We start from the raw sequence: 141,691 nt of genomic DNA, 5'->3' as shown, positions 1-141,691 counted from the left end.
CCTAACCTTCATCTTTCCTAGCTCCACTGCCATCCCTTCTAAACATCTTCCCTTGCCTACCTGCCTTAGCCCCATTACCATGTTCTTACCACTGCTCTAGTCTTCCGTCCGGCCATGCTTCTGCACCGACCTCAAGCTAGATCTTCATCTTTGACTCAGCACTACTTTTTATTGGAAGAAAAGTTGGATTTCTCAAAAGCTGCTCTCTTGGGATGAAGTAGTGAGTAGCTCCTCGTGCTCACTTCCCTCTTGCCCCTCCAGCACATTCTATACATGAGAGGGTGCATGTTCAGACTTCAGATGTGCAAATTTTAGGCACACCAAATGGTAGCACACAAACACCATCCTCACCTTGAGGGCCTCTTTGTCCTTGAGCTCTCTTTGACCTTGTCGACCTCCCCTCCTCAGTCAAATCTCCCTCTGCTTCTTCCTCTTCTACCTCCTGCCACTGCAACTTTTGGCCACCTCCACTCCCTCTCTTGCCACTTTGTCATGCCAACTATGCCACCCCCCTCTCTAGTCTCCCTTCATCTATGGCCTTGACTGCTCCTCCGCCCCTCCCCCCTCACTTCCAGCCTTCACACCACATTTTCTCTCCAATGTGCCTCGATCTTCATTGCTACCACTTAGGAAATCATTGGCAGATTCCACAAACTCTCTAGAGTTACCATCATCAAGATCGAATAAGCGCAAGTTAGCATGACGATTTCGCCAGCCGACATCAACACTGTGATCACTGAGGTCACTCATAACCTTGGCTTTGCTTGGGAGATAAAGCAGCTTTCCAATGGAAAGTTTTTAGCTGCATCCAAAGAAGATATCTTTAACCTCTTCGACCATGGGATGATCTCAGGAAGCTTTCTTTTCCTTCTCCTTTCGACCATTGCATTTGCAAGGTAATAGTCGAGGAGCACAATCTTAATATTCAAGCTACTTGTTGCATTAGCAAGACTCCTTTGGTACAAGTCCGCCATCCTAAAAAGTAAAAACTATCAGCACATTTGATTTGTTGTATGGAACTAATGAAGCCTGTGCTGATGGACACCATCCTCTTTGCCAAAATCAGGCCATCTCTCTATCACCAAGTCAAAGGAAAGAGTCAGAGGAACAAAGCTGCCAGTCAAGAAGTTGGCATAGCCTTCTAAGGAGACGGGTTCCACCTCCTCTTCCAACTCAATGATTAAAGGCACAAGTCCTGAGGATTTAAAAAGATGGATATTCGAAACTTTGACTACCATCGACAACAAAGGAGGTCAACTTCTTGAAAAGGCTGACAACAAAGATCTAAAAGTCCTATCCTCCCATATTACTAGCTATAGTTCAAATACCATTCAAAAATGCAACTACTAAAGCTTAAACTATTGTCCTACCCTCTAATCCTCACTATTGTTGCTCTTTCCTTTCCTATGCTAAATCTTGCTTTAGATTTTTGAGTCCATCATTGTTACCAAACTTCCCCTTAACCTCCCCCTATGTCTCTACCAACTCCTCTTCCCACCCCTCTCCTCTTCGTTTCTCCCTTGTCCCCCCCCCCCCCCCTCTCCGGTGCCTCATCTATCTATCCCAACATGAAGCTTGTAACATGGAACATTCAAGAACTTGAACAACTACATAATAAGAGAGCAGTTAGAGAACTGGTTATCAAGTCCTAGTGGGATCTCATTTGTATAGAGGAACCCACAATCTTATATCCTCACTGTCAACTACTTGCTCTCAGTGGCAAAAGAATTGACTCATGGTGCCATTTAAATGCCATAGGGACTGTTGGAAGAATCATTATAGGCTAGAATTGCCTGCTCTTCAAGGCTATAAGATGCCACCCTAGTTTTTTTCCCATCTTCATCGAGTTGGAAGATTTAGCCTTGAAATGGATGATTTTTGCAATACGAGCCAGAAACAGTAGATCATCTACTGCTTTCCTATCCTTGGTCAAGAGATTAGGGAAACTTAACTACCCACTCATCAAGCTTCCACCACTATCGAGTTCTTTTCATGCTCTCTAGTCAGACCGGAAGAGTATCAGGATTCCCAAGTAGTAGAGAGCCGTCTAGATGCAATGGTCGATGATAGTCTCCTGGGCAAACAAAATCGGTGAGCATTCCTTTAGTGTGTGGGATTTACTCGCAAAGAAGCAAAAAAGGCATCCACAGAATCGTGAAAGATGCCCAATCAAATCACTTTTGACTTGTATATTGATTGTTTGATTGATGCGAAGGCCTTAGAGCCTAGGCTTGTGTATCTTCAATGATCCGAGGAATTGTCTCATCCCACTTACCCATTGTTATTTTTCTCCCTTTTGTTTCACCGTCGCTAACATGCTATAATACTTCTCCAATGTAAGGTTTCACTATGAAAACAAAAATGGGTCATTCCCTCCTATTCTCGCAAAAAAAAAACTATGAAGTAAAGATGAATTCTGCAAATATATATATATATATATATAATAACCACTCATCAATGAGAGAAATATACTAAATGTAAAACACAAGTAGATTTATATGGGCATAAACAATAAGTAAAAGCCATCCACTCCGTGAAATCAATTAAAATTTTCAAGCAAGATCAGGATGCAAAAGATGGATGATCAACTTACTTGCATACGCCGACAACGACGACGTCTAACGTCCAATTTTGCAAAATCAACAGTTTTTTGTCTCTCTTCAAGACTTTCTTTGTTTTTGCCATCAGTTCTCTTAGAATTTAAAGCAATGAGCTGGCCACTTTCTCCATATGTATCCTGAAAGAAAAAAAAATAAGATTAAATCAAATATCAACTATAAAAGAATCCGAGTCAACTACATACATAGCAGGTGATAAAGTGTACATACATATGTATGTGCGGATATACATACTTCAATACATACACATGTATAAGTATGTGTTTGTGTAGAAAAAGATACAGATATCCGTGCACTGCTTCAAATTCATCGTCAATAGCTGAGCATTGTATTGGCAACTTAGGGTACCATAAATGACAGATGAAAATACCACGCCTCAATGCTATAGACCTTCAGGCTGATTTAAGGTTTTCCTGTGTTCACTGGAAGTGAGAGTATCATCTCGCACTAACTAGATCATGGTAATAGTGACCACTCTAGCCTAATGGAATTTTGGATGTTCTTTAATAAGTCAGACATGAATGGAAAGCAAAATGGAACGAGTGCTAGGCAATGAGAAAACAAGTGCAAGATGAGAGAAAACGGCAGTACAGAAAGAAGCCAATGCCCATGACAAAAACGAAAAAGAGACTGCACCATTAAGTTACAGATACAAAAGAACCACCACATCTTCCACATGAGAGCCCTTCGACCTAGCACTGCAGATTCTCCGACAAGGTTTACTTTGTATTCTTTGCAACTGAAAAAAAAGAGCATCTGTGGCAGAATAGACGAGAGTACCATTGATGTCGTTAGGATCAGGTACACGTCTGCTTTTTCTCGCTTGAATCCCTAACTAGCAGCACTTTTCTTTGCAATTGCTTCTTATGCGCCAAGGACAAGAATAATAAAACGCGGGAGAATCCTGACTCAGTCCTTACACCCTATCTTGTATAGTCATAAGTCCAACATGAACTTTGACTTGCCCCTTTCAGAAAAGTAGGGATGTCACTAGTAGCCTATCTTGCACATTTTTAACCTGTATCATAGATACGTAGCAACACTAGAAGGAGCAGCCATGCAGTAAATCTTCTCCTGCTAAAATTTCATACCCATGATTCTTGGCAAATAAAAGATAATTTGTACTAATAAAAGTTCCATTATATAGCTCTAGGAAATATATCTGAATCCACCCATGCAGAAATTGGCAAGATGGGCAAAAAAAGAGATGTTATTTAACCCTGCTATGCTATAGCCTTACTATATGACTTTGTTGGCAAACCAAAAGTAGCTTGATTGCCGTAACTAGCACAGCATAGCTCATGTCAAATACTGACACTATGCACAGGTCTGAGCTGTCAAAAATCACAAAAATGGAATCCACCATTGTGTTGAGTTAAAATGAGGTACTTGGCAGCATGAGCCCTAGTGACTAGAATAATTCTTTTGCAATTTTACATGATTAGAAAGTTAGATCAGATGGTGAACATCAATAAAGGTTAAACAGGGGCAAGGTCGCTCCAAATTAAATACATTTGCTATAACTTCTAATCTGGTAAGGGCATCTTAGCTACTTGAAAGAGAGCAGTATTTTGTTGTTTTAAGATGTCTGGTTGGTAATAAGTTCAGACTTGTGTTATAGTGCTCCATGCCTCCATTTTTGTTTTGAGACCCACAATCTGGGAGACTGTTCATCTAAGTGGTCAGCCATGTAAACTGCAGATCCTATTCACATGAGAAACAAGAGTAGTTAAGATGACCTAATAAGGGAACAGCTTGAGATTTTGATAGACACGTATTTATTAATATTTTGTCAGCCAAATAGATCCATGATAGTTAGCCTGCCACTCTTATAGGGGGAACTTTTCTCTCTTTCTGTTTTATTCCTTTCGCATCTCATGCTATCTGCTTTCTGCATTTTTTTTTGATAGAGCTTCAATGGAATCCAATACCAGTCATGACGCTTAAACAAGTAACTAAGAGGATTTTTTGGTTTTCTAAAAGAAAAACAAATGCTGCTGAAAGTTTGGACATTATCTTATATCCATAACTATCAAACTTTGTTCGGACTATCGCGATCGGCTATAAGGATCCTCCTTCACCCAAACTAAGATAACCTTTGCTATTATTTCAAGCTTTTTGATATCCTTTCTCGCAACTTCCATCCATGTTACCTTATATGCTGCCCTCTTTTACCTAGTACCTACAACACAGATTAAGTAACCCTCTTTTTAGGTTCCCCCTAAAATCTTTGTTGATCATATACATACCATCTAAACTGATTCTCCAACACTTTGCCCTTCATTTATGCAACTCCTCCAGCTCCAATAGTATACTGCAATTTTCACTTACCATTCTCATTTACCACATATCCATCTCAACATTTTCATTTCTACACAACCATCTAAAATCAGTTCTCCATCACTTTACCTTGGACACTCTTTATTGCCAAATATTCTGATCCACAACATTATGATGTAAACCTATAAACCTTTGTTGCTTCTATTTATGCCTTAGTTTAATCGCTTTCTTCAAGGTTGGGCTCAAAAATCTTTACAGGCTGTCAACTTAACCCATGCAAATTATCTGGAAATAATGAAAGAATTTAAGGATAAACCTTTCATTTTCAGATGGGAACCAGATCAGGTACGAAATTAATTGAAGAACTTAAAGGAAGACCAGTCTTTATCACTAATATATATGTTATGTGTCCTTTTCTTTTACTCAACAATTCATATCTCATTAAATTACCATTAGATGTCTTGACATTACGGGTGCCTCCAACATCCATTAAAACCCACTTGAGAAATAACAATTGGGCACAGCATAGTAACAACTACCATTTCATCATTTCAGACATTTTCATTCTCTAAACAAGCATTTAAACTATCCTAACTAACAGTTTTTGTGCAAAAAAGTTCCTTCTGAGCATTTTTTTAGATAAGACTTTTTGATTGATTAATCAGTAGTTTATTTTGATAATTCAACTAGAAAGATGAAAGTGACAGTATGTTAGCCAAGATGAAGAGAGCAGTGTATAAGTTTTATGGGAGAATAAACTGAACAACCCTTATAAAACGATATAATATCAGTAGTCCATAGCAGTATGAGTTCTACAAGAACTCAAAAATTGAAAGACAGAAGTATGTAAAATTGTTAAAAGAGGGAACTAGAAGTACCTCTCCTGCTATCTGAGCATTTTCAAGAATTATGGCAACCTGCCTGGCAAGATCAGAAGATAAGTGCACGAGCCGCTGCAAGCACTTCTCCTTTGCTGTTTTAAGGACCCACAGTGGCTGGATCATTTCAAAAATGAATAAAGCTACACAACAACTTGAAGATATAACATTTAAAAGAAAAATAAGTAAGACAGATCACAATAATAGAGACATGATGCAGCAGTTCTTACAGTTACAAGGTTATTGGTATGGCCAATGTATCTTTGGACAAAAGGTCCTTCACAAACAACATGACTTGCATGGCAACCAACAAACCAGTGATCCAACAACGCTGCACCTTCCCTAGTAGCAGCTTCAACGACCTGTGGAAGTAATGTTAGACAAGTAATGTCAGAGAGATTCATTCTGTCAACAATCAAACAGACAGAATTTTCACCATATATGTTCTAAGGATAAATCCAAGAATATCTACATATCATAGCAAGCATAAACACCCATTACAAAAACAAGTGAACACCAAGGAGCCTAGCACGAGACCAAGCACGCTAAAAGAACTCTGGTTTGCACTGCTAGTGACTAGCTGTCTATATTTTAGTAGCCAGAATCTTCTAACTAGCGTAACACACCTGGTTCAGAATCTTCTATGAATCTCAAGCACAAACCTGTTTCCTAAAGGCTTCCTCATTTCAGGTGTTTCTAAAATATTCATTTTCCCACACCCACATCTCTGGCAACTAAGGTCTATATGCATAGCTCAAGCAAAAACATTCATGGAATACAAGAAACTGATGCCCAAACCTCAAAGCATCCATTAGCTAAACCTAATCATGTACACAAATTATGGATAACCTCTTAGGGACTTATTTTCAGTTTGGAATAGCAAAGGGATGATTGCTATTTAATAGCTGATTAAATAAACACAGTACAACTATACTAGAAGCAACTTGCTGTTGTCCCCATGAACTAGAATAAGCCAAAACAAGGCCTTTCACATGAAGTCGCGGGTGTTGCTTAAGGGGGTAGTAATGCCATGGCCATTCACATGAAAAAGGAGCTTTAGCAAAAGAACATCCATCAAAAACTTGATGACTTCAGCATAGCAAGCTTTCTCACCACAACTAACTGTTCAAAAGCTTCGCTTCTCCCCTCTATAATATCCACCCTAATCAATGTACGTCGAACAACCCCGAACTGCTGTGCACTATACCGGAGGGGGACTTAACCGAGATGGTTCAGGCTTCCAAAGGGGCACAGTGAGATGAACCAGGCCAAATTGGGCTAAACCAAATGGTTTCGCCCAATTTGGAATCATATTAATCAACATCTCCAGGCTCACCCAAATGTCTCAGCTCCCAAGCCCCGTCAAATAAAAAGAGCTTCCTGACCCTTTTTCGCCTTCTTCAATGATGGTTGGTAGGAGAATAGGGGGAGAGATAAGGGGAGGGAGAGAGGGAGAGAAGAGTGGGAGGCATCATGGTTGTGGATAGAGCTAGCATGAATGATGCATGCAGTGGATTGTTGGCTCCGAATCTTGTTGGTTCCAGATCTATCCTCGGCGTTCAGGAGGGGTGCTGACTCCCCATTAGGGGAGGCTATCATGTGCAGAGGACCTGTGGTGCATGAAGCGCTTCACCAAGGACCGGATCAAGGCACCATCGTGGTTGTTCATCTTCAATGAACCCTAGAGCATTTTGATCTTGTGCCCCACCTCTATCCGATAGTTAGAAATTGTTAGTATTTCATTTTTTCCCTCTTTCTGTAAGAAAGATCTTTTTTTTATAGAATTCAAAGAGTAAGACAAGCTAGAATATCTGAAATTTGCGATTATTTGGTTGAAAAATTTTTGGTACCTGCAAACTGATAAACTGCTACGTACACATGTGTCGGTATGACAAGGTATTGTAATATACCAACTTGCTACCTGGTACGAGTCAAAGTACGAATCCCGAAAACCTTGACCTTAATCAAAAGCATTAGTTTTCAGAAACTTATATGGCCCATGTATCGCTTAATACATACCACGCCAGTTGGGAACTAGTACATGACATCTCTTCGGATGGTTTTGCAAATAAATTTTGGCCTTATGTCGACCCATAGTACCATACCACTCAGTACAATTTTTCCTAGGTCATTTGAACCAATAGGTTCTACCCCATGCCAACCCCATATCTTGGTACATATGATCGCAGCCTGTGACCAGTACAGGTTCCTAACCAGATTTTAAGTCCTTGCTTAGAAGTTACAAAATAGAATGTCGACTACATATCATGGTCAAGACCTTAATGCCACATTAGTCTATCTATAGACCCCCAAGCTTTTAACCCACCAAAGCAAGTTACCTAGCCACCTAAGCCCCAAGCACCTAAGCAAATAAAGCACCTTGCACATCTAAGTTAATGCCATGCGCGAAGTACAAAATGCACCTAAAGTGCCCTTGTGGCTTGTAATGACAAATTTTTAGCAGAAGCCTAAGCTCATGCTCGAGGCCTATGAGGTTTATTTAACTATTTAAACTAAAAGATGAAGGGACTAGGACTCAAACTTGAATATTCCACATAACTGTTGTTAGGAATGCACCCATTCACTCACCTTAATATGAGTTCTCAAATCCACTGCTTTTAGACATCTAAGACAAACTTCATATGAAAAAGTGGGGGGAAACACTGGTGGGTATAGTAAAATTGAAGTTTGTCTTAACTAATATGGATGATATTTTGCTTACATTGTACACCGAGTTTTTTCAAATAAACACCTCCAACACTCAATTGTTTATAGTCTCAAAATCATAGTATACCATACCATACCAAATTGAACGATATGGGCAGCGTACCAATACTCCGTACGCCGAACCGGCCTCCATACCGAGTGTACTAATATAATGATAGGATGGCACCAGTACAGAGCCCAATAACGAGTCAGCGTACCTTGCTCAAAATATTATCATTTATATCTTAAATACATAGTTTGTTTTCTTATAATGCCAGTTGCCAAAACTGCAACATGGTTCATCAAAATGGATGACTATATAGACACAAACAAAATCAAAGTCAATGGTCAAAGAACACATTGAAGGTCTTACAAAACAGACATATCATATTCCTTATGCAGTAAAGAAGTTCAGCATAAAGATCCATTCAAATGAATAATGTAAAAAAGAAAAGAATGATTTGAATGCAGATAGATCCATCTAAAATGAATGGAAAATAAAAATTGTAACACGATCCACTACAATATAATAGGAATAAAGTAATACTTCATACAAGTCAAATTCTACCTTCTTCTTCAGTTCATATGATACTCCTGAATCAATGTAGATGCAATCGTTCGATAAAACAGATCCACCAGCCCTTAGCTCTTTTACAGAAGAAGGTAGATGAGGTTGCCCAGCTGTGTTGGAAGACCTTTCATCCCCAAAGGCTATGGCAGGAAGGCAGGATTTTTCACTGCCAGGGAGCTCAACAAGTCGGTTGAACTCCCCTAATGGTAAGCCACTCTCGCCAACACTTTTAATGCTATAGAGAGATTCGTTTAGCCTCACTGTTGCAAACGGAACCAACAAACAAATATAGATCAATATGAACAGACAAGCTTACAAGAATTAAAAGTAGTTTGCTTGTTCATATTTCAACTCCACATTTTGACAGCCATAATTCACCATATAATGCTTTAGACCGTAAATGGCTGAAAGATATATCCACTATGTCCAAATCAATAGAGATGCTAGAAATCAAATCAAACTTTTATGAACTCCATAGTTACAGTGTAAGCAATGCTAAATAATTGCATGCTCTTTCTGCAATTACATCAGCACAAAGAAAGTCGAAACAATATCATATAATTAATACTCACTGTTCCTCCGAACACTGTCAACAAACCAGCCCAGTCTAACAACTAATAGCCCATTTTTCGATCCATACTTCAATGCATGTTCAAACTTGCGTCCACCAAAGCTGTAGAATTGTTAAGGGCCCATAGAGTCCAATATTTGCATTCTAATACAATGTTAACAAGTAAAAAATAAAAAATGTTTCAATTATATTTGAGATTTTGAAAAATCAGATCCACCAAAAATAGAAACAGATATTTTTGCTATTATATAGGATATCTGGACCACAAGATGAGTACACTGAGGATGCAAACTGGCACTATATTGGCCACCGAGTCTCTCTGTTGCAGCCATGACTTGGTTTCTTGTTTCTGTCACCCAAAAAAAAAAAGTTTTATCAAATGTTTAAATGAAGAGGCATCACGGTCAAGAGAACTGTAATATGATAAAGTCAAAATGAACTGCGTACAAATCCTGGACAGAAAAAAAAGCTGCAAGAAAGTGGTTCAGTCATAGTGATCTAACAGAAAGTAAACATGATGAAGTGGGAACTTTGACCGACCCACACAAATACTTATGCAGATGATTTTAGCAGAAAATGAAGTTACAAAGAACACCCTATTAACAGACCTCTATAACGCACTCCAACTCTATAGTGGTTGTAATGCATCATCATTTGCTTGAGACTCTATAATGGTTGTGATTCATTCTCAGTTGCTTGAGTACAAGCCCAGAGCACACTTAGGTCAAAAGTATATTTACAACTTCTAATTCTAAAATCAAAACCCAGCAAAGGTATCATGGATGGGAAAAGAAAGAATCACAACATCGCTTTTTTGTTTGTCTTTTGATAGAAATAAGTATGACATCTATTGTCCCCGACATTCCTATGCTGTGGTTTTAGTTGTGTCAAGGACAAGACAGGATACAGCAATCAACAAGCAATGCATCTAAAAGAGTAAATGTAAGGCATTGATACTTTCTGATTGTCACAGAAAATGCTTTAGAGAGATTATTATGTTTAACCTTTTAAAAAAAATACAAGTACAATGACCAGATTGTCCTGCAACATGCTAGACCAGCCTGTTTGACTAAAAGGCACAAGTTACCATGGTGAGTCAGGTTAACATCAAAATATAGTTCCAGTTGCATAAAGAGATGTTCATAACCACATGAAGCAAACTTTGTGCATAGACTCACCATGAGATCAGTCATGCAATTCTGGTTTTCACAATATGAAAGCAATTATAGAATAGCCATTATGTAATGGTCTTGAACAAATAACGATTGCAAGCAATTCCATTCACAAGTTACAACCCAAAAACAAAATCAAAAGGGTACTATTGCATCTATGCATGGTCAGCACTTCAAATGATAAATTAAGTTACTTTTAAGAACATGTGCAAACATTACAGACCAGCCCTCAATCTGAAATGAGCCTTCTACAAAATAAGCAGAATCTTTATCCAAGAAAACTTTGAACAAGAGGATAGCCTACCATGAACCTAGAAGGTCGATTGACAAGTAGGAAAGAGCATGCTAGTATTGTCACCTATGAGCACTTAACACATAGAAGCTTTCGGGATTTGGGGTTAGACAGAAGGTGCATAATATATCAGTTGGCTACTAAGAGGTTGTGACACATTGGACTAAGTGACAGCACAAGTTAGCTATGCACTGAACAACTTTGTGGAGAGCTACTTGCTTTTTGCCCCCAAGGCCTAGCAACTATCCATCAGGCCTCATAAAATGCCAAATTTTTGTTAGGAGATCATTTGAAAACTGTGAACAAAATGACTCGAGGCATAAAGGTCATTATTTCCCAAACTTGTTCCTCGAGGTAACTATCTTGAAGATCCCTTCAACCAATAGATTTCTAGGGTTGAAGAACCTAGTCCACTATCAGTGCTCTCGGCATGTCAAGTGGTCAGTGAACATAGAAGGACAATCTTACAGTATTCTACAGGCAAAAACCATCCATATACCTTAAATGGTGATGGCACATTGCTTCCAATGTAAGTGACTCAAAATTGACCAGTAGTTGATGGATCCACTGATCCACAAACTGATCTTACTATGGTAAGATCGTAACTTTGTTTGGACTAAGCTTCACGACCATGGTTTTCTAAAGACACGGGAAACTTCTAAGTCAATTGGAACCAACACATTGGACGCAAAAAGTAGCATATAGAACAGTGCTCTTGGTGTGATGCACCATAAGAACAGGCTTACAGTAATCTAGAGGCAACTGTAGGATCTATGCATCATGTGGCATGTAGTCACTCTATGAATTGAACCACCTGTTAAAAGTTGAACTTCCAAAGGTAGACTACCCTTCATCCAGACCATTTTTGCACTACTGGTACTTCTAGATGTTCCGTAATGCACAAAGACAAACATCCGTTGGATAAAGACAGAAAAACAGCTAAGTGGGTAATCAAACAATATTTTTTTTTTTCTTCAGAGGCAGTTATAGTGATGCGCTTATGGAACTTACAGGGGAGGGGGACAATAGGAAAAAAGAGAGCAAAATAGAAGGGAAATTAGCACATATAGATGGGAGGTGCAATCTGTAATTACCTTTAGAGAGCCCCGTGACGCATATGACAAGACCAGTAAAAGGGCCCACAACTGACGGAACTCTAGGTTCAGACTCAGGGGGGGCTGAAGAAGCCGGGGACATCATCTCAGTGGGTCTCAGAAAATTCAGTGAGGGAATGGAAGTGGAGGAACCAACAAAGAACCTTGAACAGCCAGTGCTGGTGACCACTTCCACTCTACCACCACTCATAATAATAACAATCACCTCCCTAACATGAGTCAAAAAGTTCAACTTGGAGCAGAATAGGAATCATATAACCTCGCAAAGCCATGCAAAAGCCTCTCTTCTCAACGTATTCCCGAAGCTGTGAAGTGACTCAAATACCAAACTATCCCTTCACATGTAGTGAGTCTGACTGCAGCGAAAGAAACTGCAAAGTTTAATTCAAACTTTCAGTATTGAGTGCAATTCCAACCCAAAAAAAAAAACCTAATTTAAACTAACTAACGAAGAAAAAGATGAAAGAAAGAAACTTTGTGGAGTCTTCAGCATGTCCTATCAATAAGAGAAGCTGTGAAACTACTATTTTGGATCAAAACAGAAGAAAAAAGAGTTCCAAAAAAAAATTCAAGAAAGCATATATTTCCGAACCAGAGAAAAATCGATATTGAACTTAAAAGTCCCGCCACAAGAAGAGACCATGCGAATCCTAACTTCTACGAAAGGGGAAAACGAGTGCTAATAGTTACAGATATAAGAAATGGATATCTAAACGAAATCACAGCAAGAAGACTAACATCTCCAAACATAAAACGAATCCTCACCTGAAGAACAACGAAATCCCCGATGACTTCTCGGGCCAAACCTTCCAAACCACCAAACAAACACACTAGAATCACGCGTATAAACTCCTCCACAACCCTAGCTTCAGAGAACCGACCAAAGGGCCTCGGGACATCGCCAAAGAGCAATTCGAAACAATACCCACCATCAATTACTCGACGAAATGACGAAAGGAGGATCTTTCAAAATTCTATGAGATCCAGATCGAGGATTAAATGCCGATTGGATTGCGATCTCTGAGGAGACTAAGAAGGGACGGATTTGTTGCTTTCGAGGGGCGGAGGATTAGAAGTGAAGAGTATCGAAGGACGAGGAATCACCCCCCTCCCCTTGCGGTTGCTACGGGGGAAGCGAAAGCACGAGACTCACCGGGCATCCGTTGGGCTTAGAATTAGCAGGGTTTTTCGGGTGGTTCTATATACACCCCCCCAATTGCTCAGGACACCCCCCAAAAATTAAAAAAAAATTAAATACTCTCTACACCCCCCATTTGCTAAGGACACCCCTAAAAAATTAAAAATTCCTAAATTACCCCCCACCCTCCCCACCCCCTCACCTAAATTGCTCTCTACACCCCCCAACCCCCCCCCACCCCGCTCTTCCCCTCCAAAACACCCGCCGGCTTCTCCCTTCCGCCCAAAAAACCTCGCCTCAAGCACCTCGCCGGCGGCCAAACCCCCTCCGTCTCCCTTTGAACTGTTCCGCCCAAAGCACCTCGCCAACGCCCAAAACCCCCCCGTTCCCCCTTCTCCCTCTCGTCGCCGGCATTCTGTTCGGCTGCACAGAGCCGGACAGAACCCTTCTGTTCGGCTGCACAGTGCCGGACAGAAGCCTTCTGTTCGGCACTGTGCAGCCGAACAGAAGAGTTCGGTTGAGGGTTGCCGAACAGAATGCTTCTGTTCGGCACTGTTCAGCGGAACAGAAGCCTTTTGTTCGGCGATCCAGTGCCGAACGGAGCACGAACCGTGAAAAAAAAAAAATTTCGAAACAAGGTGGAACACGTACCTTTGCGGCCGATTCTTCGTCCCAAATCACTAGTTGCTTGTCCATGCTTCGAATGGGGCTTAAATCTCCTTCAAAGATCGCCTAAACGATGTAAATGGATCGAGGGGTTTAAGCAAGGATAAGAAAATTTTAAGGGCAATATGGTAATTACACTAAAGGTTAGTTTGGGTATTTTTTTTTTGGTTTTTGGGGGGTGTCCTTAGCAATAGGGGGGGTGTATATAGAACCACCCGGGTTTTTCTAATGGGAGTAAAGGGTATTGGGGATAAATGGACGATTATGCTCCAAGATTTGCGCAAGGATACCATTGGTCATGACTCATGATTCATGAAACACATGATAAGGTTATTATTATTATTATTTTGGTATATCAGCTGCTCACACTAATCTCACATGAGCATTACCATTAGAGTCATGAGAAAAAAGACGGCACAGCGGTGGAGAAACAAATGCAAGCCGAATCTAAAGAATCTCTTCGAAATAATAATGACCGATGATTATTATTTTCATAGGGGTTTTACTTGAGAAAGTTCTATCTCATAGATCGTGTACATCCGCGTTTAATGGATGGAGAAAAGGTTGTCAATGGATAGGGAAATGCAATGGCGGTCCACTATTCCTTCTTTGTTTTCCAGCATTGATTGTGTACCAGCTTTATATATTGCAAATTGACCATTGCAACTACCCTCTTGAATTGTAGCAACGCCCTTGCACCATGTCACCACATCTAATTAAAACGAGATATTAGTATAGTGTTATGGCATTGCCATTCTTTGTCATGTATGATACTTTAATTTCATGAGAACACCTCTCTATCATGAAATTGTCTTCCTTTATCTTTGCCTGAAATAAATATGGTGGTTGAAGCTAATTTCTGAACCTCTCATTTGTTCGGAAGATGGGTCTCCAATAATATCAACCTCAAGTTCCATGTGGCTTATTGAGCAATCACAATCTGATCTGGTTTAAGTCCGGCTTGGGTCAAGAATTCTTTTCATTAGAGTCATGTACATATCATATTCTCTTATTCAAATTTTAAATCGGGTATGGGTTAAAAGTTCGACCCAACTTGAGTTACGAGGGCACAATTCTATTCAAGTTGAAATTATTCAATTCAAGCTATTATGGCTCTGATAAATTATTTTTTGAGACGATTGAAATTTTTTTATAGCATTGTCTGGATTGTTTTAAAAATTAGCTGGCAAGTTGGTTGCTATCTTTGGTCGATCCAACTCTCGGGTACGTATATTTTTATGGTAATGTAATACGGCCCAAACTTACAGGTTGGATGCCCGGTGCTGTGAGAGGATTGGTTTAAGGCATTAAAGCCATCGTGCGCACCAGGGAAATAAGTTTGGTCAGGCGTGCATCTCCAATGGCAATTTTTTGAAGCTCGTTACGCGCCAGAATTGAGGTCCATTTTCGTCCAATTTAAGCATGGATCCAAGGGGGGAAGGACGTATTTGGCGGTCGTCCATTGGCTTAGGAGCCAGGAGTCCATGTGATATACATTGGTCCCAGCTCCCAGGCACATGATTAGCCTTTAGAAACTTTTCATTTCTTGCGGTATACGGTCGTTTTCCCCGACGAAAACCAAATCCGCCATTCGACCACCAACCATCGACCACGTGGCCGGCTAATTGAAATACCGCTGCTTTCTGAGCAATAGTACATGCAAGGGCTCTAATACGCTTAGCAGATTCAAATAAGACAACAAATATTATTTATCATTATAATACTAAATTATGTATTACAATAATAATTAAAAAAGTGTTAGAGTGGTTATAATACTATGAACTCGTTTTGTTTACGCAAGAAAAAAAAAAGAAATAACTTATGTTTGGTTGCAGTTTTCAAAAGAGAGATATGAAAATAGCTTTTTCATATGAATAAGATTCATATATTTTTTGGAAAAAAAATCTATATATGACATACAAAACTTTAATTTCTATTGGCTGAAAATTGACATTTTTATTTTCAAATAAACCATTAAACTTTTAGATAGAATGGGATTAGAATTTTTTTATTAAAGTAAAAAAAATATTTTACACAATTTTTTTTTTTTAGAAAAGTAAGCGCTCAACCAAAACTATGGAATGTGACCAAGCGTGCAAAAACTACCTTCCTAAATATCATATACGCATGTATCAATTTTCTAGAGAAAATATTTTAATGAAAAAAAATTCTTTCAGAAAACCCAATGATTTTTATTATTTTAATCCTTAAAAAAAAAAAAGAATGGACAGGATGATTATATAGTAAAAGGTATATTCTGACTTCTTAATTCAGACACCTCTATTGCTCCCCTTTGTTAACCAAAAGCAAAGTTTAATTATATATATATATATATATATATATATATATATATATATATATATATATATATATATATATATATATGTAGTTAAAAATACTGTTTGGTTTCAAGAGAATATATAGCGTTTCTTAATTATAGAAATAAATTAAAAATTATAGAAAAAAATTCAAATAGTTTGCATTAGAATAGCAACTTGAATTGTTTTATGCATCTAGATTATCATACTTTTCACATGTAAGGGCTCCCAATTGCTTCTTTTTTTTCTTTTGCGACACTTCTTGCAAATACCTTGTGTTTTTTTATGTTATTTTTCGCTGAAATCATAGATACCATTTCTTTCTCCAAAGGTTGTTCCCATATGCCAAGAACTAATGTCAAAAAAACCAGAAAAATCTACAGTGCAAATGATGTGGCATATCCAGTCGCAGTCCACCATCACGAGTTGTCAATATCAATTGATCAACCGGAACTGAAGCGTTGGAAGCTTCAGTTACTGTTAAAGGCTTAAAACCTTCTCTTATCCCCCCAAAAAATTAAAAAAAAAGAACAACTTCATCAGAATATTCCAGCCGTTCGTTCCGTTAATCCGTTCACATTACGAGCTTTTCCTTCTCATGTTCTGAGTTGGAGTACTGACCTATTAATTCCCTCTCCCTATGGGCTCGTTTGGTTCGCGGAAAGTATTTTCCCTCTGAGAATCAGATTCCTAGGAAGAGAATACCTAGGAAAGTATTTTTGGCATGTTTGGTTAACCATGGGAAAGTGACAAATTTCCAAAGTGCTTATGTTTGGTTGACCATCCACTTTCCTAGGAAAGTTATGTATAATTCCTATTATGCCCTTAATAAAAATTAGGTCTTTAATGCCTCTTTAATGCTTCTTTAATGCTGAAGGGTCTTTTTGGGAAAAAATAAAAAAGGAGTGATTCCTACCTCATGGGAAAGTAACTTTCCCATGTTTCTCATGGGAAAGACTTTCCCATGAAATGTGGGAATCATATTCCCATGGGAATACAACTTTCCCATCTCTTTCCTTTGAAAACTCCAACCAAACAAGAGGCATTTCATTACTTTCCCGTTGACCACACTTTCTCCCCTCCTTTTCCTGCGAACCAAACGAGCCCTATGTATCTTCCGCCACAGGCTTTTGTCAGTTCATACCAATTGCCCACCTAATGATGAATTTTGACCATAAAAAGAAGCAAAAAAGCAGAAGCTGTTCTGCTCCAGCAGGAAAGAGACGTTCACCTCAAATTCCTCTTTCCTCACGCATCGATATTAGAATTTGGAACGCCTTTGATGGCCCCAATGGACGCAACAATAGCTACCAATCAACAGTTTTTGGACCAGAATCCAACAACTGATTAAGTCCAACCAAGAATCGTTGAATCGGTACTTACCGATCAGCGGTCAGTACCGAACCGAAATAGTGCAGCACTGTGGCAATAATGCTATAGTGCCCACGATCAACCAGATTTGAAATTAGTCGGCATCGAATCGATCAGTTTCAGTCCGAAAAGAACCGGTTCAATAGATCTTAAATTCAACCATGAACCAATATGCACAAAAATGAATAAAACAAATTAATAGGTATATTTATGAGCAATAGCTCGTGGTTGGACTGATCTATCAGCTCAACAACAGACCTGATCCATCCAAAAATTTCACTGCACTGAAGACCACTGACCACGTCACCTAGGTTTGATCATTTATTGCCACATTAGCTCGGCCAGCCGCGTACTCATTGTTATAAAGCAATCATCTCCCTGTCTCTCATTATGGCTGGTCAGCACTTTTATTGCTGCGGGGGACGGAGCACTCTCGGCGGTTCGGCGGTGGGAGCAGAGCTGCAGGCTGCTTGGGAGGGTGTTTGGTTTGCGAGACGAGTTCTGGGGGCAGAGAGGCTCGTCCTCGAGGGTGACTGTTCTATGGTGATCGACTGGATACGTGGTGTGGACATATACGGTGACGGCCATCCCCTGATACGGGATACCCGGAGCTTGGTGCGGGAGCTGATTTCCTGTCAGGTGGTCCATGTTTACCGAGAGGCGAATAGTGCAGTAGATTGGGTCGCCTCTTATGTTGCCCGGCATACCGGGGAGGTTTTATGGTCTAGTTTGGATGGCGTTCCAGACGCCTTATTTTGTTTACTTTTCTTTGATATGTCTGGTTGTATTCACGTTAGTGGTATATGAATGAAATACCGTTTTGATCAAAAAAAAAAAAAAAAGAAAAAAAAAAAAAGAAAAGAAGAAGAAGAAGAAGAAGAAGAAGAAGAAGATGACTCGGCCCCAGCTCCAGTGAGACTTCGTTTTCGAGTTTTATATCTCAGATTGTACGGGAAAGGTTCAATTTTTCAATCACGGTCGCTCATATATTACACAGAGCTATCATAAGGATTAATACAGCTTGCTGTGTCTCGCGTGATCACATACCACACGAATTCCAATCCTTTATCGGAAGCGGTCTATCATGTTTCTCAAGATCACACGTCTATCGGAAGAGGAATCAAGCGGCAGATTGGATTGGAGGAGGACTTCGCCTTGGATACTCAGGTCTCCATTCCATTCGCTTTAGTTTTTCTAGGCTGAGGAGATCTGTGTCTCGGGAAGCATAGAAAAGAGGCTCCACCAAACGAGAACGCTGATGATATGGAGTCAAAACGGAGGAAACAAAAATCTATACAGAACTGATGGTAGCAGAATTTTATTGTTCATTTTGAACATCAAACAGTTGCTGCACTTCTTGTGACGACTTTTCAACACCATATATTGGCTTGCCATATCATCTCAAGGAAAAAGTAATAAGGTATGGACTACTCACGCACAAATGCCGAGGGCTTTAGGGACATATTATTTCCTAATTTTCTCGAATGTATTTACATCAAGGCACAACCGCCCGTCTAAGTAAAAATAAAATAAAATAAAATATTAAGGTGATTGATTCCTCTTAGTTTGATGAGTTTTTGTATCGCTCTATCATGACCCGGTGCAAATTAGGGTAGAATGGCTGGCTAACTATATAATTGAGCTGAAGTATAAACACATACAATGCACATGATGTGATTCCCCAAACAAACTAATGATTTTTATTTATTCCTGTAATGTGCCAAATAGACTGTCAAATTTGTGATGTTATCCTCATCTCTTCCTTGAAGAGTTATAGCAACATGTTATTATTATTTTTTGGATATAGCCATGTAACGCCCCAAACTTCATGTAAGGTGGCATTTATAGGACATTTTTTACACTAATCATAAAGGTTGTACGAATCTCCTAATTCTAGAATGAAGATGATATTAAGGGGATACCAACCGTTCTCTCATTTCTAAAACTTTAAAGCAAGAAAATATATTTTTTCACTCCACCGGCATCACCCACACAATTAGCATGTATCGGCGCAAGTGGTTTTGCATGCATAGTGCACTAAAAATGCATGATTGAATATATATATTGAAAAGGACTAGGGCATAAACATTGTGTTCTTTTACTTTATTTGGATATTTCTTAATCTAAATGAAATGATGATATTAAACAAATTATCTAATAATTAAGATATTATAGAAAACCAAATAATAAACAAATTTTATAAGAAAAATATTTTTTGTGCTCTGTATGACAAGCGTCTATTTCTCAAACCTCGCCAAAACGTCTCTTATATTTTGTAAGTACCCAACCAATACAATAGACCAATATTGTCCCCAATTTCAAGATGAAAATTTCCAATATTTCACACTATATTCATATAATTTTTCTAATAGAAAGACTATCGTTTCTGATCTCATTTGTCATCGGCACAGTGATTTTTGCTACTTGCTACTTATTTGTTATATATTCTATAGTACTTATATCTGACTTTAGCAACTTGTAAAGGATTTTCATATTCAATACAAATCTATCAAGCCTTTCCAGATCGTAACTCAATATCATAACTTTTGAATAGGGTAGCGAAACAATGAACTTTATTAGAAAACTTATTTTCACCCTTCTTTGCTGAGTTGGTTTTGAACTCCTTAATCCATCCCTGATTGTTTGATAAATTATATAGTAGTTTTTAAACCTCTAGGGCTTCCTAGCAAAAGAAAAAGAGGTTTTGGGCTTGGCGGCGGGCATCAGAAACAGAAGCGGGAGAATGCTAGCATCGGGCAAGAAGCTGAAAGGTGGCGGAGTTCTTCTTATCGATAAACTTCTTCTTCCGCCTCATCTTCTTCGCACGAGATGAGAAAGATGTTTAGGGTTTTCTGGTAGAACCTGTTAGCATGTCTCATAATTTTAATCTAATGAAATAAGAGGTTATTCAGAGTTTATCTTACCTGGTAGTTTCACGATGGTTGAAAACTATTAGAGATAAACTTTAAAAATAAAGATACAGGTCCCTAATCTAGTATTATAAATAAACTTGTGGATCCATTACCTAAGGCACTTAAGTCTAAGACTGCAAATAGGTCGGGTCGACGCGTAACCTGATTCGATCCGATCCGAATTTTAGAACCTCCGGATCCTGATTGAGTTCTAAAATTGGATCTGAACTATTTTCTGGACCTGACCCGACCCGAACAAGCAAAATAGAAGGAAACCGAACGCCGAGCTCTCAAGCTTTTGGTTTAACTCGGGACAGGTATAGCAGCAAAAAAGCCAGAGAAGCAGACCCAAGATGGTTTCTTTAATGAATGGGAGCTATCTCAGATATGTTCTTGTGCCAGAAGAAGAAGAAGAAGACAGGAGCTCCACACAGCTGTGCTCTGCTTCAAAATCTCTTGGCCCAGAAGAGAGAGAGAGAGAGAGGACTGGTGGTTTGAGTTGGAAAGAACTGTATGCAGAGTTAGTGGAATTGTGAGAAGGTGTTAAATGTGCCATAATGAAGTTCCAGGCTTTGCAGACTTGGATTGAGCGGGATTCAATGGCTCTTGTCTCTATGTTTAATGAATCTAACTATATACATGGTGCTTGGCTTCTCCTCTAGTGCAGGATATTCTGCATTGGACGTTGTCTTGTTTTGCAATTCGAGCCTCTCACATCTTTGGGAATCAAGTGGCGCATTGGGCTGCCACATATGCCTTAAAAGCTGGTTTACAGAGACCCTTAATATCTGATGTTTCTGCTACTGTTTTGTAAATTAGTGTGCTATGTATGTTACTGTTTTTCTATTATGTTAAGGTATTTAGTCATCAACAGCTCTGTTAACTGTTTTTATAGTAATGCAATCCTCCTTGTTTCTGCAAATAATTTTACAAATTGGGTCGAGTCGTAGGAGTGAAAACCCAAATTACTTCAATTTTAAATAGATCGGATCGGATCTGAATTCAATAAACCCAGACTCGATCCGAAAAATAGAACGAGTCTAATTTTAGAACCTGACCCGACCCTATGAATTCTCCAAAATAGGTCGGTTGGGTCTAAGTGGGTCGAGGCTGGGTCACGGGTCAACCCGACCTATTTGCAGCTTTGAATATAATAAAAGAATGGTGATATTGTGATCTACATTTCGTTTTGATTTTAAGTATTGTTAATAATATATAATATGCTTGCACTTGGGAGTTTCACTTAACCTCTCTTATTTAAATATCTTTATTATTAGATCACTTTTCTGCCTCCAATGAGTTGGGATGTGGCACTTTTCCAGCCAACATATAGTGAATTGTGAGATCATTGAATGTATTATTAGTAATAACAATTAAAAATTAATTTAAAAATATTTTGAAGAATTTGATACTATAAATTTGGGATTGAACATGATATGCTTGAATCGAGCTTTATAGAAATACACTTTTCTAAGAATAATTTTTGCCCCATCGTGCGGGTGCAATATCATCCCCAAGGTACAAAGGAACTAGCATGATCGAATGGAGATATGGTTTAAAAGATTTGAGAAGAAATGCCAGCTGAAAAGAGATAGAGTGGAAATAAAGAGAGAATAATTTTCTTGCAGGGCCCTTGTTAGCTCATATATTTACAAAACTTAAACCCGAGCTCTTTATATAGGGCTTGGACCAATAACCCCGTTCTATAAGCCTGTAAAAGCCTCAATGGCCAGCCTAATAGTGATATTAAAAAGGGATAATAAGGGTAAGTATCCATTAAATTAATATAAATGAGAGTTAGGGTTATGGAATATGGATAAACAGGCTTATATGGTAATATTTTTGTTTATCTACAAATTAATAAAATACTATAAGAAGATTGATACTGAAGGTATCAATATTTTATTTTGAAAGTAATAATTCTTTGCTATCAAAAGCTCTAGTTAATTTTTCATCACATGTTTTCCCCAGGAGCGATTTAATACATTTGGGGGCCTAAGGCGAACTCAAAAGCCTCAACATAAATGCATTTGGGGGTCTCAATATATAAATAAAGAATGAGAAAATAAATTTTTTTAGGTAAGAGATGCGTCCCAACATAAATGCATTTATAGCTATAAAGATACACAACATTTGAGGTCCTCAAATATATTAGAAGCCTCAATATATTTGGACGCTCACCTTGGAACTCACTATAATAAATGCACTTAGAGGCCGAGGCCTTAGGCGACCGCCTTTTTCGTCTAAAGGAGTAAAGGTTGAGCTGACTCTGATTTTCCCATCTAATTTATTTTTTAAGGATTTTTTTAAACATAACATAAAAAAGCAATAGTAATACCAAACGGGCCATAACAATTTTTCGCAAAACAATCCTCATTGGAAGGTGGTTTGAAGAGAGGGAAAAGTCAAAAACCTAGACACTCAGACATACAAGCAAAACCACGTGCTTGTACATTTTAGTTGCTTTTATACTATATCCCCTTACTGGTGGTAATGTTAAAATTAATGTATAACGTACCATACAAGGAATTATAGTACCGTTATCAATCAGTGAGTCAAATTATTTTATAATTGGGTCAAATCGAGCCTATGCACTCTCACACTACTTCTAATCCGACAAGGAATTGATTCAAGTATTCAGCAAAGAAAGTATCCACATTATTCTCATCCTAATCCAATTGATTCCTTGTTAGAGTCAAGATCTTGTCCAGATTTGCTTGACTTAGCCTGAATTATAGGCTGTATATAAATGAGAACAAGTTTGTTTAAGTTTGGGAGTGATTTTTTTTTGAACCAGTTCAAAGAAAGATCATTTCTTTAATATTGCAACACCCAAGATGCAGCATTGTGCTTTTCTTATAATCGTTTTTGGTAAACACTGCACCATGCATCGTACCGTTGACTCGCACTTGAAATTAGCATTTCAACAGAAGTCAAATCTAGCGCATGGTCAACGTATTCGGTGCGGAAGTAAAAACTGCAGGCACCGGAGAAAAGAGGGCTGGTTCCGTACGGACCGCCGTCACTCCATCCTACGTGCGAACTCCCTCCCTTCGTCCCGCCGCCTCCTCGCGATGAGAAAGACTTCGGTTTCCGCCCTCCTCCTCCTCTTCGCACTCTTTCTCTTCGCCGGGTAAGCAAAGCTAGGGTTTGTTCACGCCCTTACATGTCCTTGCCCAAAAATTTAGGCTTTTCCTTTTCCATCTGTCGGATCTCGCTCTCTGTCACTTCGATTTTTAGCTGAATTAGATCGTGGTTCTTATAATTTTTCACAAGATTTTAGCAAGCGAACTCAGTGTATATATTTTGTTTGATTGTAGTGTTTTGGTGCATGTTTTCCTGGATATTAATTAGATTTTTGCTATGTTTCTGTTTTTCCGATCTCAAGCTATAGAGTGCTGTTTCTTCATCAACAGTGGAATCTGTTCAATTTCTTATATTTATTTTGTATTTTTACCTGTTTCTGAGATATTTTAACTAGACCAAGAATATCTGGTAGCTTCTTGAATATTACCTGTAATTTAGCTTAGTCTTTCTTTACTTGTTCGGGAAGATCATGAGTTTTTTGAATTTATGAAGCAATAGTTCAATACGTGAGATTTCGGGCTATTATGAGAGATTTCGTTAATGCTTGGACGAGTATGTTAAATTTTTTTTTGATCACAAAGTTCGACGATTGTACAACAGTGTTAATTCCAAAAAACTGCCTGATGTTGTGCCTTCTTCTCAAAGTGCATGCCTGGGCTTCCTTTATTTGTTCGTATATGTTTATAGCATTGTTCTGTAGCTAAATTTAGTGTTTCTTTATCCGCAAATTTTGTGATGTTCGGTAGTTCAAGATTCCATATATAACTTTCTTCATCAAGCATTATGATATTCTTTATTATCCTCATCCTCAATCTTGGGTTTCAGTTTACCGGGATAGCTGTGAATATTATAGTGACATCTTTGATATAAATCCTTACGATATCAGTATAGGGTAAAGCTGAAACCTCACTTTTTAATCATGAGATGGGAACCTATTTTCTTTATTTTTTGGGATGAAACAACACATTCTATCGGAGCGATGCAAGTGTCACTGATTTTCAGGGTAGCTACAACATATAAGGGATTTTTTTTTGAGAATCTGGTTAGATACATGTGATTCTTTATCTTATGTTGTTAATTCTTAGGTTCCAAGATTACCATAGTTCCATTAAATCCAATGTTGCTGGTTGATAACTTAGCAGTCTTCTCTTCTCCCCTCTAAAGATCTCATCTATCATGCAATAGATGAAAAAAGTTTTTGCAGTATGTATGATGATCCTCTATGTTGAGATGTACCATATTATAACCTTGAATTTCTATTTAGCTTTCTTTCAATAGAATTTTTTAAGTTCTTTCTGCCATTGTCCTTTGGGGCTGCAGGAGCCTCTTCTTCCTTTGTGTTTCATCCTGCAGGAATTCTTTGTTGCAAGTATCGGTTATATACTTGTCTGTGTGAACATTTATGCTGCCATGCTATCTGCTTTGTTTATGGAGCCTTTCATTGATATTGTCTGATTGCTGGGATCCTATATCATCTGTATTATTTTGTTATGGCATTGAATTCACCTTTTAATTGCTTATTACAGACTAGTCTTTTGATATTCACCTTTTTAATTGCTTATGACAAACTAGTCTTTTGATATTCACCTTTTAATTGCTTATGACAGACTAGTCTTTTTTCTTTTTATTGATGTATGTTTGGAGTGTAGACTCCTTCTGTCTGCTGCTGATTCAATTGGCCCTCCAAGACATGCGGCTAAGGAAAAGGAGAAAACACTGGCCATGATAAAACCAGATGGTTTGTCTGGTAATTACACGGAAAAGATAAAGAAAGTGATTCTGGAATCTGGATTTGATATCATCAGGGAGATGATCGTTCAGCTTGATGCAGAAAATGTTACACTATTTTATGCTGAACATTCAAAGAAAAGCTTCTTTCCAGGCCTTATTGAGTATATGACAAGGTATCAGACTATCTTCTCTTTTCTATATCACGAGGTTTGATTTATAGTTTTTAGTTAGACATTTTCATCTACTCCATTTAAACAAATTTCAGAAATGTATATCATCTTAAGACAGGAAGCTTTAGAAAATGAAGCCAATGTAAATGCCTTTTAGAAAAGCACTACTCTGATTGATCAACTTAGTTTCCATACATAGGTGCGCCTCAGTGATAGATGATCAAATAATGTAATCTATTTTCATAATGAAAAGATTTAGTCATTAATATAGTTAACCAACATGCTTAACTAGTGATTTTTTTTACATTTTTTTTGGTGGGTTTCAAGCATAAAAGCATTCAACCTGAGAGATTGATGATTCAATCTTAATTGGACCTGATCAAAATGTTCTTAGTCTATAGTTCATTCTTAGCTTAGCATACTTTTTAATTCTTGTTTGCTTGTGATTGGTGAAGATAATCTTTCACTGTGCTTCTCTTCTCAACAATACTGATGCTACTGCAATTGTTTTGCTGCCCCTGATTTTATCAATTGACAATATAATTGTAGAATAAAACTTCATCGTTTTAGTTTCTTTTTAGATTTGTATTACTCAACACTGTAAGACAATATTATTCTTTATACGTTGTATTTTCCCCTTCTACTTTTTAGTAGCATTGCAGTTTGTGTGCAAAACTTCGTCCGTACTTACTCAAGCTACTATGTTTCCCATAACTACATTTGAGTGCAGACAGAACTCTCTTCATCAAGCATCTACTTTAGTACTGTATATATAATAATCTTTTTAGTTGCCTATCATTAGTGAGTTTTCTTATGTATAGTCTTGCCCTTGTCATGTTGCACTTCTATTAATTTCACTACATTTTTATACTAAAGCCTGTAAGTAAATGTCTATTAAATTGCATTATAGGCAACTAAAAACATGACAATCATGTCTTTTGATATGCTATTATGCTTCATCTGCACTGGGACGCCCACTGTATATTATGCTTCATCTGTACTGATAGTCATAACTCATTATTCTAATGTTTCTTCTTCTTCTTCTTCTATTCAATAATTAGTATGGTCTGCTAGTTAGTTATGGTATATGTCTTGTCTGCATTACTGACTGTTAATTTTTAGTGGCCCAGTGTTGATTATGGTTCTTGAAAAGCCTAATGCCATCTCTGATTGGCGTGCTTTGATTGGACCAACTGATTCAAGGAAGGCTAAAGTTTCTCATCCTAACAGGTTAGCTTATTTCTTCTTATGCAGCTAGATCTTTTGATAGCGTCAATTAGACCCTACGAACAAAATAATGATGTTAAGAAAGAAGAGCAAATAAAGAAAACCTTGCATTTTTTAGGCTCAATGAAACTCATGTTTGTACTAGAGCAGATGCATGGATATTATACAACATATAAAATTAGCTTGTATTTGGATCTCAAACTTTGTAACTAAATGTACTCTTAATCTGACTAAGACTTCTCAGAGAATACGCTGTTTGAACTTGAAAAGTAGCCACTATACTTAAAAGGCTTCTGACTTTATTTAATCCTGTGATCAGTTTCCATCTATACCAAATGCATCTCACTTCTTTTTGATTTAGAATGTATTTAAATTCCAATCCTATAAACTTAAGATTTCCTAACATCTCCTGTTCTGGCAAGTTCAGATCTTCATAACTTTTTTCTACAGTGTCTAGTGTTCCTAAACCTTTGCTATCTTGGTCTTCAAGTGTCTTGCACTCCTTTTCTGGACATCCTTAATTCTCTTATAGGGTTTAGTTCAATGGTTGGCAAGAATATAAGCAACTTTGAGCTTGTGGAATCAAGCTACCTGTTTGTAGAAGCACTTCCATTCTATGACATTTTCTCACCTATGATAAAAAAAAGAAAATCCGCTTGTGACTTGTGACCACAGAATAGTCTTGTTGCAACCAGCATTATCTCAAATTCATATTTTCGTGCCTTAATAGATAAGCATACTCTGCAGCCATGATTTTATCTTTTACCATTAAATTGTAGCATAACTTATATGATCCTGTTTTCACCATTTTAGCTTTTTCATTCATTTTTCTGCTTCCATTTTTCAGCATCAGAGCCATGTGTGGGCTGGATTCTGCAAGGAACTGTGTTCATGGTTCAGATTCTCCACCATCTGCCGCACGAGAAATTTCATTTTTCTTTGGAGACATTTTACCAGGTTAGTTTTTATGCTTGTTTAATTGAATATATTGATGCCTCGTGTTGTTGTTGGTGTTACTTACTTGCTTTTATCGCCATTTATAATAAAGATGAAACTTATGAGAGTATTAACAATGGTATTGTTCTCATTCGTTTACATATTAATGGGATTAGGTTAATATTGACCTCATTCTGTTGGAAATGATCGGTTTATAACTTCCATATAATGGGTAGTGCAACTGTTTCTATGAGTTACGTATTTGTTTTAGATATAGTTTTTAGTGGTCAAAATCTTCCATCTTGTGTTGGAAATAGGGCTGAAATCGGATTGGATACGGATCGGATACTAGCATATCCATATTCATATTTGTTTTGTTTGACGAATACAAATACGGATACGGATGTTAGTCGGATGTAAAAATTTATATCCATATTTGTTTTAAATGGATACAGATACAAATCAGATACTGAAAGTATGGATATAAATATGGATATAAATCGGATAATTCAACTTTATTACCGTAGAATCAAAGATATTAAGTAGGTGATAAATCAAGTTAATAGCATATTAATATAGTCATTTATTTTTCTTAAAAGTTCATAAGTGTCATATAAAATTAAATAGGGTTACAAATGAAATTGGATATTCAGATATGGATCGGATAATTGTTTATCCATATCTATATCCATTTTCTTTGATGGATATGAATATAGATACGGATATTAGTCGGATGCTCAAATTTCTATCCATATCCAGATAGATTCGGATATGAAAACAGATCCGGATGGATATTATCCGATCCACTTTCACCCCTTGCTAGAAAGGGCTAGATAAGTAATATTTAGGTGCAAGGGGAAGCATCATAGTTGAGAAATAACTGGTGTAAAAATAAATATCTTGTATTTTTTAAGGTAGATTTATAATATCTGCTAAAGATTTGAATCCAACGTTATCCATGTTGTCAAGCAGAATATGCAGATGCATGAAACTATTTTTTTCATGAATTATGCCATACAGATTAACATGTTGCTTTGCCAAGATAAGGCCAAGATGTGATTTCATATTTATGGTGTATGTATTGGTGATATACTCTGAATTTTCTCATCATTTGAGACAGTAAAGAAAAATGTATTCAAGTTGCTTAAAAAGATAACAGTTTGATTTTTAGATAATCAAGTCTTCATTGGTCATACATGCATATTCGTAAATGCTGCTTATCGTTGTTCAGTAATTGAGGACATGCCCCTTCTCTGGTTTGAGATGCAAAAACAATTTAATTATGCTAATCTTGGAAGGTCAAAAAAGTGTTGGCATTCTCTATATATTTAGCTGCCTTTCCATCCCATCATTTTAGCTAGAAACCCTTTGATATCTTATTCATATGGAGAATTCCAAGATCTTGGTAGAAGGCCTGATTTAATTTTGATTTGTATTTATGTTCTCAATGATATGATTATAGCTATTTTCATGCATAACTTGCATCTCTGAGTTGTCATGTACAAATTCTTGGTGCATCTTTCCTGCATCGCTCTTTTTGCTTTTGGTGGTCATTTGTTTGGTCCTACAAAATGTTTTGACTGACCTCATTCCAACTCATTCTTTATGTCTTCTGGCAAATGGCAGTCTAAGACTGGTCAAAAAGAACTAAACCTCGGGACTTCTTTTGAAGATTAATTGTCTGCTTTCCTTCATCCTGCAGGTTTTGTGAAGCACGATGAGCTTTAGAAGATGCCTGCTTTCCTTCATCCTGTAGGTGTTGTGAAGCATGACTTTAGAAGATTTTTTGTCAGGCATTAAGCTTGGTTTAGCCTATAGATGGATGGCAGATGGGCAGCCATCTTTCTGATAATTAATAGTGGAGAGTCAGTTGCCTGGTGCCTACACCATGTTTGGCTGGTTGGGTTGGTCAGCTTTTTTGTACCACCTATGGCTCAATGTTGTACCTGTTAATGTAATACTTGGATCCTACATTTGCCTTGCAAAGGCATGTAAGAGGAAATAATTGTTTACCAAACCATCACCAATTGACACAAGGTTGACTACTGTAATAAGCAGGATCCATCAGTGCAGGCATATTTCATCTTCGCTATAGCAAAGGTGAGCGCGCTTGTGGCATCGTGTGGCCGGTGGGAGATGATCTTATGATTGTCGGTACTCTTGTTCTGTCTAATAAGATCAAGTTGAAGATATGCGAAAAGAGGAGTTGATCTCCCCTGTTATGACTCTACTTCTGAGCCAGGACTCTCCAACTAACTGTATAATAAGCAGATGGTAGCCTCTACAGTTGCACAAAGTAATGGGCAAACCCTTTTCTGTTCAGTCCTTGGGCACTATGAGGTAGAGAATCATGAACCAACAAAAGCGGAAACACATATTCTGTTGTATAGATAATAAAATTATTTCAATTTGATGAGATTATAGCCATATTCTTTTCATGTGCATTGCAAGTTTCTAGTTCTTATGAAAGTTGGCATCTGAAGCATGAGTTTTGGCCCACTTACAGTGCAACTAAAATATGAAAGCTGGCTGTTTTGATCTTTACCCTTGTTGCTAAGCCAGTGTACTAGCTTTTTAATGGTGGAAGACGATACCTTTAAGTATTTTGATCAAATGCTGTGTAAAACCATTGACCAAGCGCAGGTTTTTTTTCTGTTTATACTGAATAGTTGCAAGATATTGCAGAATTTATCAAGGGGAGAGGGAAGACGTTATGTTGCTAGATTGCTATCTGATAGACCCTGAATATAGTTTTTCCTTTTGATATCATCTTGGCTTGCCTACAAATCATAGTTGGGCTCTGTTTGGTAGAGCTTTTAGTGGGTTAGAAAGTACTTTCTGATCCTCTAAAAATATTTTTGGATGAAATAAGGGTGTTTAGTAAAAAAAAATTGAGAAGCTATTTTAGCTTTGCCAGAAAGTTGAAAACATTTATTTGGAAAAAGCTCCACAATGGAAATTTCTTCGGAAAAGTACTTTTAGCACGCATCGAAAAAAGCTGTTTTAGCTTTATAATTTTTTTAGACTAAAATATCCATGATAAAATCATATAATTATAGAAAATGTTCATTTATATTATAATGCAAAAAAAAAATCTGCAGGAGCTTCAACAAACAAAGAATCTTAATCAGCCTTGGCTTTCTTCTTTGCCATGTGTTTAAGGTATTATTTCTTTCCTCCATTTATTTATTCATTATTTTGAAAAAAAAATATTAAAAAAAAGAATCGTAAAATCTCACTTTTGCAAGTATGATTGTGTCTCTATATTTTTTTTCAAAAATTAGTTCCTAAAAATATTATATTAATAAAATATTAATATATAATGATAATAATTATAATATTTTATATCAAAATATTTGTATTATACTATAAATCTTTTATTATATTGTATTGTATTATATTATATTATATCATAATATATTGATATATTATGTTATATAATATCGAATTATATTATATTATTATGTTATAGTATACAATATTATATTAACTATATTAGAATAATATTATATTACATTACACTAATGTTATATTATATTATATATTTTTGTATTAATACATATTATATTTTATTATGCTTTGTTGTATAATATTATTTAATTTTCGTTACGGTCATCCTGTCATACTAAAATTATTTTTTCAGTTTGTTTACTAAACACATATTAAAGTTCTACAATACTTTAGAAATATAGTTACCAAACAACAATAGTTTTTTATTAAAACTCTATTTCAAAAAATTCTACTTTAAAAAGCTTTACTACCAACGGATCTGCCAAACGAAGTCTTAGTCTCTATTCTTCGTAGAAGGGCCATGGTTCAAAATCACTGATGCTACTTGGTATCTGGATAATATCAGAATGATTTTTTGATCAGTTCAATTACTGTTTGAAATCCAATTACTGTCAAGAGCCGGGCAACTCGTACTAGGTAATGTGAGACACGAAAGCTACTGCCAGATGCCCCAGTACCAGGCAACTGGACTTTAAAGAAAGAAAAAGAAATCCGATCAATGAAAAGTAAGTAATGATCAAGCTTGAGTTTGGTGACAATTTGTTCAATGTGGTAGTTTTTCAGCAACAATTAGGCTGTTCTTTTTCTTTTCCTGCTATTGTGCCTTCAAATAAATAAATAATTTTTACTTCTTGAACACTAATTAGGAAGCTTGCAATCGTTCTCCCTGAACTAAGGTTCAGCTCTGGAGTTACCTGCTTCTCTGCAGCAACAACGAGGATTTCAGGTTGAGAAAGAAAAATCTCGCTCATGTCAGGTGCATCCAATTACGAATAATTATAATTGAACATCAAGACATTAGTTCTTAATTTCATAGCCCATAAATATTTTGGATAATTAATTTTTTTTCTTATAAATGCTATAATGGATGATTCATATAATTTTAGTATGAATATATTTAAAAAAATTAAATTATAATAATTCATGAAGCATTCTAAATAATTTTTTCTTATCAGCCAGTTATTAGAAAAATAATGCGGTTTGCAGCTTTGTTCGTCTACCTACAGGTGACAGTTAAAATTTTTTCAACAGCAAATCACAAAAGAATATGACATATTAATCAAAAGAGAAAAGAACTGAGGTGAAAAGAGAGAGAAAAAACAGACCAGGACATGAACCCATGTGTGTGTCTTAGAAAAAAGTGGTTTGCTGACTGCAGCAAATTTAGGACTTCATAGGTACCTCGAACAATGAAGCTAGTCACTTCTAAGTACTGCTTTACAGAGACCATCCAATCCTTTATGTCACTTCGAATTCACTAATGCTTGTGAATAAAAAAACATAACACATTCTGCAAGAGATCAGTTTCCGGAAGTTCATTGACAAGGCCTGCAATAGATCAAATCCAGCGAAAATAAAAAAAGAGAAGTAATCGCATGGTGTCTTTCCTCTTGATGGAAATGCTTACAGTTCAATGGATGGTAGAATATTCTAAGCAAAGTATATTTTTTCCATTTTTAGGTAGTATCCTTCACATTTTTCTTTTTTTGAAATTCATATCTTTCGCACTATCAAGGCACATTGATCTTCTAAATATTTTTATCTGTGCATTTTGCTGACAAATCACATGGCTTCCTTGTTCACTATTGTCTTGGGTGAGGTGCCTAATCCCCCTCCTCTCTCTTTTTTTTTTTGGTACAAGTCCCCCTCCTTCATTGCACCAGAAAACCTCTCCTAAGCATACATCTCGAGGATTGACATGTCTATCCTGATGTGAACAGCTCAAGCAAACCATGTGGGAAGCTGCGTCTCTGGCGCCCAGAAAGACCACATTGCCTGCTGCCAAGGTTTTGTTTCCTTAAGAACTAACTCCTGTAAATCTTCTGCATTCAAGGAAGTACTCCAGAGTCCAGAGTTGAAGAGCTTTAGAAAATATCAGAAAGATTAACAGAATGTTGCTAGTTTTGAAATGATATATTCCTTTATCTTATATCAGACTCGTTTGTCAAAAAAAAAAAAATTGATGATCAACATGCCAATCCTTAGTGCTCAAAAGATGCTGCCTTCTTTTTTCTTCTTAACAGTGTAATGCCAGTGGATTTGCTCCACTGTTTTACTACAATGCTACCCTTCATTGGTAATGCTATTGATACCAAAGAAGAACTGTAGTTCCTGTCAACTATTTCTATCTCTTCCATTTGTATCCTTATAAGGAAATTTTTACAGTCTATGTACTACTCGATCATTTTCTTTGCTCTTTCTGGGATGCTGTCCCTACTGCTTCAGGCATTGCCCCGGAAAATGGGCCTTACATAGTGACAGCTTTGTCTCTATAGTTTTGTTCTCTCTAGCCTTTTCAAGACTAGGCATGCCCATGCTCCTGTGAATTATTCTTTCAGACCAGTATAGGTGGATCTTTTCTGGACAGAGACTTCAAATAGAAGCAAAAGAATCAAATCGGCATGAATGGACAACAAACAGGTGACTCACTCCAAGGCTCAGATCCAATAGCACTGGCTCATCACCAACTAGTACGCTCTCATCAAATGGTCATCATGAGTTGGTTTATTTTTCAGGAGCCTTCTTGCTGAAGATTATTGCTCCAGTTTATGATAAGATTTGGCCGGTTTGATGTTGAGGCAGGCTTTTGAATCTTCTGCAATTCGAAATGACTCTTCGCCATGTGCTCTCAAAGTATATTTCAGAGCTTTGTGGAATTATTACAAGTGATAAAGTTTGCTAACCTTGCAAATCAAGATGGAACTGCTGATGAGCTTAGTTAAACCATGTTGGTTGAATGATTGCTGCTGCTGCTAATGATTCTTTAGTGAGTCAACCCCACAACACACGCGCCCGCACGTGTCAGCCGACATGATGCGACGGGAGTTGTCTTGTCGTGACACTTGTATATGCCAGATGGGCCACTAGGGAGCTTTTCACCAGAATGGAAAGAGCTCCTGAGAAATTATTACCATGCCTAATTGCCAATAAACCTTGAGGATTTCAATTATGTTTTTTTATTTTCCATCATTGAAAGGTCAGAAAGTAATTATTATTATTACTATTATTTGGCATGGTGCCTCATAAAAAAACGTGCATGAGTGCAGTCATCAAAATCAGAAAAGAGAAGCTGGCGAATAGAAGGAATATATGGTTGGTTCTCCCAAAAGAACTTTCTAGCATGATGAGCCGCAAATGAGGCAACCCAGTCGGCAGCATTGCTCGCCTTCCGGTAGGCATAAATAGCCTAGAAGAAGCCACACCATCTCGCTAGACTTAGTATGTCATGGAGCAGTGATTATCTGCTAGCATCGCTTTGCCGACATCGAACCCACTTGATCACCGTGACCGAGTCTCCTTCAAGGTGAATGCAGCCCGCATCTAGAACAAACATTGCATAGGAGATGCCCTCCCACACAGCTCTAATCTCAACTCCAATAACAGTAGCATCGAAGATCCGCCGACCTCCAGCCACCACAAGTCTGGCATTGTAGTATCTGATAACAAAGCCCATGCCCCCCTTGCCTACTCCCTCAATAACACTATCGTCGAAGTTTATCTTAAAAAAACTAGGGGTGGGAGCTCATAGGAGACGAAAGCAACTCTGGTCGCTATAAAAGCTGAGTGGGAGTCCCGAATATCCCTAACCATCCTAGGCACAACGATGCTGATGATCTCCATTGTATGAAGTAAAGCTTTGTCCACCATTATCTTCGGGTGTACTCTCCTATCCTCGAAGATTCAGGTGTTCCTATCTAGCCATATGTGATAGGCTAGATAGCACATCTGTCCTCGAAAAAAGTAATTATCACTATATATTTCATATACATGCAACTGTACGCAACTTTGCACTATTCATCACTTCTATTTCCATCAGAACTCCATACTTTCCAAAAATGATATGGTCTTGTGAAAGGCACCAGAGTCAAAAAGATCATTGAGCAGGGAGGCCTAGTTGTAAAAACAGGCCAACTAAGATCTCACACTAATAATATCAGATTAGTTACGAGTATCTGATGGCACTTGTGTTAGGGTGTACTTATACCTGAAGCTTTGTACCAAGGCAGTGGGTCCTCAATGGGTCAAGCTGAAGGAATTTCCTACAGATTGGGCACATGGCAGGTATTAACAGTTCCGAAGGAGATCAAAATTGTAGCTATGGGATGATTGATGATATGGATGGTCATTCTGAAGGCTTCTACACACACACACACACACATACATACAAGCTATTGGAATCATTTTTTACTTTGCATAGAATTCAAAGTCATGCATCAGGACGTCGATATTTCAAGTTAGAATGACCAAGAAACAAGTGAGATGGTGAAGTTATTCTAGGGAGAGAGATCAATTTTTTTTAAAAAAAAAAGAAAAAGAAAAAGGAATGAACAAAATAATGTTAGAAAAGCAGCAGGCAGAACTTTGCATGGGCCTCGGACTTTAAAAAAATTAAGAAAATAGTTGGAACCTGACAGCCAAAAGTGGGCTTATTATGGAATAGCTCTGTGCACAAAGCCATAAAGAAACACTAAAAAGAGATTCTAGATAAGGTTTTACATTGGAAAAAAAAAACTTTAGTAGAATACAGGTGAATAAAGTTGATACACATTGCAAATAAATTCTTCACAATATCTTGGAAAGTATGGGACATTCCACAAATTATGAGTATACTAGTTTAGGAAGGCTCCAAAACCCACTGGCAAAGTCCCTGTGTGTTGGAACTTGGATCTCAGGAGCCAGTAGTGCCTATTAGCTATAGCCACCATGGAATTCCGGAGTTTCACTTATCACCAACAGTCTATTTAACCCTCCCAATTAAAGCTCCCACCAGCTTAAGGATCTTGAATTCCTGATAACTACCTGTGCTCCTTCTTTTCACAAGACATCCTCTCCCTCCCTCCCTCCTCCCGTAGACATCACAAGCCCTGTGGGGAACTATGAGGGTGAGTACTGAGGGAACTTAATACTGGCACCGAGCTAGGACGATGAATATGAGAGTTGTTTGACTGATATTCTTTATTTCTTTTGTTATTTGTGTCTTCAAGGTGTCTCTTTTTGGTTTTCACTGCCTACAGATTTTGAACTGGGTGCAAAACAAATTCGTTGGGAGACAAAAGAAGAATAAAGTTGATGTTGGGTCAAGTTCAGCTCGTCGTAAGCTTATCCTCCATATAATTTTCATGGAGTTTGTTTAGACTTAAAAATAGGCATAGATTGGCATGCATCCGCCAATGAGTAATCCTTTTTCATTCATTGGTTTCATCACAACTCGATCTGTCTGCATTCTGATACTTTCTTGTGGTTTTTTTTTATTTTTTTATTTTTGATACCATTAGAAAGATGTTAACTTGAAAAGAGTTGCGTCTTTGTTTTCTATTGATGAGTTTTTTCCTGCTAATGATGAGCGGGCTAATTTGTCAGATGGCTAGCTTTTCGACCAACAGTGGATTCTGAGTTCGTTTTTCTATTATCAGCAGTGAATTGCGAACTTTTAAATGAAGGTATTTTGCGTTGCAATGAAAAGAGTAGACATGAGTTAGGTATCTGTTGATTTTTTGATTATTTCAAATGAGTTTTAAAGTAAAACTAACAGCAATTTTTATCTCAGAAAGATGGTGGATATTTTCATGTTTTGGTAGCAAACAATAACGATAAATTTCTATTTCAATTTTGATCATGTCACTGGACTATGGAAGCAAGATAAGTATCAGTGCATTGAGCTTGTTATCTGTTCTTATTTTCGCTTGCACACAAACTGGTGTATTTGGGGCTAAGTTTGGAAAATATCAGTCTATTGACTCTGCAACAAATAGCTGACGTTAAGCTTTCTCTTCTAGAATGGTAAGGAGACCATATAAATTACATGTTTTTCATGACCTAAATGGCAACAAAAGAATTTGCATTTATTTTCTCAAATAAAGAAGAAGGAAGATCTTCCATTTAGCCTTGAAGTTCATCTATATATTATTTGTTCTTAAGTGGTGTGTTTTCTCTTCTAGAATTTGAGCTTAGTGGATCATTTTTCTGCATTCTTGTTCCTCTTCATATAAAACTATTATAGTTTTAGTGGTAACAAATATCAAAATATGAACTATTCATAATTAAAAGAGAATCCCCATGTAACACTACTGACGTGACAAAGCAGGAACTTTAAAAGAGTTCCAAACTTCCAGTAGATGAGCAAAATTGGAACATAATCCAAATTAAACTCTATGTTCTAGTCAGATGGATCGGAGTGAACCTGAATTTAAAACTTCAAGGTCATGAAAACTTTTCTGTTAGACAGCTGAGCTAAATACTTCAATGAAACTTTTCATGTGATAAAGGTTTAATGGAAAGATTGAAGTTATAGATACATATCCTTATTTTCTTAATATCTTCAAAGTTTTACATGAGAAAAGTTGTTGGTTGGTTGGTAACTACTGTGATGTTGTCGAGATGGATCGATCTAAGGTCAACGGTGGTAGACCATGGACATTGAACTAAGATCTTTGCTGTGGTCCAGAACCCAGATCAAGTCAAAGAAAGTCTGATGTATTATATTAGTCATCCTACCTTTCCTTGAACATCAAATCTGTTTGGCCAATAGGGGAAGAGATGTCTTAGTTTATGGATTTAAACAACAAAGAATGCTAAACTTTTGCAGATGACATATTATATATTGGAGAATAAGTAATTGTTCTTGTGATTAGAGTGGAACATGGCATGAATCTATAAATCTATAGTAGTGGGAGGTCCTTAATTAGAGTCGCAAGAGTTTGAAAAATACATTGCGTCTGTCAGTAAAGAAAAAATTCAGACCTTGTCAACAAAATGAATAGTTCTAAGTTTTTTCAGTCCTGCAATTACTTGCATTCTAATTCTGTGGTACTTCTTTAGATACCACCATGCCTGATACTCATAAAGACGAATTCAGTGACTGGCCCCAAGCGTTACTCGCCATCGGGACATTTGGTAACAGTGAGTTGGAGGAAGATACAGCAACATATGATTCCTCAAAGAGCTTGTATACTCTGCAAGATCAACCGGACCTTCTGCTAGAAGAAGTGATTAAATTTCAGAAGGAATTAGCTAAACTACTTGCAGCCGAGCCCAAGTCTAGAACTGATGAATCAGAGATGGAATGGGGAAAAGGTAATCTCCCATTAAATCGATTTCTAAATCATTCATCAAGCTTGGATATTGATCGGACATCTTGCCTAGAGTTCTGCGATGGTTTCGATGATGAAGACAATTGTGATCTCTCGCCAAATAGCAAGATCATCTTGAACAGAGCCAAAAATTTGTTAGCAGACCCTAGAGGTGCAATTAAGAAAAAATCAATCTCATTTCTCCTCAAGAAGATGTTTGTTTGCAAGAGTGGCTTCGGTCCGGCTCGTAACTTAAGGGATCCATTTCCTGAGTCAAAAATAGAGAAGGTATTACATGTGTGAACACATAACAAATACATGTTGGCGTATTATTTTAGATTTAATTGCCTGATGAGATTTTTTATTCTACCTTCTCTATTTTGATTCCTATAGCTGCTGAAGACTATGCTTCACAAGAAAATACATCCTCAAAATTCTAATTCAACATCAAAACCGAAGCACTTGGAGAAGAAACAGGAGGAGAGAACACATGCTGAGGACAAGATGCATGAGGAAGAAAAGGATGGTGGCAAATGGGTCAAGACAGACTCAGAATGTAAGTTTATGAATTTATATAGAATATCATGCACTCATGCATGTTTAAGAAGGCATTAATTGATGTTTTTCTTTCTTGTCAGACATTGTCCTAGAGATGTAATACCATACAAAGCTTCACTGTGACTGGTATGTTTGCAAAGCCTAAGGAATTCCTTTTGCATTGTTCTTGCTAATATCCTAGGCCGAGTCATATCAATGGCGCAAACAACTTTTCTCATTGGGTTTGTCTATGGTAATCAGTTATTGAAATATTAATATTTTCTGTTTTCTTTTTATATTCCTATTCATATGATATAGAAAATTCTAATAAATTATTACATAAAATTAGAATATTAAGTCGATAATTACAATGATAGGTTTGCGTACGCAAGCATGAATTTGTGTTTCTTCTCCTCCAAATATTGTTGTTGTTGTTTGGAGAGACAGTCCAATTTAGACTTTGTTGGACCATGATGTCCCTATCCTTAGATTGACCCACATAATACAAGTCCACGCCCACTTAAAATAGTCCTTGTAAGTAGTTATGAGGGATAGGTTTAATGGTCAAGTAAAATTCAGAACAGAGTTTCTGCATAAAAGAAAAAAAAAATTATGGGCCTTCACTGCAAAACCCCCTAAAAATAATATATGACCATATGCACAAATTAGCACAAATGATAGTATAAAAACCATGAATGTCAATGTAACATAATTTTTACAACATGATTATATGGACATAGCCCACCATTATTCACATTATTGGCAAGTAACAACCTTTAACCCTTTGCTGCTTTAAATCATTATTGAAATGTCTGCAGATGAATGAGGAAAGAAGAAGAAGAAGAAGAAGAAGAAGAGAGTTATCATTTCACCTTGACCATATCTACACGTACATCGAATTTGTGGCTATTTGTTAGCTGTATGATTTGTCTTGTCCTATAGCGAGTGTGACTTGTCTTGTCTTGTAGCTGTATAGTAGCTGTATCTTGGCTGTACCTTACTTGTACACAGCCACCCTCATCTATAAAAGAGAGGGCTATGACACTGTTCTGAGAATGAAGAAGTATACAAGCATATGCTTTTCTTCCTTGTTTCTCTATCCTCTTCATCTCTCTCTCAACATGGTATCAGAGCCTCACCTTCTCTAGCTCTACGAGAGCCTCTTTCCCTCTCCCCTCTTCTCCAGTCTTCTTCTATAGGACGGTGGCGAGGTACTCGAGGACGGCGGCGAGGTAGACGGGCGCGCCGGTGCCGACGCGCTGGGAGTAGCGGCCTTTCTTGAGGTAACGACCGATCCGGCCGACCGGGAACTGGAGGCCGGCCTTGACCGACCGGGATACCGGCTTCTTCTTTGGGCCTCCGCCCTTCCGGCCGCCTCCGCCCTTCCGGCTTCTTTTCTCTTCTCCGCTGTCAGGTAAAATACCCTATTCTCCGCTTTGGGTTTCTCTTCAACCTCCTCTCCGCCTTGGTTTCCTTCATCTCTGTGGCACAAAAGCAGAGGAGCTCTCTCTGAAGTCTGGTGAAAGAAGTGTGACAAGGGAGGTTGAAAGTTGAAAGCGGCGTAAGGGTTTGGTCACCTGTCATCTGGGCAGCTAGCTAAAGCTACAGAGACGTGACACAAAAAAAAAAAAAAAAAAAAAAAAAAACAACAAAAAGAAGAAGAAGAAGAAGAAGAAGAAGAAGTAGATTTCATTCATGGCCTTGTCAACTGATGTTACACGCCCTATTGAGGTCATACTGAATGGGACCAATTATAGCATTTGGTCCCAACAGATGTCTGTTTTTCTTATTGGGCGCAGATTATGGAGATTTGTCACCGGAGACAGGAAGGCTCCTACACAGGGTCTTACAGAGTCTGATGCTGATTTTGAAGAACGACGAGAGGAGTGGGAGAGTACACACTGTAAGATATTATCTTGGTTTATTAATACATCTGCGCCTTCCATTCAAACTCTTCTTCCAAAATTTCGAAATGCCAAGCTTGCATGGGAATTTCTGGCAAATCGTTACAATTGTTCAAGTGACTTGGCTCTTCAGTTCCAGTTGGAGTCTAGGATTCACCAGTTGCGTCAAGCATCTGGTCAATCCATTCTTGATTTCCATTCACAGATCAGCAGTCTCTGGGATCAACTTTCCCAGGCTGATCCTAATTTTACAGATGAGGACTCTGCTAAGAAATTTCAAGAATATAGAGATCGTCGGCAATTTATTCAGCTTATGATGGGCATTCGCGACGAATTTGAGACTACCAGGGCTTCCCTACTTCATCGATCTCCTCGACCGACTGTGGAGGTCGCCCTCACTGAACTCATTTCAGAGGAAACTCGTCAGACTACTCGTCGAGGCATCTCTACTGATATGGTTATGGCCACATCAGCTGGTATTTTACCTACCCCCCTTATCTCCTCTGCTTCTGTTCCAGTTGCTGCAGCTATCTCTTCAAAGTCAGACAAAGGAAAAACTAGTAAATTTCAGAAACAATGTTTCTATTGTGGCAAAATAGGCCATAAGATCTCAGAGTGCAGGAAGAAACAAGCTGAGGAGACGAAGACAGCTCAGAAAGTCCAGACGATCTCATCACACCGTTTTGCGGCCGTTGCTTCTACTGATTCGTCTGGTTCTGCATCCTCTTCTTCTATACCCACTTCATCCCTTACTACAGCTGATATTGAGGCAATAGTTCATCAGGTTCTATCTCGCACTGCCCTCTCTACCATCTCAGGTAAACCCTCCTCCTGGTTTATTGACTCCGCCTGCTGCAATCACATGACCTCTGATTCATCCCTAATTTCCTTGAGCACAAACCTAAACTCTGTTCCTGTTATTTACACTGCTAACGGCTCTCATATGGATGTAAGCCACGTAGGTTCTGTCTCTACTCCTATTCTGTCTTTACCTAATACATATCTTGTTCCGAAATTATCTTTCAACTTACTGTCTGTTGGTCAACTTGTGGAACATGGCCTTAAAGTAACTTTTACTGATAGAGGTTGTGATGTGCAGGATCAGAAGACGGGTCAGCTCGTTGGGACCGGGCGTAAAGTTGGCCGTTTGTTTGAGCTCATATCACTACATGTTCCTAACTCTAGTCTTATCCCATCAATCGCTGCTGTATCCTCTAGTCTCTGGCATTCTCGGTTAGGACATGCTTCTCCGTCTCGTGTTCAGTTTTTGGCTTCAAATGGTCATTTAGGAAAAGTTAATTTTGAATCTTTTGATTGCGTCTCTTGTCAATTAGGAAAACAAAATGCCTTACCTTTTAATAAAAGTATTTCTTTTTCTACTGCACCTTTTGACTTGATACACTCTGATGTTTGGGGACCTGCTCCTGTTACCACTAAGGGAGGATCAAAATATTTTGTGATATTTATTGATGACTACTCACGGTATACATGGCTCTATCTTTTACGTGATCGTTCTGAATTGCTTGATACTTTTCGTGATTTTCAGCAGATGGTTAAAACTCAGTTTGGTCGGCCCATAAAAATTCTTCGTAGCGACAATGCCATGGAATATACCTCTACCTCATTTATGGAAGCACTTAAACAAGATGGAACATTATCTCATCGTTCTTGCCCTTATACTTCTCAGCAAAATGGTCGTGCCGAACGAAAACATCGGCATATCTTAGATATTGTCAGGTCCTTTCTTCTTTCTGCGGCATTACCTGAATCTTTTTGGGGAGAGGCTGCTCTTACAGCAGCCTATACCATCAATCGGGTACCCTCTCCTATCATCTCAAACAAATCACCATATGAAGTTCTTTATAAAAAAATTCCTGATTACTCTTTCCTAAAAGTATTTGGTTGTGCTTGCTTCGTTCTACTTCCTTCACATGAACATACTAAACTTGGACCACGATCACGTCTTTGCTGTTTCCTTGGTTATGGCATCGGACATAAAGGTTATCGTTGTTATGACCCCATAGCCAAACGACTTCGTATATCTCGACATGTCCACTTTTGGGAACACAAAATGTTTACCAGCATATCTCCTCTTTTCACAGGTTCTCCTCAATATTCCCCAGTCTTCAACAATCCTCCTATTGATTTCTTTCCAGATTCCTCTTCTGTTGCAGGTGATGAGAGCTCATCAAGAGACCGTTTCATGCCCGACTCCACCGAAGCTGGATCGTCCACTGATCCCATCAGCACAACTGGATCATCCGAGCCCGAACCCCTCCCTAGTACTACCCTCCGTCGCTCTGGTCGGGTACGATCCACTCCATCTCATCTAAATGACTATCATTGCTTTTTTACTCTTGCTACCCTCTATGAGCCTCGTAACTACCGCGAGGCCAGCTCTAATCCTCTTTGGCAGAAGGCTATGTCCGATGAACTTCAAGCACTCCATGCTACTCATACATGGGATCTGACTGACCTACCTCCTGGAAAGACTACAGTGGGATGCAAGTGGGTATACAAGATCAAGACGCATGCTGATGGTTCAGTAGAACGCTACAAGGCTCGTTTGGTGGCTCGAGGATTCACTCAAGAGTATGGTATTGACTATGAAGAGACTTTTGCCCCGGTAGCACGTCTTACCACTTTTCGTTCTTTACTTGCAGTTGCAGCTGTCAAGCGGTGGAGGATGCATCAGATGGATGTTAAAAACGCCTTCCTCAATGGTGATTTAGCTGAGGAAGTTTATCTACAGCCTCCTCCAGGTCTTGCTCATCCTCCTGGAAAGGTTTGTCGCCTCCGAAAGGCGCTTTATGGTCTCAAGCAGTCTCCTCGCGCTTGGTTCTCCAAGTTTAGTTCAGTTCTTACTCAGCAAGGTTTCACTCCTAGTGCATATGATTCTGCACTGTTTCTTCGCCGATCTGAGGCCGGTACTGTTCTTCTCTTGTTATATGTGGATGATATGGTTATTACCGGAGATGACATCTCAGGGATTCATGCACTTCAAAAATTTCTTGGACGACAGTTTGAGATGAAGGATTTAGGATCCCTTAGCTACTTTCTTGGTCTCGAGGTGACATCCAGCTCAGATGGCTACTACCTTTCCCAGGCTAAGTATGCTTCTGAGCTGATCTCTCGTGCTGGGTTGACAGATAGCAAGACTGTGGAAAGTCCTCTGGAAATGAATGTTAAGCTTCTTCCCACTGATGGCGAACCATTAACAGATGCGACTTTGTATCGACAGTTGGTTGGTAGTCTTATCTATCTGACTGTTACACGCCCAGATATCTCTTATGCAGTCACATTGGTCAGTCAGTTTATGCATGCACCGCGTTCTACACACTATGCAGCAGTCTTACGTATTCTCCGGTATGTTAAGGGTACATTGTTCCACGGTCTTTTATTCTCAGCCCACTCTACCTTGGATCTTCAAGCCTATTCTGATGCTGATTGGGCTGGAGACCCTACAGATCGTCGTTCTACCACCGGCTATTGTTTCTTGCTTGGTTCTTCTCTCATTTCTTGGAAAAGTAAGAAACAAACGGTTGTATCTCGCTCCAGTACAGAGGCTGAGTATCGTGCATTGGCAGATACTACTTCTGAATTCATCTGGCTTCGATGGCTCCTCCATGATATGGGTATTCCTCTGACTAGTGGTTCCTCTCTCAATTGTGATAATATAAGTGCGATGCAAATTGCTCATAATGATGTGTTTCATGAGCGAACAAAGCATATTGAGATAGATTGCCACTTCATTCGGCATCATATCAAGCAAGGCACTCTTCAGTTGATACATGTTGCTTCTGCAGATCAGCTCGCTGATATTTTTACGAAGGCTCATCCACCAGGGCGTCATCGGGATTTGGTTCACAAACTCAAGTTAGCATCTTCGTTACCATCTTGAGTTTGAGGGAGGATGTTAGCTGTATGATTTGTCTTGTCCTATAGCTATATAGGAGTGTGACTTGTCTTGTCTTGTAGCTGTATAGTAGCTGTATCTTAGCTGTACCTTACTTGTACACAGCCACCCTCATCTATAAAAGAGAGGGCTATGACACTGTTCTGAGAATGAAGAAGTATACAAGCATATGCTTTTCTTCCTTGTTTCTCTATCCTCTTCATCTCTCTCTCAACACTATTGAAAAGCAATTGAAATATATTGCAATGAAAGAACCACATACAGAAATTTCGCGTTATCATACTAGAGAGAAACCTTGAGTGGTTTTCTCGAATAAAATTTACTAATCCATCAATGACCGTGGTCATGGTGAACAAACACTATTAGCAATCACAACGATGAGACATCGTCCAGTCCACAAGCATGGCGCCATTCATGCACCACCTTGGGAGAAGAAGGTTCAATGGTGTCATATATGGATCTTGTGTTACATGTGTTTCTCGGTTGGAACTCCCATAGGTGTTTATGATAAATTTCTGCTCTGCCAAAAGCCATGCACCCGTACGTCATCCATTTTGCTGATGCATGATCTTCATGTTGTCTTTAGAAAATCTTAGCATGGAGATTCTTTCCAGCATGCATGGCGATACTGAATCTCGGGAACTCATTTCACTTAAATTCCTCAAGGTTGGGCACGACAAAATCGCATTCCCAAGCTGTGTAGGAGGGTGCAAAAACGTGCATATATAGGAAATGATATTGCAACCAAAGTCACACTAGCCATTTGTTTTGCCAAGAATTCTTATGCGGACAAGAGATTCTCAAACTCTTTCAAAGATGGCTGTTGAACCTATCCTTGGATTGATGTAACATAAGGAATATATATTCTAGTTTTAGGCCACAAACAATATGACGCTTGGTTCCTCCGAATTCAAAAGAGAAATTTTTGAACACAGATTTTTAATTTTCAAAAAGAATTGAGCAATAGAGAGATCATCTTGTGTTGGATTTGCCAACCCGTTCTCTAACATTTTCAGCTGAGCCACATCCTTTTTGTTGCCATCTTTCACTTGCCGCCATATAATATGATCAAACAAACCATGAGAAATAGATCGCTTCAAGACAAATTCTACCTTAGCATTTTTTCGGTTCCATCGCCTGAGAGCTTCAGCATTTTGCATATTATTTTCTGAAGCTACTGTATCAACTCCACCCACAGCCTCCCACAAGTCTTCACCAACAAGATAAAAGACACCATGCATGTTCTCCATACTTTATAATTGAACTGATTAGCAATTCTACACCAAGTCTACTAATATGACCACTCAAATTCATCTTAGAGCACTAGTTGATTTTCTTCACTAAGAGATCTTATCGTGTACCAGCTACCACGATTGTAGCTTTGATACCATGTAGAAAATAATAGCGCAACTGAAGCCACACTAGCCGAAGATCGCCAACAACAATACGAAGAAAAAGAGTGAGCTACACACAAAGAACTCTAAAGATGAATAAGAGCGAACAATTAATTAAAGCAACTCAATATAAAGATGGAGAACAATCAACTTATGGTTGTGTTCCCAAATACAACTGATAGGAAAGTATTTTATAGACTTTATAAAGACTTCTAGTACATGCGTTCACATTAATTATATATAACTAAGTCTGCATAGAAAAATGAATAGATATTATAATAAGATGTAAAGATGGATAAATATATGAATATATTAATGATCCTTGCATGAACTTAAATTAATATGAATCTAGATTATTCTAAAAAATCAGCTTTACTAATTTCAACAATGTTGTCTTAGATCTTATAGATGGAATGATGAGTCAAGATAGACCTCTTTCTACAAGAAAAAAAAATATTTAAATGGAAATAAAAACATACATGAAATTGTTTTGTTGAGATTAACCAAGACAAGCAATTCAAAATGATAACTTTAAACATGCTCCAAGATTATATATCCAACTTCGTAACTCGGATCATTATGAAACCAGACGGTAACCGTATATGATAACCAAGAATCAGAATTATCACATCAAAAATGGTTGATCTCCAAGTTGGAAAATGCATAGTTTTTGAACAACATTGTGGTGGCTGAAGAAAATATGACAGACGTTGCGTGGAGCTTTCAGTGATTCCTTTGTTATAGTAGGATGTATTAGTACTCCCATGCCAAAACGTCAAAAACTGTGCTGGTTTAAACTCCTTGCTGTCTAAGAACACAAGCGCGGCGAGTACATTTAAAACGACTTGTACCTTGTTCAATGCATGATTACCCCCCGGAAGCTCCTACACTTTGACAAGATGTTATTCTTGTATCCATCCAAGGGATGTGTAATTCTACAACTCACACACAGAGAGAGCCTGAAAAAGCTGTAAGGTTTTGGCTCTATCATCAAAACAAATGCTCCCGGGACTTGGCCTTCTCCAGCCTGAAAGAATGTCCCAAAGGGGTAGATTTGAGGACCAACAGCTGATCATTAAGTGGAATTGAGTTGGTCACAATTTAAAAGTTTAATCAACAAATCTTTGCTCTAGCTGCAGGGGTAAAAGTGGATCGAATAATATTCATCCAGATCTGCTTTTGTATCCAAATCTATCTATATATCGATAAAAATTTTAGCATCAATTGATATCCGTATCCATACCGATATCTGCCAGCATACTATTCTATTTGTAATTTTTGAATATTTGATTCTATTTATAATCATAAACTTTTAAGAAAAATAAATGATCCATACTGTTAATTTGATTTATTATATACTTTGTAATAGTTTTGATTTAAGTTTAATTATCCAATTTATATTCGTATTTACATAAATACTTCCAATATTCGATTATATCCATATTTGTTTAAAATAAATAGGGATATGAATTTTTGCATCCGACTAACATTCATATCCGAATCTGCATTCGTCAAACAAAATAAATATGGATATCGATATACTGTTATGTAATCCGGTTTTAGGACTATCCAGCAATATCAGTAGGCCAAGCCTAAGATCTTCACTGTTCACTCTGCTGTTAAAGACCTCAGGCCTAACCCATTGGATCCCAACCCCAGTTTGATGTAATTGGAGCCCATCAAGTAGTTCAGAGTGATTTATATTGGTGATTGATCCATCTTGAATCTTGACATTTTGAACAAAATCTTGGATTATGCCTGACTAGAGTCAGACCCGTTCTGATTATAGAAAGGTGCAGGTTCGGGTTCTGGTTCAATAGCGAGCTTGTCATGCCAAGACTTGATTAAGAACAGCACCAGACTAGCCCAAGGATTGACCCAATCTTGACCGATGCCAAATGAATTGGGTCTTACTAAAATTGAGCACAACCTGGGTTGCCTCATCTCAATTAATAGGTACATTTCAAGCTTGTATATTAGACCTCTAAACACGTTAATCCTGGTTGAGTAAAGAAATGGATGACTTAAAAGCTTCTCATAAAACAAGACATTTTAGATTAAATGATGGAGTCAAACTAGATTAACGTTCTCAGTTTGTGATGGACCTCATTTGTTCAATAGAATGAGTTTCAACCAATATTCTGGGTCTAAACACCTTATGCTCTCTCCTAGTTGCAAGCCCACTCATTATTGCTTTAGGGGGACTCAATTACTATAATTACATGGACAAAGCAAGGTCAACCAATTCACATTATTCTTATTTCTTGTAGCTTAGATCTTAATCCAATTAGGGCAAAGGAAGTAATTCCTTCATCTGTTCAACTCAAATCTTTTATATAAAACATCTGATTAGGAGTGCCAAGGAGAAAGATGACATGTCAATCATTTGAGTAGGCGGCCAATATTAAGATGAAGCAATATGCCAATTTACAGAGCCAAGATGGAGGCAAAAAAATCGAGATATTTAGAGTTCATTTTCGATATATTTAGAGATCTTCGCCGATAGAGTAGTATCAAGATTAGCTACTACTTTTAGACATTACTTTTATTAATATTTACTAATTCTTGTGTTTTTATTTGAGATATATCGTTAAAAGGAGATTGAAAAAGCTCGGTCGACATGTCCAGTTTGTCCTCCCCATCTTCTTGATTCTTAGTCTCATTTTATATTCTTGATGAAATGGTCAATAAGCTGGGAAGAGAGAGAAAGTGAGTAAGAGAGAGATCAGCTAGCATATTGATTTGTATCAACCAATACCTCTAGATATATCAATTTATATTGACAAAGACTACGAGAGCTAAGATGTGATATAAGTGCATGTCTATGTATGATTCATGGTATGACAACCTAATATCTCGAGTAGAACAATAATCTTAAGAGAGTCTAATGCCACCTATCCACATAATTGGATGCTAGACAGGTTGGTTTTCAAGCATTGATGCTAGTATAAAATTATGGAGCTTGATTCAATTCAACTAAAGTAATATGTCTAAGATCCAATCAATGAAGAACCCTCGATGCAGGTGTTTGATAAACTAGTTCAAGTCATATTGGCATCCAAAAATTTTGAATTGTTCACACCAAAGTTTGAGCTCTCCATAGTGCTTCCATACCGAGTTTTCTTTTTTTGCTAAGAATTCCGAGTTTTCTTTAAGAACACAGTGGTTATTCCTCATTACTAGAACTCTTAGGTGGAGAAGAAGGTACCAATCAGCTTAGCTTCATAATATTAGTATGGTATTAGTATTGGAGACATCTCAGTACCTTCATAATCAGTAGAATCCAGTATTGCTAGTACACTGCTAAATCCTTGATTGTACTAAAGTGTTAAGTAGTAAAATTATCTAATCACATAAGATGAACATGGTGGGGATGAGGAGCTTTGATGGATTTACAGTAAAATAATGAAGAATTTGGTTAAGACTGAGTATCCTAAAAGAGGCATTACAGTGGAAGAATTTAAGAATAAATTTGTAGAGAAACGACTAAGATGGAAGGAAGATTTGAAGCAGCTTAAAAAGTAGGGGCAAGATAACACTACTTGAAGCTATGAGAATGGATTATGGAAAGGTAATTGATGAAGGATTTCTAGAGACCTATATCTAATAATTGGGACCTATGGTTATGAAATAAGACTTGTCCTGGTGACCATGTCCTGCCGAAAACCTGGAGTTCAAGTTTCAAATCTTGAATCACGCTTGCTTAAGTTTTTAGAGTTAGATAACTGTAAGATGAGTGTACTTTCCTCCCTTTCTCTAAGTAAAAATTGTAGTCCATTTATTCGATTATAATGGAAATTGGGGAAATAAAGGCAAATAGATTATCTAATCCAAGGTCGTGTGTATCTTAGCATGTTCTATTATTTATGCTTATCGTCTAGTTATACAAGATTCAAAATTAAAGGAGATAAAAAAAAGAGAAAAACACAACCATCTCTGGTGCAACAGTTCGTGCTCTTCTTTCATGACTGTTGATGCCATGTCTCATCTTCCCTTATTAAGAAATCAATTGAAACATAGATCTAGAGGGCACTTTTTTTATTTGCTTCAGGGTTGTAAGAACGTAGGAGGCATACCTTTAAATTTTGTTATTTTTTTATATTTTATTTTTTCTTAGGAAAGAGGGAAGGAGAAAGGAAAGACAAGCTCATCCCCACGCAACAGCCCTCACTGGGCTCCTATTCTGTCAGAAGAATGTTCGATGCGGGCAGAACTGACCGTATGTTGGGCACGCCGGCCGTTTTTACTCATATTCTCCTCATCCGTGAGTCCGACTCGGTTATCCTTCTGGGCTTCGGCACGATTTCTCCGTGTGAGTACGTCACATTCGGCATCATCAAGGCTATCAGCGGACCAATAAGCCCTCTCACCCCACGTATCCGAGCAGGGAGCATGCGGTCTCCACATTTAATCGACGCCTGTGCGTTTCGAACTCGGACCGTACAGATAGAAGTAAAGACCTAGTTTTACTGGGCTACTACCTCAGTAGCAATTTTTTTAATTTTTTAAAAATTTTAGTTTTCAGTGACCAAGATATATATTAGTTATCCCGAGGAATGCGATGAATCCAGGTCTCGGTTTAATATTTAAAACATTTTTTTTTGTTGGGGTTCTCGACCGACATCCCCAAAGCCAAAATATCAATATGTAAACAGATAGAATAAAATTAAAATTATTTAAATATCAATTTTAATATTTATTAATTTAAAACTATCTTTAAGAAAGTAAAAGTAATTAAAAAATGCTGTTTGATATGAATATACTCTTAACGGTCGATATCTCGGATTTTAACGATTTATCTTGACCAAGACGACAAAACTCACCCTTCTCGCCGACTACTGGAGACTGAAGAATAGAAAGCGAACGCCCCGTCCCTGGTTACGGTCTTCAAATAAAGTCTCTCTAAATACCGACACCTTTCTTCTTCTTCTTCTCTCTCTATGTGGACTCCTGGTAATAACTCCAGTCCAGATCCAGCTCTCACTCACTACTCCCCCTTGGAGAAAAGAGAGCTGTCTCTTTCTCTTCTCTGATCCAATGGCGCACTTCGATCCTCCTATCTCCTCTTCTTCTCCTCTTCTTCTCCTCATCCAAGGAGTCCTCCTCCTCTTCGCCTGCTCGGGCGATGCCTCGGTCCACGACTACACGGGGGAGAAGTTCGCGGCCAAAGGCAACGCCTTTGTCCTCCACGGCGGAAGCGAGGGCCTCTACGCCTCCCTCCCCAGCCCCAACGCCTCCGCTGCCGGAAATGGCGTCTCCTTCATCCGGTAATCCCTCGTGCCAGTGCCCATCCGTGTTACATTGCGATCTCTTTACCAGATCTATCGTCCTTGGAAATCTAGGTTTTTTCGGAGTGTGAGGGTTTTCCCGGGGGGAATTTTGGGAGCGAATTGGAGCTGTCGGTGTTGAGATCTGGTGCGAAGTGGTCACTGTGGATCGGAGAAGTGGGTCGTAGATTTAGATGCGGCCGTGCGGGGGGATCTTTCTGTGCTCCTGTTTGCTCCGTTTCTATGTGATACATTGGGACTCTATTCTGATACGGACAGTGTGAATTCAGCCCTCAAAACACTAGTTTTCTTCTCGCAATTCTAACCAACCAGTATCTACGTGAATTTAATGATCGTGTTGAAAATTTTCAGTTGGTGAAGTAATCAAATCTGCTATGCCGTTCCCCATGGGTCCTCTGGGACATGGTTAGGTGAAAGATATTGTTTTTCTGGGAGCTTGAGGTCCTAACCAAAGTTCAAACTTAAGATACAATTAAGAAAAGCATATGGGATCTAGTTAATATTTACGGAATGAAAGGGATGTTTGGAGTCGGGGCATGTCTAAAAGCTTCTGCTTTTATAGGGCCTACTGAAAATGTTACATAGAAATAGGTTCCGGCTGATTCAGCTGGAATTTTTAAGGACTAAAACTTTTCACCTGAAACTGAGCAAAATAATTGGAAGTTGCCCATTTGATTCCGGGACCAGCTCGGGTCTGGTTTGGTTGAAACCTTTTAAACCTGAATCTAAAATGAGGAAGGCTTCAAGTAATATTTTGAAGTCCTTCATTTGGGAATTCGAATTAAGAAATGATAACTGTAATAGCTGTCAGTGCTCATAATTTCAGTACTCAAAACTTTTAAAATCAGAGAATTTAGATGTAGTGCTTTAGCTTGAGCCTTGTGCAGTATCTAATTTCACCATATCCCTCTTAACCTTAAATTTTTCTTTTAATACTTTTGTACCCCACCAAATCAGGTTGGAAAAGATCACTTTCAGAAGGCCGGAGAAAGCTGTTGCAGCCAGTCAGGACGCTGATTCGGTGAAGGTGCAAGCCATAGTCTTTGAGATTGATGATCGAGAGTCAATTGGTGGGTCAGCCTATGGTGGTCAGAGAGCTATTTGCTGCACTCCTGATCTGGCAAAATTAGGCGTGTGCACTCAAGGTGTGATCATTTACCGCCCCTCCTCCCAGAACCCCGACTGGCCTCGAGTGTTTGTTGCTTCTTTCAATGGAAAAGATCCTGTCACGACATTACCATCCCAAACTATAACCATCACCAGAACTGGGATGTATAACCTGTACTTCATCTACTGTGACCCTGCACTTGATGGACTGGTTATTGAAGGAAAGACCGTGTGGAAAAATCCAACTGGCTACCTACCAGGAAGGATGGCCCCTCTCATGAATTTTTATGGATTCATGTCTCTTGCTTTTGTGATACTTGGAATTTTTTGGTTCTCTCAGTATGCAAGGTTTTGGAGGGAGATCCTTCCACTTCAGAACTGCATAACATTTGTCATTGCATTGGGCATGTTTGAAATGGCATTATGGTACTTTGAGTATGCAGAGTTCAATAAAGCTGGAGTCCGACCAAAGGGGATCACATTTTGGGCTGTAACATTTGGTACAGTCAAAAGAACAGTCTCACGCGTTATCATCCTTGTTGTTTCTATGGGGTTTGGTGTTGTCAGGCCTACTCTGGGTGGTCTCACGTCAAAGGTGCTTACACTTGGAGCAACATTTCTTCTAGCTTCTGAAGTTCTTGAATTGGTAGAGAATGTTGGGGCTGTAAGTGATCTTTCTGGAAAAGCAAGATTGTTCCTGGTTCTTCCAGTGTCAGTTTTGGATGCTTTCTTCATTCTCTGGATATTTACTTCTCTCTCCAAAACATTGGACAAACTCCGGGTGTGTACCCACTTGATATTGCCTTACTGATTGTTTGTTCTTTGAAACACAACATGTATTTCTTATTGCTTTACTATCGTTAAGATACCGTTGTTTCTCCCCTACACCATATTTCTTCAAACTAATTTACATTTTTTTGACATAGAACTTAATTCTCAAAATTTTGAAGGATAATGGCTTCACCACTATTGGTATGTCTTTGATGGGGAACAGGCAAGGCGGTTGATGGCTAAGATAGACATCTATAGGAAATTCACAAATGCATTGGCTGTTGCTGTTATTGTATCTGTTGGTTGGATTGGTTATGAGGTAATATTCATCTATCATTTGCCACACTAATAACAGGGCAGAATACTGTAGAAATTGATGCACTGTATTATACCAAGTGGCTGTACTTTATTAACTTGTACATCCGATTCCAACTGCAAGCTTAGGTGGTGCTAAATCACTTATTCTTTGAAATTAGAGGCTTTCTACACATTTTTTGGGGTTCAGATCAGGACATCCATAGAAGTAGAACACAGTGCTTTGTTGTCTCTTACATCTTGTGGTTGTGAATCTGGAAACACCCCTTATTTTTTCCCCATATTCAAAAACCTACCATGCTATTTTTCTGTTACTTTGTAGATGCTCATCCCTACTTTTGAATTTTTATTCTGGGTTGCATTTTCGGCCATGATGAGGTAGTTGTCTTCCTGCAGCTTTACTTCAAGTCAACTGATGAGTACAATGAGCGTTGGCAAAGTGCTTGGATCATTCCTGCCTTTTGGCAGGTTCTCTCCTTCTCCGTTCTCTGTGTGATCTGTGCTCTCTGGACACCCTCTCATAACTCAATGAGGTAAAGTCCTGGTACCTAGCAGTCCTACAATTTGGTTTTCCTTCAATCTAAATTTTTTCCTTCTACTCCATGTTTGTTATGCATTTCACTGAATTAGCTAATCATCTGCTTACCTCTCTTTAAAAAAAGAATATTAATCAACTGGAAGATTATATGGCATTAGCCTTCTTTTATTTCTGATAATGATTATCTTTATTGGCTTCTTTTAGTAAGCATCCAGAAAATCAGATGTTACTTGCACTGATTTCTTAATACATTGTTGCTTGCACTATATAAACAAGTCAAATACTGAAATTAATGGCTCAGAATCTCACAAAAGGTTTCTTTTCATGTAATTGCCGTGCAATTATATCACTGTGCACTCTTGCACTCAGATATGCTTACTCAGATGATGCAAGTGAAGACTTTGACCGTGAGGATACTCTTTCACTAGTAAAGCCAGGACCTACACCTTCTGAGGATGGCCAGGGTTCTTCAGCTACACCGGATGCCAAGGCTGCACTAAACATCGATACTACCACCTTACACAATAGGGACATCGAAGAAGACAAACAAGAGTAAATCATCTACTTGCTTGTGCTGGCTGGGTGCATTCTGTTTCAGAAAATTGGATCAGTTTGTACTAATCCCACGACTCTTCTGAAATGGATGATATGAGACTATTTTTCACAGGGATAATACGTCTACCATTTTCTTCTGTTGAGGAGAAACTGGCATCTGAGGATATCTTTTATAGTTTCTTATTTTGTTGTGGTCGCAGTTCATTGTATATCATTCCCATGCCATAAGACTCTGAAATTTAGGAATCAGTTCATACCAGATTTTACGAAAATGTGACAGATTTTGTGGTTACAGTCTCAGTTGTGCAGTTACTTGTGGGATTCTTGTAGATGTTGAATAGAACAAAAATATTGCAAGTGTTCTGGCATCTGTTGGTTCTCTGATTTTAGGGTTGAGTTGCAAGGCTGCCAGCTCTCATCAAATGCATCCAAGTACAGGTTAATGTACCTGTGCGCAATGAAATGCTATATCCTGAAACTAAAAATTACTAGATGTGATATTGTGGATGTGGATGATCAAAAGCAGGCAAAACTAAAAATTTCCATGAAATTATGGATTTTTATGCTAATATGTAGTTTCTGATCCAGCCTGGAATGTCAAATAAACTTGAATAACTAAAATAATTTTTAGAATATAAAAATTTTGTGAATGTAAAATTAGAAGAAAGAAGAAGATATTCTCATAATACATGATAAAATTCAAGCTCTCAAAGGTTGTGCTCCACGAGATTACCTTTAAGCCGTAAGGGATCATAAGCTGGTTCACTTGCATTATCTCACCTTTGAGATAACGGATATATTTGTTGTGCAAACCTAGGTATGTGGTCGTCATTTCTATTGCTTTCATCAATTCTATCTATCTAGCGTGATCAGGTTACATCTAAATAAGATGGCTAAATATATTCAAATAAAATGGAATATAAACATTTTAAGAAAAGAAGGAATACTCTTCTGGCCGTTTGATTTTGTGACATGCTTACCCTTAGCATCCCTTATTTCAGGGCTCCATATGGCTGTGTAGGAAGAAACATGGCTTCTGTGGCATGTGATCCACGATCAATTAGCTGTTTGTATTGCACCACTACAGTTCCTTCTCTTTCTTCATGTACACCTACCTCTGTAGACGGGGATGGTAAGCTGCAGAATGTTAGTTTTCCAAAAATGTGCTGAAAAGTAAGATTCTCCGTTTCGGTATCGGACTCCGTAGCAGTGCCATACTAGCACATTGTCAATATGATATGGTACAAAAAATTTTTGGCGTACCGAATATCAATATGCCATCTATACCCAATATCAATACCAAACTGGTATGGTACGATACGTTCTGTATCATCTGGTTCGAACCGGTACGGCATACCATGTTAAAAAGTATTAAAAAAAATTCTTTATATTGAATATGGATTCTCGGTTAACTTTGCTACTCATTTGCAACCCATGGATCAATGAGAGGAAAGAGATTGCTGCAAGGTTCTAAAATCACACTAGGGTAACTCTGCATTGATGATGCATAAATAGGAGAAAAAAGAAAACAGCAGGAAACTCCTCTGAACCACTTAAATCCAGATTTGATTTATAGAAAATTCTCGATCAAGACTCCTCAATTTGCTGATGAATATAGTTTACAGAGAGTGTTCGAGCCACTGTGGCCACTTAATACCGCATCTTGGAATAAACTGTGGCCACATTATTATAGCTGATATAGATTATTGTATCTGACTGATGAAAATAAGCTAACCAATCCACTCAAATGTAAAGGTTCTCCTTCAGCTGGGCAGGATGAGGTAGTCGAGAAATCGTTCGGCATTGGAAGCGAGGGCCTTCAGCTCAGAATATGCGGCTAACTCAAAATCCTCGAACTGGAAGGCAGGGGCACAGGTGCAGCCAACCAAAGAATAATGCAGCTCAGGGTCCCTTTTCGGAGCTTTGACAAGAATACTACCATCAGATGCAAAGGACTCAACATCCAAGGTGGGAAATGATCCAAACCACACATTCGGTGGCACAGTGTACTGCAGTCGGTGGCCAGCATCTAGATTTGGGCCAAGAACAGTCCACTCGATGTGGCCATCATAATGTAACTCAAACACCTGGTTGATATTGAGATCAGTAGGCCATAAAGACAAGCAAAAAGATCAAAATGCTCAACTTATGCTGTTATCATGCAGTCATGTAAGCGGATAGAATGTTTCCAAACCGTGAGAGGCTCTCCCATGTAAAAGTGCCAAGTTTCAGCACAAGGTATGCGATGGAGGTGCGATACACTTCCTGTTGGCAGCATGAAGTAGATAGCTGTGCTCACTGGACGATCAACCTTGTCTGAAAAAACTTCCATTAGAAGCTAACATACTCCAAAATCATAAAAGCTAAATATAATAATTAAAGAAAAAAAATGCTTTTGCCCAACAACTGAGGACTTGCTGTCTCACACCATTCTTTCCTCATACAAGGTACATCTGCAGTTTCTGCCATTCTTTTCAATTCTTAATGCTAAATCTTCTTTGCAATTTCTAATGTTAAATCAAGATTTTCATGAAGTTTGACTAAGGGTGGATGTTAACCTAAAGGAAAATTTTCTAAAAAAGGGAAAAAAAGGCAATGACCCCAAATGATTTGGCTACATGGGTGCAACCGCTTCCACCTTAGAGCAGTAAGACAGCATCAAATTCAGCTAGAAACAGAAATAGAGCATTCTCTGTTAGAAACTTTTGCTGAATTTCCCTGCGATTGATCCTATAAAATGTGTTGTTAACATCTGATCCCACAGAGTCATCACTTTGATTATGTGGCAATGTAATGAACTCTCTAACGTAAATGCGCTATTTCGTACTTACCAGGGAAAAGCTATTGCTTGCTAAAAGCATAGTCCCACTAGTTTTGGTCTGTTCAGTTCAGGTTTGAGCTTCTGATATTTTACAACCGACAGAGTTGACTCCTGTGTTTTACTACTGACCAAGTGACTTGGAGTAAGTTGAGATATCTCACATTTCAGTATGTTTATTAATACCAATAATTTTTTCCAACCAACTAAAAATTGCTCAGGTGTTCATAATAAAACCAAAAATATACTCATGTAGGATATAAGAGAGAGAGAATCTAGGATAGTTTTCTTGGGCCATCATGAGATTTACAAAAAGGGAGATATTTTTGGAGCCATTTATCTGTAAGAATTTTACTGAATCAGATATATGAATTGTTCTGTTACAGGCCAGTTACAATTCTGGTTGAGTGCATATTTTTCTGGTAGAGTCTTCATGAATATGCATGTGCGCTAACTTCATCTTCTTGTATTACATCCACTAATAAAATATTTTTGTCCCTTCATTCCTTCATGCATTGACAATTACTTACCACCTATTTTATGACTCCCTTGAAAACACCCTAGAAAATAATTGACAATGGGAATAGATTTCCGAATGATGTGACAAATGTGACATCAGTGGAATATCATGCAGGGATGCATGCAAACTGGGCCTTTGCCAGCCAGGGCTATCCATTTTAATAGGGCCTTCTCAGCGGCGTATTCTGAATAATGTAAAATTTTGACCGAAGGTTGGCCCATTTGCATCTCTAGTTTCAAGCAGATCCATACGAAGCGAAGAGAAGTTATCATGTGAGTGTGCACATAATAGTAAAAAGATCCATCACTAGAACGTGAAGGACAGAGGCCCGAAAGTTCTAAACATACATGATCAGAAGCAGGAGACTTGGTTTCGCTAGATGAAGAGGAAGGACTAAGCAATTTGCCAGCCTATAATTATTATAACTTGAAAGAGTGTAGAAGCGAGGGAATGGTCGGAGATGTAACTAAGATGACAGAACAATTAATTTGGGAAAACAAGACTAAAACACAAGTCATTAAATGAGTTTTGAAGAGGAGAGGGTGAGAGAAGGGGGGGGGGGGGGAGGGGTGGTAAGGTGTGGAAGACCTCGATTAGAATGATTTGTAAGTTCAAAATTGGTCATGCCATTGCAAGAATTGCATGGGATACCTTCCTTTTTGCAATGTAAATTCGATATGGAGAACGGAGAGGGTAACATTTTGCAAGCAAAAGGCGATGTTCATTGTCAAATTCTTAGGCTTGATGTACTCAAGGTGTCAGGCAAAAGTGGCTTCAGCAGAGCCACTGGACGTTTCAAACAGCAGTACTTAAGATTGTTCCTTTGCTAATTTTGTTATTAAGCTGAGCAATGGCAGGCTCGGAAGAGGTACTGGAATGTTCCTGGAGGCAACCTTAGATCATTATTCTGGGGAAGTCTGTGTGTTCTTCATTGTTCATCAACTAATACATTTGTTTATATAATAACATGCAGATTCACTATTGAAGGTACCAAAGGAAGCATGAGAAGGAAGGAGCTAGGTTTGAAACCAAAAATTTGAGAGTAGTGGGATAGCATAGACAAGCATTATATTCTAGCTATAAGTGGGCACTAAAAAAAGAATCAGTAAATAAAGGAACAAGTGGGGCTGCAAGTGGGATGGGCTTAATTCAGGGATTAGCGCACCCAAATTTAATATATGTGTCAGTCCTACTCCAACCTATTAGATTGTGAATGAGCATCCGTTAGCTGTTTGAAGCAAAGCGATTATCTATTAGCTTATGAATCAACATAAATTACCAAAAAAAAAAAGCCATAAATAATAGCAGCTGCACATTCTGAAGCTGAATAAGACCATCAACGTCACATCTGTTTTACCGCAGCATACTCAAATGGTTAAAATAAAAAAAAAAAACATGGATGAGCAATATAAATTTAAATTTCAGTCTAAATTTCAAAGTTGAATGTAAATCTTCAGTCTGTCAATAAAGCGAATAACTTGCAGCAAGCAAAGAAGCCTAAGAACGAGACTAATAAAAATTAGCAACAAAATAAAAAATCAGCAAATTTTGAAAGTCACTTGAAGATGCTCAGATCACATCCACAATTTAAACAAAAACAAACAAAAAAAAATAGTAACTGGTAAGATCAAAGAGAAAGCCCCAAATAGAGAGAACCAGTATCAGAAAATAGGATCATACTGAAGCGAAAGATATGGGATTAGCTTACACTGGGGTGGGAGTTGAGACTTGGAGAGGGTGATGGAGGAGTCCCTAAAAGTCTCCGAGAAGAAACCCCCTTCAGGGTGAGGCTTCAGATCCAAGAGAGCTGCCACCTCGAAGGCCTTCTTTGCCGTCGCTCCCATCTCCCACCGATCTCCAGAAATCGTCTCAGAAAGAGCGAGAGCGAGCGAGCGAGAGAGAGAGAGAGAACTTTATTATTAGCAAACGGTCAACTTAATTTTTTGCTAGCTTAGCTAAGAACGACGACTCGTAGGCTCGTAGCTAAAGCATATTCTTAGGCCCAAGTTGGAATAAGCCGAGAGGCTCATATTATAATTATAGAGAAAAATAGAACTATCACAAGGAGCAAGGAATGAGGCATGCCTTGGCCTTCTGAATTCTGATAAACTGAAGGTGCGGACTGGTGTTAAATGCTTTAGAAAAAATATTTTTTAATCAATTCTCCCTCAGAGTTAATGAGGCATGGGTGTGTTATATAAGTTCAAACTTGAGAAGAAGCATTATTAGAATATTTATGATATTGGTAATAAAAATATAGGAATTTCTAGTAGAGGGCTTTCATTATTTATGGACTAATTTTATTTTGTCATTTGAATGGATATTTAAAGAGCTCGTACTTAATATGTTATCATATGGTTCTTTTAGATCCTATTGTCTTAGTCATATGGTGTAGTAAATATTGGCAAATGCTTGAATTAGTTAATGGGCTCCGTATTAGATAGATTCATTAGTGTTATTAATTAGACTAAATCCTCACTCCACTCCTATATATATATATATATATTTGTAGAAAAACTTTAGGAGATCTCCTCCTCGATGTCTTTTTCCTCAATAGGTGCCCCTTGGAAACATAGACACCGTCTTTCTTCTTTTAAAGGATTCCATCACAACAATCATCAATGGTTTGGATTTCTTTGACCCAGTCCTTGCCTTTGCTTCTTTATATCAAGATGTCCTTGATGAGACCGGGTTATCAAAATCTTAATTATGAGATGAGATTGCACTAAACTCATGCAGAACTGACCTTATATCACCTTCATTCCAATCATAAACTGGAAAAGAAAAAGAATGTCATAACGCTTAATGAAATGCTAAGAGTACCCCCCCTCCACCTTGGTGAACCCTGATTACCATGGGAGCATTCAAAACTTGTACTAGCAGTTCCATCCATGTCAAGAAGAAACTTTTCTATCATCTACCATAAGCATCAAAATATACTTGGGTTATTTTCCTTTCCAATTCCTTCACTATAAATAAACCTAACTCGATGAAGTCATCCTGTGTCAAATCCTGTTAACTGATCCATCATTTTAGCTCTAAAAACATGATCAAGTACGAGACTCATTTACAACTAAAAAATCATGAAATTTTCTCCTTCCAATCGGCCCAAACGATTACAAGAAAACTGGCAACCAAACAACATGTCGCATAGGTGGAAGGTTAGCAAGTAATCATGCCTCCATAATACAAGCTGACAAAAGGCAAAGATTCAAGAAATCCTCAATCATCTGAGAAGAGGATCATAATTTTAAGGCAAAAGGACAAAATAAAAGAATGTGATTACCAACAATGTCGATGTAGCGCGCAACCAATGGGAATACATGAGAATTTTTATCTCAAGATAAAACCAAAGAAAAGGATTAAGACTTTGATGGTCCTCATAATCTACATATAAAACATATAACCCTGAAATCAAAAATATTGTGAGAGATTCAATTAAAAACCAACTAAGAGATAATACCAGTTTCAATAGGCACCAAAAAGCAAACTTTACTGCCAAATAATATTCTACATATTAACAAACTGTCAAGAACATAAAGCAGAAACATATGATTCATGGCTTTTCCTTTCCTCAACCCAGATGCTCCTTAAAGAAGGATCAAGTAGAAGATTTTTACCAACTACAATGCCCCATCTCTTTGTTAGATGCATTTTAGCCCAGAAAAACCTGAGAACAACTAGAAAGATTAATCATACATTGCACTCTTCTGAAAATTAATTCGTGGAGTATCTGTTATCTTAAAACTAAATTTTGTCATGTTAATATTAGTGAATGAAGTCTCAAGCAAACCTTAATATTCTACCAACCAACATACGCTGCTGCATTCTCCCATGATTATCTAGCACCAAACTCATACATACATGCACGCATAAAAACATATAGTTCTGCTTTAGGCATTCCATATATATCCGCTTTTAGTCAAAACTTTTAAGGATGGAATCTGCATGTTCTGCCAGTTTCATCCGTACACCAAATTTTCCATTGCCTGATTCTTCATCATTGATATATATACATATATGCATGAGATCCAATGACGGGGGTTAGTCCGATCAGATACAAAATAACATCATAATTCCAATTGCTTAAACTCATTAATACATCACCATTCCAATTTACTCATACATATATGCATGAGATCCACATTCTTTTCACCTTTTTTTTTTTTGAGAATAATGGCAGAGAACCATCAATCAGAATTACTAGAGTCAAACATTTGGGATACACATCCCGGGGTTTAAAACCCACAGTGTCCTCCAAAACTTTTGGAGCAACCGTTGGGCTAAAGCCTAGCCAGATTTTTTTTTTCTTTTTTGATTTTTCCACTTTATTAAACATGATACAAAATGATCAGGAAACCACAACCAAGTTTCCTAGGATGACTGTAAGTGAAAACTTTAGCTATGGAAATCAACTACAAAGAGATGATAGAGTACTCATATGAACCAAATCATAATCCAGCTGAAAATGCAAAGAACTCTATAATAAGAAAGTGCAATAAGACTTGATCTTTAGCAAAGGCCATATACAAGTATTTAGAAGCAAGTTGAATTTCAATTGATAGTAAAAGCCCATAATTTGGCTTGATGAAATTTTACTACTGATTTAAAATTTACTTATAACTAAAGAAACTAAAAAGAGGATGGCTAGAATGATGTGGTTGGTGTTGGGCATTATACTATTTTTATAAATTTCAATGAGTTCAGAGATAGCTTGAACACGAAAAGAAAATAAGAAAAGATACGTGCAATCATCACCAACGTATATACAAGCCGGTAATACCAAGGCAGAAGGAGCAGTAATCTTTGATCTTCGTTGCCAAAACCAGAAAAATGTGAAGGCATAGGGAAGTGGATATTCTGGAAACACTTAAAAAAAAGACAGGCTTCAGAGGCAGGTGCAAGTTCGAGATTCCAACAATACTTGAAAGTAAGTGAATTATCCTAGACAGAAGATTCCGGCTATTAAATGTCGATCATGGAATCATTTCCATGTAGAGGAACACAACATGCAAAGCACACCCCCCCCCCCCCCCCCCAACAAAAAAAAAAAAAAGAAGAAAAGAAAAGAAAAGAAAAAGAGAAAAAACCACCCAAAATAAAAAAAATAAAATAAAATAATAATTAAACAAAGAGGGAATAGGGTTCTCACAAGAAACATAAAAAGAAAAGAAATTGAAAGTGTGGATCTATTGGACCTCCTTCACCTTAATGCTCAATTCTAATGACCTTGGACTTCCTCAAGCCAACCTGCAACAAATGATTTCTACTTTGAATAAAACTAGAAAAGTCTATTAAAATTCAACTGAAAAAATACAATCTAGTTTCAAAAAACAATAAAGTACATAATCACCATATTACCTCAATCGGTTTAACAACCTTTCGCATCTAATTTAAGTATCAAGTAAACCATTTGCAATACACATCCATAAAATTATATAAGGGAGAAAGGTATCGAGTTGATAGGTTGATTAGCTTGCCGAATGAGGTTATGCCAAAATTCTAGAATGAAATTGAAATAAAAAGCGAAGGACGTAGTATCATAGACGAACTTTCCATGGGGTGTTATGTTAAGTAATCATTCAAAGTTTACTACCTATCAAGCACTTAATACACCTTCAGACTGGATACCAACTTGAAGAATTGAAAATATGCAGCCTTTATGTCATAGCAAATTATAGAAGGTAAAGATGGATGTTTTTGCAAGTAAAGGAATCAAATAAGGGTCGCTTAATCTACCAGATAAAAGGGGAAATGGGGCCGTGAGCTACAGACATGAAATGTGGCGAGGATTAGGTTTGGCAGCCATGCATACAGTTTTGCCACATGCCTGCAAGAAAAGCAGGAAAAAAGAAGAGAGAAATCCAATGGCACAAGCATCTAGCTTTGTGGAATCCTGATAATAACTAATCCCCCATTTCCCAAACATCAAGAGTAAAGCCAACTTAAGAACCAGATTTACTCTTTTAAAATCAATTTTCCTAATCAAAACCATTTTTTTTCCTTCATTTGGAATGCATACATTCTTCTGCCTCGGGAAAACTATCTATATCATGATGGCCTCCAACAAGCATGACTTGAACATTGGAGATGATCAAATCGAGAAGTTTAAGTCTTTCTAACAAAACTTTGTTGTTGATTTTGCATGAAGTATCCATACAACAAACTGATCTATATCCTCTAACTCTTTGGCACTGTTAGATTCAAAACAAGGGTAAAGAAAAGTGAATAATTCTTGGTTGCCAGAAACAAGAATGGGTGGAAGAGCAGGTGGGGCTGCAAATATTCTAGAGACATTTTAGCAAGGAAGCATTTAAGAAGTGAGTACAAGTTCGAGATTTTGGGAAGATTTCCAAGTGGATGTGTTGCCCTAGGCAGAAGATTTCGGCAATTAATGTATTAATACCTTTTCTTAAGTCCTTCCCTCTATATTCATTGATAAACTGTAAGTTTTAGATATGGTTAGATTAAATTTTGATTTTTTATTTTACTTTGTTTAACTTGTTTGCTGGATTTACTTATAGCCTTTCTTTTTCAGGGTCATAACTAGATATCCAAGAACTTAGAATCATTTCAAAATTCAGGGTCCCTTAGTGAAACATATCCTTTGGATGTGTTAGCGGCAAAAATGATACAAAGTTATCGTGCCTTGAAAGTGTTAAGACAGGATTATGAAATTCACATAATTTTTATTAATTTCTTTTGGTCATAAGTTTCCAAGGACTAGGAATTATTTGTTTAAATTACTGGTTGAGAATAAGTTTAGGCTTTTGTAATTTAAGTTGTAATGGACTATGTACGTGGGAGAAGGCCATTTCAAATTATTGAAGAGGATAATGAATTTTCTGGTGCTTACCTCTCTATCTCCTTCTATACTTTCTGCTTCTCAACATTTTTGGAGCTTGAGGATTCACCCTAGAACATGAAAAAGTTTCATTATGCAGTAATTTCAGCAAAATCTCGTAATTTCTGGATTTAAATTTATTTCATAGCACTGTTATAAGTAGGAAACTAAGAAAATCATCTGGATCTTTCCCACCCCATTCCTTATGATTCGTGAAAAGCCCAATGTAATTGTGCTCCATACTTTTGGCAGAAACAGAACCATTCATACATGGATGCTTACCTTCAGTATATGCTTGGCCATCATACTCGATATCCCTTAACAATGAAAGTGAACTCAAATCAATGAAAATGAAGAAAGAAATGATGAATATTCAAAAAAACCTCCACATGCAATAGGCAGTTAGCATGAAGATTGTGTGTAACTAGCTTCCATTCCATTCTCCCACTCAATAGAAATATTGATCATTGAGTAATTGATAATCTAATTCCAGCAGATCTGCAGGTGCATTCCTTCCAAAAAAAAAAATCATTAAGTACTAGAGCCTCTCATTCATTGCAAAATATTTCTCACCATCAGACTGACAATTGACCACAACTTCTAGTGAGTGTTAAAGAGTGCTTTATTACATGAAGAGCCAAAGATTTAGTCTATATGGAACAGAACCTTACACTTTATGATATAATTGAAGAGAAATACTTGTCAACTCAAGCTCTATTCAGGGACTCGACCAAAGTTCAAGGGTTCAATTTCATAAGTAAAGCCAATAGAAGCATGAAGAAAAGGAGTCTATCTTATGGTTTCATGAAGTTAAAAGGTTAGGTACAAAATTGCCCGAAGTTCTCATAGAAAAACTATAACATATGTTCATGTGGTTGCCACTATAAGAAGCTATAAGACTGAATCCTAAAATATCTATATTTCTTAAAAAGGCATGGCCAATTTCGCATTGAATACTTATTGAGAAAATGACCATGTAAATCAAGATACGCCCCTAGAAGCGTACTAGCTCAAAATCTATGAAAACTGACTCTTGTATCCCGCAACTCTTAATTTCCATAAGATAACTGATTTTCATCAGTCACATCTCGAGATGAAAGCACCGTTGAGTTTGAGCCAATATACTTGCTTCATCAGATAAAAGTTTGTCTAATCTTCAAAAACTGCCTGAAGTCAACCGCCAGAAACTTGGCATTAAGAAGGAGCCAAATGCCTCAATCAAATTCCAGAATTTCCACATTACCAGAGTTGCGAGTCAGTTTCGTCATATTCTGTTTCTTGTGCATAAGCATGGCTTGTTTGTATTTTTAAGATTGTTTACTGTGAAACATCCCATAAAAATATCAGGTTCTATATCTATATGAATGTGTTGGCATTAGCAAATGTAGATTCTGGTTGTGTATGTTATATGTTCGGACAGCTTAATGCTGTAGCATTTTTTTTTGAGTCTATCCATGCAATGGGGCTATGATTAGGAGGTCATGATATCAACAGAAGTCCATTATTTTGAATCCATTTAATGTATAATCAATTGACAGAGATTTGAACAAGTGTTTCTTTTATTTAAAAAGGGATTTGGTGTTTGACACTTTTCACGCTACAGTACTGCTGCAATACCATAAACCGTGACCAGTGTCCACAACTTTTCTCTTATGACTTTTAGGTGTGTCCAACAAGCATCCTGTTGGCATACCTTAGATAAAGATTAGACCCTAATTTTTAGGAACTCTAACTGGAGTCAAATAAGTGGGTGAGAAGTTTACTTTTGAAGGGTCATAATTTACTTCTAGGAGAATAGATGAAGAACTGATACGTGGTTTGTTTTCAAAGAGAAAAAGGATTTCTTAAGGCCAGGTTCAGCCCCCCACCCCTCTCTCTCTCTCTCTCCCCCCACTTCTTCTATTCTCTTAATATTACTATCTTCTTCGTGCTTGCTGATTTACTGCATTAACTTTTCTTGATCTTGCATTATATTTCTGCCATAAACTTTTGAATCATCTAAGTTTTCTTGCAAGCCAACATCAGAATCATTATGGTTACCATTAAACCTTCATATTAGAATTTCTAGTACCTATATAAGCTCACTAATTTGTAGGGCAGGCTTATTTGATATCTCTTTAAAAATCAAAACTTCCCTCTTCTGCCCTATTTCTGACAACTGAACAGCAAGTAGGATATATGTTTATTGGACCTTCCACACAATATGAAGGTTCTCCTCGGTCCTATATCAATTTGACAGTAAAGCTAAAAGATGCTGCTCCATTCTTCCCCTCTATTCCCTGATCTTCTATCTATTCTCTCCTCCTTTCTTTTCTCCATCATCATGTTATCAAATAAAGAGTTAAGTTTCAGGACTGAAGCTCTCCATCAGCACCTCAAATATGAGGTGTTTAGGCAGATGCATGATGATAAGACATCTATAGAAGAAAATGATCTAGCATCAATAAATGCTGTGCTCTAAGCAATCCCAATAGACCAAGGCATTAGGCAATGCATTAATATAGTTTCCTGGCCCCAACTTTCAATTGTTAATGGGCTTCCTAAAAAATTCATTTGGCACAACCACAGACCCAATTATCTGAAGAATCACATTTCAAAAGTGTTGCAAATAAATATTCATCTGACAAAAATCCTGTGATTTAAGATTTGTCCGCTCAATATCCTAAAAGCAGCAAATCTTCACATCAAGAGCCTGCAATTGAAAATCTGTCGATTGGAAACTCTACAGTTGATGATCCATTCAATTGCAAAAAAATAAGACGAACATGTGGAGCATCCATGGCAAGATCAGGTGATCATGATAAAGTTTATAATTGAGATCAAGCAATATGAAGATACATTTCTCATTGATTTGCTAGATTCATCGAAGAATACCATCAAATGGATGGTTAACAGTTTGTTGGCCATCAATCTGATGGCTCCACAACAACCAAGCATTGATATGATGGTGTAAAAGTTGTACATGCGGCACCATCATCAGATCTTCGAGACTCGTTAGTGGATCAAGAGTTTGGGGCACATCAAGATGATGCATATCAACACAATGGAAACAAATGATACAAGAGCATTCTTTGGGTCCATATCATAGATAATGAAAACTGGACTGGTGATTGACATGGCCAAGGGCCTGTGGGTCATTGATCCAACCACCAGATCAATCAGTCAGACCAAGCTATAATTAAAAATATTTTAAAAATTAGATATAACATAAAATACACAACTATTTATATTTTTCCCTTTTTGATGAAAATTATTTATAACTTTTTTACATTAAATACCATTAAAAGACACATTATATACATTCTACACCACTCTTTAGTTGGAGCATAGATATAAAATCATGATTTATTTAATTCTAAAAAAAAAAAAGTAAGGTTGCATCTAATATAGAAAATATACAAAATTTATTGATATTTTTATATTTAAGTAGTAAAGTTGTGAAAGTACTCAAATGCATAAAATGAAGTATAGAGAAAAGGAATTGTTTATTTTGTTTTTATTAGAAAGAATTGATGATTTAAATAGTGAGCAAATGACATTTTTTGAATAACAAATACAGTTAGTGTAGCTTGATAAACTATCAATAACAAATTGTTTTCTTGGTGGTTGAGAGCATCTTGAACAAGCCTATGGTCAAGTGGTTAAGGGTTCAATTCTTGATTCAGTCACTTTCGATTGCTGACCAGTTCACCCGCTTTCCACCTGCCTGATTCACCAGTTTTCTCAGAAAGCTGGTCAGGCTAGCAGGTTTCATGCACTTCAACCGCATTTCTGGTCTTGCATGAAAACTGGACCATTTTGGGGTTCGGTTTGCTGGTTTTCTGTTCGGACCAGCCAGTCTGCACCATAACTATGGTCCATATACATGCCATAGGGTTATGATTGGATGCCATTTGGACATTCTAGTCAATTAAGAATGTTTTAGGAAGTGTTTCTTTTGTCGAAACAAGGGGTGCACCATCCAGCAGTATTCATGCTAAGTACTGCTACAGCATCATCCATGGTAACAGGCACCCAAAGCTTTTCTTTTCAAAGTTTTAGTTGGGCCCCATAAGTCTCTATTTGGCATATCTTGGATAAAGGTTAGATCCCAAATTTTAGGGATTGTAATAGTATCTAAACAAGTAGGATGAAGAAGTTTATTTTTCCAATTTGAAAAGTCCTAGTTTACCTATAGAAGGCATGAAGTACAAATGGCCTTGTGGGACTGGATAAACAATCAGCATGCCTTGTTTGATTTAAAAGGTTAGTTTCTTCCCCTCTCTCTCTCTCTTTCTCTATAGATCACCATTAAACCTTCATGTGCATGCAATCCAATGCAAAAACCTTCCTAATTTCCATTAAACCTTCATATTAGAATTTCTAATACCCCTACAGATTCTCTAATTTGCAAGGCAAGTTGATTTATTTTTAGTGTAACCATAACAATCAAAAGTTTTCTCTTCTGCCCTCTTTCTGGTAAGTGAAAAGTGAAAAGCAAGCTAGATAATTGTTCATTGGACCTTAATGCATATTCAGGCCATCCTCGATTGGTCCTACATCATGGTCCCATAATTATAGTAATATATTGGTAACATAATGTCTTGTACAATCTGTCCATAATGCTAGCAAACTACAACCTTGCCTCGAGGATGTAAAAAGCTTGATGTGTCATAGGACTGCTACATTTGTCAATATCTATAGTTGATGCTTCAAAAAATTTGGCATTCTCAGCTGCTATGCTTAAGCATGACAATGACTTGCAGAACCCACACGAAAGATTAGCTGCAACAATTCTGATTACATAACCATCATGAAATGGCATTCTTCATTTTAATATGTCGACAAAGATTCATGATGCAATGAACCAACATGATGAGCTCACAGAGGGTACAAAAAAAATATTATAAAGCATATAAACAGGCTTGTTTGCTGCACACCATTGACTACTAATTTTTCCCCATTTCACAATTTTTATTCTACTCTGGAAAAAAATATGGAATCACATAATTCTGCCCATCCAGGAAAGTTTCATTCAGCCTCAACACAAAACAGCCAAAACAACTGCTGAAGGGTACAAAAGAGTATGAAGTATGAATATACAGGAATAATTTATACTGCTCATTAACCAGGCATATCATTGAAAAAAAAACATAAAGCTTAGGTAGCAAAATGCTATATCATTATCCAAATGAAGGCTAACATAAACAGACTGGACTTATATGAACATGCTAAACAAAGAGACTAGATCATGTAACGAATCGAAACAAATTTGCTTACAGAAGGAAACTATACAGGCACCAGCCCTTGAGTATTCAACAGCTCCAACAAGATCTTCAGAAACATTATGGGGGAGTGCAGATCTCTGCATCAGCTACAACAAGATCTTGGAAAATCCGAAGCTCCGCTTGACTAACAACAGTCGCCTGCTAACTTCCCTCTAAAAATTTAAAGAATATCTGCTTACACCCATCAGTCTACACCTCTTTAGAGCATCAGATTCTTCAATGTGATCTTCTCCTGTTGAGTGGAGAAGGTGTGCACCCTTCAAAGAAATCAGATAAGGCCGCCTCTAGATCCTCAACCGAATACTTGATATACATCTCAGGGTGCCTACCACTCTCTATATGATGCCGGAACCGGCCAAGGAAGGACCGGTAGGCCGGCAACAGCTTCTCCGATATCGAAATCCTCAGCTCCTCTCTCAGCTGAGTGTCCGGCACCAACCATGCTGCCTGAGTCCGGTGGACCTCATCAAAGGCCGCATTGAAAGCCCTGAACCTCTCCCTCAGCGTCGATTTGGAAACCCCGGAAGAAAAGCTCCCGCTCACATGAATTCCCTCATCCCTCAAGCAGTAGAGGATCCTCACCCATGTCGCCCTCTGGTACCTAGTTGCTGACTGCCGGAACTTCGCTGTCAGCTTCCTCAAGTAGTCATCTCCGATCAGCTGCCGGAGCTCCGGCGAGCCCTTCACCTTATGGACAATATAGTGCACGTTGTTCATCAAGAAGAGATGGGAGAGGGCATTGTCCTTGTAGAGATTGGCCTTGTTTTCAAGATTGTGCTGGAGTATAACGATGATCCAGATCAAGTGGGCGGCCAGTGGTGACGGGTTCTCCGGCTCCGGGAAGTCGATCTCCGGGCCACCAGCACCCGGATCCTCACCGGCGAACCGCGAGCTCGCCGACGGGCACGTGACGATGAGCTCGACAAGAGTCTGCTTGTAATCAGAGATGAGGCTGATGTAGTTCATCACATAGCGAGTCAGCGGGTGGATGGTGCCGCCAGGGACCGGGATCTTGGAGGGATCCCGGAGGACGGCGTTCTCGAACTCGGAGAGGATACCCCGGACGGCCTCGGCGAGGCGGGAAAGGATGCCGGCGGCCTGGGTGTAGATGGACCCGGAGGACCGGGAGCGGAACAGGGCGGCTACATCCGGCAGGAGGTCGGAGATGGCGTCGTGGAGGTCGAGAATCTTGAAGAGCTTCTCCGGGGACCGGCGGCCGATGCTGATGGCCTCGGCGAAGCCGAAGAGCTGGATGGCCGCGCCCTTGACAGTCTCGTTGAAGGGGGCGTCGTCGCCGCCGGGCACGCCGCCGAGGCCGTCGAAGACGCGCTCGCAGAGGCGGCGCTCGCTGGCGAAGACGATCCGGATGCAGGCCCGGGCGGCCCGGATCCAGCGGCGGATCTTGGCCTCGAGGGCGTCCCACTCGAGGCGCTGGACGTCGCCGATGCTAAGCTTCTCGACGCCGAGCTGCCGGAAGCACAAGTCCACTACCGCCTTCCGGGCGGAGCCGTACACCTGGACGCACTCCCGGCCATAGCCGGAGGCGATCATCCGCTCCGCAATGCTCCGGAGATCCGCGATCGCGTCCTCCGGCACCAGCTCGATCTCCCGGACGCTTCTCGTCGACTGGTAGCTGCTGCTCTTCCTGCTGTGCCCCAGGCTGCTCCCCTCCGATCCCGACGGCCGGAGACTCCAGTCCTCGCCGCCCTCTGCATCGGAGATATCGCCGCCGGCCGAATCCTCCTCCATCGACATCGACAGCGAGCTCAGATCGACGAGCGACTCGATCTCGAACTCGTTGACTCTAGAAACCAGTATATTACTGAACTCATCCTCCAGCTTGGCCATCGCGATCTGGATCGCGTTCGCCGACGTGGACCCGGAGGAGGAGGACGACGACCGGCGGGGGCTGCCGACGACGATGGGGCCCTTGATGGAGCGGCGGATCTCGTCGACGGCGCGGAGGAAGCGCTCGGCGTCGGAGCGGTGCCCGCCGTCGAAGAGCATCCGGTCTTCGGCAGCCTGGGACACCGAGTCCCACCGCATGATCTCCCGCTCCGCCGCCTCCAGCTCCCCCTCCGCAGCCGGCGACGCGATCACGCCTCCGTAGTCGTCCATCATCGAAGTGATAGGATGTCCTCAACGGCAGTGATCGAAGATAAATAGAGAGAGGTTGGAAGCCAAAATAGTATCGAGAGGCAACCGTGGACTCTCGTCTCAATATCTCTCTCTTTGGGCCAGGAGAGAAGAGGGGGCGGGAGAACGAGGTGCGGAGGAGACAGCCAAAGGTGAGGTTTGACCTTTGACTCAAATGGCGACGATATTCCGACGAAGGCGTTCCAGCTTCACTTGAGGACTACTGATCGGACGGTTGGTATGGCGACACCTGTTCAGACAATAACATAGAGATTCTCTCGGATTTGATCCCGGTGCGAGATTGATAAAGAAGTGGTCATTGGTTTGGAGAATCTCCGCCGTGGATATCAGATTCGGGCCACTTTAGGGCGGGCGATTTCGGACACCGGTTGCGAAGACTTCTGACTGTCGGTGAAAAATAACGGTGCTGTTTGAAATTCTTTTACGTTACTTTGAAATTAAAATTCTAATTCAGTGCATATAATATGGGAAAAAAATATAGATTTTTTTTGCATAAATATTTTTCTAAAAAATTAAATTTATGTGAATATCTTCTTAAAATTTATATTTATTTTTTATTCTCATAAATTGCATAGTTATTTCTAATATAACGATTCTTCTAACATCATTAATAAAAATCATATTTATTTTTATTAAAAATAAAATAAAATTCTAAAATTATATTTTTATTTTCTATCGTAACAGTTTTGTAAATATTTTTTTTTATACATCTACTCACTAAAAATATTTTAGTTAGTTTAGTTTGAAACCGTTAATTTTTTAATGGCATTAGATAGTGTGGATATATATGTAAAAATAAAAATAAAAAAATAAAATAGCAAAATAAATATTTTACAAGAATATATATATATTAATTTAAATATATATTTATATAAAATTTGATATTTAGATGAGTATTTATGAAAAAAATCTAAAAAATATTATTTCCATCGTGACGGTGTTAATAGTTCGGGGCAGGCTATCGGCGTAATGGGAAGTCGAGGGGCGAGACGGCGGACGAGCGATCACACAATGATGAGACGGGCGATTCCAGCCGTCGGATGGAGAGGGTGCATTTGGAGATTTAATGATGAGTTGGAGGGTAAATGAGGGACGAAAATTAATCTTCGAGAAAAGAGCGTCGGGTCTAGGGGGTGGTTCTATATACACCCCCCCTATTGCTCAGGACACCCCCCAAAAATTAAAAAAAAATTAAATACTCTCTACACCCCCCCATTTGCTAAGGACACCCCTAAAAAATTAAAAATTCCTAAATTACCCCCCACCCTCCCCACCCCCTCACCTAAATTGCTCTCTACACCCCCCAAACCCCCCCCCACCCCGCTCTTCCCCTCCAAAACACCCGCCGGCTTCTCCCTTCCGCCCAAAAAACCTCGCCTCAAGCACCTCGCCGGCGGCCAAACCCCCTCCGTCTCCCCCTTCTCCCTCTCGTCGCCGGTCGGTGCATTGCACCTCGCCAACGCCCAAAACCCCCCCGTTCCCCCTTCTCCCTCTCGTCGCCGGCATTCTCCCGATCTCCGACCACCTCACCGGCTTCTCTCGGAACCACCTCCCCGGCCATCTCCCGAGCAACGAGCACCTCGCCGGCGCCTCCACGACCACCTCGAGGTAGCTCCCCCCCCCCCCCCCGCCTCCAGTGCTCTGTTCGGGACTGGATCGCCGAACAGAACCCTTCTGTTCGGCTGAACAGTGCCGAACAGAACCCTTCTGTTCGGCTGAACCTTCTGTTCGGCAACCCTCAACCGAACAGAAGCCTTCTGCTCATATATTGAGCACTGTGCAGCCGAACAGAAGGCTTCTGCTCGGTTGAGGGTTGCCGAACAGAAGGCTTCTGTTCGGCACTGTGCAGCCGAACAGAAGCCTTTTGTTCGGCGATCCAGTGCCGAACGGAGCACGAACCGTGAAAAAAAAAAAATTTCGAAACAAGGTGGAACACGTACCTTTGCGGCCGATTCTTCGTCCCAAATCACTAGTTGCTTGTCCATGCTTCGAATGGGGCTTAAATCTCCTTCAAAGATCGCCTAAACGATGTAAATGGATCGAGGGGTTTAAGGGGGGTTTGAGGGGGATTTTTTTTTTTCTTTTCAAAACGAAACAGAGGAGGAGGAAGGGGGTGTATGAGAAAATTTCAAGGGCAATATGGTAATTACACTAAAGGTTAGTTTGGGTATTTTTTTTTTTGGTTTTTGGGGGGTGTCCTGAGCAATAGGGGGGGTGTATATAGAACTACCCGGGTCTAGGGCTGGTTGGCTGGTGCTGGTCTCGGTCTCGGTCTCGGTCGCGACTCGCGAGATAGCGGGGCAGCGCCAGAGACGCGTGGCGTGATATAATTGGATACAATTAAGGGTCTCGAGTAGAGGGAAGTAGACGCCGACAGTGGGCCCCAGGGAACAACTGGCCTGACCGCATGTGGACCTTACCGTCCGCGGGTTTGAGGGGGCGGGATTGGGCTTGTTTCGAACGGTGCGGGCTGAGGCTCAGCTGGCGTCGCCTGCAGCTTCCGGGAAGGGAGCCGCACCGCTCGTTTGTCAAACACGTGGGCCCTACCCCAAAGGATTCCACCCTCTCTTATGCTCTCCGGCAACTCTAGTGGAACCACAGAATGTGACACCATTTATGACCAAATTATGTTTCCCTGTAGATAAATACTTGCTAAGCTCTAAAGTTGCACTCCGCGTGAGACATGGTACTTTTCTATGCTGATTAACAGGATTATGGTACTTTTTCTCCGCTGATTAACTGGATCAGTGTACATTAGCAGAAAAGAGCATCTTATAACATGCACAACTGTGCTATATAAAGGGAGGAATAGACGGTTATACCTGAGTATGTCTCTACTCATATTCAATCGAGTCTAAATAAGATAATACGAGTTTCATATCGATGATTTAGAATATTGGATGTGATCTGTTACCTAAACTACTTATACAATAAAAATCATATCATTCAAAAATTTCTAACATATGCATTTAATAGTCAAATATAATATATTATTTTTATATTATTCAAATTATCTAATTTTTTAACTATTTGATGCATGATCTAAATATCTTTAAATCATATGAAATTTCATGTACAAATAATTTAGAGATAATAGATCACATTCAACGATTTAGATCATTAATGTTGAATCTTCATTATTTGATCTAGATCTGATAGGATATAAGTAGAGATTCATTTGAATAAAGCCGAGTCTCCATATATTAATAAATAAGAATAAATTTGTTGAACTAATAGTAATCATAGCCAAAGAATATTTTTTTTCTCCACTATTTATGTTTGCTATTCTAAATCCCTCTAAACCAATTATTTTTATTGCAACGTATATTCAAAATGGTAACATATTGATTATGTTATAAAAGAAGTGTCGATAGGATGAAAGTGATTTTAAGAGAAAATACATGCTTTAAACTCTCAATTAAAAGATAAATTAAAATTCTACAAATGTGATACTTAACTATTAGAGTAAGTATGATTCAATAATACAAAAGTGTATTCTATGCTAAGGATAAATAAATATCTAATATACAGCTTATAATAACTATAGTTATGCTCATTTAAAATATGGACAGCAAAAAAGTATAAAATTTTGTCAAAGCAAGTTATAAATCATAAGAAAATGGAAAAAAAAAACAAGTTACTTGAACCTTGAAAGTAAGTGACAGTTATAACTAATATCTAGGATGTATTTATTTGATACAATGCTTTACTGGAATAACCCTACATTGTATTCAATTGGAAAGCAAGTTTTGTTTCCATGAACAAATACGAGTGTATATAAGATCATTTATTTTATTTGCCCTTAATATCTAGCAAGTATATTTATACCTGTGATACAATAAGTAGTTGATGATTAATCTCTAAAAAGACTTTAGAAGACAAAACAAATACGATTAAATATCCTTTCTAAGGTGAGATTCTTTAGCTGCTTCATATAATACAAGTTTTTAGGAGATAGGTCATGGACCAAGGATGCAAATAGGAACTTTAGGAAGATAGATGTAGATCAAGGAATTTAGAACTTTGAGTTGGGCCAAGATATGAACCGACCTAAACAAATATAAAATCTGCCACCAAGGTGGTAGCATAGTTGGAACGGGGCTTTGCTTCCACCAGCATAGTTCAGATTCGAAATGCGCAGGCATTGAGGTCCACCTTGGTCGGATGTCTTCCACCTAGATACGCTCGATGGGAGCGCTATCTGGTCCAGTTGGCATTGAGGTGGTGCTGGGGTAATATACTCACACGTGGGGTGACCCACGGGTCGGGGAGGGTATGTGCAAAATTTCTACCCGCATCGAACATTTTCTGGTGGAAGGGGGAGCCAGTGAAGGTTGCTATGCGGGTGAGGTTTCCTCGCCTACCCCCCCCCAAATCCATTTTTCAACAAAAATATATATACATAAAATCATGTCAATAGCTTCACTATTGAAATTTACCTAAAATTTTCATTTCTAAAATTTACCTAAAATTCAAATCCTTTCAACTTAAATAACCAAGGTGGGCCACTGACCCCAAAGCCTACCAAATCTGGTCTTCTGTCTTTTGATAAAAAAAATATTAAAAGCTATAAGCTCGTATCCCTTGGCTGATTAGCTAGGTTATTGTCCTTGCTTATGTGAAAGGAATCTTGCATTACATAAGATTCATTTACTTTTTTGCTTCAAAATACTATCTTCTATAAAAGAGTCTCTACCTTAGAGAACAGAGATGATGGCAAGCTAATCCATACATGATATGAATAAGGTACGGCATCTTAGAGAAATCTTATGCCCATGTGATGATTTTTGGCCAATAACAAAATAGTTCCTTTTTTTTGTTGCAGAAGTGCAAGGGAATAAGCATATAGAAAATAGTTTAATAAATCAAATACAACGCTTTGCTATCTTAAGACAGTTTGTCAACATTACCCGTTGTTGTGCATGTAGCCACAAACCCTAGTTTCAATGCGAAAAGCTTTAAACATCTCCGAGAAGAGAATTTCAATTCGTACACCGAACTAAATCACCATGTTTAGTTGAACCTCAGTGATTCTATAGGTAGGGATCTCAAATCACCTCTAGTCCTAAAATGATCGTCCAATGCACTGATGTTGAACCCATCATTGAGGATATGTTTCCAAGATCACCCAATAATAGTGATGTTGGATAGAAGTTTGGAGATAAAAATACCTTCTTAGTCCCAATTAAAATATATAGAATATATGAAATATATCACGGATAGTTTTAGTATTATATGGTTAATAATATTAGATTTTCATGATAAATCAAACAGGTTAATCATGAATATCATTGAAGATCATATTATTATAGAATGAGGAACGCCGGCAATCTAAAATCACAACGCCAAAGTTGGCTCACCATTTAGATATAGAGATTTAAAGCAAAACTCTAGGAAAGGACCATTATTTGTAGGGTAGGGGTTGTATCTTTCGTATGGAAGAATGATTCACCTTTCTTTGCACAAAGCCACTGGTAGATCGTGTAAATATTACTTTAAGATGTGTGCAAAAGATGAATAGGAGAGTTTAAAGTGCTTTGGGAGACGTGTGGTGCGCAATCCAACGGACGACGTCGCGAAAGAAGATTGATCATTATTTCATACAACCCGAACCCCTGTTTAAGCATGGAAAAGAGAGGCGCGGATGCATGAATTTCCCGCCACATTGACTCAGTTGGTACGCAAGTCGTGCAAAGAACTTGGAAGCATATCGGTTTCGTATGGGCAACCCGCTAAATCTCCTCAAACCTCTCTCCGCCGACGCCGTTTCCTTCGATTTACACCGCTTAGCCTACTTCCTGGACTCGTGCACGGCCGCGGGGGACGCCCGCCGGGGCGCAGCCGCGCACGCCCGCCTCCAAAAACTCCACGAGTCGCTCGACCGTTCCCTCTCTCTCTGGAACAAGCTCCTCAGCCTCTACTACCGGTGCGGCTTCGCTCGCCGAGCCCATCAGCTGTTCGACGTAATGCCCACGAGAGACGCCGTCTCTTATAACACCATGATCTCAGCTCAAATCCGTATCAACCGCAACGCATTCGAGCCTCTCCGACTCTACTCTCAAATGCTGGCCGATGGCGTGAAGCCTAACAACATCACCTTCTCCTCGTTGCTCGCTGCCTCTGACGGCATGAAAGAATCTCACTTTGTGGAGCAAATCCATGCACACTCGATCAGATTTGGACTCAACTCGGATGAATTCGTGGGGAGTGCGATGGTGAACGGATATGAGAGGTGTAGAGGGCTAAAGGAAGCACTTTGTGCGTTCGAGGAGATTGCTGAATTGGATGCAGTCTCTTTCAACATCATGATTGATGTGTGTGCTCGGAGGGGGAGCAAATGTCATGCCATGGAGATCTTTTCTCGAATGAGAAGGGAGGGAAATGGAAGCTTCGATTCCTTCACGTTTACAACTGTACTAAAAACGTGCTTGGAGAGAGAAGATTTGAGGTTCGGCATGCAGCTCCATGGGTGTGCATGGAAGGTTGGCTTGGTGTCAGATGCTCCCATTGGGAATGCTCTCATAACCATGTATTCCAAATGTGGAGGAGGGATGGATTCTATGGTTGCAGCCTTTCGGAGGGTTTCGGAGCCAAACATCATCTCTTGGACTGCACTGATTGCAGGGCTGGTGCAGAATGGGCTGGCAGAGGAAGCAGCAAGCTTCTACAAAGAGATGGTGACATCCGGTGTTATGGAGAATGAATTTTGCTTCGCTAGTGTATTACCAGCATTCAGTTTCCTGGCAAGCCTTGAGCATGGAAGGATGGTTCATTGTAGGATTGTCAAGTCAGAGTTCTCATCGGATGTAATGGTGGGGAATGCTCTAGTAGATTTGTATTTCAAGTGCGGTAGCTTGGAAGATGCTCGGGTGGTGTTCGAAACTATGAGGAGCCGTGATGTGGTGTCCTGGACTGTGATGATTCTTGGGCTTGGTCAGCATGGGAAGGGAAGAGAGGCTCTCGAAATCTTTGGATCAATGGAGAGCAAAGGATTTAAGCCGGATGCTGTTACTTTTCTTGCAGGCCTATCTGCATGCAGCCATGGAGGTCTTGTGGATGATGGGATTAGAATTTTCAACTCTATGGTGACCCATTACAGAATTAAGCCAAAGAGGGAACATTGTGCTTGTGTTGTTGATATGTTGGGTCGTTCCGGGAGGTTGAAAGAAGCTGAGAGGTTCATAGGGGAGATGGGGATAGAAATGGATCCATTGGCATGGGAAGCTCTTCTTGGAGCTTGTGAAATTCATGGGGAGATGGAATTGGGACAGAGGTCTGCAGAGAAGGTTATGAAATTGGAGCCACAGAAGGATGGGCCGTATGTGTTGTTGTCGAATATATATGCTGAAGGAAGATTGTGGGAAGAAAAGGAGAATTTGAGGGAGAGATTGGATGCGAGCGGATTGAGAAAGGAGGCTGCACGAAGCTGGTTTTCAGGTCTAGAGGTTTGTACATTGTGATGATTATTGTCAATGATTTTACTTCAACTGATTCTATAGTGCATTCCACTAGCCCCTGCAAAACCACTACAGTTTCTCTGGTGCAAGCGAAATGATGAAATCATCGGTCGGCTAGTGATCACTACGAGCCATATAATTCTTGACAAGGATAAGAATAGTTGAAACAATCTACATGCTTGGCTAATGTATTGCAATCTCTGAAACTTGGTGTTTATTGAATTTCCAGATCAGTGTCTCTCGACCAGTATCAACATCGTAGAAAGCTCTTTTACCGGCAGCAAGGTGCCAGCACTTTGTCTTCCTCAACATTGCAAAGAGGGAATTATTCTTGGAGATATACCTGGTACACCCATCTCTTCCTCATTTGACTGGAGAAGGATCTGCAACTTAGAAAGATACAAACTATTAAATCTGCCATTTAGTTCTGAATTGTTACTGCCTAGTGCTCTCTTGATCCTTAAATGTTGATTGAAGCACCGCTAAAAATCAACCGCAAATTGTAATTTATATACAAGAAAAGGGATTAATTACTGTGAAGTTGATCATCCTACTTGCTCTCTTGCTAGTGCTTGGCCTCTGATGGTGTAGAGATCAAATTATATGCTTTCGTTTCATCTCTAACTTATGTTTATGACATTTGAAGGAAGAGGACCTAGCTCTTATTTGGCTGCAAAAAGTAATAGGATTCTAGGACACTAATGTCAAGTCACCGAATATCCACTGTGCTAAGAAAACTTTATATTTTAAATTATACAAATTTTAGATAACCCATAACACATTGACTAGGATGTTGAAGATGGCACACCAACTCTTTTTTCATTTGATGGAAATCCAGGTTTTCATTCTGATGTTAAAGGACTAATGATCTGAGGACTACATCTTCATATCATGCAATAGTTTTATTTCAGCAAAGTCTGAATGATCTGTGGTGTTAGTTTCTAAGTGCTATATGGCATCTGACCATGTCTGCAGACCATATGCTAGGATAATTGAAAATGAAATCGGATCACTCTTTCTTCCCTACCATTCATGACTTTTTGAGACATAAAGTAGCGAGTGCTCGGGAGGCTGGTAAATGTTTTGTGGTTCTGAATTTCTGATAAAAAAGACTTGAATCAATTGGCATGCTAGATCAGTGTATGGATGCAATAGATTTCCTTTTATATATATACAGATACAAATTAAAGCATTGTGCAACAGAAAGCTTAACTAATCTGCCGCAAAAAGGAGTAGCAAAATAATCCTTCAGTAAAGTAAATGAAAACAAAACAAATGTAACCAACTTTTTCATCCTCCCTTTCTCGTGTTTTAAGCCTAAAGCTTGCTAGTTCTGCTGTGATTGTCGATACTTTTAATCCAGCTGCCCTCCTACCTTCCCTCTGTAAGGCTTGAGGATCTGAAAAGAGCAAAGCAAGCTCGCATCTACACTCATCAGTGCGCCAGCATTATTGAATTCCCCACAGTAGTTTGGGGCTGAAAATATGGTCACCAATTGCCTATCTGCAAAGAATTCATAGCCATCTTCCACAACCTGTTTCGTTAAATCCGTTTGTTAGATTATCATGCCTTAAAAGGTCACGAAAACCTAAGAAACCAACATCTTATTTAACTTTTGCTGGAAATAATAATGAAACATACCACAATGTTTTTTTTTTGCTTAAAATTAAATAAACAACATTTCAATCCTCCTTTTTTTATCCTTCACCACAAGTCTTCCAACATCCAACCCTTTCTTAGGCATCCAAAATGGCTATCTTATAAATTTAGAGATTGGATGATCTAGAATTGACATCAATGCTTGATAAAATGTAGATTAGGCATACTTACTTGATGTGCACGACAAATAAGATCAAGATCATGCTTCCTTAAGAACTCAGACACCTTATCAGCCCCAAAAGTATATGAAACACCTCGATCATTCTCTCCCCATCCTTTAATTTCTCGGTCGGGGTCCGACCATAGTAGGTCGCACAACAATCCTTGGTCTGGCACGTCCACTGGCCTCTCAATCTGCCTTATCTGGTCCAAGTGCTGCAATTCTGGTGAGAGCCCACCATGCATGCAGAATATCTTATCGTCGATGACAGCGGCCACCGGGAGGCAGTTGAAGCAATCGGTAAAGAGCTTCCAAAGCCTAACACTGAAACGACGCTTGCATTCATCGTAGAAGCCATAAATCCGATTGATGGAAGCACATTCATGGTTTCCTCGAAGGAGGAAGAAGTTGTCAGGGTATTTGATCTTGTAGGAGAGGAGGAGGCAGATGGTCTCAATACTCTGTTTCCCTCGGTCGACATAGTCACCGAGGAAGAGGTAGTTAGAGTGTGGAGGAAAGCCACCATACTCGAAAAGTCGGAGCAGATCAGAGAATTGGCCATGGATATCACCTGAAAAAAAAAATGGCATATCAGTACATTTTACCAAAAATTGTATAGTAATACTTGGTAATCTGAGAGAGAAAAGGCAAGAAATATTCATGACATGAAAGTCGAGGTTATAATATATTAATGAAGCCATCAGTTACTACTAGTATGCTGAAAATTGAACCCAATAGTAATTTTAGCACTATGACCTACTGAATTAGCTGAATTTTTATCAATCACATCCTTATTTTAATGTTGCATAGAAAACAAATAATCACACATTTTAATCAGTTATAAACTCACAAGAAATTAGAGTACATTTCTTGTTCCTACAGACAAGCTGACAAGCCTGATTGTATTGCACTTCAGATTAGACATGCTTTTAAAAAAATCTTTCCAAAAGTCTTGGGACAAAACCCAACCTCTTCAATGGAGCCGAATAGGGTTGAAGCAAGGGAACGATGCCTCGCAGAACCCTTCTTTTATTTTACTTCATAGATTTTTCTTTCCATTTTATGATTCTAGGCTTTAGCTTAAAATCATCATCAACATATTAAATTTTTGAATTTCTGAAATTTTAAACGAAAACAAACCATAAAAGTCATGCACAAATTGAAAGAAGGAACAAATTTAAATTCATTTGTAACGAATCTAAGAAGGCAGATTACAAATAAATGACAAAAAAATTGAACCTAAACAATTCATTCTGGCATTAACCCTAAAAATCTATGAGCCACAATGAAAAGAAACTGGGGATTAAAAGCATGAGCACAAGTGTGAGTCCTAAACTAAGTTCAACTCCTTAATCTAACAATTTGTTTTTATTTATGGTTCAAACCTATCATCATGTGTTCATGATTTTCTTTTTCTTTTTCTGTTTTTTTTTGAGAATGCAATTCATGATCAATTTTGGAAGAGCAAAAAACATGAAAGAATCATTAAAATTAAAGCTGGCCAAAATTTTAAACATATCATAATTTAACAATTCTCGCTTCTAAGCCAAGTATGGTGCAGGGGGCGTGAGGTCGCGAGCATTACCGCAGACATTAATGGGTGCCTCCAATTCGAGGAGGACGGGTTGGCTCAGGAAGACTTCTTTCGCAGCAACGCAGACATTGCGAATCTCGGCCTCGCTGAGCTGAATCTTCTTGCCACTCCCCTTGCTCTTCTTCCCTTCGAGTAACCTCTCGATCAAATCATCCAAAGCACTTCCTTCCATTATTTTCGTCTATGGAAGAATTGCAAGACAAAAGAGGGGGGAAAAAGATAAGAACTTTTCGATGGTTATCCGCACGAGATCACTGGAGATCGCTTAACGGAGAGAAGAGAAATGACGGAGAGAAATGGAAACCGGAGATTGAGGGGGTCAAGCGGTCTGAAATGGAGAAGGGGGAGGATCTCTCCGCCTCATGCGCCGGTGCCACGTCAGCTTCTAGGGGAGGCCCGTTACCGACCATGGCCTCCGCATGACTTGGGCCCCAAAGGCAACTCTCTCTCTCTCTCTCCCTCTCTCTCCTCTCTTTTGTTTTTTTAAAGATTTTTACATAAATACCCGTCCAAAAATTTAAATTTACATAAATATCTTCTTAAAATTTATATTTATTTCTGTACCTCATAAATTTTTGCATAAATGCTCCTAATATAATGGTTCTTCTAATACCATTAATAACAACCATATTTATTTTAATTAAAAATAAAATAAAATTTTGAAATTACTTTTTTTGTCTTCCATCGCAATTGTCTTATAAATGTTTCTTTTTGTATATCTATCCATTAAGAGTATTTTAGTCATTTTAATTTAAAACTATTAATTTTTTAACAACGTTAGATGGCGTGGGTACATATGTAAAAACATGAATAAAAAAAGATAGAATAGCAAAACAAGTGTTTTACGAGGGTATACATGTAAATATTAATTTTGAGAGAATATTTATGCAAAATTGATATTTAGGAGGGTATTCATATAAAAAAAAATTCTTTTATTCTTTGTCTTTTAAAAAAAAAATGATGCAATGTATCATGAAAATCAGAAGGAGAGTTGAGGAAATGCACCCTTTTTATAATTAGAATTGTCAAAACAAACAGGTTAGTTCAATTAATTAATGACCCAAGCTTGATATTTGGCTAGCTTAATTCAGCTTGGTTAAAGTCGGTATACGAATGTATATAAGCAAAAACAATATTTTTAATTAGTATTTATAATTATTTTCATATTTATTTATTAAGTATATTATATTTTATATAAAATTGTTTCTTGGCAATCAGATGCTAATTTAAGGGGTGCATTGTTAAACATGCTGCTAAATGTTCTAGTTGTTAAGAAAATATACCGAGCAAGATTATCTCGGACTACATATGTGAAAGCTTAGTAAAATCTCATTGTCTCTGCAATTCCTCAAACAAGCAATTTGTTGGGAGCTTGAGGTCTGCTTGATATTAATCGACCTGATCTTGAGCTTAGCTGAATAAAACATCTAGATTAAGCTTGAATCAATCATCCTTCGTCTCATTTGGTAGCCATGTCACCTTGTTAATACCCCTAATTGTTTTCTATTGCAGAGTTAATATCCCTACTTTTGATGGGGATTTCAATTTAGATCTCCATGTTGCTCGTTGCAATGGGACACCTTAGCAGCGAGTCAATGGGTCCGCCCATATCTAGGTTGTGCCACTCGGATGCCATGTTGGATTTTGACAACTTACCAAAGTATCTAAGAAAATAGATATAGCAAATTTGCTCCCTCAAACATCTATTTTGCTGCCGTCTCAAATATTAGCCTACCTTAGCTTTTGAAACAAAATGTCATCATTCTTTATCAGGTGACTAATCATGTGTAAGTAATGATGCTCTAATTAGAAAATTAAAATTGAAATACTATTAGTTAATTTTTCTTTCAATTCGTTAGATAAGATAGTATTCGAACATCTACACTCAATACAATGTAGGCATTCCGGAAAATCACCAATTTCTATTTGAAAAAGAGTCAGTATGTTGCCCTTATTAGTTTTTTTTTATAAAAAAATCTTCTAATATTTTTTTAATTAACCTTTATGCCACAATCCTGTCCTTTGAGGTGTCATTTGGCACCTTCTATATATTTGTTTATGAGGTAAAATATATACTCTTTACAATCAGCATAACATCTTGTATATAACTGTTTTGACAAACTCAGACATACATGGTTTAGTAAACAAAATCATTTTTTAACAGCCTGATAAACAACCACAGTTATATATACTAAAACTGCTTAAAAACTGTGAAAGAGCAGGAACCATTGAAGTTCTATGAATTCTATCATAAGATTTGTAATCAGAGGACAAGCCTATTCATTTCCATTTCAGATTACAAGACAGGAATTTAAAATTCTAAACAAGCATCATGAGTTATCAGAAGCAGTTTAGGACTTAAGGTAACATATAATTGTCTGAAAACCAGTGATAGAAGACCTCAAGCTTTATAGCAGACACCCCCCTCGCACACATACCCCTCCTTGCCACCCTCCCCTTGGCTGTCTTGAGGGTCCTCACCAAGTAAACCACCCTCATCGATATCATTCATCTTTTTATCCTCCTCCTCCTCCAATGCACACTTGGGGTGCAGATCAAAGTCACACTCCTCGCAAAAGAAAGACCACCCTTTGCCTTCCTCCTTGCACCGGTCACAGATATACCCCAAACGGCGGGTCTTCACAAGCTCGTGCTCCTCATGGAGCTCATGCTTCACTTTCTCCGGCCATCCCTTTGCCATTTCCTCACTCTCTGCCTCAAGCTGCTTCAATCGCTCCTCGGTGAAGGGGTAAGCATCAGCTCCATGGACCATCACGAGCTCTCTTGCTTCCTTGGTGATTGTTTTTCCAGTTGGGCCGATGGCAACAAGGGATGGGATGCCATAGATCTTAAACGTGCGGCTCAAAGACTTCTTCCTCTCGTCTCCAAAGGGAAGGGCTAACCATGGCATGCTAGAAAAGAAGTCATCAAAGGAGCTCTGGTCCTGATCACTTGAGACAAAGATCACTTCGAAGGCACTGTCCTTCTCCTTGATCTTGTGGTATGCATCGATTAGCTTGGGCAGAAATGCACGACACGGAGGGCACCAGTGCGCTGAGAAGTAGAGAAGGATACTCTTCCCAACAAGTTCAGATATGGGAACCTAATCCAAGAGGAAGGAGACAAGAGGTAAGTTTGTAAACTTGCTGCATATATAGAGACATGTTCCAAGAGTAATTTGGAGAATTGTTCGGTTAAAGATAAACATTTATTAACTTGTCTCTATACCATGCTTCAAATTGCTTTAAGGATTCCATGCAACCATTTATCTGCACAAGAATAGGTAAAAATACATACGTCGATTCATGTTGTTGTTTAATCCTTCTTATCTATCCAAGGAGATGTTTTGTATCCAAGCTTTTTCTTTCTTAACCACTGACACCCAAAGAGTAATGTAAGTACCACCATTGAAGTAAGGTTGATGAGAAGCCTGAACTCGATTTTTGAAATGTTTGCTCTGTAAATAGAAACATTTAAACATGCTGCTGATTATATAGATAATATGCATGCTTTTGAGATCCTATCACCAAAAGTAGGTGATATTTTTGTGGGAAACAGTCCATGCTGCCACCTTCATAATCCAATGTCATGTGCTGAACAGAGTATATATATATATATATATATATATATATATATATATATATATATTACCCACTTAATTCAAACAAAATCATTCTCCAGGTACAAGGAACGATTTCTATTTTATAATGCATGAGTTTGATTTAAGCTTGTACTAAAATATTTCCCATTGAATGCCACACTGTTACCACTGATGAACTCATAAGGCAGTCTTATACCTGGATTGAAATAAGTGGACTTAAATCATGCTCAAACGTGTGTCATAATAAGAATGCCTAAAAGTAAAGGTTTTACATGGTGCAGCATGCATTAAAAGCCAATGAACTCAATAAGCTCGAGATGAAGATAAGCTAAGCAAGCACTAAACAGACATGGACAGAATCCTCGCAACGAACCAAGCAAGCAAAGCAGTATACTGAACTGGATGGAATCCTTACCTTCACATTGCCCTTTCCAATGACATAATCCCGCTCCCCAGAAACAAGAAGCGACTCCAGCGTCTGTGCTTCCATCTTCGCCTTCTCCTTCTCTGCGAGCTCCTGCAACTTCTCTGGAGAGAATGGGTATGCCTCAACCCCATAGTCCTCCACAAGTTCAGCAGCATTGGCATTCAGAGTCTTCCCATCCGAGCCAATCACAACAAGTGTTGGGATGGTCTCGAGCTCAAAGTAGCGGGCGAGCTTTTCGGAACTCTTGTCGTTGATGGGGATTGCAAGCCATGGCATGCTGGCGAAGCTTTGCTCGAAAGATGAATCTTCATCATCTAAGGATACCAGCACGACCTCAAAACTCTCCCCCTTTTCCTTCAGCTTGCCATACATATCTGAGAGCACTCGGGTAAACTCAATGCATGGCGCAAAAGAACTCAGCGCGAAGTACAGACCCACAATCTTTCCTTCAAGTTCTGCCACAGGTACCTTATTTCCACTGTTTGATATCACAAAGTCACGAGAGGAGGAAACCAGCACGCTTCGAAGAGTTTGGTTCTTCTTCGCAGCCTCCTCCTCCTCTTTCATCTTCGCAATCCTCTCAGGCGTGAACGGGTACCCCTCGGAGCCATAGTCTCTCACCGCCCGCACAGCCTCATCGGTGAGAACCTTGCCACTCTTGTCAAGGACCACGAGGTGGGGTATTCCGCTAACATCAAACAGCTCGTTGAGGCGGTCTCGGGTCTCAGAGTCTGAGAAAGGAATGGCGAGCCATGGCATCTCAGAGAAGTAGTTGTTAAATGACTCTTCATCCTCATCGCCCGATATGAAGATGACCTCAAAATCGCCGACCCTCGATGATATCTCATTGTAGGCTTCGACCAGCTTCGGAGTGAACCGGTGGCAGGGGCCACACCATGAGGCTGAGAAGTAAAGACCAGTGACTTTACCATCTAAATTGCTGATCTTCACCTGGAGTGTTTCAAGTTTAAAGATGTTATCCATTCTTCAGACTAGCTCTGTTCTTTAATCCATCAACAACCATTGAAATGAAGAGAGTTGATATATTGGGAGATCAGAAACATAAAGCTTTTTTTGTAAAAAATAATAAATAACATTACAGTAAGCCTCTCCTGGGCATACAAGCGGAGAACAATTAATGACATCCAGGATTTTTTTTTTTTTTTTTGAAGGGAGGGGAGGCTGAGCCGCTCAATTTATTAAATATGTGAGAGAGACAAGAATGGAATGCACAATGCAAAAGGAATAGAATAAGTAACAGCCAGCAAGAAAAAATAGATAAAACAACAGACAATATGATGAGGAGAAGATTGCACCTCGCTAATAGTTAGGAATTAAAGTTCAACTTTCTGTCAAACTGATTTTTAATTCAATTTAGCTTTGTATCAGAATGCTTTCTTCCTTCATTACGAGGCTCCATCAAAAGGAGAAGCAAGATTCTATTGATATCCCATAGACATATGACTCATTACCAACTAATCCGTTTGTAACGTTTTGATAATTAAAAAAAAAATGATGGTGAGGCATCACGAGCGTTACAAAAGCATCACAAATCAATAAATTTTGATCAACTCATCTGGAAGACCCACGCTTCTATTTTGCCTCTCATGCATTTTTGTCTGATGCTTTGAGCTGTACTCAAGTATCGATGTACCAAAATATATATATATATAATATTACTTAAAATATAAAATTTTCATAATGGCACGACTTTGCTACTGTAAGCCACTATATACTATTTAAGCTACAAAATAAAGAAAAAGAAAAATTTAAACATAACCGAAATTTGATAATCAAACTGGAAAAAGAAACAAAAGAACTGTTATTTAACTAAGAGATTGGAGCGACAGATATGTTTTTAATATAACGCCGCTGTAAAGACCAGTACGGTGTCTGGAAGAGCTCTCCCGTTATAATAACCGTTATTTAACTAAGAGTAGTAAGACTAACGCCGATGATTTCCCAAAAATCGAGGTAGTTTTAGAGGTCATAGGTTTATAAAAAAGAAACCGGGGACAGTCGGGAAAAGATCGGCACCTGATCGCCGTTGTTGCGGACGAGGAAGTCCCTCCCCTCGGCGGAGAGGAGCGATTTCAGATCGTGCGCGTTCCCGCCGTTAGCGGCTCCTTCGGCTTCCGCCATGTCTCTTCCGGCGACTCACTCTGTATCTCCCTCTCTGGTTTGCTGGGTTTCGGACAGAGTGGCTGAGAAGCCGCAGGGGGAGGGGGGGCTTCGTTTTATTGACGGAGGAGATTCGGCGTTTGTTCGTCCGTTAAGTTTCTTTTGATTATTCTTTGCTTTGCTGTTAAGAAAACACCAGGCGTATCTGGGGACTCCGGAGCGAGGGCGGTGCGAAGGGGAAGGGGGTCGGCCTTGGTTCGAGGGGTTTATTACAAAAAGGACACGACGGCTCCCGTCGTAACTAGACGGAAGTGGTAGGGAGTTCACGGTAATTTCCTCCGTGCATGGAGGATATGGTCGGCGTGGAAGAGTTGAAAAGGTGACGGGATACTCCTGTATTTAAATATATATTTTTTGCAAAAATATCCTTCTACGTATCAAATTTTACATAAATATTCTTTAAAAATTGATATTTGCATATACATACTCTTAAAATACTTGTTTTTACTATTTTATCCTTTTTTTTTAATGTACCACAAAATTAACGATTTTAAATTAAAATGACTAAAATACCTTAATGAATAGATGTGCAAAAAAAAAAATATTTATAAAACAACCGCGATGAAAGACAAAAAAATAATTTTAAATTTTTGTTTTGTTTTTAATTAAAATAAATATGATTTTTATTAATAGTATTAAAAGAACTGTTGTATTAGAGATATTTGTGCAAAAACAGTATTTTATAAAAATATAGAAATAAATATAAATTTTTAAAAAATATTTATATAAATTTGAATTTTAAGAAGGGTATTAATACAAAAAAACATCATTTTAACAACCACCGTGAAACCGTTTAGCCGCTACAAGAAGTTTCCATATGATGAACGGTCTAGATTGAGCGATCATCTGCAGGCGGGTGATGATCCGACTCGAGGGGCAAGGATTAGCTATCAGGCTTCGGACAGCACTACAGCTTCTTAGCTGATGTGTCAGATGGTAGAAATAAAAGATGGATGGGTGGAAGAGGACACATTCAACATACTTGTCAGGGCTAAAGTTACAAAAATTTACATGATTCTTCTGTGAAATAATCTAAGGTAAAAGACAGTAACAAAAAAACAAAGTTATAATCATATTTTCTAGCAAAATTTTAGTCGATATATAAGAGAGTTCATTCTGCAATTGATGATTATATGAAATAATTACCACAAAGAACTTCGTAAATTCTTAGAAAACAAACAATTGTTAGCACACATCATTCTAAAATAGTAAAAATTGAATCATACTAGAGTGCTATCCAACTTTTCATGGTTTGCCATATTTATTTTACTTATTAATAAAAATATGATATAACACTATCAGTTGATAAATCTGTATCCTAGGATCTACAATTCAAGCTGCCCACAGATTCCCCATCCAAGGTTAAATATTTATATTTATGTCTTTGGATATGTCCAAATTAATGTCTTTGGATCATTTATTGCTGCCATTATTTTAGACCACTTTGTTTCTCCTTTTATCTTTTTGATCCATCAACCCCATTACCTCTTCATTATGTTGGTGTCTAATGTCCGAGGAATAATTCATATGTAGCTAAATAATTTAGAATTTCAGGAGAAACTAATGCAAAGGAGAGAGAATATTGTGCTTTTCTGGACAACTTCGTATCTTAATAACGAACAAAAATCATATGGGGCGAGCACTAGAAGAAAAAAAAAAGACAAGCTTCCTATTTTGTATATTTTTTTAGTATGCATCTTAAAAAGAAATCTAAAAGTTATGGATTCTTCTACTAACGAAATCATCGATTCTGTGATTAAAAAAATAAAAAAATAAACCATACATACTACAGAACCAAGTAATATATATACCAAGCAAATTAGTTATTTAGCAAGTTAATATACACATCTAGGTAAATTGATACATAATTTCTAGAACATGATATTGTCAATACATAGTACACAGTTAGATGATACACACTTAGCACATTAGTTATATTGTTAATCGAGGAGAGGAACTGATGCGAGAAAAAGAGGCTAAATGGTTCCAAACCAAGTGTTTGATAATCAAGATAGGGAATATTGATACTCTTAAGAAGAAGCAGTGGAGGAAAGAATCTCATCCAAACCAGTAAGCACTAAATTACCCAAATCAACCTCCTCAGCTAGATACATAGTCTGCAAAAAAAAAAAAAAAATCCGGCAGCATTAGCCTGACACTATATTTAACATAACCCAATGTACATAAGAATATCCCTATAACCTGGAATTCTGGCATGAAACCTGTAGAAAGTGCCATTGAATCTTTGAACTCAAATGAAATTTCATTATAACTGATTTTTCATTACAAAAAGTACTGCAGCAGGCTGATAAGCAAATGATTTCTTTAAGATCCATGAAAATACCCCCAAAGTGACAAAAACTGCATTTTAAGTAGCAGAATTGGAACATGTAGAGAGTAGACCTCTCTCAGCTTTTTATAGATATGTCTATGCAAAGGAGAGTACGTAACTACATACTTAGAAGCCTCGATTGATGACCTTATGGGAGTCCTGCAACAAGCATATAGGGTAAGTACAATAGTGCGAAGAATGGTTGCAACAACTACCGAGCAGTTAATGGGTTGTAACAACTGTGCTTGGAAAGACATTATTTAGAATTTGTCGATTGACATAGCTTGCATTTTGTCTGAGCAATAAGTCTCCAAGCATAAATTATTTTGCATATTTTAGCAAAACCAAGAAACTTGAGCATCCACAGTAAGTTCAGTAACAATTCACCTTCGATTACTTCATGCATCCTGTCTCAGAGTTTGGATGTTCTGGGTTTGGGTCCGCTTTGCAGGTGTTGGCATTGATGGATGCTCAGTTTCCTCTTTCAGAGTGCCGCTAGCTATGTGCTAATTTTCTTGTGTTCTGTTGAGCTTGTGCATCTGTCTCCTTTCTCTCCTTTTTTTTCCTCCTCCTTTTGAGATGATTTTTTCCCTCCATTTTGATCATTTCATGAATCTCCATGGAATGATAAATTGGAGGGGAAAATGGTTTTTTCTTTTTTTTCTTTCTTCTTTTTTTCCTGTGTGTGTGTTTTGGAGTGTAGTGGTGGTGGTGGTGGCTGAGGGTTAAATCTTTCCAGCTTCACATAACTAGAACGCTGTGCATTGAATAAAGCAAGAAAGCAATTATTCCACAGATTGCTAACCATCCAAAATGGAAGAATATTTCAACCCATCAGAAGATGTATATAAACACATACACAGGTTTTCTTTTTTTTTTTCCAAGCATATTGGTATTACTTGTCCTACAATTCATATCCTTTGCCATGCTGAGCATCTCCAAGCTCTTTGTTTCCAGTTCCATTTAGATATTTTGACTTCAAGTGCGACCCATTCCGTCCTCGCCAAGCTTATCTCTGGCTCTAACTACATGTGATCAAATTATCTTGTTCAATTCTGCTGCTTCAACCACTATTCTGCTACTAGTCAATAACTCTGTTACTCACTAGATTCTTATAGAATTTATATTCGTGTTGTTGGCATGCTATCATCAAATAACACTCAATAGGAACCATTTCCATTCATCCAACTCTTTCCATAATATTGCCAACAATATTCTGAAAAGAAACTATGATATAATTAAACTAACATTTATGCTATAATGGCCTTAATTTTCCATAATCCAAATATTTGGAGGGTGTGTGTTTGTTGTGTGTGTGTGAGAGAGAGAGAGGGAGAGAGAGAGAGAGAGAGAGAGAGAGTAATGCTAGAATGCTTCTGGAATCTCTTTAGAAATGAAAGTGAACACTGCTGATCATGATCTATGATGTCAATGTTCCCCACAAACAAAAAATTATATATGCTTTCCAAGTCTCTACTTTAAGCATCAAGCGGATACAAAACAGGAACCTCTAATTGTACGATGCCATACTTGTTTACATTATGGTTTAAAACCACCCAAATCAGTTGAATTTTGGTTTGAATGTGTTTTAAGATGTGTAAAACAAGATCGAGTGTCCATTTTGTTCTCTCTATACCTTGAAAGGACATGGTTAATCGAACAGATTTTCACTTTACGAAGGCTAATCTATGTATATGGATTGCTTAAACTATGCATCTGACTATCGATATAGATCGGCAAATATAACTCAGGTTAAGCAATTATAACAATTGAACATGAAAGACCTAACTTTCTTTCTTGTTTCACAGGCTTCAGCAAAATGTGCAGTTTCCATCCATTTAAAATTATAAAGAAACTTAACTTGAATTATTTCCAGTAACCTCTTTTCCCCTGGTGCATCATTTTAGACATTTATGACTTGTTCCCCCACAATCATATCAAATAAAACAACATTTAAGAGCACAAATAAGTGTATTCTCCCCATAACATACTCAGAGCACATAAGAAATAGCTAATTGAAGCTCAGCACACCCCTACAAATATATCTGAAGCACATAAAACAATAAGCAACAGGTAGATACACCTACAGAATGACATCATCGTTTACATCTTTACAGCCACTGGATCCTAAACAACCTTCACAACAAGAGGGCATCAAAATAGACAAAAGAAATCAAAGTTACAATCAAAAATTACATTGAAAAACACCAAAAATGGCATGGGATAATTCACCACAACAAGAATTACTAGCAATAAATAAATAAATATAGCGACCGAGGAAGCCATAAAGGATCACCACCAACTTCACAACACAAATCAAAATTTCCCACTTTTACCACCATAAAAGTCACCGGCATTAATTGCTGTAATGTAGATGTAACTACGAGATGGGTGAGTTCCCAAATCATTATATAATGGGTCGAAAACCAGGAGAAAAATATATTCTTTTTACTTACCAGCAATCAATCACATCAATCCAGCAATACATGAAAAGGAGAGGGAAAAGAAGCGGAGGCTTACGACGCGAGAGAGCGGGGAGCGCGGATAACCCTGGGCCTCCTCCTGCCGGTACGATGCTCCGCTAAAACTGGGAGGCCTCGATCCCCTCTACCGATGCCCGGGACGAAGGAAGGCAGGTGGCGCTGAGGCCTGAGAGGCGGCGACGGGAAAAGGCAGGGGCCGCACAGGCTTCTCACGCCGACCAAAATCTGAACCACTCCCGACTCTTGTTTGTTTTAGCGACAGGTCCAGATTCTGACCCCGCGAGGCAGCATCCATTTTTGAGATGGGTTGGGTCAAGAAAGGATAATTTGTTGACTTTTTTGTTTGTTTTTTTGGCCAAGTTGACATTTAATTGAGCCAACACATAATGTGCAACAATTTAGGACCATATTAAAAAAAAAAACTAGCCAAAAAATGTTATTTAAATTTTTTAATCCAGCACCCGCACGACGGCACGAGTCCTCATATACTTCTCATATTTAAGCCTTGACATCCTCGTCAGACTAAAAGTTCAAATCCATTCAAATTTAATTATAAGTACTATAATTGGTCTTTGATCAGTCTAAATGAATCTGTGTTGCAGTATCCCATAATTTACATAAGTTATGAGCTGAATCTACTCTAATATCATTTGTAACAATTCAGGATCTTACCCAAAAAGACTAGTCAAAAGATATTATTTGGGTTCTTTAATCCTGTATAAATACCCAAGATCTATTCAGCAAATAACCAATGTAGAGCTAAATACACATCCGCACGGATCCTCACATAGTGCCTCAACCTTATATTATGTTGGGATTAATGGGCACAAAACTCACTCTATCCGGCTTACCAATTAACAATTGGACTCATTCAGGCATTCCATCAAACACATCACAGGCATGAAAAGATAAGCACAAAGACACCAAATTTACGTGGTTCGGCAGCAAGTGCCTACATCCACGGGGAGGAGGAGCAATCCACTATATCAATCTTCCCAATAGGATACAAACATAGATACATAAGAGCCCAAAATATGGACTGCCAAATGATCACAATATGAGGCAATATAAAACCAAATATAAAGCAAGAAACAACCTGATCGGATCACCCTTCTGCAGCCACAATGATAGATCAAAAGTGTAGTATGCAAATCAACCTTTCTACGGCTCCAATGGTAGATCAAATGAGTATCAAAACCATACCTTCCCTTGTTGCATTTACTGTGAACAGCAAAGAAGAAAGAGGCTCACAGAAACAGGGAAGTCACAGAAAGAAGCCACGGTTGAAGAAGGGAAGAAGGAAGAAAGCCTCCAGCGAGTGAAGACAAAAGGGAACCCAAGTCGAATGTTGCCAGGAGACCGAGAGCGCACGGGAGGATGAAGAAGATGGGTGCGGCGGCGGCTGAAAACCCTTTCAACCTAAAAACAAAACAAAGCCCTTCATCCCACGGGAAAAGAGGTAACATGTACCTTTTATATAATGAAATGTCATTTTGCAAATAGTCCCTCTCAAAACCAATATTTGGAGCAAAGTCCAAAATAGTCAACAATCCTCCTCCTTGCGACAAATTATGTACCTACCATCAAATATGGATTGATAAAATAACCTCCTCCTCACCACAAGCCCGGAAGGGCATTAACAAGTGCTCACACCAATCAAGTTCAGGAAAGTCCTGAACTTAACTGCTGTGATTGGTTTAGTGAACATATCAGCCGGATTATGAGCAGTGTAGATTTTCTGAATCCGGACATCACCATTCTCCACCAAATCTCTGATGAAGTGATACCTGACATCTATATGCTTAGTGCGTTCGTGATACATCTGATCTCTGGCAAGATGCAAAGCACTTTGACTGTCACAATTAATATCCAAACGGTCCTGCTCGAGACCCAAATCCTGTACTAGTCCTCTTAACCAAATAGCTTCCTTTGCTGCCTCTGTCAACGCCATATACTCTGCTTCTGTAGTAGACAAAGCAACTGTAGGCTGCAAAGTAGCCTTCCAACTGACTGCACAACCAGAGAGAGTAAATACATATCCGGTTAACGACCTCCTCCTGTCCAAATCACTAGCATAATCTGAATCAGAAAATCCTGTAATAGTGCAATTACTTTGTGCGGAGAATACCAATCCCAAATTGGAAGTGCCTTTTAGATATCTAAGTATCCATTTCACAGCTGACCAGTGAGCCTTTCCAGGCTTATCCATGTATCTGCTTACTACGCTTACTGCCTGTGAAATATCAGGTCGAGTGCAGACCATTGCATACATGATGCTACCTACTGCACTTGCATATGGCACTCTGGACATATATCTCTCCTCATCCTCAGTCTGGGGACAGAGTGTGGCAGATAATTTGAAATGACTGGCAAAAGGAGTAGTGACTGGCTTGACTGTAGACATACCAAATCTATCCAAGACTTTCTTAATATATCCATGCTGAGTAAGAAAAAGTCTACCCAACTGCCTGTCACGACTGATCTCCATCCCAAGTATTTTCTTTGCCGGTCCAAGATCCTTCATCTCAAATGCAGTACTGAGCTCAGCTTTCAGATTTTGGATGATTGATATATCCTTGGCTGCTATCATCATATCATCCACATACAGTAATAAGTAACAAAAGGATCCATCTGAAAACCGCTGGTGATATACGCAACTGTCATATGGAGATCTGTTGTATCCATGGTCGACCATAAACTTATCAAATTTGCGATACCACTGTCTTGGAGACTGCTTGAGACCATATAATGATCTCTTGAGCAAACATACATGATCTTCCTTGTCTGGAACCTCAAAACCAGGTGGCTGTTGCATATAAATCTGTTCCTCTAAATCACCGTGAAGAAAAGCTGTTTTAACATCTAGCTGTTCCAGCTCTAAATTCTGAGAAACAACTAAGGCAAGCAACACACGAATAGAAGAATGTTTAACTACAGGAGAAAATATTTCCTTATAGTCAATTCCCCCCCATTGACAATAGCCCTTAGCTACTAACCTGGCCTTATATCTAAAATCCTGATGACTGGCTCCCTCTTTATTCTTGAAGATCCATTTGCAGCCTATTGCCTTCTTGCCCTCTGGTAATCTGACTAATTTCCAAGTCTGATTCTTCTCTAAAGATTGTAATTCTTCAACCATAGCCATGGTCCATTGTTCAGCCTGCGGACTACTAATAGCCTCCTGATATGTGGTCGGCTCATCACCAATAGTGTCTGCAATGCTCAGAGCATAATAAACTAACCCAGCACAAGCTGAATCCTCAAAACCATACCTTTGTGGTGTTCTGATCTGACGCCTGGGTCTACGAGTGGCAATGCTATCAATCTGATCCTGACCTTCCATGGTAACCTCCTCCTGAGTCTGTATCTCTGCATCTGTCTGCTGTTGCTGCTCATTCAGAATTAAAGTATCTTCATTTGCCTGCTGCTGCTGTGATCTGATAGTCTGATCAATATTCATAACAGTCCTATCCATCTGATCCTGACCCTGATCTCTCTCAGAAGAACTTGGCTGTAGCTGCCTTAAAGGAGTAGCTATCTCATGAAATCTCACATCCCTACTGACTAAAAAACCTTGGGATCCAGGCTGTGTGCACCATAATCTGTAGCCTTTTACCCCAGATGCGTATCCAAGAAATACGCACTTCTTAGCCCTAGGGTCCAACTTTCCATCTCTTACATGTGCATAAGCTGGACACCCAAAGACTCTGAGTACTGAATAGTCTGCAGGTTTTTCTGTCCACATTTCTTCCGGAGTTTTCATGCCCAATGCTGATGCTGGAGATCGGTTTATAATGTAGCAGGCTGTGTGAGCGGCCTCTGCCCAAAAATCTCTAGTTAATCCAGAACTAGATAGCATAGATCTGACTCTCTCAATTAGTGTGCGATTCATGCGTTCTGCCACACCATTCTGTTGAGGTGTACCCACTGTGGTTCTATGTCTGACAATGCCCTCTAATTTGCAAAAGTCATTAAACTCAGTAGAACAAAATTCTAATCCATTGTCAGTTCGGAAGGTTTTCAACTTCCTATCAGTATGCCTCTCGACCATAGCCTTCCACTTCTTAAATGTGTCAAATACATCACTCTTATTTCTGATAGTGTATATCCAGACTTTGCGGGAGTAGTCATCAATAAAAGTGAGTAAATACCTAGATCCACCCTTGGATGTAATTGGGGCTGGTCCCCATAGGTCAGAATGAATATAATCTAATATACCAACTGTCCTGTGCACGCCTGTAGAAAAGCTGACCCTGTGTTGTTTTCCGAACACACAATGCTCACAGAATCCAAGTGCACCAACCTTCTGACCACTTAGCAAACCACGTTTGCTCAGCTCCTGTAAACCTTTATCTGAGATGTGGCCCAATCTCTGATGCCACAGGTGTGTCAACTGCTCAGTAGAAGACTGCACTGCTGAAGCCTGTCCAACTATTGTACTACCATCCAAATAGTAAAGGGTCCCACACAATTTTCCTTTCAATAAAGTCAATACTCCTTTATTGATAGTTATTGATCCTCTACCCCATCTGCCCTCGAAACCTGCACTATCGAAAGCATGTACTGAGAGAAGGTTTCTCTTTAGTTGAGGAACATATCTGACATCGTCCAAAGTCACGACAGTGTTTGCATTAGATTTAATTTGAACTGTACCAACACCTTCCACTTTACAAATACCAGCATCTCCAAGAAGAACGGTGCCCCCCTCACATGATCTAAAAGAAGAGAACCATTCCTTATGAGGTGTCATGTGGAAAGATGCTCCAGAGTCCACAATCCAAGTATCAGGATGACTGACACTGCAAGCAGCTGTAAATACTGCATCATTATCATTACTGTTGTGACCTGCTGATGAAACTGCAACCGTTGCCGAGTCTGAGACGGTTCCTTTATCCTTTTGTTCCCTCTCTTTCTTAGACTGTAGTAGTCTACATTCTGATTTCCAGTGGCCTGGTTTCTTACAATAGTGACAAACACCTGGTCTTCTAGACCTAGACTTTGATCTGGTTTTGGATTTGCTTCTACCTTGTCCACCTTTCTTCTGCTCATCTCTACCTCTAACTATAAGTCCTTGAGCTGGAGTCTGAACTTGATGTTGTAACTGTACTTTCAATCTAAGCTCATTGGATAACAAAGTAGCTTCTACCTCTTCAAGACTTATTGTCTCTTTTCCATAGAGCATAGTAGTAGTAATATGCTCAAAGGACTTAGGCAATGAGTAGATAAGGATCAAAGCCTTGTCTTCTTCATCTACTTCAACACCAATATTTGATAAATCAAGTAGGAGCTTATTATACTCATCCAAGTGATCTTTGAGTGAAGTCCCTTCTGCCATACGAAATGTGTGCAATTTTCCCCTCAAATACAATCTATTAGTAAGGGATTTTGCCATATATAGACTCTCCAATTTTTCCCATACTCCCTTAGCTGTATCAAGATCCACAACATTTCGCAGGACTTTATCACTCAAACCCGAAAACAAAGTTCCTAGTGCTCTCTCATTAATCTCTTCTTTGACAGCCTCATTATCTCCTGGGATTGCATCCATACCCTTGAGGGCTTTTGCTACACCCTCCTTAACCAACAGGTATTTCATTCTTACCTTCCATAGTGAGAAGTCCCCTGTGCCATCAAATACAGCCACTTCATGCCTTATGGTAGTGGAATGTGAAACAGAAGCCGAATCGTTAGCCCTAGATGAATTTTGTTGCCCAACAGTAGCCATAGCTCTGATACCAATTGTTGGGATTAATGGGCACAAAACTCACTCTATCCGGCTTACCAATTAACAATTGGACTCATTCAGGCATTCCATCAAACACATCACAGGCATGAAAAGATAAGCACAAAGACACCAAATTTACGTGGTTCGGCAGCAAGTGCCTACATCCACGGGGAGGAGGAGCAATCCACTATATCAATCTTCCCAATAGGATACAAACATAGATACATAAGAGCCCAAAATATGGACTGCCAAATGATCACAATATGAGGCAATATAAAACCAAATATAAAGCAAGAAACAACCTGATCGGATCACCCTTCTGCAGCCACAATGATAGATCAAAAGTGTAGTATGCAAATCAACCTTTCTACGGCTCCAATGGTAGATCAAATGAGTATCAAAACCATACCTTCCCTTGTTGCATTTACTGTGAACAGCAAAGAAGAAAGAGGCTCACAGAAACAGGGAAGTCACAGAAAGAAGCCACGGTTGAAGAAGGGAAGAAGGAAGAAAGCCTCCAGCGAGTGAAGACAAAAGGGAACCCAAGTCGAATGTTGCCAGGAGACCGAGAGCGCACGGGAGGATGAAGAAGATGGGTGCGGCGGCGGCTGAAAACCCTTTCAACCTAAAAACAAAACAAAGCCCTTCATCCCACGGGAAAAGAGGTAACATGTACCTTTTATATAATGAAATGTCATTTTGCAAATAGTCCCTCTCAAAACCAATATTTGGAGCAAAGTCCAAAATAGTCAACATATTATATGGTAACAGTATATAATGTGAATTTATTTTTCCAGTCTTAATGAATTATGGAAGATTATTATTTAAGGTGGATTTGAGCTGGAAATGGAAGTTTCTTTTGGAACTTATGTTTTATATTCTTGATAAGAACTATAATGTCCTTGAACAATTATAAATTCATCATGTCCAATGCATTCCTTTCTCGTGCCACCTCACATTTGTTTGATTTGTCCCACCATTTTTTTTTTGGTAGATTGATTTGCCCCACCAATGTTGAATGATCAAAGTAGTCATGTTCCCTCTCCGCCCATCCATCACGCTACTTGTTCCTTCCACTTATCTCCATTCCTCCTCCACAAAAACATGTAGGACTAGTAGTGGCAAAGCTAGGTTTGTGCTGCATGAAGGACCAAAATATTAATTCATATTCTAAGTTTTTTTTTTGCTTTCAGAAAAAAATAAATTAAACTAATAAATTTTCATCATTTGTTTTAATTATTTATTTTATTTGTTTATAAAATCTTTCAAGGAATTTTCTCCTTATCCTCTTCTGTTGTTGCCACCTCCTCTTCTTCTTTAATTTCTTCAACTTCTAAAGCCTTGAATCTAAATTTAGATAAGCTAAAAATATTTGGAAAAGGAAGCCCACATCGCCGCACTATAAACATTTGGTTAGGGAAGCCGTCACTCAATACTTAGAGGAGGAAAAATTGGGATGGTGGGGTAGCAACTTAAGCCATAGGCTTGCTTTCTTAATTAGCTACAAATTTTTTTCAATCAACAATACTCATTCATGGTTCTAATTGGTTGAAGAAAATTCCGATGTTAGCATATGGGTATAGCTTTAGAACTAACTCCCTGAATATAGGGGAGAAATATGGAGATATTCAGAGCCATTTTTGGAGTTGGATCATCTCCACACCAACCGCAGACCGGAGAGGATCATAACTTATAACAATTAGCATGATTTTAGCAGGACCAACCTTTCCAAGGACTCAAAAATCCAATCCATAATTAATGACAACCTAAAATTTAGGGAGGCAATTGCTTCCTAGCTCCACCAATGAGAACTAGCACTATTTTTGTAGATATGTTTATATTCAGATGGCTTAAAAAATAGGGTTCTAAATCTGAACAAAAGGTAAAGGAATGAAAAAAATTTTAAAACAAACTTCATTATAAACTAGCAACTAGATGCATGAAATGCATGTTTAAAGAAAAATGAAAAAAAAAATCAGGCTACATATTTAAAAATGAAAAATATTACGCATAAAAATAATATTCTAATTTTAGAATGTAATAGTAAACAAATAGAAATTGACTTTTATAATATGTTCATATTTTTATTAGATTGTGCTTTTGGGAGAAATACACAATCTTTCTAGACTTTTGAGAGTGCCTTTTTTCAATTTGTTCTATAAAGGAAACTTAGAATTTGATTTGATTTGGAAAAAAAACTTTCCATCTTTTTATGAGGTTGGATTTTAAAAGCACCTCAAATGTTTTTCATATTTTTTTCTTTAAAAATCTGACTTAATAAGAGGAATAATCATGTATTATAGAAAAAGTAGAAAGATATTTCAAAATAAATGAATAATAGACGAAATCAAGGTGGAATAATCCCTAATTTAGAAACTAATATATTTATATATTGCATAAATATAAATAAGTTAAAATTGTAACCATTTATCAAATTGAACCCACTTGAGAAAGCCAATATGGATCTACTTGAAATAAATTCCTTGGTTAGTTTCTATATATTTTCATGTGCTTCTAATACCCTATTTTGCTTATTTTATGATTATGTTTCTGGATTTCAAATACTAGAGCCTTCTTCTAACTATCATTTTCAATTCTTGCATGTATATTGTTTCATGCATTCTTTTTTGTTAATTGCAGCTACAACCTCCAATATTCCATTTTTTTTTTTTTAGTACATTGGCTTCTCACACTATACGTATATGAGTATAACCAACAAAATCAGTTTTTTGTAAATTTTTTTGTTCCTTAAAGTTTACAGAATACACTTCATGCTTCTTAAACAATTTTGATATTTCATAGTCTTAAAAGGTTTTCTAATAAAAGACATTATGGTTGAGTTTGTAGATCAATTACATTCTAAATGGACATATAATATAAAAAAAAGTTATATATTAATCCTTTTTATATTTTTTGGACTTGGCCAAATTCATGCCTCTCTTCCATAAACAAGTACTTTAGGAATGCAATATGGTAGTTTCTTGATTATATATAATCGAAAAGAAATATATAAATGATTCCTATGCTAGGGAACAAACTAGTATTATTTTTGCAATTTGAGTAGAAAGAATTGCATAGTTTAGGGTACATTGGATCTTAAATATTTCATTTGTTTTTAGTTTAACTCCTTTAAAATAACGAATTTGTTTGTATCTTTGCCAATTATTATTTTTTTAAATTAACAAAAAAGTCTTCAATTTCTTTGTTTCATGCACTAGCACTCAGTCTTTTTTATGGTCATTGAAATATTTAGAGGAGAGAGAAAGGGCATAAAAGAAGAGAAAATTTGAATTTAATTTAATTATAAAGAATAAAACAAATCTCTCCCTTCATAATCCCTCCAAAGCACAATCCTTGCATCAGAAGAGAAATACAAAATATAGAACTCTCTCATCTACGAGTAATTTTACAATTTGATCCAACTTTTTGATGTTAGCCCACCCACTTCTCATGTAAGAAAAGATTAATCTCTTCATTCACTTGATGAGGTATTCGTTTCATTCTAAATTTTAATAAGTGGGTGTCCATGGCCTTTCTCTATTCGCAAAAATGCTTGCCTATGTTTTCCTGCAAATTGAAAAGCAAAGCTTTGGTTTCATGTTACAAATCACTATAGCATATTTTATTGCAAAGAATAAAAGAAAATCTTAAAGAAGATAATAAAAGGAACATAATTTGGAAAGAAAAGAATATGTTGCTAATATGATAACAGTGGTATGTCGTGACAATGAAAACATGAATTATGGGAGCATTGGCAGCTAGACAAATGGTCTAAACAACAATATTAAAGGTTCTTCTAATTTTTTGGTGATGGTGCTTGATATGCTGATTTTCTTTTCATTATTTTTATTTTATGTATCGTTTGCTGTAAGTTTAGTAAGACGGCCGGTAGGCATAATTATTGGATAGAAATGCAAGGATGGAGATAAAAAAAACAATATTAAAGATTACCCTTCAAGACTTAATAGTTAGAGAATGGTGTTTATTTTATTGATAACAATATTGAAAAGACATAACAACGATACATATATGTTGATTAAAGACTGCTGTATAAAAATTAATTAGTCATATTTATTGTAAGCAATCAACTCTTATGGATTGGATTAAGCGTATATTATTGACTGGTAGAAAAGAGTTACATTGCACCATGATTCTAGATGAAAAAGATAAGAAAAACATTTTAGGTCATATCTATTGTTGTTGCAATAGATAATGCTAGATTGAGGGCATGTTAAAATGGGAAAAAAATACTATTTAGGTAAAAAGTTGAAAAAAATGCTTTAAGACTCAAAGTTGCTGATTTTGACAAATCTATAGACAATCATTTCTAGTGTTGGCAATAAATCTGGCGAGTTATACAATCTCCTCATGTCACACAGCAAAAGATTTTTAATATGGAAAGAGTCCGACGTGTGAGGATCCCTGGATGAAACCATGCAAACCCTAGTTTCTTGTCCCTCAAGTCGTTTGTTTTCATTCTTGATTAAAAAAAAAAAAGAGGCGTATTTGTGGGAAAACGTGATGGACGCAACCTTGGTACGTCACTTACCATCGCCGTCTAATAGAAAACGTCCCTGGCAAATCGCGCGCGGTCCCGGCGGCCTCATCACGAGATGGCGAACGAGACACCGTCGCCGTTCCGCCGCGCCGATCTCTCCCCGACGCCCCCGACCCGGCGGGCCGACCGCTCCCCGACTCCATCCCTTACGTACGCCGTGTGCGATGGCTGCGGCGCCCTCTCCGCCTCCGCGGCGGCGTGCGCTGCCACCACCTCCTCGATCTTCGACGCCGCCTCCTTCACCTCCGGCCGGCGGTCCGGGTCCGGCTCCACGCACTCCACCCCGACCCGGAGCAGCCGCTTCATCTCCGGCACCGACTTCTTCGCCCCCGCCACGATGGCAGGGTCCAGCAGCTCCGCCTCCCGGCCCTCGGCGATCGCCGACGTGGCCCAGAGCACGACGTCGGTCCCCCCTTTGGCGTTGGTGAGGTACTGCGAGGGGAACTTGCCGGTGAGGAGCTCGAGGAGGATGACGCCGAGGCAGTAGACGTCGGACTTGGGGGAGACGTGGCGGTGGAGGAGGGACTCCGGGGACTTGTACGCGAAGAGGGTGACGGAGGCGGTGGAGGGGTTGACGAGGGGGACGAAGCCGTAGTCGACGAGCACAGGTTTGAAGTCGGCAGTGAGAAGGACGTTCGAGGACTTGAGGTTGCCGTGGGGGATGTCCACCGAGTTGAGCTCGGCGTGGAGGTAAGCCAGCCCCTGGGCGATCCCCTGGGCGATCCTCAGCCTGGTCCCCCAGTCCAAAGCCGCGTGGTCGGCGCCACGATCACCTGCCATTCACCAAAATTCTTCATATAATCCAGAACCGATATGGCTTCAAATAAATGGTTACAGATGTGAAAAAAGGAGCTAGGGAAAAAAGAGAGGAGGGAAAGAGAAAAAGCTCACCATGAAGGAGATAGAGTAAGCTCCCCTTGGTAACAAACTCAGAGGCCAGAAGCTTCTCATCCTTGCGGAAATGGTAGGCCAGTGGCGTTAGCACGTTGGGGTGCTGCAGCCTCCCCAGTCGCCTCATCTCGACGTCGAACGTCTCCTTCCCCACGCGGTTCATGTCACGCACCCTTTTCACCACCACCGCCACGCCGTTCCCCATCACCGCCTTGTAACATGACCCTAACCCGCCGCTACCGAGCACCTCCGCCGCCGCCTTCATCAAATCCGGCAGCCCGAACACCCCCCTCGTGTCGTTCACCAGCACGAGGTCCCCCGCCCCGCCTCCCCCTCCCGCATCCCCTCCGTCAGCGCCCGGCTTGGTCGACGACCCCGTCCTCCTGTGTCCACCGCCGGACTCGCTCCGCTTGTGCCCCGGCTCGCGCTGTTGATGGCTCATCACCCTTGCGTAGTCCTTCCGAGGCGAGCCGCCGCCGCCGTCCCCCGCCTCGACCTTGCTGTGCTCGATCCCGAGGGTGTCCGAGTCTCCCACCGGGTTCTTCTTCATCGCCGACGTGCCGACGACCACTGCACATGCAAGGAGGATCAGCACAATGCACGCCGCCGCCACCTTCCCACTCGGGGTTCTTAATGCCGTTATCGCAGCCGGCGCAGCGCATGGCTTGTTCTCGAGCGGTGCGCCGCACAATCTCGAATTGCCATCGAACGAGCTGGAATTGAACTTGGAGAGGGTCGTCGGGATCTCCCCTTCGAGGTCATTGTTTGACACGTTGAAGGAGGAGAGAGACGACAAGGCGATCGCCGCAAGCGGGCCGGTGAAGCGGTTGTTCTCGAGACGCAGCTCCTCGAGGTTGGTGGCCTGGGAAAGGGAGGTAGGGATGGGACCGGTGAGGGCATTGCCTTGGAGCCAAAGCTTCTTGAGTCGAGTCATGCCTTTAAAGAAGTCGTCAGGGATGGAGCCGGAGAATTGGTTGTGGGAGAGGAAGACGGCTCTGAGGGCGGGAAGCTGACGGAGAGGAGGGAGGGTGCCGGACAGGGAGTTCTCATCGAGGCTTAGTGAGCGGAGGCTTTTCAAGCTTAAGAGGGCGTCGGCGTCGATGCGGCCGGAGAGGCCCATGCGAGCAAGGTTGAGGTTGGTGACGGTGCCTTCGCGGGAGCAGATGATGCCGGCCCACCCGGGATTGGACTTGCAGGGGTGGGAGGAATTGCCGGAGCCCCAAGAGGAGAGGGCAGTGGCGTTGGTGAAGGATTGTTTGAGGAGGAGGAGGGCATTGACCTCGGAATGGGTGGCCAGCTCCGGCTGCGAGTCGGAGGAGGCCAGTGGTGGGAGGAGGAGGAGGAGGAGGAGGAGGAAGGGGAGAAGGGAAAGGGAAGCGGCCATGGATGGGAGTGGAGATTAAGGGCCGCTGGTTGTTTTCTTTCCTTTGGTTTTCCTTGTTCTCTTCTATGTTGATGGGAGGAGGGAGGGAGCGGGTGGGTGGTGATGGGAGGATGGACTAAGAATAGAAATATAGAGGAAGAGATAGAGAGAGAGAGTAGGGGAGAAAAGAGGCTAAGATATCCGGTTGAGGTTGACAACGTTGACCGAGTCAAAGCAAAGGGGAGGCGTGACTCGTATATATTTGATGTCTGGATTACGGAGGCAATTGTGTCGGATCAGTGAGAGACCGGAAACCAGACCGCGTACATCCGCCTTATTATCTTCACCAACATCTTTATGTTTGAAATTTTCCTCTTTTTTTCTCTTCTTTTTTTAAATTTTTTTAATCTTATGTTTATCGTGCAACAGCTCGCTGCTCACACCATTCTAGCGTAGGTGCAGCCAACAGAATTAAGCAAAAGAAAATGACAAAGCAATAGAGGAGCGGCCTCCTGGTCTGTCCAAATAACGTCTCCGAAGTACTGGGCAGCATAGGCGTTGACCCAGTCGGCGATTCTATTCGCCTTCCAGTACACATGCACAGCCTTCTCCCACCATCCAATGGATATCGCAAAGTAGAGGGTTCCTATCTCCCTTCCATCCCTCCTTCCGAATCTAGTCGATCACCGTCGCTGAGTCTTCCTCGAGGAGGATATGCTCTGCCCTCAGCACCTGTCTCACATAGGTGATACCTTCCTATGTTGCCCTGAGCTCTGCCCCTACAGCTGTCAAACCAGTGATGCTTCGCCAACCTCATTTGAAATACTCCTTCACGTGTTCATATAGGAATGGTGTGTTCTTGGATTGACCTGGCCAACATTGTAAATATGTGAGAGGGAATAGAGAGGTGGTGCAGATTTTTGTCATCAAAAATTCGAGTTCCAGGGTGGTAGCAGTTGGTGGTTGTCAGCTCTTCAATATCTCGGTTTTTGGTATAGAGCTACGAGCTGCTTGGGTAGACCTTCGCCATGCACAGCATCTTCTGCAGGCCTGTTTTATTATATTAGAGGGTAACTTGGCCACAGTGATTAGTTGGATTTAGGAGGTCCGAGCAGTTTAGGGTTGGATCACCCTCTGATTCGAGTCATCTAGGCAATGGGTAGCAATGGGGTGGCTTTCCAGGCCAAGCATGTATTTAAGAAGGCAAACGAGGTTGTGGATTAGGTAGCTGCTTACATAGCCATCCATTCCGGTGGCATCATGTGGACCAGAGAGGGGGAGCTGCCTCAGGCACTCTGTGACATTTTGTTTTCTGACTTTATTAGGCATGTCCATGCCCGTGTTGTATAAAACACCCACTTTAGCAAAAGAGAGAGAGAGAGAGAGAGATAGAGAATGCCTTGGAAGGTAAAAAGGTTACACAAGAGAGGCTTCAAATCAAAATAATAGAAATCAAGCCCTAGACTGTTTATTTTTTAATACTATTTTATTTTCTTCATGACAAGTGATTAAAATAATGAAATGGATTCTAAGAAAGGAAGATGATTGATTTAAGATGCAGAGTAGATAACAAATTGTGCGTATCTTGAGTGCAGGAAAATTTTAACTAACTGTATGAAAATTTTTGAGCATCATTCAAGAATCTAGAGACTACTTTTCAGCGAGTTCGTTTCTTCCTAAGATAGGAAAATTCATTTCTTTCATTTTTCAAAGATTAGCACTATATGTATCCTGATGTTATATTTGCAAAAATGACATATCTCTAGCTAATAACTTCGGTAAAACTTCTAACCCATGCATGAGAAATCTAAGAGTCTAAAATTAATTATATTTTTGTCTAGGTTTTCATGGTTCCCACATAATATTCCTTACATGTTCACCCAAGAAAAAAAAAATCCTTCCAAGAAAATGATGCACCATCAAGCCACTCCATTCTTTTACTAAGTTTTTCCTTGAATAAAATGATGACTGTTGTGATTACTGTTTAATTTTAGTCATAGAAAATTGGGGGTCATAATAGCAACATTGTGCCTTTATTTCACATAAAACTTTCCATAATTTACTAGGATAAGTTTTAGGTTTGTTTGCCTAGATAATAAGAAAAATAGCCATTAATGCAACACAAAATTGTTCATTATATAAATACCTAAAAATGTCAAATAATAGCTGTTATCAAATCTTATTCTTTTTTCAATACTATACGGGTCGCTATCCAACAGTCGATGTTAATTATTCTTTTGGCGCGAAAGATACGACCCAAACCCCCTCGCATCTATCACTGCCTTCATGTTTTTGACATTGGAGGACTCTCAGTTAAGGCACGATGATTGAACTTCTTAGAAAGCTAGACAACAACTAAGAAGGTGAGTGATAATAGGAGCTCTCTTAAAGCTTCCCATGCAAATGGAGGAGCTCGACTTCCCTTGTCCTTTTCCATGTATTTTGGTTTTCACCATTTGGCCTAGCGGAGAAGAAGAGAATCTTTGTGGAACGCTGATGTGTCCAAAAGATGCTGAATAGAAAGAATCGGAAAGTTAATGTTAGCTGTATATTAGTTGTATTGATTAGTTGTATTGATTAGCTATGCATAGCCATCTTCAACTATAAAAAGTGGGCTATGGCACTGCTTAAAGTATGGAATAAGAGATCATATCATTTCCCTTCTATGTCTCTCTCTCTCCTCTCCTTCTGCCTTAACATAGTATCAAAGCCTCCGAGATTGTGGAGCCACCCTCGCCCGCTGCCTCTCCTCCGAGACCCCTCGCTGCACCTTTTCCTCCTCCTTTAAAGCATGAAATAAGAGATCATATCCTTTCCCTACAACTCTCTCTCTTTTCTCTCCCTCTGTGTCTCACTCTTCTCTCCATCTACCTTTGTTAAGAAGCAAAGAATAAAGAAGGTAGCTGGGCAAAAGGGAAAGAACAAAGATACTCCTCCTCTCTTTAAAAGAGAGTTTTATTGGCAAATACCCACTAAATTGATTCTTGCATGCTCCTCCCTTATCATCTTTTTTTCGTATGTATATGAGGAATCAATAATAGAGTTTCAGCATCATTTTTTCAGAAAAGGGAAAGAACAAACATTCCCGGAGTGCAGGGAATGTTAAAAGTTGGTGATTACCTCATCTATCAGGCTTTTAACAAATAGACTCGGAAGAGATAAGAAGAACAAAATTTTGGCTTGGGACTTGGGCAGGGGCCGCGCGAACGCGAATCCCCCTCTACCACAAATTATGACGTCCACTCTCCCACTTGGGGAGATGGTAGGCCAGGGCTCCCTCCACGTGCAATGAGGGCCCCTGACCCAGGCCATGGGCCTTCTTGTTCACCCATTGACCCCGTCCAGGTAAGTATGGTTTAAAGGCGGCCCGGCCTCTCTACTTATTTAGAGCCCCGTCCTCTCGTGCTCCGTTCACATCCGATATGGGACTAAATGTTGTCAGCGGTTAGAGTATGCAAGCGGAATTACGGCAGAAAAGGCTCTCACAAATTAAGAAACGGCAATTTCAGCCTATACCTATTTTGATTTGCACATATATGTTCATTATATTAAAGTACTATAATTGTTGCTTGACTTGGTATTCTAAATCTATGCTACAGTTGCTCAGTTTTAAATAATAGTTGTTTTCTGGATAATTTGGATCTTCAAATATGAAATTGGACTGGAATCTTAGCATGGGTTGATAAAGACTCCTTGCTTGCTTCATTTTTAAACATTGCATCTCATTGAAGGCCAGATTGCCCACATATTAAGAAACTAGTGGACCAATCCCAATCCTATGTTCAGTTGCCTCAAGTGCATGTAAATGCTGCAAATGATATTGGTCTAACTTGACCTGACATGAACTAGGCTGGCCCAACTCATTGTCACCTCTGCTAGGATTCCTTGCTTCCTTTTTTCCCTTTTTTATTAATCTTTCTAAGTGTATGTTTTTGGATGCAAATAAATGGAGCTATTCATGAAGAGCTCGGGCTTGATTTAACAATTGGCTTCTTCAAGTTTGTACAAGTAGAAGATGAGGCAAACTCGCAAGATCTTTTTTTAGAGACCGACTTTCAAATGAGCCAAGCATAAATAGCCATTAGTTCATGAAAACATAAGTGTAGCCCTAGTCACCGTACTAGTTTTCCTGAAGTATCATGGAGCTCAGTCATCCTCTTGATTTGATCTAAATAAACCGATGCTCGACTCAACTCATTGGCAATGCTATTCCATAATTTGTTAGAGATCTAGGCTTGTTCTTTTCTATAACAGAAGCCTATTGAGCTGCCAGCATGAGTTAACTAGATCAACTTTTGCAAAAAAAATTTGATTTCATGTTATAACCCTTACCAAGATTTGGCAAGCTAATTTGCTTGTTGGAATTATCATTTTGCTACTTAGACCCCTTCTAGTATCCCTAACTATTAGGGGCAATTTAAAGTCTCTGTAAATGGACTCACATACAACTCAAGTTGCAAATGCAGGTCATCTTGCTAATTTGGATGGCTGCAGCTTAAGGTACATAGTAAGTTAGAGTAAGTATTAGGTTGACTTATGGTTAAAAATAGCCATGTGAATATGTGATAAGTTGTAACCTCTTGAGTAAGTATTTTAATTACAAAAAAAGGATTCTCTTCTCCTCTCCTTCCTTCCCTTCTCCTCTCCTCCCCCATCTTGTTCTCAACTCTTTCATACCATCGCCCACCAGGCCCCATCACCTCGATGAGGCTCATAGTCACCTCCTTGTCTCAAACTTCATTGCATTGCCCTCCTCCTCCACTTCACCTTTTCCTCCATTGTTACCCACCCTTTTGCCCCTCTCCTTCACCTTCTTCATCCTTCTCAAGGTTTACACTGTCATCCGCTCCCTCCCCATAGGTGCCCAGCTCCATACCTATATCCTCACTATTGATGGCTTCAAAACCAATTTTTTTGTTCACAACACTCTCATCTTTATGTACGTCGAGTCTTCCAACATGGAGTCCGCTTACAAGATGTTCCGATATAATATCTATTAGAGATGGTCATCTTTTCTCCGAACTATCCTCTGAGCACAAAAAATGAGCTTCCTTCCAAATCAACTACTCTAACTTAAGTTGCAACACGATAAGAATTGCAGTGCAACTTTAACTACAAGATTTCAAATAATCCTTCATTGTGAATATTCTTACTATGTTGGAAGATTTTAAAGGTAACAAAAAGAATTCTATATAGAACTTAAGACAATCAGTACACCTAAAATCATCACCATTTGATCCACATGCAAACACAATCAAGAACATACCATCCAAAAATCCTAGAGAGTCGACTAATATATATATATATATATATATAAAGGATAGTAACTTAGAGTAACATTTATGGGTTCTAGAAAAATGTCAAGATAGTAGCATTTCTCTCGTCATAAGAATTCATTAAGTCATTGCAAACCTCTTTACCTCAAATTCAAATCCTTTATAGCTTAGCAACTTCTACCACCCCCTTTATATCATATCAAATCTTGCGAATCACACGAAGCCTTCTATACCATGTGGCAAAAAGAACTTTCCATGTATATGCAATAGGAGCGCTGCAGCATTACTAAATATGTATGTATGAATGAATGTATGCGTGCAAGCATGCACATATTCATGTATAGAGACTTTGTTAAATGAAAATGAACTTGTGAGGCAGAGCAGGTTCGAAACTAAGTTCGCAATGAAAGATTTTTTTCGCTTCTTCCTCTATTGAGAGAATATTAGGTAATGCCTAATCATAGCCTTCTAATTTAGTTCCCATATAATTAAATTGATCTTTACATATTTTCATGCTGTAACAAGATTTAGTAGATGGTCTATTCCTAATTTTGTTTTAATTCTCGATAGCAAGTATTTAGCAGCATATGTTTTGGAACAAGTACCTAGATTACAAAATAAATGAAAATAAACAAAGTTAGGTCCTAATTATCACGGCCTTCTGGTGTTAAATTTGAGAAGAGAGAAATAGGAGAATTTTTCAAGCTAAGAAGAGCTTCCGACATCCTCATTGTCTTAATTCAGAAGTAGCACGAATGGTTTTCTAATGTCTCTTCAAATCATAACTCTTAGTTTCTACCCTTTAAAACTAGCTTGCAATATGGGATTTTTGAAGGGTAGGACTTTTTTTTGGTTACAACCGTTCTTTCAGTTCCTTAATATTTGAGCTATTTATGTAGCCAAGACAAGATTTTATATCGAGCATGGATCCTCTACAGTGCACGATTTGTAATGCAAAATACTGTGCGACACTTAATAGCTGCCTTCAGGAGATTTATGGCTATCAAATACGACAGTCTTATATGTTATACATGACATGCGTTATTTGATGGCAGTTTTTCTTCTTATAACAGCCATCAAGTGCTGCATAGCATTCTACGGTCCAAACAACGCATCATAGATAATTCTAAGTCTTTTGGATTGTGTTAATATTTCCACACTGCTTGTGAAAACATGCTGACTTCTTTTTTTTAAGTGTTTTAGCTCTGGTTAAAACCTTTTTTGGATGTACTTCTTGTATCCTCCCATTTTATTTTCATAAATGAAGCTATGGGTACCCCCATTTGTCCTCACAAGAAAGGATGAAAATAAACAGTCCTCTAGTAGTGACTCAAAATCCCCAAGTCCTTCTAAAAACCAACAATGGAAAAAAATTATGTCCATGCCACCAAGGTGGTAGCCCAGTTGGAACGGGGCGTTTGCTTCCAACCAAGTGGTTCCAGGTTCGAAACGCACGGGCGTCGATTAAATTCGGGGACCGGATGCCCCACGCCTGGACACGGGGTCTGGAAGCGCTACTGGTCGGCTGGTAGCCTGGGTGGTGCCAGGTGTGACGTACTCACACGGAGGGTCGGGTCGGATAACTGAGCCGGCCCACGGGTGGGGAGGGTATGAGTAAAATAGGTCGGGGTGCCCAACACACGACTCGGTCTACCCGCATCGAACATTCTCCTGGCGGGGTGGGGGCCCAGTGGTCGGGGCTGCTACGCGGGGGTGGGCTTGTCCCTTCCTCCCCCCTTCCCCTTTTTCACAGCAAAAAAAAAAAAAAAAAAAAAAAAAAAAAAAATATGTCCATTCCCATGTGTTATCAGCTTTATTGGATCCACCGTATCAGTGTATCTGAAGACGAATTCCACCACGCAAGCTTATAGAAACCTTCAAATTTAACATTCTTAAAGTAATTCTAACCTTCTCAGTATTATTTAAGAACGTAACCACCTTATTATTGCATGTTTCACCAGAATCCACTGGTCCTTTTCACTCTCCTAATGAAAGCCTCATCCTACCTAACTTGCTAGAGTACTTCACACTTCTTAACAACCACAAAAGTTTAAAACTAGACCTCAATAAAAGCAAGACATTTTAGCCTAATTTCTTCAATGCGTGTATCTTAGAAACTTAAACCACCAAATATTATTGATTGAATATTAAAAACCTCATACTTTACCTGGAATTCATTCCAAACTCAGTGGGTTAGCAGGCAAAACAAGCAAGTATGGGCCCAACAAGTTGTCTACTTTCATGAAAGTTACAACTATATCAGCTGATATATCAAATTATTAGCACATCAATATTAGTGTTGCAAGACACAAGTCATGCCAGGTCATATTGCATGCATTAGACTCTAGTCACCTTTTTTTTTTAAAAAAAAAAAAATGATCCACATGAGATCATAGCCCAAAAATCCCTCGAAATTAACTAATCAGAATGTTGGCACATCGGATCATAAATTGCCACCGCTCCACTCTTAATTTGTATAAAAGTTTGAAATAATGAAAGGAAAACCAAGTATGTCTCATTAAATTTAGAGGCAATCTGAAGCCAACTCAGCCATGTTAAATTCTATTTCAATATCCAAAACCCAACTATTATTTTTGTAACGTGTAATCCTCCTATCACACCAAAGCATGCACTAATTTCCAATTACTTAATTCTTCCAACAATCTGCCGCTCGATCACAATCCGACGGCTATCATCCCTTGACCGCAGCCGAAAACAGTGCAGTAGAGCTGGCCTGATCTAGGAAATATACTGTCCCAACAAGGTCATTTTCGTCACGTCAAAATCCAATCGCTTCTTCGACGTCGTCCACTCGCCGATCAAAACCACCAACCATCTTGACCTGCTTCCTCTTCCCTTTCACCTCACTCCACGTCCCGCTCTTTTTAAATCCCCCTTTCGCCATGGTTAAAACCCTAGCTCGCCAAACCCTAATTTATCCCCCCCAATTCCCAATCCGTCTCCTTTCCCTCCGCCCGGATCCAGTTCTTTCCGAGATCTAGCTATCGACCTAAATTTAATTTCATCTATTTTGGTAGAGTATTTCTGAAGTTCCGGTTGGTTTTGTTCTTTTTTGTTGTTAATTTGTGTTTCTGGTTTGGCTTGGTGGGGATTGGTTGGGATAATGGTGGAGATCGGGAGGTTCCCCTTCCCCAACCACCGGCGGTGGCTGCCGGGGTTTGTCTCGACCCACAGGACCCTCTTTTTGGTGATCTGGGTCGTGGGGTTTGCGACGGTGTTCCTGTGGCAGAGCAGCTCCATCGACGGGCTCCTGTTCTTCCGGCGGGCGCTGCCGGAGATGGCAGCGCCGAGTCTCCGGCCGTTTGCGTACAATATCACGGACTTTGGTGGGGTTGGGGATGGAGTGACACTGAATACTAAGGCGTTTGAGCGCGCGGTGGCGAAGATCGCGAGGCTCAGGCGGAGGGGCGGCGGGCAGCTCAATGTGCCGCCTGGAGTATGGCTGACAGCGCCGTTCAATCTCACGAGTCATATGACTCTGTTTCTTGCAGAAGGTGCCGAGATTCGTGGAATTGAGGTGAGATTAGTTGTTTTAGTTTGTTATCTCCTGTTTTTGTTTGAATTAGTGGAAAGTATGTGTTTTGTAAAACCTAATCAATGCTCTTACCCGAAAAGAAAACCTAAGTTAATGATTTCTTTTCATGGGTAGTTGATAGCGCCACAATTGTTTTTTCCCCCATTCCACTCAATGTGATAATAATTCCCACCGTGTGTATACCAGTAATTGAAGGTTTTTGATTGATAAACATCAAATACAATAAGGGGGCATTTGGTATGAGGTGATCATCTAAGGATCAAGGATGATGTTGGTGTAGGTCATAAGATCACTGTATTTGGTTACATCACGGTACTTCTATATGGCAGTGATCCCAAATCATCTTCACTTCTCAAATCACCATCCAATTTAGTGATGAGATATGTATCTTTGAGGTTAGGAATTCAAGATCACCTAGGGCAGTGATCTTAGGCCGAAATTCGAGGATAAAAATATTCATCAGTTTAGCGGAAAAAATGGGTATATCAATGTACCATTAATATATTATATTATATTGATATTATTATTATATTGATATTATATATATTATATATGATTAATAGATATATTTTTATAGAATACATTAGGGGTAGTTTTGGTATTATATGGTCAGTGATCTTGAATTCTCATGAAATACCAAACAGATTACTCATGGATACTTGAGAGTCTTTAATGATTGGAACATAGTATACCAAACACGGTGATCTTAGATCATCGGGGATCAGATTATCCCGGGATAAGGATCACCAGTGATCTATGATTGCCTAGGTGATCCCATTTAGGTCACCAAATGCCACCTAATTATTATATCTTTTGAGACCGGAGTCTTATATTCATCAGCTTATCCGTCTTTCCTTGCCCCCTTTTCTCAAATAATTTAAAGATTCTATATTTGATGAGCTATACTTGAAGACAATATGACTTAGTCAATAATGAAACAAATTCCAAAGTATGAATTGTCATAATTCATAAAGTTGTTTGGGAAGTTTTTAACTTCTCGATCTCTATTTTGTAATAGCTAAGTCCCTGATCTCTTAGTGTGAGTGCTCTTGTTTGTCCTTATATTCAAAACAGTAACTGCCTTATCATTGTAATTACTAGGGAATCTGAAGTTACATATCACAAAATATAATCTTCTTAGCATCTAATTGTTTGATCTTCTATAATATTTCTTGAAAATTTGGAAGCTTGAGAATCTGAAAGTGATTATTAAAATATAGCACTTAACCTGCAGTTGATGCATTTACTATAAGTTGTTTGATCTTATCTTTTCCTCAGTGGACCCTAATCCATTTTTTTCGATTCCGCTTATTGTACCATGTTATAGTCAGTGAGAAATGTGCCTCACTTTTTTAAGGCTTCTCATTTTCATCATACAAGTTCAGAAGGGCATCACTTCTCCAAGAAAAAATAATAATAGTAAAGTTTAGAAGAGCATTAATTATCGTTTATTATAAAAATTCTTGCATGCTGCATCAAATTGATATGGAGGGGTATCATTATATAAGCTTGTTTTCCTTTTTTGTTCCAATAGGATGAGAGATATTGGCCATTAATGCCACCATTGCCATCATATGGATTTGGGAGGGAACATAAGGGACCTCGATATGGAAGTCTGATCCATGGCCAGAATCTGAAGGATTTGGTTATAACAGGTCTGTGTATTTACTGTATTTCATATCTTTAATGTTTCCTTCTTAATGTATTAAATAAGTAAAAACAAGATTACATTGAGAAAGAAGGATGAATCAGAGGCTAAAAAGAATGAATGACACATAGACATACTATGTCAAGGATATAACAGTAATTGAAGTATTATGATCTTGATAAGCAACTTATATAAATCAGTAGGAGAAAATTTGAAAAGGAAAAGGGAATTCACATCTAAAACTAACGAGCATGACCAGTTCCGCCCTTGCTTATTATCACTTCTTGGAATTCATGCTTGTTTAAGTTGCCTCATATTTGCATCTTCTTTTTTGAAGTACTTCTTAGTAAGTACTAACTTATCAATGAACCATCAGCCTAAACTTGCATACATCTTAAGTTTCTTCATTGATAGTTAGAATATGCTAAAAACCAATTAGCAAACAACATGATGACGTTTCTTTGCCTTATTTTGATTAAAACAAAGACTTTGCTCAGGACATGAAGCCTTCACGTGCAAATGTTGTACTTGGAGAGAATTAGGTTAGTTTATCATAATGAAATACCATGGTATAACCTACCATAACTATAATCATTAAGCTCTGTCCCAACTATTTAACAAAGATCTCGAAACATAGAAATTCACAGATGACTACAGCCATATATAGTGCTATCAAAAAAATGCTGACATTTATCTCACCAGTTATTTGATAACATTTGAATGTCAAGCCAAAGACTCAAATTTATAATTATTAATTAATTTAAGGACTTCTAATATGAAGATTTATCAATAAGGTATCATCACAGGAAAGATTCAGCGAAAAGTTTATATTCTTCTGTTCACTAGATCTGAATTAATTATTCAGTGTTGAAGCAAATAAAAATCTTCCCATACCCAAATCCCATTATTGCTTATAAACCTTCTCAATTAAAATTCCTGTGCTAGTTCCAGACAGTTACCTCTTATCAGAAGCCAACAATTGACAGTTGTCCGATTTTCATTATTGCAATAGTTCAATCTTCTTCCATTCATTTGGTTTAGGATAATAATATCCTATTGTTTAATGCTTGCCTTCCAGATGACATGGAATATACTGCAAGCAACTTTAAATAAAGACTTGGAAGATGTTAATATTGTCAAAATTGTCTATCTATCATAGTACTTTTCTCAAAGTCTTTAAGCTGTGAATGGTTTCTTTTTAACAAAAAAACACAATGGTCTTTTGATAATGCTATCAAGACCATGCTTTCTGGAAATTATGGTCTTATTTTATAAGTCATAGTCTGAGAATTATAAAATCCCTTGCTATTTGAATGTTTACATTGCTTTCCAACTATTTTTGGATGTATTCTTTGAGATTGGGAATTTTGAATTACTAGCGAGCAAGATGGGTGTTGTTTGCTTGCTTAGATGTTTTCTTCCACTTGTCCAACAGGAAACAATGGTACCATAAATGGACAAGGTCAAGCATGGTGGACAAAATATCGCAAAAGACTTCTCAACAACACTAGGGGGCCTCTTGTGCAGATCATGTGGTCCAAAGACATAGTTATTTCCAACATAACTTTGCGTGATTCTCCTTTTTGGACACTTCATCCCTTTGACTGCAAGAATGTTACTGTCACAAATGTTACCATCTTGGCTCCTGTCACTGGAGCTCCAAACACAGATGGAATAGATCCGGGTAAGCATGCATTTTAAGGCTTTACGACCTTTATTTTTCTTATGATGCAAACAGTCTTTGTACGGATATATTTGATTTCTTGAAAGCTATGAAATTCAGGCATATGCTTGTACATCTAGTTTATGTTATTGTATACTTTATTTTTCTTGAAGGGTCTTAATGTTTTTGGCAAATTGACACAGCATGTGCGCATGCCAGAATCCTGTCTTCTTGTTCAACCAAACATTATTCAATCCCCCCACCCTCCTTTCCTGATGCATGCTTTGTAAGCTTCTCTAGTAGAGCCATTGCGTCAATAACTTATACGTCTACTGCTTGATGAACTTAGTTTACATAGTGTATGAATTCTTTGATAGCTTTTTCCTTTTCTCAGTCTTTCAAATCCTTATTCCTGCTGATGGTCTATGCAGATTCATGTGAGGATGTGGTGATAGAGAACTGTTACATATGTGTAGGCGATGACGCAATAGCCATAAAGAGTGGTTGGGATCAGTATGGAATTGCATATGGGCGTCCATCTACTAACATTTTAATCCGCAATCTCACTGTTCGTTCTGTGGTGAGGTGAGCCTGTCATTTTTTCTGCATTATTGGGTGTCTTTATGCACATTAAACTTTTGACATATTATGAACTGTTCAGTTGCAAATTGGCTAGCATGACTTATCTTGGCTCCTTGATGATTCTACACCGTGACGTTGTCATTGCAATCCTATAAAAAAACACAGATGTATAAAGTTTATCACAGGTAATATCAAAACTGCATTTGGCACATGATTCAAAACAGTGTCACTATATTAGGGTGGCAACCTTTGTATTTATGTCTTAATGAACGGCAATGTTCTGATGTATACTGCCTTAAGAAAGAGGATGTAGAGTAATATACCATGGACTGCGTGAAGGATCCACGTTAAGTTCATGATTCTCTAACCTGCATGCTGGTTATGATGCTATGCTGATCCTCTTTTGTGTGTTTGTCTCTCATTATACCCAGATAATATTCTGAACTTTATAGAGAGACCTGTGCCAGTCTTGTTTTCATTCACTCTCTCATTCACAGCCTTTAATATGCTTTACATGAGTTTTTTTTCTTGATAATTTTGGCAACTGTTTGCAGTTTTTACATATAAACCTTCATCATGCTGCATTTTTATTATATATTCTGGGTTAAGTCTTATATTTTGGGATGCTGAAATCTTGTAAAACCGAGAACTAATCTCGCGTATGTTATCACTTAGACAACCCCACTTTGTATATGAAATTTAGAATATAATCCCTTCAGTTGTAGGCAAACATCACAAGCCAGATGCTATGATACAACTTTACTGCAAAAACCAATATTTTATGTTATATTGAAAACACCATTTTCACTAATTATGGCACAAGTAGAACCACACTTATTTAAGAAAGCATGAAAGTAAACCCCCAGTACAGGCATTGTATCCAATCTGTTTGTGGCCTTTTGCTGCTTTTGTAGTGTTTGTATGTAACAATAGGAAGATGTACATTCCTTAAGTTGACTTGGAACTCCAGAAGTTAACAAAAGGTTATGTATGAGTGTCTCTCTCCATATAGACACACACACACACACAGAGGCTAGGCTATGCTCAAGAGCTTTCGCCTTCTAGTACTCCTGATTTTTCTACCACCAGCTATGCTTGGATATTTGTGCAATACATATCTTATTTTAAGTTTTCAAAATACTATTTATACCTTTTTTTTCCTTTTGTTCGGGTTCTCCTACCTCTTGCATATCACCCTTTTGCTATTCCTAGGTCCACCCTGTAGGCAGGACCCCACCTTTCCATATAAGGAGCTATGCTGGCACTGAAACACACAAGCGACAAAATCAGCATATCCCTTTTCAGTTACTATCCGACTTCTCCCTTTTCTAGAATACAGGACAATAGAAGATAGCAAGAGTGGTAGATGACGGTGAATAGGTTGAGTTCCTCTCGTTCTCCCTCCATCTCATTCTCTTTCTCATATGTGTACAATGATATCCAAGTTGGAGGGAATCAACCTCAATGAGACAGCAATGGCCGGAAGGGGACCAAGGTGGTGGTGGTTGGCCTGAGGAGCAAAATGAAAGAGAAAGGGGCAGGGTAGTTCTCTACAATCGAAAGTGAACAACTGTAGTTGGTCGGCTAACAAAGGGTGGATAGAGATAGGGTTGGCAGAGCGGCAATTCACCTATAGGGGTAAAGGGCACAATGAGACAAAGGAAGAGGGCAGCTAGCAATGGCGTATGCTTGGGTGATAGCAGAGTGGATTAGATATGATTCACGAGAGGGAGTTAAAAAGAGCAGAAGTGACATTTGGTAAAAAAGGTAAAGTAAAATATACTTTGAACAAATCTCTAAGCTTATCTGACAGTAGTAAAATTAGGAGTGTCAAAGGGTGAATGCTCTCAAGTGTAGCCTAACCCTCCCTCTCTCTCTCTTTGGGTTTGTGTGTGTGCATGTATGAAGATTCTATATGAAGTCAAATGAGCAATAAAGTATCACATATCATAGTGTACAATATTCTTGTCATCATAATCATAAATAGACCTAAGCAAAGAAAGTTGTTTGGTGGACCATACGTATTAGGAAAAGCAAGGAAAGTTATGCCACTCCCTTTAAAAATGACAAAACATCTCGTAATTCTTTTTACATTCTCAACGTAAAGCTTAAGCCACCTTTTGAACATTTTTTTATTTATTCCATTTTTTATGTTGCTTTTAGCTCAATTTATCGTTTACTGCATCCATAGGATTCCCTTCTCATCAAAATCTGTATCTTTTGCATCAATTGTCAGAAGAAAGAAAATAATTAGTCAAGAAACCATGCTAGAGTGCTTTTTTACTTGTTTCTAAAATGTTTTGAGATGACTATTTAATGTGTTTTATTCATGTCATACTTGTGTGCCCACTTTCAGAACATTTCAGTAATTCTGATTTTATGCCCAAAATGAGCAAATGAATGTGAAACATGAATTGAACATAGTAAATACTCGTGCAGCAAAAAAAACATAGTAAATACTCCAGTGGATAGGCAGTCTAGATTACTTTCTGAACTAAAACAAGATTTTTCCTGACTCTGACACAAAAAGGAATAGCATGAATTTGAAAGAATGATTTTACATATGCGATAATTTTTTTTATTTAGTAGATAAGATGTGGCTAAAACCTTGGGTTAAGAAGTGAAAGAGGAACAGGATATTTCATAATATTTCTTTTTGAGTGAGAGAGAGCACAATATAAAACAAATAAGAAAGAAAATGAAACAAAAAAAAAAAGTGGAAACTTTTCTTTTTTATGATCTTTAAATAATGCAGTAAATCGTGCCTTGGCAACTATGCTTGTCGTAACAGCATTACATGATTTGATTAGCAGTTTAGCCACATGATCACTTTTCATAGGCAAAAATCAGGAACTGACGTCTGACATCTGCCTGGACTCAGCAAAAGGAAACATCCCCCCCCCCCCCCCCTCCTTCTTCTTGCCATATTCTGATAAAAAAAAAATTGAACAAGTCACCATGTTTTACCATCTCAATGCAATATTCTTCAGAGATGGCTGCAAATGCAAGCAGACACACTACATGGCACGGATTACCCCAGCCTCCGGAATTTTGATGCCTCCCTGTACCATATGGTAGCAAGTTTCCAACATGTTAGTTTCAGCATTTTTCCCAGCATCTTCCAGCAGACCTCTGAGGACCACAAAGACCTTAACCATTGTATCATACAAGAAGCAGCCGTTCATGTAATTGTCTGGCTGTCAAGATCTTATTCGGAGTTGCACTTCTAACTGCTGTTTTATGAAATCAAAGATGTTTTTTCTGCTCAACTTATGAATAAATAGCATCAGAATTCAGCGGCTTCACACACTAAATTAAACTACTGTTATGACACAGTGCTGGAGTATCAATAGGCAGCGAGATGTCTGGAGGAGTTTCAAATGTTACCGTGGAAAACCTTCATGTCTGGGAATCAAGGCGGGGCATTAGAATGAAGACTGCCCCCGGGAGAGGAGGCTACATTCGCAACATATCCTACCACAATGTGACCCTTGATATTGTTCGTGTTGGCATTGTGATTAAGACTGACTACAATGAGCACCCTGATGAAGGCTTCGATCCGAAGGCTGTTCCCCTCATTGAGAACATATCCTTCAGTGGGATTCATGGTGAGGGAGTCCGTGTCCCAGTTCGGATCCATGGCAGTGAGGACATCCCTGTGAAGGGTGTCAGCTTCCGTGACATGTCCGTGGGTATAACCTACAAGAAGAAGCACATATTCCAGTGTTCCTTTGTTCACGGACGTGTGATAGGGTCCATCTTCCCTGCACCATGTGAGAACCTCGACCTTTATGATGAGCAGGGGCAGCTGGTGAAGCAATCAGTGTCACAGAACAGCACGGACATTGACTATGATATTTGAAAAATTTGTTCACTCTCCATTTTCCAGATGGGAGGAGTGCTGGGTTATTCTTTGGCAGTGATCGTTCTGTCAAGGATCTGTACCCAAGTTTTTTCATCCCCCTGGCTTGTACATACCGAGTTTTCAATTTTTCATATTTTTTTTTGGAATATCAGGTGATAGATGGTCTTGCAGCACTCTGTTCTCTGCCCTCAAAATTCTTGAATAATTAATTTTGCAGATGATAGTCTCAGAGAGAACTTCCTGGATGCATGTTGGAATTTGGAAGAGCAGGGGAGATGCTTTTATTCCATGTTATCTGTAATTTCTCCGCAAAGAAACCCCGTTGTACCATGGTTTCAGATGACAGCTACTTTAATGGTGTACCAGATTTTGTGCTGCTCTATCAGGTTGTGGACATGTATGCGTGTGATGCCCAATGTGGCAATATATGTTAAACAGCTGGAATGTGACAGTACTAGAGTATGAAATACAAGCTCTATGATGTGAACTTTGTATCGAAAACTTAAAACGAATACATCTCTCGACCTTTCTAAGATGTTATGTGGTTGTGCATGGAAAACCTTGCAGTAACAAGAGTGTAGAAAGATGAATAGGTATACTTATTTTATTTAGTCCCTATTTATTTAGTCCCTATAGTTCCGATGGAGAGAAGAACCTATAATTAGGTTTTCGGGGAAGCATAATACCCTTTTTGTCTTCATAATAGTTTATTATGATTATTATAAGAATCTATGACAGTTTTTATCAATGGTTGTAATTGCTGCCATGGCGATTCAATCCCTGTGCCCTGTTTACAGATTTAAAATTTGCAGCTTTTTACTAGGGAAATGGAATCCACAGGTGGTACTTGAAAGAGTAATAACATTGTTCATGCTGATGGCATTAAAAGATTGAAAATGTACCAATTAAATGCTTTATCTAAATTAAGCTATTAAACAAATAACATTTGTGGTAATTATCCATGTAGCATCTCCTAATGTGAATAACCTATGGAACAATTGCTATAGAATTACCAAGAAATATTGGAATATATCTTTCTTTCATCTAATGTTTAAAAGAAAATATGGCACTTTTTATTTGGATTACCTAAAACTTAATGATATTAATTATAGTTAATCTGATTAAGATTTCAAATATTATAGTACAAGATTGTCCGGTCGCATGCTGCCATGGTACGTCTTCATATCAATCATGATTTATGGATGCAAAACAGTATAACATAATATGTATTGCCGTACACCTTGCTATGAGATAGTATGTAAATAACATGACATGGTCGGATTTTCAATTAGTCTGATGTTCTGATAAGAAATCACTTGATGAAATGAGATATGCAACTCATTATGCTCCAATTGGTCCATCTAGTCTGCATATCAGCCTGCTCGCAACATTATATACCAACTTTTACGCAACATTATCATTTTTATAAGTTCACACATTCCTTTACAGATCAGTTGAAGAGGCCTTTTCATTTTGGCCATGGAAATGTTGCAAAATAGGTCCTAGTGTCTGGATAGGAAAAGTTTCAAGAGCATGCGCCTTCTGACCTTCCAGAGAGCTCATCCTTTTGTGGTCCCAAAATGATAACTACCTCTTCCATAAAATGGGAAAAGCTTCCCTTCCTTTTTCTTTTCTTTGCAAAATTGTACTGGCACTCTACATTGAGTAATTCATCCATGGATTACTAGCATGTATTTCCCCGCCGGTAGCACCATTGTTACAGCATCCAAAGCTTGTATGAGTGGCTGACTGGAGAAATTATTGGTTGGATCAGATCCACTAGCTCGACGGTAGACTAATCTAACAATCAACAAACATACATAAAAATGAATAAAAAAATAAAAAATGGAGCAATATAGATGTATTTGCGTATATTGGTTCATGATTGGACCGATCCACCAGCTTAGCGGTCGACTTGATTCAATCAAAAATTTTACAAGTGAGCGCACCTTATGTATTGGCCCACAAATCATTGTGGGAGTTGTGCGGAGGAAAGGGAGGTCAAGTACGAATCAAAAAATAGTTAGCTGCTACTTGGACAATTTTTGGGGTTAAGTCATGTAGTATGTTTCATGTAGACCCAGTAATTAAGAGATGATGGTAGAAGAGAGGACGTAGAAGAGTATTTAAAAAGGTAACAAAAATTCAAGCGCTTGCTTGGACAGTACCACTTTTTGCCCCCTTGAGCAAAAGATGAAAAATATTCTTCCTAATCTTAACATATATATATATATATATATATATATATATATATATATATATATATATATATATATATATATATATATATATATATAGATATATAATTTTTTTTTATGTGTAGAGAATCTTTGGATTTTCTTTATCTATTTATATTTTTAATTCCTTTTACCCTTTTCTTGTTTTTGGTGTTCTTTCCCACGCGAGCGTACGGCAATGAGTGGATAATTCGTTGGAATGTCATCAAAAGCCTTTAGTGCAGTTGGTGCACCTTGCCTGCAGTCAAAGCGAAGCCAAATATGCTTATTTCTTTCACCCGAAATATAGAAGCAAACTAGTCCTTTCATTTCATTCACTGTTTTACCATCTCTTTCTATAAAAAAAAAATACCATCGTAAATTGTTATATGTCAATCTTGATTAACGAAACTTATGATTGATAACATCTAGTGAAATACTGCAGATTTGCAACTCAAGGCCCGCAGAGGCTTTGAAAAGAATCAAACAATTGCTCCCATAATCCATGAACTCTTTTTGGTCAAATGTCACTAATCATTTGAAGTATCTTTAGCTCTTTTAAGTCGAGAAGCTGAAAAACTGGAAAGATGTAAAAAAAAAATCATTATGGTAGTTTCATTGCAAGCAAGACTTTTTATTCCTATCTTGGACAAAAACTTTCATTCCACATTTCTCTTTCCATGCAAGATATAATCTTAGGAGCTGATATTGCAAGAAATTATCCCTCCTCCAACTATGCTTTTGATGGTGCTGTGGTGTTTTTTTTTAATTAGAGGATATATTGCTACAATGGCCTCTCTACTCAGTCCCTCAACTCGAAGGCTGGGCTTACTGGAGGGCACAAAGGTTTGAAATTTTTTGAGATGTCCACACACACAAGCACAAGGAGCGGCCCAATATATTTGGAGGCCTAAAGCCGTTTTGTGTTTAAGGCACTTCCTACAGTGGGCCGGTCTAAAGAGAACTCACAGAAAAGCCTTCTTTGGGCCGGGGCCTTAGGCGACCGTCTAAGTTGCCTAAGGATTGGATCGGCCCTAGCAAGCACACATGCGTGCGCGCGCACATATATATATTGCGTGTTCCAAGGCATTTGAGGTGCATTTTTATTTAGGGGTTTGAAGAGCTTGTGAGATTCGAAATTTTTGTAATTAGGGTTTTCTCCTCTATTTACTTTCTTTACCATTTTCTTTAATTATCTTCGCTTATAGTTGTAGCCAATAAGTTGAACAAAGTTTATCCTAGTGTTCTTATATTCATGTTTGCTTTTGCTATAAATTTAGTTTCTTTGCAAAATAAATGGCATGATAGATGTTCAATGAAGACAAAAGTTCAAGAGGTCATTAGTATAATTATTCAACAAAATAGGAAAAAGCCCTCGATCCCTTGCTAGATAGGCTACATGATAGTAGATAACTTCAGCCAAATTTAACCATCATTTGTCAATTTATGTAAAAATATAAAGACAATATCTTTTGGCTGCTACTCATTTAACTAGTCCTTTTTGCTGAGATAGCAAAAATACGGTCTAGTTAAAAAGATATGGTTAAATGGTTAAAGGCCATTCTCTGAACTATAAGGACATAAAGGCAGGGTTTTTTTTTTCTTTCGAAAAGAAAACAGAGAAGAAGGGGACTAAAATGGATAGGTAAAATTAGAGGGATGTGAATTAGATAGTTAACCATAGACAAAAATTATAATAATAAATAAGATAAAATGGTGAGAGGAGAAGGTTCAAAATGGGGAGAAAAAAGTGATCCTCCAAAATATCTTTAACCATGGTTAACAAGTTAGGTGGCATCGACTGACCAACCAAAACGTTAGGGTGTTTGGCTAGTTAAAATGGATAAGGACTATTTAACTAGCGACCATACAGGAACCTTCTGAACTCTAGCACGTGCTGGAATTAATAGTGGCCAAAATTTCGAGAGCTTTGACGAGCAACCATACGCATGTGATGCATTTTGTTTTCTTTCCCCCCATCTTTATCATACATGGAGCCTACAAGTACCCTAGCTTGACCATGCACCATGCCAAACAACTCTGTCTTCTTCCATGTAGGCCGTTCATCGAGACGAGCGTACGTTATATGATGCATACGGTGTCTTATGATGCATACAGTGTAGGATATAATTTCTCGAGAGAGATATGTATTGATGAAAAATTCATAAGTTTTTTTCGTAAAAACGTTAATGTCGAAGATGAAAAATTTGATGACTTTACAACTCAATATCACCTGTAAATACGACCAGCAGAATAAATATGGTGAATGAAACCCATATATATGTTAAAAAAACAAGATAATTGGCTATGGTGCACCATTATATGATGCATATGGTGTCATATGATGCAAATAGTGTATGATATATAATTTTTCAAGAGAGATATGTATTGACCATGAAAAATTCATAAGCTTTTTTTGGTACAAACATTGCTACCGAAGACGGAAAAATTGATAGACTTTACAACTGAATATCACCCATAAATACAACCAACAGAATAAAAATACAATTAGAAAAAGCATGAATGGAAGTTCATGTAAGAAGGGAGGGGTTCAATTAAGAAGAGTGTCAGATCTTTTTTTTTTCTAGTAAAAACGATATTTTACATAGCTTTAATATGGGTACAGCCAGCCAAATAAAGAGAAAGTAAAGGGTACAAGAAAGAAGGTATATCTATTGCATTCGTTCAAATGAACTTTTCGGAGTGTCGTAGCAATAAAGAAGGCAATCCAGTCTGAAGCTCTGTTTGCCTCTCGATGCAGAGTGTCGGTCCGCGTCCCTGTCTTTGTTGTTATAGCTGACTTGGTCTGAAGATCTGGGCTCAGATTTAGGTTAAGATGGATAAGCATGCCGTGTAGAACGGGGAATAGTCATGATCATTGTCGTAGGGCGGGTTGGGTGCGTTAACATGGTAATCAGGAGGAAGCAGACGTCGATCACGTGTTCTTATAGCGCAAAAGAAGGACCGCATTCTCAGGCCAGGTGGGGCTCACGTGTCCTGAGTCTGAGGAAAATGTGAACACCTTCACAAGACCTTTCCGACAACACCTTATTTTTTTATATTATATTATTATAATTATGTTATTAAAAAAATAATTTCCAGATATGTAATTAAAAAAAAAGGTATTTTCAATTGCAGATTCTATCAGCCTATGGCCTTGTGAGTTAATAGCAGCTGATACTTTGGCTCTTTGATTTCCCTCTCTTGCTTATTATTTATCTTTCTAATGGTAATGTATGTCATTGTTTGTTTAATTGTTTGTAATGGGACTTGACCTCTTCTCACCGAACAAAGGAAAAAAGCTGATGGAGTCGTGCTAGCTCAGGTTTGATTAGGTTGGGTTAAAGTAAGTTTAGTTAGACGCAACTCAATTGCTGTGTGATGGGTTAGACCAAAGCAAGTTACAATTGGTTGGCTAAAACATATTAAATCTAGTTTAAGATAAATGAATATCACCTATTTGTCTTTATTAATCCATGGAAGCATTGGTTTAGATCCAGAGGGGCTAAAATCCAAAAGTTAAATTTGGAATCATTAGAATTAGGTAACGGGTAATCTTGTTTGTTGTGAACTCTCTCTCTCTTTCTTAGGGGTGCAAATCGGTCTGGTCGGACCGGGTCATGAGTGACCCCGATCCAATCTAATTTCTTGTTTAGGTCCTAATGTGGGACTCAGATATAACCCAATAAAAGATCGGGTTAAGTCAGGTTGGGTCCACAGCTACAATTTTTAACCCAATGGATCATTCGGATTGGGTCGGGTCCATGTATAACACGGTCCCAGCCCAAAAAATTCAGATCTAGGTCAGGTCTGGTTCAGATCCGAGTAAGGATATAAACTAATACTCTAATAACTTTGTTTACACCGCAAATAACTGTATCTAAGAAATTTTCACATCCTCAAAATAAGACCGATAGAGATATAGAAATCAAATGCTATTGTATATAGATAATGAATAAATATTTGTTTTGTTTAAAAATGGGTTAATATTTGTCATATTTAATACGTAAAACATGCTTGAGATATTATTAGCACAAGCTGACATAATTGAGTTCAAGTATAAACTGAGTTCAGATATTATTAGCTATTTATTGACCCACTATTAGTTCATTAAACCAAAGCAGCAAGTTGCATAGAACAAAAACTCACAAGGCTCAAGCTACCAGCGAAAGCCTTACTACCATTGAATCTAACACCAAATAAAGCCACGACCCAATGACACTAAAAGGTTGGGTTCACATTGCCAGATAAATAGAATAAACTTATAGACCTTCACCTATTTTTGATATAAGTGGCATTTACTGGTTTTTTTTTAAAGTTGATTAGATATGCAATATCAATGCTAGCACATGTTGCTGCATCTATTGCTTCTTCTTCTTTTAAAAAAAATAAATTCTTCCATACATATTTTCTTTTTCTTTTCTTCTGGTTTCATCCCGGCTACATGTAATTAATGAAAGCATTCATACTTCTAATGAGCACCAATCTCCTACCTAAGCCACTTACCTTCATGGAAAAATGCAACCACACAGTTTGAGACCACCATGAAGCTCGATATCCTTATATTATTCAATATTTCTACTAACTGTCAATTTCAGAACAACGATTAGGAATAGAGAGTTAAGACTTTCGGCTGGGACTTAAGCACCAGCTCGTCAGCTAGGCCTATACCCCTGCGACCCAGGAGCCTAAATGGTTTAGCGGGTTCAAATTAGGTCGGGTTGGATCATAGGGTTGGAAATCTAAAATTGCTGAAATTTCAAATGGATCATATCAGGGTCGGCTTCGAATTCAAAAAACCCAGAACCGGCCCTGAAAATAAAATGGGTCCAATTTTAGAACCCAATCCAGCCCCACGGGTAAAATGGGTCGGATCGGATCTAATCAAGCCGGGTCACAGGTCAATTTGACTCATTTGCATCCTCACTCTTTCTGAATTATAACACCAGGTGTTTCATGATCAACATCACATGCGTGATGGTGATAAAATTAATAATGAATAAATTTTTGGGAGACGATTACCTGGATGTTCTCCGGGCAAAATTTTGCAAAGAGAGTTATGGGATAAATGATTAAAAAAGTTAATAGCCCCTCTTTACCTAAGCATTTTCCTTAAATCCTTAAAAAGAATCAGGTAACCCAGTCACAAAAGCTTCTTGCTAAAAACATCAGCCAACATTTAATGGAGTCCTCACTTATAATTTACTATATTTTACACGTGCTAAGCTAATTTGGAAGACTTGGTCTCATGTGCAACATCGGGAGCATTCTCTCTTCTCTCACGTGCTATCACACTTTCCCATTATAATTGCAGCGCATGTGTGGAATTAGATGGGACCGAGCGGGCTTAAACTAGACCCTTTCCAATTAAATCAGAACTCATTTTTGATAGAAATTTTTTTTTTCACTAAAATATTTTTTCTAAAAAATTAATTTATGATGCTTAAAAAATAATTTTAGTATATTTGATTAATAATAAAAAAGTGACACATTACAGAGTGGCTTATATTTAGTTAAGCATTTATATTTTGAAAAAATTATATGAAATACCTATTATACTTTTAATAAAGAAAAAAAATATATTAATAGATTTTGATAGCTTAAAAGTAATTTTGAAAAGAAAAAAAAAGTAGTTTTTTCTTGTCTTCCATGAATTTTTATTTTTTTCTTTAAAAACTCTAACTAAACAAAAGTTATTTCTCTATTTTTTTTTTATTGGCGACACTACGTTTCGTTTTTATTTTTCCTGAAAACCAAAGGGCTTCTTGAGCTTAAGACTTTTCCTCCACCAGCCCTAGGGGCAAAGGTATAATAAGATGCCAAATGTGTGCAAGCTTTGGTCACTGCTACTTAGGTCCTGCATTTTGTTGAAGTAAATAATTCAAGCCGCATTTTGTTGCTATTTTAGGTCCTGCATGTCTCGTGTAAGATTGTTAGCTTGGGTTGGGTCCAACTTTCTCGGACTTGGAACGAGTTGGGTCCCATCGGAAAGCGTCCAAGCGACCACAAATAAAGTATAGATGTATACGTGTCGGCATTAGAATAAATCACAACACGAATTGCAAATATTTCTTCAGAGAGAGTCAATTATAGGACCACAAATAAAGTATAGATGTATACGTGTCGGCATTAGAATAAATCACAACACGAATTGCAAATATTTCTTCAGAGAGAGTCAATTATAGGAGTCGGTTGGGGAGAGAGAGAGAGAGAGAGAGAGAGAGAGAAATGATCGAAGCGGCGCACCCACCCGCGACCGGGGCCCCCCAAGTTTGGAGCGCATTTGTCCTTTGGGGGGCACATCGATCGGACGGGTGTGGTGTCGAGGTCTCCTCCATGGATCTGATGAGGGCCACGTGATGCGGACCGGACTCTGACATTCGGGTACAGACTACAGAGTCCCAGGGTGAGACATCGCCATCGGTAGGCCCCCGGCGATTTCCACGTGAATCTCTCTTGGCGGATGCCCAGTGTCGACGCTAGGCGCAACGCTCGACCCTAATTAGCAGAAACCCCAACCATGGCAAGACTCTCTTTTTGTTTTTTGAAAAAACAAATACAGGTTATCCCTTGATGATGATCCAGCAATCGCCAACCATCTGATCCTTTCCAAATTTCTAAGAAAAGCCCAAATCGGAATCGAATATAGACCAGAAAAATTCTTAAAATCATCCTCCAAAAAGCCTCACAAATAAATATGGAATCCAAAAATCTAAATTCAATTCTTTGTGGCAACATCAAAAGGAAAGTCGGGCTCTAGTTTGCTATTAGAGTTGTATGGCGAATGTTCTTCCATTGCCAAAAGCTTTAAATAGAAGGGGAGAAAAGATTTAAAAAAAGAGAACAAATTTAGATGAAAAGCTTGATATATTCCCAATCCATCAAGCAGAAATTAGATAATAATATAAAAGAAATATTTTTTAGATCCAAACAATTCATAAATCCTTTCTTTAGTATATCAAAAAAGCTCCAAACTTAAATCCTAAAATTCTATAGCACCCACAAAAATATTAAATTTTTCTAATAAATCCCCCTCAAATTCTCAACTTTAACTTGCTCCCATTTCAATCACCAACATACCTTAAAAAAGAAGAAAAGCACGAGAAAAATAGGACTAACGTATGCATATAGCTCTCTTGTAACCCAACATCGTGCACTTCACCTTTTTGGAGGAAAATGGAGAGGGGGATCTCTCTTCTCCGGATTAATAACCAAAAATTGTGAGATGGATTTAGGATCAAATGATCTTACGAGGATTTCTTTTAGAATTTAATAATGAAAAATGGATTGAAATTGTGGAGGAGAATGAGAGAATGAAGAGAGAAACAAAGAGGGGATCTTCTCCCTTTGAATTAATGAACAAAATCAAATCTTTTTGGTCCTTATGAGATAGATTTAAGATCGGGTGATCTAATGGGGATTTCTTTTAGAATTTAATAGCAAAAAATGAGTTGAAATTTGCGAGGAGAAAAAGAAAATAAAGAGCAAAATGGAGAGGATAGGATGGCCTGATACGAAGGGTGTTTTTGTCCTATAATAATTCTATGCTATCGTGTGATGGTCATGTGCCACCATTCTGTTAACAAAGAAGAATGGTAAGACCAGTTTGGAATGATTTAGAAATTTAAAAGATTCGTTTAAAATTTTTTAAAATCAAGAGAGTGTTTAGAAGGAAGGGGGTGTTAATTTTTTCCTTTTTTTATCTCTCCCTTTTTTTCTCAAATAGTTTAAAATGTTTTTGGTTTCTCAAGATAATGATGTTTCAAGTGCATTATTTTACAGAGACACTTAAAAAAGAGAGAGGCTACCCACTGTTCTAAAATGATAATACTCTAGTGAAAAAAAAAAATTGGTATCTCGATCTCGATGCACTTGATTGTCGCTTGTGCCTCATGAAATCCGGATGGACTTGCCTGCTAAAGTGTGGCACATTCTCAATTAACGAATCAGAAAGATGGTTCACAAGAAAGTTGCCTCCACTAATCCTGGATAATTTTGATTCATATAAACTTAAGCTTATATCAATATGATTGGAATAATTCTCATATTGGTCAGCTTTCATTTGCTACGATTAAATTGCCGACAATAAGAAGTTATCAATTTAACCAACCAAACACTAGCAAAAAAAAGAAAACAATAAATAAAATGATCCGACGATCGCATGAGAGAGTAAATTAACCACGCCAGGAATCTCTTCATCCCTTTTTTTTTTCCCTTTATTCAATTCATAATTATCAATTTAAAACAATCATGATGGCAATCCGCTGCAACTATAATTACCAATATTTAGATTAAACCATGCTCTGATTCCCAGTCAAGCAGTTCACACTTATGAGTAGAGCTGAAATCGAATCAGGTACAAATCAAATACCAAAAATATGCATATAAATAGAGATAAAAATTATATAATTAAATTTTATGGCCATAGAATTAAAAAATATTACTAAATGGATGATAAATCAAGTCAATTGCACATTAACACAATTATTTATTTTTCTTAAAAATTTATAAATACTATATAAAGTTAAATAGAGTTACAACTAGAATCGGATATTCGAATGTGAATCGCATAGTTATCTATCCACATATATATTTTTTATATAAATATAAATATAAATAAAATAAAATATTAGTCCAATATTGAAATTTTTTTTGTCTATATCCGAATAAATTTGGATAAGAAATATCATTCGAACTACTTCCATTTCTATTTATGAGCAATACTACGATACGTCTAGCCAAGGCATCAAACTTGGTGACGAGGAGGTCCCATAGCTGTCGTCATCTTACTCTCTCTTTCGGTTCATGTCCATTTCGCCAGTTTCAGCTACTGAAATGCCCCGTATATTATTATATTCTTGTGCTGCCCACTAAGTGGACTTTGTCCAACCGTTGACACCACGTGTTTCTTTTGAATTAGTTTTTTTTTTTCTTCTCTCTCTCTTTCTCTTTCTCCGCCCTTTCCTTTTTTTCCCTCCTTTTCCTCCACCAAAACACACGTGCCTTTAGACTCAGTCTTACCCCCCCTGCCCTTCTCTATATCTCTCTCTCTCTCTCTCTGTGACAGCACAGGAAGTATAAGGCGAGGCCAGGAAACTCAGAGAAGGAATTAAAGAGGTTGAAGAGAGAAAGAAACAGGAAAAGGAACGGTAGGAAGGAAAAGAGGGAGGAGGAATAAAAAGAGAAGAGTTGGAGAGGAGAAGAGAAGAGAGAAAGGATGGCGGATAAGATGGGGAAGAGAGCAGAGAAGACGGGGGAGAAATCCAACTTCTCTGTCACCTGTGGCCTCTTGAGGCAGTACTTGAAGGAGAAGGGAAGCTTTCGCGACCTGGGCCTCGAAATCGCCCCTCGGCCTGTCGAACAAGTGAGAGGTGAGATTTTTGTGTCCAATGTTCTCGTTGTTCTACTTGTTCCTTATTTTGTTGAGATTTTTATATCAGATTTGGTAGATTTATGGGGTGGATTTCTTCGTTGACTTTATTGGAATCGGAGAAATATATTTGGTAGATTCGATTCTCGATTTTTTTTAAAAAAAATTTCCTCAAACTGTTTTCTTCTTTATTTAAATTACAAATGATCTAGCAAAATTGTATCCGGTTCAAGCTTAGGTTTCTCCATTTTTTTTGTACTTCCTCAAAATATCTTCTTACTTGAAATTTGAAAAATAGAGAAAATTCGGTGGAATCTAAGTTTTTTTTTTTTATATAGATTTTATTCTGGATTTTCATGTTCTGTTATGTAGCTCTTATAACTTTCTTTAACTGATTTCCCTTTTTTTTCTCCTTTTTTTTGGGGTTTGAATTTTTATCTGCACACTTGACTCCCTTATTGCATTAAATTCAGGTATATCCTAAACTTTTTAAATAAATCTAATTGCAGGAATAATTCGGGCGCCCGCCACCATGAAACTGATGCCAGGGGTTGATGTGTGGGAAGAACTCCATTCCGAAAATGGCGCAGACCAACCTGCTCCAAAATCTATGGATCTTTTCCCCCAGCACGCCGGCGTTGACTCTCTTGTTGCCCCGGCCAAGGGGGAATCTAGCATGAGTTCACATACTAAGTAAGACCCTTGATTCCTAATTCCCAAAAACAAAACAAAAAAGTCAGCACAAGATCTTATTTTCTCACGAACTTAATTCCCCTGCCTTTGATTCATGCAGGGAGCCAGCGAAGAATCAGCTGACGATTTTCTACGGCGGAAAGGTGTTGGTTTTCGACAAGTTTCCGGCGGAAAAGGTCAAGGATTTGATGCAGATGGCAATGAAGGAGAGCTTAGCTGCTCAAACTCAAAATTTGGGTTTTACCACCCCTTCCTCAACGGCTGCAAGAGTCGATTTCTCTCACCAGAATAGCTCTAACATTGCATCCATCCCCGGCAGCCAACCAGTGGTGCTTCAAAATAGCATGCCAAAACCTGCCGAAGCCAATGCTTCAGGTAACAATCATTTCTCAATCTTATTCCGCCAGTTAAAGATAAATCTTTTAACATTTTGTGCCCATTTAGGTCAAGGTTATTGCAGACTTGCTTGCATTTGTGTTCTAAGAATGTTTTATAACTAGCTTTCAACCTAGTTCTATAGCATCCAGTTAGATCTATTCATGATTTAATATTATTGTCCATTATTATAGCTAATAATGATATATTTCTTGTTGAACAACAGATATGCCAATAGCGAGAAGGAATTCCCTCCATAGATTCCTTGAGAAAAGGAAGGATCGGTGAGTGTTTCATGCCCATAGATCATGTAAAAAATTTTTGTGATGGAAGACTAGGAGTTATTTGGGGAATAATTGAAGACTGACAATTTTGTTGTTAACTTTTTCAGGATTAACACCAAAGCACCATACCAAGCAAATGCTGCTGCTGCTGCTTCTTCGGCGGCCAAGTCGGAGGATAGCAAGTCCTGGCTTGGCCTGGGTCGGCCAGTTTCAAAGCCAGAGAACTCTGATTCAGTGGGTAAAAGATAAGAGATGTGGTGTAGAAATTTCTGAAGCTAAGACCCTCTGACTTGAATTCATTACTTGCTCTACTGCCTCCCACTTTAGATACAGAGGTCCAAGATGAAGAAGTGGATGCACTGATTGAAGTCTGTATAAGCTGATATTTTTGGGAGCAAGTGTAAAGGGAAGGGTGATTCTATAAATTAGCAAGAACAATATCATTATTATTTTTCAGGATTAGAGATAGAAGTTTGAGTTCTTTTTTAGCAGATGGTAGGTCATGACTGCAATACAGAGTAGAAGATAAAAATAAATTGATGATGACAATCATGTGCATAAAGAATGTTTATTATCCTTCTAGATCTTATGTTTAACCAATAATTTCATTTAACTTATATTGCTGCATTTGTAATTTTTTACTCTCTCTCTCTCTCTCTCTCTCAGAGTTTTAGTTTCCACATATCCTCATAATTCTTGGTATCAATCAAACTTGTAAGCTTGGTGCATTATTAAGCAGTCTCTTGAAGCACCTCCATTAATTGAATAGAGCACAATAATTTTTTGTTTACTTGGAGCAATTAAAACAGCTACCTAATTAGTTTCTCTCAAAAGATTTTCTCCGCTTCTATAACACATCCTACATGTGCTCTGCGATGCATAATTAAATCGAAAAAATAAGACAAACTTAGCAAACATATCAACTCTTTAAATCCATCTTTACTCTGTGTTTATATTATTCTAGTCCTTGATAAATATACTTTATGCAGTTTTTTCTCAACTCTAATAGAATCAAAATAAACCCATCAGTACAAAGTAAAAGTATGCTTGCCTTTTTTTTTTTCTTGGTCCCAAGGATTAAGGAAAGTAAAAGTAAGCTTGCCAAGTTAGATAAATAACAAAAGAAAATACATGATATTTCTCCTTGCATGACACTAATTAATTCTGTCCGAAGATCCTATCAAAAGATGCATCTTTTCACAATGGTGACAATTAATTACTGTTACGTTTGGATTACATCTCATGATCAAAAGCTGAAACAATCAACTATAACGACTGGTGCCAATCAATTCACAAAGTGCTTTGAAGCCACATTCTTACCAGAAACTATTACCTCTGTGAAGTGCTGCAATCGCGTGTGGGATTCCCCACTGTCGCCTTTAGAATTTTTGCTGGACCACAAATTATTTTAAGTCCATTCGTACACGGTTTTACGACTTCGTAACACGGTTTCTTGACTATAGCTCGAGTAGGTATGCATTACGTAGTCCATAAGAATTTGGCGTTTGTCATTGTGGATGTCCGTGCTTCCTGACCAAAGAATTTGTTGCTTGTGCCTAAAAAACATGTGAGTTTTAGGTTAAACAATATTTTCAATGTTTGATGATCCATAATTTCGTGCTTGACTTGGCAATTGGCTTGCATGACATCAGTCATCACATCAAACTGCTACTTTTTAAGCGACGAACAATGTATTGTTGCATTGGCTTCGAAAAAAGAATTGGATCGTGCATACGTATGTTTAGTTTTACATAAATCATATATCATCTAGATTTTAGATATTTATATAAAACCAAAAGAACCAAATAATATTTTTTATTTAATTTTATTAGGTAAAATTTTATGATATTAGAAATGGTATCAGAGCAAATCCGATTTAAATTCATATAACCACGGACCGATCGTGGTGTTTATAATTGGATTCGGTCTCTCACTCCAAAGATGCCACGGCTTAAATGGGATTATGTATGGACCTATGAAAGACATATATTTAGTCACATATAAGCGTATGCTGGAGAAATTTTGGATATTTATACAGAATTAAAGAACTCAAATAGCACCTTGTAGCTAATATTTTTGGATAATATTTTGGATTGTTATAAATAGTACGTACCAGAGCAAATTCAGCTCATGACCTATGTGTGATTGGAAGATATTACAATATAAGTCATTTTCGGGTTAACTACAAGCTAATTGTGATGTTTACAAGGAATTTAGGGCACATATTTAGTTCTATATTAATAATGTATGGAGTAGATCTTGGATACTTATACATGATCAGAAGATTCAAACGATGACTTTCAACTACTCTTCCTAAGCGAGGTTCTTAATTGTTGCATATATCATGTTAGCTAACAACAACCTAATTATTCTTTATTTATGAGGTCATGTATGTTGAGGTCTTCGCACATGTTAAATGTTGCATGTTAAGCTTAATGTAGTGATGTGATGTTACTACTACGTTTGGCTTTTGGAAAATATCATGGGCGCCTAGTGTGCGGACCCAGCAACATGTTGTCCTCTACTTAGGACATACTTGAAAGAAAAAATTCAAGTTTCTTTAACAAATAACGTACTATTAGGTTTTCTTTCTAATTTCATGCAAAGAGGCTCTTGCTGCAGTTTTTCAAAAGTCTAGTAGGTATGGCAATAACTATGAAAGCATGATGGAAGGGAAAGCACTGCATGCGATTATTTAAAACTCGAAACTTTCATTTAATTCTCCTTGAAGATGATCAGGGAAGAGTTCTTGAACCTATCTTTTTAAAATTTTGTAAGAACAGTGCTGAATGCTATCTTATATAACTAAATGGACCAGGTGGAGAAAGAAAAGGGGAATCTAGCAATGTCCTGAGTGTTTTGGAGGGAGCAGAGGTCTAAGGTTTGTCCAAGAAGAAAACCTCCATGCAAGCCATGTACTATATTGATCTAAACAGTCCCATGCATGCAATCTAGCTCTTAGCCTATTGTATATTACCTTTATTTATTAATAATAGCTGCTGATGGATGGGGTCTGCTTCCCCCACCATGCTTTAAAAAAAAAAAATCATCACATTTAGATGGTTGTTTTAATTTGGTGACAATATCAAACAAATACTGTGTCCTTTTTGACCATCCACTCTTCATTGCGCCGTGGTGAGGTCGATGCACCTGAATAATGCCATCTCTCTCTCTCTAGAACTCCGGATGTCTCAAAAAGGAAAGCCTCTAAATTCTTTCAAAAATTAGATGGGGCCTGCATGAGAGAGACTACTGCTTCATGCGATAATTTTATTTTTCTAAGACCAGTTGCAAGCACCAATGAAAGAGAGAGATGCAGAGAGAAAAATTCTTCTTACACATGTATCTCGTGTAAGATACTACTGTTTTAGATGCAATCTCCTAGCTAGAATTTTCTTTAAAGGTTAAAGCATATTCCGCGACATGCAAAAGATTTGAAAATAATTCTTTTCATAAATTTTTGTTTCATTATTCTTCTCCATGTGATCATTTTTTTTTAATCTTGAAATATATAACAGTTTCCACCACACAGCCAACCTAGACCGCACGTTTAAGTCTATTAAACAAATAATTATAAATTAGTCTTTAAGTTGAAAAAGAGATGAAGCAGTGTAAGGTTTTTTTTTTTTTTGTATCATATATAGTGGGTGAATGCACTACGTAGTCTCTTCTCCCCCAGTTACAGAATCTTCTCAGAATGGTTAGCCACATAGGATGCTATCTAATTTGCTGATATATATATATATGCTTAGTCAGCAAGATCAACTCATCTCTCATCATCATCCGAATTTTTCTAAATGGTAGGTGGTAACCACCCACCCACACCTCTCATGCGAAGCTTATCTCTTTAGAAGAAGAAGAAGAAGCAGAAGCATATGTAGAATGAGGCCACCAAACGAGGGCCCGAGGTATTCAAAGCATCCCAAGCGGCCACTGGTTTTGTCCAAAAGCGAGAGAATTAAAGATAGCGAGGTGTGAATCGAAAGTTGATAAAAAGTTCCAAAAGGAAGGGAGAAGAGCAGGATAAAAGCGTGCAAAGGGTGGGTGGATCGATGATAATTTAAAACACCAACCGTCGTACAGTCGGATCCAATGAAGGCTATTGCTCCAGCCGGGATGGTGCGTTTGGGGCCACGTATTCAATGGCTCAGCCGCTGGAGGGAGGCGTACGTATACCATGGTCTATTCTTTAATGCACACAAATGGTTGTGGTCAGATTGGTGGAGCCCAATCCGGAGATAATTGGTGCCATGGCAAAGGAATGCCTAGGTTGGGGCTCCTCAGTCCTCACCCTACTGCCCAACTTGGGAACGTGGAATGCTCCTTCGTATTCCTACCACATTCCTGAAAAAGAGATTTAGATGCTGTTGCTCAGGATATGTCACTTATTTCCAACAGTCTATTTGAAACTTTTCCAATCCATTTTCGCAAAAAAAGATTCGGCTGATCCACTCCCAAACTACTTTTGGATATTTTATAGCATATAATTCTACAAATTTTATAGAATTTTCAGTTTAACGCTATAGCGTATAATGATCAATTGGTTTTGTGCAGAGATAAATAATAATATTGTAAGGACATGTACGAACGTGTAATTAGTCCCACATCGACTATTTGCTGGATAAATTTTGGATACTTATATAGGATCAAAAAATTTAAATAATATCTTTTGGCTATGGGATACTGCAGCACGAATTCATTGAGGCTGACCACAGAGTGATTTGATGGACAAAATGGTTAGTTGTGGACATTACTCAAAGATCTCACATTAGGAGACCTCCAATTGAAATAGAGATCTTTATTAACTCCAAAAGAGGATTTTGATAGTATTTGGATGTTCTAGAGGGCCGAAAAAAGGGAGAAGGATCGAATACTTACCAATCAAAGCTTTTATTAAATTGGCTCCAAAAATAGCTTTTGTAAAAGGAGAAAGATCAATTTTTGATGCAAGCCCCGCTTTATTATTTGCCCAAAAAATCAGAATCTACAGATAAAACCTGATAAACCGATATCAAAACAATTGAATTGCTAAAGGAAACGAGATGGAGACGGGCAGATGCCAGAACTCTCTTTGTGAGCTCTGGGCAGCCATCTACCGTGATCTTTGGGAAGAAGTTAGGCGTGGGAACCTTGTAAACCTCTCAAAGAGAGAAATGGATGGACTTCCAGTAGGTCAGTAGGCCTACATATTGAGCATTAGGCTAGGCATGACAACATGTCGAGTATGAGTCAGGTAGGTTATTATCCATACCCGTTCTATACTTGTCTTGCGATAGGGCAGGTTGAAAAGATCGGATCAAATAATACCCCAAAAGATCGGATCAAATTTTCTTGAGAGGGATTGGTGAGAAATACTTTGCATCCTTAACCTTCCTCCAAAAATAAATTCACCACTTTATTGATGCTTCCAAAGGTATTGCAACTCCAATCATGCTAAGTTGTCTCTATTTGCCATGAAATAC

The 141,691-nt window shown here is 38.5% G+C and overlaps 12 protein-coding genes and 1 non-coding gene across 20 annotated transcripts in view; 7 read left to right on the top strand and 6 right to left on the bottom strand.

Moving 5' to 3' along the window:
* LOC103709336 (BRCT domain DNA repair protein) overlaps positions 1 to 13,354 on the bottom strand; it is a 16,108-nt gene extending 2,754 nt beyond the window's left edge. For both annotated transcript variants that reach the window (XM_008794633.5, XM_008794636.5), the window contains exons 1-8: positions 12,969 to 13,354; positions 12,183 to 12,574; positions 9,882 to 9,973; positions 9,626 to 9,728; positions 9,051 to 9,313; positions 6,007 to 6,138; positions 5,777 to 5,893; positions 2,594 to 2,737 (exon numbers count right to left, since the gene is read on the bottom strand). In XM_008794633.5, the coding sequence (XP_008792855.1) occupies positions 2,594 to 2,737; positions 5,777 to 5,893; positions 6,007 to 6,138; positions 9,051 to 9,313; positions 9,626 to 9,728; positions 9,882 to 9,973; positions 12,183 to 12,393 (1,062 nt within the window). In that variant the 5' untranslated portion in view covers positions 12,394 to 12,574; positions 12,969 to 13,354. The remainder of the gene's footprint in view (positions 1 to 2,593; positions 2,738 to 5,776; positions 5,894 to 6,006; positions 6,139 to 9,050; positions 9,314 to 9,625; positions 9,729 to 9,881; positions 9,974 to 12,182; positions 12,575 to 12,968) is intronic.
* Positions 13,355 to 23,500: 10,146 nt separating this feature from the next.
* On the top strand, positions 23,501 to 30,197 carry LOC103709335 (Nucleoside diphosphate kinase family protein). Of its 3 annotated transcripts, none has more exons than XM_008794632.4 (5): positions 23,501 to 23,741; positions 25,345 to 25,599; positions 26,719 to 26,826; positions 27,671 to 27,780; positions 29,462 to 30,197. In XM_008794632.4, the coding sequence occupies exons 1-5, from the start codon at positions 23,683 to 23,685 to the stop codon at positions 29,485 to 29,487; spliced, it is 558 nt and encodes a 185-aa protein (XP_008792854.3). In that variant the 5' UTR covers positions 23,501 to 23,682; the 3' UTR covers positions 29,488 to 30,197. The 3 variants fall into 3 exon arrangements, with proteins under 3 accessions (XP_008792854.3, XP_026661324.3, XP_088577478.1); XM_026805523.3 differs by having other exon boundaries at positions 23,552 to 23,741; positions 25,303 to 25,599; XM_088721352.1 differs by having other exon boundaries at positions 23,552 to 23,756.
* Positions 30,198 to 35,721: 5,524 nt separating this feature from the next.
* On the top strand, positions 35,722 to 40,060 carry LOC103709370 (protein DEEPER ROOTING 1-like). Of its 2 annotated transcripts, none has more exons than XM_039129465.3 (7): positions 35,722 to 36,152; positions 36,255 to 36,363; positions 38,089 to 38,343; positions 38,413 to 38,627; positions 38,733 to 38,895; positions 38,978 to 39,023; positions 39,695 to 40,060. In XM_039129465.3, the coding sequence occupies exons 1-6, from the start codon at positions 36,147 to 36,149 to the stop codon at positions 38,995 to 38,997; spliced, it is 768 nt and encodes a 255-aa protein (XP_038985393.1). In that variant the 5' UTR covers positions 35,722 to 36,146; the 3' UTR covers positions 38,998 to 39,023; positions 39,695 to 40,060. The 2 variants fall into 2 exon arrangements, with proteins under 2 accessions (XP_038985393.1, XP_017698878.2); XM_017843389.5 differs by having other exon boundaries at positions 35,725 to 36,152; positions 36,285 to 36,363.
* Positions 40,061 to 40,136: 76 nt separating this feature from the next.
* On the top strand, positions 40,137 to 42,013 carry LOC148703310 (uncharacterized). Its single transcript, XM_088721351.2, has 2 exons — positions 40,137 to 41,598; positions 41,880 to 42,013. Exons 1-2 carry the CDS (start codon positions 40,572 to 40,574, stop codon positions 41,915 to 41,917), a joined length of 1,065 nt encoding a protein of 354 aa, XP_088577477.1. The 5' UTR covers positions 40,137 to 40,571; the 3' UTR covers positions 41,918 to 42,013.
* Positions 42,014 to 50,942: 8,929 nt separating this feature from the next.
* LOC103709334 (uncharacterized) lies at positions 50,943 to 54,964 on the top strand. The gene is made up of 5 exons (XM_008794631.5): positions 50,943 to 51,357; positions 52,336 to 53,266; positions 53,480 to 53,575; positions 53,968 to 54,104; positions 54,479 to 54,964. The coding sequence occupies exons 1-5, from the start codon at positions 51,128 to 51,130 to the stop codon at positions 54,663 to 54,665; spliced, it is 1,581 nt and encodes a 526-aa protein (XP_008792853.3). The 5' UTR covers positions 50,943 to 51,127; the 3' UTR covers positions 54,666 to 54,964.
* A 1,245-nt stretch (positions 54,965 to 56,209) lies between these two features.
* On the bottom strand, positions 56,210 to 60,015 carry LOC103709333 (uncharacterized). The gene is made up of 3 exons (XM_008794630.6): positions 59,711 to 60,015; positions 56,859 to 56,980; positions 56,210 to 56,751 (listed from the first exon to the last, which is right to left on the bottom strand). Exons 1-3 carry the CDS (start codon positions 59,844 to 59,846, stop codon positions 56,428 to 56,430), a joined length of 582 nt encoding a protein of 193 aa, XP_008792852.3. The 5' UTR covers positions 59,847 to 60,015; the 3' UTR covers positions 56,210 to 56,427.
* Positions 60,016 to 69,827: 9,812 nt separating this feature from the next.
* Positions 69,828 to 72,493, bottom strand: LOC103709332 (exocyst complex component EXO70A1). Its single transcript, XM_088721350.2, has one exon. The coding sequence runs from the start codon at positions 72,232 to 72,234 to the stop codon at positions 70,330 to 70,332; it is 1,905 nt and encodes a 634-aa protein (XP_088577476.1). The 5' UTR covers positions 72,235 to 72,493; the 3' UTR covers positions 69,828 to 70,329.
* Positions 72,494 to 77,651: 5,158 nt separating this feature from the next.
* LOC103709331 (pentatricopeptide repeat-containing protein At4g33170-like) lies at positions 77,652 to 85,105 on the top strand. Of its 3 annotated transcripts, none has more exons than XM_088721348.2 (3): positions 77,652 to 79,707; positions 79,957 to 80,073; positions 83,108 to 85,105. In XM_088721348.2, the coding sequence occupies exons 1-3, from the start codon at positions 77,991 to 77,993 to the stop codon at positions 83,233 to 83,235; spliced, it is 1,962 nt and encodes a 653-aa protein (XP_088577474.1). In that variant the 5' UTR covers positions 77,652 to 77,990; the 3' UTR covers positions 83,236 to 85,105. The 3 variants fall into 3 exon arrangements, 2 of the variants coding, with proteins under 2 accessions (XP_088577474.1, XP_008792851.3); XR_003386135.4 differs by having other exon boundaries at positions 77,663 to 79,715; XM_008794629.6 differs by lacking the exon at positions 83,108 to 85,105 and having other exon boundaries at positions 77,663 to 79,715; positions 79,957 to 80,344.
* A 251-nt stretch (positions 85,106 to 85,356) lies between these two features.
* LOC103709329 (putative nucleoredoxin 1) lies at positions 85,357 to 94,385 on the bottom strand. Of its 2 annotated transcripts, none has more exons than XM_088721349.1 (3): positions 94,202 to 94,385; positions 87,157 to 88,119; positions 85,357 to 86,243 (listed from the first exon to the last, which is right to left on the bottom strand). In XM_088721349.1, the coding sequence occupies exons 2-3, from the start codon at positions 87,925 to 87,927 to the stop codon at positions 85,542 to 85,544; spliced, it is 1,473 nt and encodes a 490-aa protein (XP_088577475.1). In that variant the 5' UTR covers positions 87,928 to 88,119; positions 94,202 to 94,385; the 3' UTR covers positions 85,357 to 85,541. The 2 variants fall into 2 exon arrangements, with proteins under 2 accessions (XP_088577475.1, XP_008792848.3); XM_008794626.6 differs by lacking the exon at positions 94,202 to 94,385 and adding an exon at positions 89,206 to 89,544.
* A 10,110-nt stretch (positions 94,386 to 104,495) lies between these two features.
* On the bottom strand, positions 104,496 to 106,722 carry LOC103709369 (pollen receptor-like kinase 3). Its single transcript, XM_008794667.5, has 2 exons — positions 105,339 to 106,722; positions 104,496 to 105,220 (listed from the first exon to the last, which is right to left on the bottom strand). Exons 1-2 carry the CDS (start codon positions 106,720 to 106,722, stop codon positions 104,496 to 104,498), a joined length of 2,109 nt encoding a protein of 702 aa, XP_008792889.3.
* Positions 106,723 to 109,892: 3,170 nt separating this feature from the next.
* On the bottom strand, positions 109,893 to 110,054 carry LOC113462876 (U1 spliceosomal RNA). The gene has a single exon (XR_003386136.1). It is a non-coding gene; the product is annotated as a U1 spliceosomal RNA (small nuclear RNA).
* A 4,733-nt stretch (positions 110,055 to 114,787) lies between these two features.
* Positions 114,788 to 123,826, top strand: LOC103709328 (putative polygalacturonase). Its single transcript, XM_008794625.5, has 5 exons — positions 114,788 to 115,515; positions 117,068 to 117,188; positions 118,617 to 118,865; positions 119,276 to 119,429; positions 122,763 to 123,826. Exons 1-5 carry the CDS (start codon positions 115,102 to 115,104, stop codon positions 123,286 to 123,288), a joined length of 1,464 nt encoding a protein of 487 aa, XP_008792847.1. The 5' UTR covers positions 114,788 to 115,101; the 3' UTR covers positions 123,289 to 123,826.
* Positions 123,827 to 134,573: 10,747 nt separating this feature from the next.
* On the top strand, positions 134,574 to 136,856 carry LOC103709327 (protein TIFY 10a). The gene is made up of 5 exons (XM_008794624.5): positions 134,574 to 134,878; positions 135,387 to 135,570; positions 135,671 to 135,945; positions 136,172 to 136,229; positions 136,337 to 136,856. Exons 1-5 carry the CDS (start codon positions 134,725 to 134,727, stop codon positions 136,476 to 136,478), a joined length of 813 nt encoding a protein of 270 aa, XP_008792846.3. The 5' UTR covers positions 134,574 to 134,724; the 3' UTR covers positions 136,479 to 136,856.
* The last annotated feature ends 4,835 nt before the right edge of the window (positions 136,857 to 141,691 follow it).

The sequence above is a fragment of the Phoenix dactylifera genome, chromosome 5 (genome assembly GCF_051530095.1).
Source record: "Phoenix dactylifera cultivar Ajwa chromosome 5, Ajwa_hap1_PhDact_Kaust_v1.1, whole genome shotgun sequence".
NCBI classification, from domain to species: domain Eukaryota; kingdom Viridiplantae; phylum Streptophyta; class Magnoliopsida; order Arecales; family Arecaceae; genus Phoenix; species Phoenix dactylifera.
The sequence above is the reverse complement of the archived record's forward strand: the minus strand, read 5'-3'. Positions and strand labels throughout refer to the sequence as shown.

What these genes read in the sequence shown, in the direction of transcription:
- LOC103709335 (XM_026805523.3), top strand. Translation starts at nt 23,683, where the DNA reads ATGAGAAAGACTTCGGTTTCCGCCCTCCTCCTCCTCTTCGCACTCTTT. An exon ending in CTTATTGAGTATATGACAAG is followed by an intron (nt 25,600 to 26,718) that starts GTATCAGACTAT and finishes GTTAATTTTTAG; the next exon opens with TGGCCCAGTGTTGATTATGG. An exon ending in CTTTGGAGACATTTTACCAG is followed by an intron (nt 27,781 to 29,461) that starts GTTAGTTTTTAT and finishes TTCATCCTGCAG; the next exon opens with GTTTTGTGAAGCACGATGAG.
- LOC103709370 (XM_039129465.3), top strand. An exon ending in TGGGTCAAGTTCAGCTCGTC is followed by an intron (nt 36,364 to 38,088) that starts GTAAGCTTATCC and finishes GTACTTCTTTAG; the next exon opens with ATACCACCATGCCTGATACT. An exon ending in AGAGATGGAATGGGGAAAAG is followed by an intron (nt 38,344 to 38,412) that starts GTAATCTCCCAT and finishes CATCTTGCCTAG; the next exon opens with AGTTCTGCGATGGTTTCGAT.
- LOC148703310 (XM_088721351.2), top strand. Translation starts at nt 40,572, where the DNA reads ATGGCCTTGTCAACTGATGTTACACGCCCTATTGAGGTCATACTGAAT. An exon ending in TGCCCTCTCTACCATCTCAG is followed by an intron (nt 41,599 to 41,879) that starts GTAAACCCTCCT and finishes TGTGATGTGCAG; the next exon opens with GATCAGAAGACGGGTCAGCT.
- LOC103709334 (XM_008794631.5), top strand. Translation starts at nt 51,128, where the DNA reads ATGGCGCACTTCGATCCTCCTATCTCCTCTTCTTCTCCTCTTCTTCTC. An exon ending in AATGGCGTCTCCTTCATCCG is followed by an intron (nt 51,358 to 52,335) that starts GTAATCCCTCGT and finishes CCACCAAATCAG; the next exon opens with GTTGGAAAAGATCACTTTCA. An exon ending in AAACATTGGACAAACTCCGG is followed by an intron (nt 53,267 to 53,479) that starts GTGTGTACCCAC and finishes GATGGGGAACAG; the next exon opens with GCAAGGCGGTTGATGGCTAA.
- LOC103709333 (XM_008794630.6), bottom strand. Translation starts at nt 59,846, where the DNA reads ATGGGAGCGACGGCAAAGAAGGCCTTCGAGGTGGCAGCTCTCTTGGAT. An exon ending in GTCTCAACTCCCACCCCAGT is followed by an intron (nt 56,981 to 59,710) that starts GTAAGCTAATCC and finishes AAGTTTTTTCAG; the next exon opens with ACAAGGTTGATCGTCCAGTG. An exon ending in ACATGGGAGAGCCTCTCACG is followed by an intron (nt 56,752 to 56,858) that starts GTTTGGAAACAT and finishes AATATCAACCAG; the next exon opens with GTGTTTGAGTTACATTATGA.
- LOC103709332 (XM_088721350.2), bottom strand. Translation starts at nt 72,234, where the DNA reads ATGATGGACGACTACGGAGGCGTGATCGCGTCGCCGGCTGCGGAGGGG.
- LOC103709331 (XM_088721348.2), top strand. Translation starts at nt 77,991, where the DNA reads ATGGGCAACCCGCTAAATCTCCTCAAACCTCTCTCCGCCGACGCCGTT. An exon ending in TGCACGAAGCTGGTTTTCAG is followed by an intron (nt 79,708 to 79,956) that starts GTCTAGAGGTTT and finishes TTGAATTTCCAG; the next exon opens with ATCAGTGTCTCTCGACCAGT. An exon ending in TATTCTTGGAGATATACCTG is followed by an intron (nt 80,074 to 83,107) that starts GTACACCCATCT and finishes AGTATGGTGCAG; the next exon opens with GGGGCGTGAGGTCGCGAGCA.
- LOC103709329 (XM_008794626.6), bottom strand. Translation starts at nt 89,310, where the DNA reads ATGGCGGAAGCCGAAGGAGCCGCTAACGGCGGGAACGCGCACGATCTG. An exon ending in TCCGCAACAACGGCGATCAG is followed by an intron (nt 88,120 to 89,205) that starts GTGCCGATCTTT and finishes GAAACACTCCAG; the next exon opens with GTGAAGATCAGCAATTTAGA. An exon ending in TTGGAAAGGGCAATGTGAAG is followed by an intron (nt 86,244 to 87,156) that starts GTAAGGATTCCA and finishes CTCTTGGATTAG; the next exon opens with GTTCCCATATCTGAACTTGT.
- LOC103709369 (XM_008794667.5), bottom strand. Translation starts at nt 106,722, where the DNA reads ATGGCCGCTTCCCTTTCCCTTCTCCCCTTCCTCCTCCTCCTCCTCCTC. An exon ending in CTTACTCTATCTCCTTCATG is followed by an intron (nt 105,221 to 105,338) that starts GTGAGCTTTTTC and finishes GGTGAATGGCAG; the next exon opens with GTGATCGTGGCGCCGACCAC.
- LOC103709328 (XM_008794625.5), top strand. Translation starts at nt 115,102, where the DNA reads ATGGTGGAGATCGGGAGGTTCCCCTTCCCCAACCACCGGCGGTGGCTG. An exon ending in GAAGGATTTGGTTATAACAG is followed by an intron (nt 117,189 to 118,616) that starts GTCTGTGTATTT and finishes CTTGTCCAACAG; the next exon opens with GAAACAATGGTACCATAAAT. An exon ending in CACAGATGGAATAGATCCGG is followed by an intron (nt 118,866 to 119,275) that starts GTAAGCATGCAT and finishes TGGTCTATGCAG; the next exon opens with ATTCATGTGAGGATGTGGTG.
- LOC103709327 (XM_008794624.5), top strand. Translation starts at nt 134,725, where the DNA reads ATGGCGGATAAGATGGGGAAGAGAGCAGAGAAGACGGGGGAGAAATCC. An exon ending in AGCATGAGTTCACATACTAA is followed by an intron (nt 135,571 to 135,670) that starts GTAAGACCCTTG and finishes TGATTCATGCAG; the next exon opens with GGAGCCAGCGAAGAATCAGC. An exon ending in TGCCGAAGCCAATGCTTCAG is followed by an intron (nt 135,946 to 136,171) that starts GTAACAATCATT and finishes GTTGAACAACAG; the next exon opens with ATATGCCAATAGCGAGAAGG.